Source organism: Orcinus orca, chromosome 19, assembly GCF_937001465.1.
Source record: "Orcinus orca chromosome 19, mOrcOrc1.1, whole genome shotgun sequence".
In the NCBI taxonomy this organism is placed as follows: Eukaryota; Metazoa; Chordata; class Mammalia; order Artiodactyla; family Delphinidae; genus Orcinus; species Orcinus orca.
This window is the reverse complement of record NC_064577.1, coordinates 27,850,470-27,961,212: the sequence shown is the minus strand read 5'-3', so window position 1 is coordinate 27,961,212 and position 110,743 is coordinate 27,850,470. Positions and strand designations below refer to the sequence as shown.

The window sequence follows — 110,743 nt, the reverse complement described above, 5'->3', positions numbered from 1 at the left end:
TAGAAAAAGGATTTCCCACAAAACTCCTCCAATTCCACCAGGAGGCGATAATTCAGGGTCAACAGATTCCTCTTTTCAGGTCAAGGCTCCGATCTTTCAGCATCTTCAGCATCACTTGCTTGAATGTGAGAAGGATTAGCAGAGGCCAGTTTAGGGAATGATGGTTTGGCTTGGAGGACCAGGGAGGGAAAGGTGCCGGGGGACAGGCTGTAAACTCCCTGTGGGCAGGGGTAGTATTTTATATCAGCTGCATTTATTATTACTGTGTTATGTGATTTAAGTACCCTGCTATATCATTTTATCCTCATTGCAAACATACAAAGATTTATAGTGTTATTTCCCCCATTTTACAGATAAGAAAACTGAAGGTCAGACACATATATGTCATATATCATGTATCAAACCATATATACTATATATCTATATATATCATATACAGGATAGATAAATAGATGATAGAAATATAGATAGGTAGGTAGCTAGAGATATATGCTGTATAGATATATGCTATATGATTAAAAGAGAAGTAACAGGGCTTCCCTGGTGGCGCAGTGGTTGAGAGTCCGCCTGCCGATGCAGGGGACACGGGTTCATGCCCCGGTCCGGGAGGATCCCACGTGCTGCGGAGCGGCTGGGCCCGTGAGCCACGACTGCTGAGCCTGCGCATCCGGAGCCTGTGCTCTGCAACGGGAAAGGCCACAACAGTGAGAGGCCCGCGTACCGCAAAAAAATAAAAATAAAAATAAAGTCTCTTCTTGGGAAAGAATCTGAAAAAGTATATATATATATATTCTTAATAACTTTGCTGTACACCTGAAACATTGTAAATCAACTATACTTACTTCAGTAAAAAACTCTATTCTTAAAAAAAAAAAAAAGGGAAGTAACATAAGAAATATTAACATTATCTCTGGATGACTAGGGACAAGAATAAGGGCACTGATTTTCACTGTACATTCTCCTATAAATTTTGAGTTTTCAATTGGGTAATACGATGCCTAATTTTTTTTTTTTTTTTTTTTTTTTTTGCGGTATGCGGGCCTCTCACTGTTGTGGCCTCTCCCGTTGCGGAGCACAGGCTCCGGACGCGCAGGCTCAGCGGCCATGGCTCACGGGCCCAGCCGCTCCGCAGCATGTAGGATCTTCCCAGATTGGGGCACGAACCTGTGTCCGCTGCATCGGCAGGCGGACTCTCAACCACTGCGCCACCAGGGAAGCCCACGATGCCTAATTTTTAATAAATACACTTAAAATATGAAATCCAGTCGAAGGTAAGTTGAGGCATCTCCCGACACATCATCCTAGAGCAGATATTTGTTCAGGGAAGAGTCACCAGGTTGCCGCTCTTCCTGACGCAGTTATGATACACTTCCCCCGGGAGCCCTGGAGGAAAGCTATAAAAGAACTTAAAAAAAATATCTGGCTTGCAAAGATTGCCTTTCCCAATGTCCTTTGGTGTGCAGAGCTTCCTGAAAGGAAGTTGGGCAAATCTGTATAGATTAAGGCAACAAAACTTCTGTGAAAAGAAGATGGAGAGCCAGCCCCACTTTCTCTGGTAGACCTCCTCTGGAGAACTGGGATGGTCTCAACTGAGACCCACTGTCAGGAAGTGACATTAAGGACTCCCAAGGGGTAGCAACCATGCTGGGCAGTTTACACTGGGAAACATCCCTACGCCATGCCTTAGAGATTCATGGGACGGGGGGGTAGGGACAGTATGCAGCTATGACAGAAATACCATCTTGATCTGGCCCCCAGTGCCATGCCAACCAGTTTCATGGTTGTGGTTGTTACAGCAGCTAACATCAATTCCCCTGACTGGTACTCTAGATATTTGCATTTTACAGAGGATTTCTTTCTAATTGGTGAAAATTCAGACTAAATAAATATCTTAAAATTCACTCCATTTGAGGAGACAGAGTCCTGCAAAGAACCTCTTAGGTCTTAGATTCTATCTTCTACCATGTCCTTCTATGTTTTAAACCACCCTGCAGCAGTCACTCTCTGATTGGAAATGGGATACCTCTAAGGGCCGTTTTAGGTCAAGCTTGGAATGTGACTGGACTGAATTCAGTTCATGTCAACAAATGTTTTTGAGCGCTTACTCTGCACAGGTACATGACTAAGCCCCTGTCCACATTATGGGGTCGCTCAACACTCTTCACATCCACCTTTCAAATCCTCATTGCCAGGAGTCCATGTTGCACGGCATCAGGGAACACCACTCAACACCGTGTTGTATGTGAAGGGTTCCACCTACCGTTGTGTCATGGGCAGGCTTCACAGATGCATGAGGCCACCTGGCTATTCCTCTGGTTGTTTTCATTTTGTAATTTAATATTGCTCCCACTAGACAGCAAGCTCTCTGAAAACAGGTATGGTGTATCTTTTTCACTACTGTATTTGCTGCTATAGTTTCACTGCTGCATTTAATAGTACCATTGAGTGTTCAAATAATTTTTGTTGAACCAATGACTAGGTAGATGGATGAGTGAATGAGCAAACGAATGAATACAGACTTGATTAGAACATACTGGGGGAACTCCAAACAGATGTCTCCTCCATCTGGGTGGATGGTGAAGTTTTAACAAACATCCCTGACAAAATAGGAAAAGATTCTGGGTTAGAGCTCTGCCTCAGTTTGGAATGTAGTTTCCTGTAAACAGCAGAAACTCCAACCAACAGTTACCTAAAGACGTTCAGGTTTATTTGTCTCATACAACATAAACGTGGACAGGTAGTAAGATCAAGAAGATACAACAATTATACATAATTATGGACCTAACAACAGACCATCAAGATATGTGAAGCAAAAGCAGACAGAATTGAAGGAAAACATAGACAGTTCTACAATAGTATTTGGAGACTTCATTACCCGACTCTCAATAATGGATAGAACGACCAGACAGAAGATCAGTAAGAAAATAGAGAACTTAACACAATAAATCAACTAGATCTAACAGATACATACAGAACACTCTACCCAAAAACAATATGCTTATTCTTCTCAAGTGCACATGGGACATTTTCCAGGATAGACCATATATGAGGCCACAAACTTACTCTTAATAGGTTTAAAAAGATAGATACACAAAGTTTCTTCTCTGACCACAACAGGATGAAATTAGAAATAAATAACAACAGGATGAAATTAGAAATAAATAACAAATGTTAAACTGGATTCTCTTCATTGTTTTTTTTTTTTTTTAAACTTTTATTTGCAGTACACACACGGGATCTAGTTCCCTGGCCAGGGATCGAACCCAGGCCCCCTGCATTGGGAGCGCGGAGTCTTACCCACTGCGCCACCAGGGAAGTCCCTCTTCATTGTTTTTTAACTGCATTTTATTCATATTGAGACAGGAGAGGAGCCACATCTGATGGTTGGCCCAATTCATACTGCAAGGGCATTACTTAATGCTCAAAAAAATTTTTTTTCTTATAAGAGATTACACAGTATTATGAGACAGAATTCAAAAAACTAATTGACACTGACACATAACCAACCAGTTTATTTATCTTTCAATAAACACTTGAAAAGGGAAAAAAAGTAAAACTGGAAAATTCACAAACTTGTGGAAACTAAACAGCGCACTCTTACACAACCAATGGATCAAAGAAGAAATCATAAATGGAATTAGAAAACACTTAAAGATAAATGAAAACATAAACACAACCTACCAAAACTTATGGGGCACAACAAAAGCAGTGCTAAGTGGGAAATTTAAATGCTTACATTAACGGGGGGGGGGGGGGGGGGGCAAAGATCTCAAATAAAAAACCTAACTTTACAACTTTAGGAACTGGAAAAAGAAGGATAAACCCAAAACTAGCAGAAGGATGGAAATAATAAATATTAGAGCAGAGCTAAACAAAATAGAGAATAGAGGAAAAGAGAGAAAATCAAGGAAACCAAAAGTTTGTTCTTTGAAAGATCAACAAAATCAACAAAACTTTCCCTAGATGGACTAGAAAAACAGAAGACTGAAATTACCAAAATTCGAAAGGAAAGTGGGGACATCTCTACCAATTCCACAGAAACAAAAACGTTTATGAGAGTACTACGAACAACTGTACACCAACAAACTGGATAGCCTAGATAAAATGGGCAAATTTCTAGAACTTACCAAGATTGAATCAAGAAGAAATAGAAAGCCTGAACAGACTAATAACAAAATAAGGAGACTGAATCAGTAATCAAAAACCTCCCCACAAAGAAAAGCCCAGAACCAGATGGATTCCCAGGTGAATTCCACCAAACATTTAAAGAGGCGCTAATACCAGTCCTTCTTAAACTCTTCCAAAAAAACAGAAAAAAAAGGAACTCTTCCAGAATCACTATATGAGGCCAGTATCGCTCTGATATCAAAGCCAGACACTATAAGAAAAGAAAACTAAAGACCAATTTCCCTTATGAACACTGATGCAAAAATCCTCAACAAAATACTAACAAACAGAATTCAGCAAAATACTGAAAGAATTATACACCATGACCAAGTGAGATTTATTCCTGGAATGCAAGGATGATTCAACATAAAAATTGATCAATGTAGTACACTATATTAACACAGTGAAGGGAAAAGCCCGTGTGATCATTTCAATTGATGCAGAAAAAGCATTTAGCAAAATTCAACATCCTTTTATGATAAAGACACTCAACAAACTAGGAATAGAAGGAAACTACTTCAACGTTATAAAAGCCATATATAGAAAACCCACAGTGGACATCATACTCAACTGTGAAAGAATGACGGCTTTTCCTCTAAGATTAAGAAGAAGCTAAGGATGCCCACTTGGCTTCTTCTATTCAACATGGTGCTGGAAATCCCAGCCAGAGCAATTATGCAAGAAAAAGAAATAGAAGGCATCCAAATTGGGAAGAAAGAAGTAAAATTATCTGTTTGCTGATGATATGATCTTATATGTAGAAAACCCAAAAAGATTCCACAAAAAAAAACCCTGTTAGAATGAATGAATGAATTTGGCAAAGTAGCAGGGTACAAAATCAACACACAAAAATCAGTTGCATTTCTGTACATTATCAGTTAACAATCTGAAAGGGAAAATATGAAAACAATTCCATTGACAATAGCATCAAAAAGAACAAAACACTTGGGAATTAACTTAAGCAAGGAGGTGAAAGACTTGTACAATGAAAACTACAAAACATTGCTGAAAGAAATTAAAGAAGACGTAAATAAATGAAAACACATCCTATGTTCATGGATTGGAAGACTTAACGTTGTTAAGATGAAAATACTACCTAAGGTGATCTATAGAGTCAATGCAATTCCTATCGAAATTCCTATCGGAAAAAAATGACATTTTTTGCAGAAATAGAAAAACCCATCCTAAAATTAATATGGAATCTCATGGGACCTCCAATAACCAATACAATCTTGAAAACGAAGAACAACATTAAAAGACTCACACTTCCTGGTTTCAAACTCACTGTAAAGCCACAGTAACTAAAAGAGAGTGATCCTGGGGACCTCCCTGGTGGTGCAGTGGTTAAGAATCCGCCTGCCAATGCAGGCAACACGGGTTCGAGCCCTGGTCTGGGAAGATCCCACATGCCGCAGAGCAACTAAGCCCGTGTGCCACAACTACTGAGCCTGTGCTCTAGGGCCCGCGAGCCACAACTACTGAGCCCACGTGCCACAACTACTGAAGCCCGTGCACCTAGAGCCCGTGCTCCACAACGAAAGAAGCCACTGCAATGGGAAGCCCACGCACCGCAGCAAAGAGTAGCCCCCACTCGCTGTAACTAGAGAAAGCCTGTGCACAGCAACGAAGACACAATGCAGCAAAAAATAAATAAATAAATAAATAGATTTTCAAAAAGAGAGAGTGATCCTGGCATAAAGTCAAACACATAGACCAATGGAATAAAATAGAGTCCAGAAATAAACCCTCACATATATAGTCAAATGATTTTTGACTTGGGGGTCAAGACCATTCAATGGAGAAAGGACAGTCTTTTCAACAAATGGTGTTGAAAAAACTGGATATCTACATGCAAAAGAATTAAGTTGGGACTTCCCTGGTGGCGCAGTGGTTGAGAGTCCACCTGCCGATGCAGGGGACGCGGGTTCGTGCCCCGGTCCGGGAAGATCCCACATGCTGCAGAGCGGCTGGGCCTGTGAGCCACGGCCGCTGAGCCTGCGCATCTGGAGCCTGTGCTCCGCAGCGGGAGAGGCCACAACAGTGAGAGGCCCGCGTACCGCAAAAAAAAAATCAAAAGAATTAAGTTGGTCCCTTACGTAACAGCATATACAAAATTAACTCAAAATGATCAAAGACCTCAATGTCAGACCTAAAACCATTAAACTCTTAGGAGAAAATGTGTGACAAAATCTTCACAACCATGGCTGTGGCAATGATTTCTTGAATATGACCCAAAAAGCACAGGCAACAAAAGAAAAAATGGACAAATTGGACTTCATGAAAATTTAAAAGTTTTGTGTTCTAAAGACACTATCAACAGAGTAAAAAGGCAACCTACAGAATGAGAGAAAATATTTGCAAATCATGTATCTGACAAGGATTAACATCCAGGATACACAGACAACAAAAACTCAACAACTACAAAAAAATCAATTTGAAAATGGGCAAAAGGCTTGAATAGACATGTCTTCAAAGAAGATATACAAATGGCCAATAAGCACATGAAAAGTGCTCAACATCATTAATCACTTGGGAAATGCAAATCAAAATTGCAATGAGATACCACCTCACATCCATTAGGATAGCTACTATTAAAAAAACAAACAAACCAAAAACAGGAATAAAAACCAAGTGTTGAAAAGGATGTGGAGAAATTGGAAACCCTTGTGCACTGTTGGTGAGAATGTAAGACGGTACATCTGCGGCAGATAACAGTATTGCAGTTCCTCAGAAATTAAAAATAGATTATCATATGATTTAGCAATTTCACTTCTGGGTATATACCCCAAAGAACTGAAAGCAGGGTCTCGAAGAGATACTCGTACACCATGTTCATAACAGCATTTTTCACGAGAGCTAAACCGTGGAAGCACCCCAAGTATCTACTGACAGATGAATGGATAAGCATAATGTGATATATATATAAATGGAATATTATTCAGCCTTCAAAAGAAAGGATTTTTCTTCTAAATTTTTCTTCTCTCTTAAGATACTTTAAACTTTATTAATATCTCTTATATTAACAGTAAACCTAAGAGTCCAGAGAAACGTGCCGCTAGTTCAGGAGCCACGGGCAAGACTCTCTTCTCTCTGGGTCTTAGTCTCCTTGTCTGTAAGATGAGGGGGACCCAGCCTGCAGCGCCTTTATATGCTTCTGGCTCTGCATCAGTTCTCCCCACTCCCCAGCAATCCCAGACATTTCCATGGGGCTGCGATTTACAAAGCTATTCGAAGGTACCACCCTACATGAGCCACATCTTTTCCTGGAGTCACATGGGGCTGACCTCCTGCCGTCCACACACAGAGCTAAGACAGGAAGGATGCATTGAGAGCCAGTAGGATGGAAGGTTTCCCACAGGTCCATCCAGAGCCCCATTCCTGGTCATCCTCAATGAAGCCAGCCTGGCTGATGGCACAAGAGGGACAGTCCTGGGGAGCCCAGCTGCCTTGTCGGTCACCATCAAGGGGAGCAGGTGGAGGCAGACGTGGGTGGGGGCTGAGCCCTGGGCCTCCTGTGACCCACACAGCCCTCCAGTTGGCAAGGCTGGAGACACAAGCTTATGTCTTCTTAACCACGCTGTACACTGGCTCCTGCGTCTGGGGCTTCTGGGAGGGAATTCTGTCCGTCTTAGAATCCTGGCTTCGGGAATCAAATACCACTGAGGTGTAGTGAAGGTTTTCCCTGGGGAACCCCTGCAGAGACAGAGACCAGAGGCTCAGGAGAGGCAGGAGAAGCAGGAACCCCCAGCTTAGGGCCTTAGAGAGGTTCCACTGGGGGACGGTGGCTCCACCCTCCCCCACTGTCCTGGCCTCTTTCTCTTGCAAGGCTGGTCTCCAAGATCCTGTCCACCCACCTGCTCCACCCGACCTGGTCAAGACACAGCACAAAGTCCCAGGCCTCAGAGCCGGGGGATTCCCTGGGGTCTACTTTGAGGTCATTAGTCACCAAGTTAGAAAAACAAGGATGTTGTTAGTCTCAGGGCCACGTGTCTGATGCTTAAATCTCCCCCTCATCTTCTCTAACAACCGATCCCTCAGGCTCTGCCTAAACTGTTCCACTAATGGGTGGCTTAGGACCCTGGGCTGGGTGGGGTTGGGAGGCAACCTCTTCCATTATTCTACTTTACAATGGCTGTGGGTTGGCCCACAGGGGGTCATTGATAAAAATCTGAAAAGCAGAGTTCATCCCAAAGAGATCATAGGACCAAAGCAGTGAGAAATCGCAGTCTTTGACATTGGGTGTATGGTACACGGTCCGTGCCTGATAAATGCTGTACTTTATTGAATATTGATTATCCCCGGCCATTTCAATAGCTCCTTCATCTCCCACCCCACCCCCTCACCCCCAGCTACAAGGACAACCACCTTTGGCAAAATCTACACTTGCCCCGTGTTCTACGTGTCCTTGTCCTAGAGAAACAGTGTGGATCCCCTCACTCCCCTCTCTGCTTGCTGCCACCCCACTAGGTGATGCCTCTATCATAGCCCGGGGTCCCTGTGACAGGAGCTGGGCCCTTGCACTCACCAAGTTGCTGTATTCCACCTCCTCCTGTGTGGGTTGCACGGGCTGTTCCAGAAGGGGCCACATCGGCAGCTCTAGATTCTCATAGCAGGGTTCAATCAGCTCAGCAGCCTAGGGTGGGCAGGAGGTGTGAGGGCTTGGTGGGTGTCCACAGAGCCCCTGCATGGTCCAGCCCAGAGGGCCTTCTGTCCCTCCTTCTCTGCAATCATCTCCCCTTTCCCTCTCTGCTCTGAGCGTCCCAGTCTTCCCACTCGGCCTCCCCCTTCCCACACGCTGGTCCTCTCAGGGCAGAATTTGAATGGTCAGGTCAATAGCTGGGCTGGGAGGACCCTCCCTCACTCCACTTTCCCCTGGGGTGGGAAGAGACTGGCTAGAGTTCATGATGACCCAATGACCAGATCTCCCAGGCGTTGTTCTTCCCGTTCGGGGTGAGCACCTCGCTCCACCCACGTGTGATCCACACAGACCTCCACTGGCTGATGGGACAGTTCAGGCCCCCAACATCCTCTGTGCTCCCCGCAGCTACCCAGACACTCCTCCTGCAGTAGCCTTTCTTACCTGACTGGGGTTCTGGGGAGGCTCTGGGTTCTCACCAGCTAAAGAGACAAGAGAAGAGAAAGGAGGTCGAATCCCAGCGCAAGGCAGCGATGGGGATCCCTACGGTCCAACCGGAGGAAGGCCTTTCCCTAGAGACTTCAGCCCTGGGGACCTATTGCTTCAGGCCGGTAGCATGGTAGGAACTCAAGAGTTTGTTGAATGGGTGAATTAGTCAATGAGGACATGAATGAATAAACAAATGAGCAGGAAGGATCCAGCTTGGGGAGAGGGGCCAAACAAAGGTAGTTCTCCAAACAGTCACGCATAAAAATGTTCCCCAGGGACTTCCCCTGCAGTCCCCTGGTTAGGACTCCACGCTTCCAATGCAGGTGACATGGGTTCGATCCCCGGTTAGGGAACTAAGATCCCGCACGCTGCGTAGCATGGCCAAAAACAAACAAAAAAAGTTCCCAGGTAGGAGAGACAAGAAAGGAAGGACACTCATTTAAAAGGATGTGTCTGTATGATGAAAAAGTTCTAGAAGTCTCTTTTGCAACAATGTAAATAGACATAACACTGCTGAACTGTAAACTTAGAAATGGTTAAGATGGCAAAATTTATGGTAGGGGGCTTCCCTGGTGATGCAGTGGTTAAGAATCCACCTGCCAATGCAGGGGACTGGGTTCGAGCCCTGGTCGGGGAAGATCCCACATGCCGCGGAGCAACTAAGCCCGTGCACCACAACTACTGAGCCTGCGCACTAGAGCCCGTGAGCCAAACTAATGAAGCCCGCACACCTAGAGCCCGTGCTCCGCAGCAAGAGAAGCCACCGCAGTGAGAAGCTGGCGCACCGCAAAGAAGAGTAGCCCCGGTTCACCGCAACGAGAGAAAGCCCGCGCACAGCAACGAATACCCAACTCAGCCAAAAAAAAAAAAAAAATATGGTACGTATATTTTTACCGCAATTTAAAAAAATGCAGATCTGCAGGCCCCACTGCTGATGTACTAAATTATCAACGTTGAGGATGAAGTCCAGCTCTCTGTGTTTTAACAAAGCCCTAAATTTGTTTAAATAAAATAATAAAATAAAAGGCAGTGTCCTTGGGCTTCCCTGGTGGCGCAGAGGTTGAGAGTCCGCCTGCCGATGTAGGGGACGCGGGTTTCTTGCCCCGGTCCGGGAGGATCCCACATGCCGCGGAGCGGCTGGGCCCGTGAGCCATGGCTGCTGAGCCTGCACGTCCGGAGCCTGTGCTCCGCCACGGAAAAAGGCAGTGTTCTTGTGGAGACCTAGAGCCACATCAAACTATACAAAGTCACAAGGGTCATCTGCTCTGACCCCTGGCCTGGGCGCCCGTCCCTCCCAGACACGAGGCCCTGTCAGCTCTGAGGGATCGCAGCTCAGGTCACACAACCTTTTGTCTCTGGCTCCTGCAGCGTGGCTCTGCAGGTGTCCTGCCTCCGAGCAAAACTCTGTGCACCCCTGGCCCTTTCAACCTGGAGCCCCAGGAGCCGATGGGGACAGGTGATGCACACACAGCCAGAATGCCCTATAGGTCTAGGTGCACCGCCAGGCAACTCCAGAGCCCAGTCCACTGAACGCTGCGGGGAGACACTGTCCAGCCTCAGGGAGGGAGCCCCAAAGTCAAAGGTGAGATACCCACCTTCAGGAGACACAAGGGCACGTATGACAGAAGTGTTTGCTAAGCCCCATCAATTGACTCAGCAGAACATGCAACCAGGGGCTCTGAGATATGAACACATTTTGTTCCAAATGCTGCAGGCGGGTGCCCCACTACCCTCCGTCCCTTCAGCTGAGATGGGTGATTTGATGATAAGGAGGAAGGGGGCTGGTGAGGAAGGGATGGGAGTCCATTCCGGGGGAGGGAAGTTGGCATTGAAAGAGTTGGGTGGCAGCCAGCTGGACGGGAAGCACCCTGAAGGTAGAGCCAGTCTACCCTGGTCATGACAGTGTCCCCAAGAGCCCTGTACAGGCCCTCGTGCACAACAGGTGCTCGGGACAGCTTTGCTGTGTGAGTGAATGACTGAATGAACAAGAGTGGGCTGAGGGGAAAAACCATGAGTGGGCGGTAGGGCAGGCATCAGGCTGAGGCGGGAGGGGCAAGGACACTGGGTAGACAACCCCAGATGCAGCCAGGAGACAGGAGCTGAGACGCAAAGCAGGGGAGGGACAGTCAGGCTACTTGAACAGAAAACCTTTCTCCTGTTAAACAAAGATCACGTAACAAGGTGTGATCCACCCGCACAAGTCAACTCTGAGTCAGGGATTTTCGGAAGAACATTGTTAGCAGGGAAAATCATACAATATGTTAAAGTTTAAAAGTGGAATTACAGTATGATGCAAACATTTTAAGAAGTCAGATGTGCAAAAGGGACTGCAAGGACGTGACTCAAATGCCCGTGGTTGGTTTTCTCTAGGTGGTGCGAGCTTCCATTTTTATTTATTAGGGTGAATTTATTTCCTTCTTTGTGCTTTACTTACTTTTCCAGTTTTCTACAGTGATCACACATCCCTTTTTTAAGCGGGGGGGGGGGGGGGGGGGGCGGGGCGGTGCTTTTTAGGTGAAAGGGCACCGTGGAGATGGCTGGGACCCACAGATCTGAGGCAATCCAGGCTGGGAAAATCCCCATGTGGTAAGCAGTATGGGTTGAAGTTTAGGGGGAGGGTTCCCAAAAATGATATGCGAGCAGCAGATGGGGAAGAGGAAGTGGTTTTCTTTCCATCCGCTGATTTCTCTCCTAAAGGCCTGAGCTGTGCTGGGGGGAGAGGCTGAACCCCACAGGGATGCTGGAGGTGAGAGAGTAATGCAGGGTCCCCTCCACCCGGCCCCCAGAAAGTACCAACTCCCAGTTAGCACTGCAGCTATGGAGCAGAGCAAGCTTGAAAGGCTCAGCATCGGTAACTATGCACGAACATCCCCCCAGAACCCTGTGCGCATGGAGTCAAGAACTCTCAACACAGTAAGCAAACTTAAGGCTCACATTCCGTCTCAGGCAGAAACTGGCTGTCCTCCAGGTGGCAGTTGGGCCTCCAGCCAGCAACAAGAGCACAGCTTCACTGGTTCCTCTGTTCTTCTGTTTATTTAAATTTGCTCAGCTGTTTATTGAGCACCTACTTACTGAGCACTGGACAGGATGCTGGGTGCCCCCTACGTTCTCTCTTTTAATCTGAGCTCAGAGAAGAGTGACTGGACCACAAGATGCCTGGAGCTTCCTGGGGTGCCCAACATGACGATATTAAATAATACATTCATTCAACAAATACTGTACTTTCTTGAGTCAGGGTCCCTGATCTTAAGGAGTCGCACGGGCTGGTGGGCAGGCAGGCATGGAAGCAGGTGTGACAATCTGATGTGAAAAGGGCTATCGTGGTGGAAGAACTGAGGTCCACCCGGAAAGGGCCCCTAAGCTGTTCTTGGGGGGCCAAGAAAAGTCCCAGAGGAAAGGAAATCTGAGAGCAGTGCTTAGGACCCAGCAGGAGTGAGCCACAGAGAGGCAGGGGGGCACCCCAGGCGCCCAGAGCAAACGCAGAAGAAGTTGGGAAACAGCTGCCTTCCAGAGTGTAAGGATGGGCAGGTTGCAGAGGGCCTTCAGTGTCCTATGGGGACCTGGACTTTGGAGAGTGTGGGAGGTCACAGAAGGTTTAGACAGAAGAGGGACCCTGCTTCACAAGCACCCACCCCAGGCTCCGCTGTGGGAAACGCCTCTTTTCGGGGAGCCGTCTCCCACAGCCTGGATCTGCCAGGACACCGCCTCTGGGGTCTGCCCTCTAGGGTCACCCGGGATATGTGGTCTCAGGGGATGCATCTGAGGACCATTCTGGGAACCAGGACACAGAGCCTCAGAGACCAGAGGCTGTGGGCGGGGCCTGCCTACCCCGGGGCGGCAGGTATAAGGAACTCACTCACATTTGATCCGTCTCTGAACCATTCTCCAGGCCAGCAGTGAGATGCCCCCCAACAGAAGCAGCAGAAGTGCCAACAAGGCCAGCAGCACTTGCAGCCTGAGGGGAGAGAGGGTGAGGTGGGCATCACGCCTTCCCTCTCTTGTTCAATAGATAGATAAGGTCCCATTGAAAAAATGTAGATGGTATAAGGTCTCCTTTCTACACATCCCCCATCTACCTAAATCCCCCCCACACACACACGGTATACCTAAGAACCTTCCAGAGGCCCTTTATTCAGATACAAGAAAATACGAATGTACATTATTTTTATATATGTCCTTTTTTCACACAAAAGAGGCAGGGTATAAACACTAGTTTTTTTTACTTAACAATGCATCTTGGAGAGCTTTCCATGTCAGTACATGAAGAAGTCCTTCAGGGTGTTTGTTTTGTTTTGTTTTTTTTACACCTGCATAGTATTCCATTGCATGGACGGACCATAAATTATTTAACTCTTCCCTCTCTATGGGCATTTCTCCCAGTCTATTGCAATTACAAACACGGCTGCAAAAACTCACCTTGTAACTATACCATTTCACACTTGGCCAAGCAGCAGCTGAGTTCCTGGGATGCTGACATAACTTGGGGTTTCTGGTCCCTCACTTGCTCGGGCCCCTTCTTTAATGCCTAGTTTGCATCCGTAATGTTCTAGTCTTTTTCTTAAAGATGCACTTCCCCGCCCCCTGTAAATTGCATAGGCTTCAGCCATACAAAACCCAGCTCTGTCCCCCAGGCGTGCATCTGCAGAGCCACCTTCTGGAAGTGGCATATTTGGGGGCTGAATTTCACCTCGCCTATTATTAGGATTGTCACTTGGGTTGTCAGGAAGCCAGTGGAGGGGCCTTGGGGGTGTCATGTAATAAAGAACCTGACTGGCCTTTGCCCCTGGCTCCTGGAAGGAAGACTCTAAATCCTTGGGATTTTCCTAGTAACAGGAGTACGTTTGTTATTCACGAGCCCCTTAGATCTGCCTGAGTTCTTGCTGAGAGATGGCATGACCCAGGATGGAAGCTGGTCACCACGTAATCAGAGATGTGGGGCTCGGAGCCAGCCTGACCTTCAGGGAAGTGAAGGGGGGCTGGGGATTGAGGTCAGTCATGTGGAAAATGATTCAATCAGTCAGGCCTGTGTCATGAAACCCAAACAAAAACGATGAACACTAAGGCTCGGAGGAACTTCCTGGCTGGTGAACACATCAGTGTCCTGGGAGGGTGATGCCCCCTGACTCCACTGGGAAAGGGCACGGAAACTCGGCATTCAGGATCCTCCCAGACCTCGCCCTGGGTGTCTCTCCATTGGCTGGTCCTGACATTTATCCTTTATGATAAAACTGTAAGTACAGCACTTCCCATGGGGACCCCCAAATTTGTATCCAATTGATCAGAAATGTGATGACCTGGGGAATCCCCAAAGTGCTCCGGCATTTCTGAGGTCAGGCCGTCTTATGGCACTGAGCCTAAGGAGTGTCATGGGACGCTGGGGTCTGTGCTAATTCCATGTGGTCAGTGCTGGAATCACCTTGCAGGGCACCAGGTGGTGTCAGAATAGAGAGTCTGTGAACCCCAGAAATGGTTTCTGACAGTATGTATTTTCTGGGGAGAGATTCTATAAATGTTGTCAGATTCTCCTGGGGTTTTTGGCCCCCCCACCAAAAAAAAGGATCGAGAATCACGAATTTAGAAGAAAGAATCTAAGACTTTGGAATCTCACAAACTTGGCTTGGGAGCCTAGCCTGCCTCTGTGGCTGCAGGACCCAGCCAATCACTTAACCTCTCAGAGCCTTGGTTTACTGGTCTGTACAATGAGGTAATAATGGTAAAGGCTGTGAGTAACAAATGAGAACATTCATGTGAGGCATTCAGTACGTGCCTGGTAGGATATCATCAGCTCTCATTAAATTTACTTTCCGGGCTTCCCTGGTGGCGCAGTGGTTGGGAGTCCGCCTGCCGTTGCAGGGGACATGGGTTCGTGCCCCGGTCCGGGAGGATCCCACATGCCGCGGAGCGGCTTGGCCCGTGAGCCATGGCCGCTGAGCCTGCGCGTCCGGAGCCTGTGCTCCGCAACGGGAGAGGCCACAACAGTGAGAGGCCCGCGTACCGCAAAAAAAAAAAAAAAAAAAAAAAATGTACTTTCCCTCCAGCCACCCCCCAGCTTCTGCTCGGCCTGAGCCCTCTCTCAGAGCCCAAGGCAGGTTCACCCTGACCCCTACAACCCAAGCTAGGAGATGCAGGCTGGATGCAAAGAGAGCCAGAGGTCCCCAGCCAAAGGGATGGGGCTCCCGGCCCCAAATGGACAAGAGGAAGCCCACCTCCAAGACATGGGGACTCAGGTGCCTTACCCCCACCCCTGCATGGCTTCCTCCTCGTTGCTGGCGCTGTAGGTGGGACTCGCCATGGCCAGGGCGGTGAATGACATTGTTGAAATACTGATTGTGATTGTCGAGGTCTTGGCCACAGCAGTAGGGTGGGTTGGCACTGATGCTGGTGCAGAAATGCAAATTAGACCCAGGGAATGCTCTCTGACTCTCCCACCACTCGCCAATACCTTCTTTGATTTCACACGAAATGCTCACTCAGGAAGAGGGCAGGATGGAGGACCCTGCAGCCAAAGTCTCGCCAGGACCCTCCCGGGGCTGAGTGAGCATTTCCTAACAGGACACAGGTCCCCGACAGCCCCGATTCCATCCTGCTGATGAGGTCAGGGTCCTCTGGAGGGCCCACAGTCACTCCCACTCCCAGGCTCGTTCTCCCCCCACCCCAAGTCACAGCCACACGCTGCCTGCCAGAGACGGCTGTTTGGACTGCAGATCTTGTTAGCACCCCCACTGCACTGGGCACCCGGCCACCACCCCCTCTCCACTCAGCTCCCCACCTTCTGTGGGGCTGCCCCCAGCACGCCCTCCTCTCTCCTTTGCACACTCACTCTCTCAGCCTCCCCTTTCCCTGACAGGCACCTTCCCATCGCTCAAGACTGAGGAGAGGGGCCAGCGCCCTGACTCTCTCCGTGTCTCTCTCTCTCTCTCTCTCTCTCTCTCTCTCTCTCTCACACACACACACACACACACACACACACACACAGTTTTGTCTCTGATCAGATTTCTGCCTTGGCTAATCCGACCTGACACTCTTCAGGTAACCCTGTTGCTGGTACAGGGGGAAGGGGTGTGCACGGCTCACCTGGGAACACAGACACCACAACCTGGACGGTGGGATCAAGTGAAAATGGGACCGTGATCCCACACTCGTACTTTCCTGCTTGGTCCTCTCTGAGGCTCTCCAAGGTCACTGTGAAGGTGAGGTTTGCAGGATGGTCCCTGATGGACACGTGGCCCCGCACCACTTCTCTCTCTGGCTCTTTGGTCTCCACAGTCTTCCACGGTAACAAACATGGGGCTTTGCACCAGTATTTGCTATTGTCTTTGTATTGCTCCGTGTACCGACACTCCACGCTCAGGGATCCCCCCACGACGCCTGTCACTCTGCTGGGGCCCCACAGGGACAAACAGCCTGGAAAACACAACCGAGTCTGGCTGTTCACTAGGTGGGCTTGGGTCAGGGGCGCGCTGGGGTCACCCCCAGTGTTCCCCCATCTCATGCCAGCCACCTCCCATCAGCCAGAGAGTCCTCCCCCGTCCACGCTGTCACCCCTAAGATTTGATCACAGCAGCTCCTTCCTCCAGATCCCAATCTCCTTTCCTCTGCCCTTCCCACCCCTCACCAACCAGACACCTCCCACTTCCGAACTTATCTGGACAATAAGAGCTCGCCTGCAAGCACCCGGCATTTCCTGAGGGACAGCATCTCGCCCTGAGGCCTGAGCAGCTCGGTAACCTGAGGAAGCGCTCACAGCAATCTGTTCCCACCGAGGGAATATATACCAAGGCCAAGAAAGGGCTGCTAAATATTTCACAAAAGAAGACTGGATACACTTGGTAAACTTTGTGGATTAAAAAAAACACCGGGCTTCCCTGGTGGCGCAGTGGTTGAGAGTCCGCCAGCCGATGGAGGGGACGTGGGTTCGTGCCCCGGTCCGGGAGGATCCCACATGCCGCGGAGTGGCTGCGCCCGTGAGCCATGGCCGCTGAGCCTGCGCGTCCGGAGCCTGTGGCCCGCAGCGGGAGAGGCCGCAACAGTGAGGCCCGCGTACCGCAAAAAAAAAAAAAAAAAAAAAAAAAAAATCCTTCACATACATAGAAAGTTTACTGATGAAAGCCTTCATTTCATCCTGGGTGTTACTTCCGTTTGCGCAGCTCCTGTAGACTTAACTTTCAAGGGAAGCTAGTGTGTGTTTGTTCTTTTTTTTGGCACCTCATGTTTTGTTTCTAAGATTTTATGTCTGCCATTTTCCCAGAGAGTCCTCAGCTAAGGGGAGTTGCGGGACGAAGACGATGCATGTGACGTTAATGCTAGCCACCAAGCCGAGGACACGCCCCCCTCCCTGATGCTTTTGGGTACCACTCCTCACACCCCTATAATTCTGTGATCAGGCCCCCAGAGTGGTGGGGAAGGGGTGGCTTGCTCTCTTTCGCTAGAGTTAGAACTCTTTAATTTCACTTGCTTTCTCAGGTTCTTAAATCACATGAAGACGCTGGAATGTAAACTCCAGGGGCCTCCTTCTTATATCTTCAATGTCTACAAGTGCCCGACACATAGTAGGCCTTCAACAAACACTTGGGTGTGAGCACCTCTCCCACCCCATGCAGCTCTCAGTCCACAGGTGTCCAAAGCTGACTGCAAACTCCCATCCCCCCACTCCTGGGTGCCCATCAGGACGTCCTCTCCTGGCCTGGGTGGCAGACGCCCTTCAGAGAAACCTTTCCTAGCCCCGTCACAGGTGTGACGTTTCCTGAGATTCTCTGCAGCCATGGCCACGGTGAAGTGGAAAGGGCAGCAGAAGAATCTGGGTTTGGTCGGTACTATGACGTATCTGCTGTGTGTTCCGGTGGCAAGTAATTTAATCTCTCTGAGCTTCAGATGCCTAATCTGCTATGTGGGGATGATCGGTAAGCCTCACATGACATTTGGGGGTGTTGAATGAGATAATGGGTGTAAAATGCCTGGCAAATAATATTAGGTTGAACCATACGAAATTGCGGACATTCTACTATTTTTGACGAAGAAAAAATGAATTTCAGAAAATTCAATCTAATAAAAATAGATAATCCTCTGTCCAGCTGAAGGAAGACACGAAAAGATAAAATAATCACAGAGACAGAGAAAATTAAAAGAATCAGAGACGGTCCTTTGCAGAAATTCTCTACAGATAAATGTGTAAATCTGGATGAATGTGTGATTTTCTAGAGAAACAAAAATCAGTAAAACTGACACATACCAAGTGCTTAAAAGATAAATGTCTATCCCAGCCCTTCCTTCACGTAAGACGCTGCCTCCGGCACCACATCCAGACTCGATTCCCTGCCTCTCCCTGACTGTGAATTGTCACCTTTCTCTGCCTGGCTCTCAGCTCCCCTTCCTGGTCTGGGTCACCCCATCACCCCCACGCACAGTACCCAACCATCTGTCTCCAGGGTCTACCTTCCCTTTGCCCTACCTCTCCGTCTCTCTTTGTTTCTCTCCCTGTGTCTCTGTCTCTCTGTCTGTCCTTCTCTCTCTCCATCTGTCTCTCTCACTGTCTCTTTTTTTCTGTCTCTGTTTCTCTGTCTCTCTGTGGGTCTCTGTCTCTGTCTCTCATTATCTCTCTCTCCCTGTCTGTCTGTCCCTCTCTGTCTGTCTATCTGTCTCTATCTCTTCTAACAGGATGCTCCTTTTTGTCCTAATGTTTTACTTTAGGAGTGCAAAGTCTCATCCCACTAGATCCCAGATAAACGAGTGAATCATCCAGAGCAAGAAGTCGAGAGAGGAACGCATGCCTACGCACCCGACCCAGGAGAAAAGAGTAAAGCCAGAGCAGAAGTTAGTGAATTAGGAAAAGAAAAACCATGGAACTAGTACATACACTGAAAAGCTGATTTTTCTTTTGGGAGAAACAAACAACAAAATAGACATTCTTGTGAGTAGCTAGATCAAAAAAAAAGGAGAAGACACGCATACACAATTAAAAAGAAAATAGCCCGGGGTAATTTGCAAGTCTCTACAAAAACACTTGTAAACTTGGGCAAAACTGGTGATTTTCTAGGAAAGTATAAATCACCAGTATTAGCTCAGAAAAGATTTTTTTTAATGTAGACCAATACTGGTAAGTGTTATCAAGGGGTCCTTTCCCAATGATAACTATGTGAGGTGATGTAATTATTTCACAGTGTATATGGGTATCAAAACATCACCGTGATTATACACCATAAATATACACAAGTTTTATTTGTTAATTATACCTCAGTAAAGCTGGGGGGAAAGAAAAAAAAAAAGAAGTTCCTTTTTCTTTCCTTTCCAAAAAAAGAGGAGCGAAACCCAGACAGTTTCACAAGTTAGTTCTCTCAAAACCTTCAAGGACCAAACAATCCCAATTTTATTTAAACATTTGCAGAGGATAAAGAAACAGGGAAACCTCCCTAATTCTTATCATGAAGTCCGTATAATACATCAAGACTAAAATCCAGCCAAATATCTTAATATAATTCGCCGCTTGAATAGTTCAAAGGAGAAAAAATTACAGGCATACTTAGACAATATTGCAGGTTTGGTTCCAGACCACCGTAGTAAAGTGAATATCACAATGAAGCAAGTTACATGAAGTTTTTGGTTTATAAAAGTTATGTTTACACTATACTATGGGCTAGTAAGTGTGCAATAATATTATGTCTTAAAAAAAACAATGTACAGGGCCTCCCTGGTGGCGCAGTGGTTGAGAGTCCGCCTGCCGATGCAGGGGACATGGGTTCGTGACCCGGTCCGGAAAGATCCCACATGCCGCGTAGCGGCTGCGCCCGTGAGCCATGGCCGCTGAGCCTGCGCATCCGGAGCGTGTGCTCCGCAGCGGGAGAGGCCACAACAGTGAGAGGCCCGCGTACCGCAAAAAAAACCCAAAAAACAACGTACCTACCTTAATTAAGAAATACTTCGCTAAAAAATGCTCCCCATTATCTGAGCCTTCAGTGACTTGTCATCTTTTTTGCTGGTGGAGGGTTTGAAATATTGCAAGAATTACCAAAATGTGACAGAGACACGTAGTGGGCAAAAGCTGTTGGAAAAATGGAGCCAATAGACTTGCTTGAGGCAGGTTTTGCCACAAACATTCAATTTGTAAAAATAATACAAATAAACACACCAAAACAAACCAGAAGACCCCCGCGGTATCGATGGAGCGCGATAAGGCATGGCCTGTCATCATCTCTATAGATAATGGAAAGGCGAACGACACCTGATGCTGCTGTTTTTAAGAACACAGGGGATGCCTTCTTTACACTTAACGGAAACTCTGGACACCCGCCCAGTCAGGGACAAGGCAGGCATGACTGCTGCCGCCTCTCTCCTGGGCATCATTCTGGCCAAACCAGCCCGTGATCAATGAGAGAGGAAACCAGAGAAACAGCGAACCCTCCATGCAGGCAGATCCCGTGAACACCCTAGAGGGTCAGTAGAAGAATGAGTGGTGGGACTTCCCTGGTGGGGAAGTTAAGACTCCCCACTCCCAATGCAGAGGGCCCAGGTTTGATCCCTGATCAGGGAACTAGATCCCACATGTATGTCGCAACTAAGAGTTTGCGTGTCGCAACTAAGAGTTTGCGTGTCGCAACTAAGAGTTTGCGTGTCGCAACTAAGGAGCCGGTGACCGCCACTAAGGAGCCCACCAGCCGCAACTAAGACACAGCACAACCAAATAAATAAATATTTTTTAAAAATGAGTGGTGAGAGGATGACCAGTTTCAAAATTAATACATAAAAACTCACAGCTTTCCTATCGACAACTAGTTGGCAAATAGAATTGAAGAAAACATCAATTTATAAGCAAAACGACCCCCAAATTAAAAATGTCGGGAATAAACCCAGCAAGACTGCAGGAGCAACCTGAGGAGAGCCCTGAAAGCTCCTGGAGGCTTAGGAGAGGAATAAGTGCAAGGACGCCTTCTTCTGCCCGGAGCAAACCTCTCCCTTCTGTCCCAAGCTGCTCTGCCCCACTCTCCCCGTGGGATGGGAGTCCCATCTCCCTTCCTTGGAGACCACGGCCCCCTAGTCCTCAGGCCCCTGCCCCTCGAGCCGCTCTGGACAGTCATTCACCTCCATGACCCTGAGACCAAGGCCTGCCCCTGCCCGGTCCCCAAACTTCCTCCACCCCCTGGGACCCGTGAACCACAGGGCGCCTCCTGACAATAAACACGTCCCTGGGTGCGCTTGGTGGTCACTCTGCCACTCACTCTGGTGTGCAATAATTCATCTCCAAACCTCCTGCAAAGCCCCTCCTCCGGGCCCACATCTTTGCCCCACTGTGGCTCATCTAAGGCCAGATGGTTGCAGAAGGGGAGACAGACCCTCGGCCCTACCCCTCCGTGTCTTATGCGGTGGACAGAGGGCGTCCCATCCTGAGTCTCCTGACCCCTCTCCTGCAGCTCTCGCCCTCGCACCCTCCCTCCTCCCGCTACCCGCCTCCCACCCCACTGCAGCCCCTCACCTGGGACCCAGAGAAGCAGCAGAGCCGGGGTCAGCCACGTGGCCTGGGACCACCAGGCCATCTCTCCAGCACAGATGTCGCGTGCAACAGCGCCAGGCCACAGCTGGCCCCAAGGCTTCAGTCCCCCCTCGAGGAGGAGTGTCAGGCCTCCAGCCTCCCACTTCTGCTTTTCTTCGTGCTTCGCTGCTTCCTCGTTCAGCTTCTTTTCAGTTCTGTTCCCGGAGCTCTGAAAAGATGGAGGTCTTCGCTGAGGGAGCAAGGCGACCGCCAGGGCCTGAGACACCCCGGCCGTGTTACAGGTTCTGTACGTATTTCCAGTAAGGAGACCCTCCCCAGTCCCACAGCTCACCTCCTCTTCCCTCCCGCCCCCCAAACCACAGTGTCAAGGTCCCTCCTAATCCAGTAACTCCCTCAGTTTCCCTGTAGTCGGGGTGGTCAGGGTGAGCGCCCTGGGGGAGGAGCAGGGGCCCTGGACAGCACCCACAGAGCGACTGCCCTGGGGACCAGCACTTCCAGGAACACCCCCGGCTCAAGGCCTGGACCTCCAAGTTGGCACGATGACCCCAGAGTCCCTGAACGATTGCTCGTCTTGGACACACGTCCTCCACTTGGCCTGAAGGTCCTCGGGCTGTGACCTTCCTTCCCATGCAGTTCCCACTGGACCCAGCTCAGGGCTGAGTACAGAGCAGGTCTCAGCAAGCCTGCAGGGACCCTCCTTCGGGGATCTCAGACTCTAAATATACACACACATATTCCTCGTGACAAGTGCCCCCAGCTCGCACAGAATGGCCACACGAGCGTAGGAAACTAGTCCTAACGCGTGAGGAGGGCTAATGTGTCACCTGAGGGCTTGCGGATAGCAACTCCGAATGCCGCCGTCCGGAGTCCCTAGAATGCCCTTCCTTCCTGCTCTGGCTCTAAAGTTTCCAGAAATGTATATCTTTCAGTTCAACCACCAAACGTCATTGCCAAGGTCTTGAATGTCAAGGTTAAGGGGCAGATGCACCGGACTGAGAAGAAGCAGGAAGCTAGGCTGTGGCTTGTCCACGTACCGCTGGCGTGACCTTGACCAAAACCTGTGACTCCTGTAAAATGTTAATAATAATAGCTAGGGGCTTCCCTGGTGGCTCAGTGGTTAAGAATCCGCCTGCCAATGCAGGGACACGGGTTCGAGCCCTGGTCCGGGAAGATCCCACGTGCCGCGGAGCAACTAAGCCCGTTCGCCACAACTACTGAGCCCGTGCACCACAACTACTGAAGCCCATGCGCCTAGAGCCCGTGCTCCGCAACAAGAGAAGCCACCGCAATGAGAAGCCGGTGCACCGCAACGAAGAGTAGCCCCCGCTCGCTGCAGCTAGAGAAAGCCCGCGTGCAGCAACGAAGACCCAATGCAGCCAAAAATAAATAAATGAAATAAATAAATTTATTTTTAAAAATAATAATAATAACTAATTTGAGGGAGTAAATAGTATCATAATTATAAAAATACCTGAATATGGGGTAATGGTATAATGGGGTAATGGTAAAGCCAGTTTTTTTCCTGACGGAATAAGTCTGTCCTCCAATGAAAGGCGATAGGAAAATAGGATTTGTTAGGGAGACACATGCTTTACAAAGAGTCCACGGGATGCACTTGTCTTTAGAAAGAAAAGGTAGAGAAACACTTGAACTACGGCAAAGAGGAAAGGGCCAGAGGAATTGATCCCCGCCACAGCCTCCTGGTCGCCCTAACCTGTCCACGAGCCCTCAGCAAGAAATAGAATGATGTAAATTTACCACATGACGTCAGAAAATTAAGAAAGTGGCACTTGCCGCACTGCTCCCTGGTGACCATTAGTGCACACGAGGTGGGGGGAGATGAAACCTGCCAGCTGCGGGCCTGAACCCTCTTTCTCGGGGTGGGGGGAGGGAGGCCCTGCCACCACAGAGCCTCTCACCAAGCTTGGGGTCCTGTTCCCCGTGTGGATGAACATGCTCAGAGACCAGCGGGCAAGGGTGACGTGGTGATGGATGGGGGCTCCCCGGGCAGACTGGCGGCAGCAGCATTGAGCCCCGAGAACGGTAAGGAGGGGCCAGAAAAGATTGAGGGGTGGGGCTGCTCGGCGGAACCTCCCTCGCGCAGCAGCACAATCTAAGAGCCGCCGCCCCAGGAAGGTCAGCAGCTCCTCGTCAGCTCTGCCTCTTCTTCCTCCTGAGCTTGAAGGAAAGCCAGGGGGCTTCAGGGAGGGAGTGTCTCACCCACAGTGTCTTACCCGCTGCAGTGGGTCGACTGTGGCCAAGAGGCTGGGCTGAGAAGCAGGATGAAGCGGGTGCCTGTGGCCAGTGGTGAGAAGGGGAGCCTGACAGCTGGGTTAGTTGGCGATGGCGGGAGGGGGCCGCCGTGTCCGCTGAGCACCTGCTACTCTCCACGTGCTTGCGTGGTGGCGGAACACACCCGCTCGGAGTTTCATCACTGCAAGATCCATAGGGCAAAGGTATGGACTCCAGATGAGAAGCAGGCAGGGGCGGGGCAGTGGGGAGGGACCGATGGAGGATTGGGGGCATCTAGTTTCCCTTCCGCCACAGCCTGGGTGAGACCGGCGTCCGCGGCCTGACCCCGAAGCTCCCGTCTGGCCTGGCCTGCCTCTCTGGGGGGCTCCCCGGGACCGCCCACGCCTCGCCCTCCTGCCCTTCTCTAGGGAAACTATCCCAGCGTGGCCTGACCCTCTGGGGGCCAAAGTGGCTTGAGCAGCCCATGTTCCGGGGCACCCCACAGTCCCAGGGCTACCATCCACAGCCAGCGTGACGGCCGTACCATGCTGTTCTGCTTGGGTCTGGACGTGCAGTGGTTGAGACAGAGAGGAAGAGGAAGCTGTGGGTGAGCAGAGGGCTGGCAGGGCCAGCCAGGGGCCTGAGACCCCTCACTGATCCCCCCTTGGAGGGATCCTCCAGGTTTCCTGTCCACAGAGCCCCTGCTCTACGCAGACCCTGTCCTTCCTCACAGGTACCTGGACCTGGAGAGAATGTCTCCACCCTCGAGGAGGAGCCGGGATGGAGAGCCGGTGCACCGGGGGCCTGCGGAGCTCACCGGGCAGCCGTGGTCGGGGGGTGGGGTGGCGTCCCCCTGGGGCTGCCCCTGGCTCCGCTGCAGAAGAGATGGTCATGAGGTCCTCAGGGTCATCACAGGGATGGGGCACCCACAGCGGCAGGGGCGTGGACGGCTCCCCAAGGCCATGCCTTCATCCTCAGCCTCCGCCATGCCTGCCACTCACCCTTTCACAGCCATACTCAGCCATCTTCTCAGAAGACCCCCTCCTTCCTCTGGCCTCTCTGAGCCCCTCCTTCACCTCCGTGCCCTGCAATGTCTCTTTCTGTATTTGATCACCTATGCCCAGGTGTCACCGCATGCCCTCCTTTTCATGGAAAGACTGTGAGACCTCACGAAAACAGGGACCACACGGGGCCCCCATCGCCCCATGCTCACATGCCCACCGCACGTCCTGGGGAAGGGAAACCGGACTGGAGATCAATCCAGAGAAGGCCAGGGCACCGAGGTCTCTCTCTCATCCTCTTGCCAAACTCCACCCCCAGGGAGAAGAAAGGGATAGAACTTAAAATGGTGCGAGCGTGTTAAATCCATCCAACCGAGCATGTAAGACGTGCACTTCACCTAAGTCACCTCTCAAACTAGGTTCAAGCAGAGGCCAGTGGTCTGCACACCTGGAAGGGAAAGCACCGGCAGCGCCATGGACAAACAGCCCCCTCCCAGCTGCCCAGGGATGCACAGAGGGACAGGGGTCTAAGGGGGCAGCCTTCTCTCAGCGCTGGCTTCCAGCGTCTCTGCTGAATCACAGGTAATAATCTGAGATCTCTCCAGGGAGCAGGACTGAAAGTGTGGGGTGGGTGAGGGGAGCCGGCCTCCGGGGGACCCCTGACTGTGACAATGGGGACAGGACAGTGGGGAGGGTCCAGCCTTTGTGTCCCGGCCCTGAGCTGCATTCCGGCTTTTTGGGTATCCCTGTTCAGTCAGTTTCCCCTTCTGTGAAATGGGAACACTACTCCTCGCCCTGCCCCCTTCACGGGAGGCATAAAATGAGATCAGAGATGTGAACGGGCTGGTCCATCACTTACTCTCCTGTTTCCTCAACACATGTCATGCACATGTGTTCACTTCTACTCCTCACAACCCAGAAAGATGAGATAACTTACTTGTAAGAACCCACGTCTGTCCATAGTAATCCCCAAACTTCTGTCCACCAGACCATGACCCATGACTCAAAGGGTGGTGACTGCACAGGGCAGGGCAGGACAGGGAAAGAATGGCTTCGAGAAGGCAGTGGAAGCTGCCCAAACTGCTGACCCAGGAGCACAATGGTGAACAGGATGATGAGGCCACGGGAACCAAACTGATGACCTTGCCAGGGAGTACCCGTCCCCCTCCTGCCTCCCCATCACCACCACCACCTTCTGCTTCCTCCTTCTTCCCAAGGGCCGCCCCAGGCAAAGACAAAACTGTCCCTGGCGGCCCTTGCCCCTGTGCTGAGGAAGAGTGGGGGGGGGGGGGCTTGAAACAGCAGGTGGTCCATTAAAACACTTCTAATATTTGACCCTGAGGGGCACGCTTGGCCTTGGGCTTGAACGTGTGAGTTTCACGCGGAAGATGACCCCAGCTCCCAAGGCCTCAGGAAGGTCAGAAGCTTCCTCCCCACCCCCAGCACCCCTGTAACCACCCTGACCCCACTGCTCATCTGTCTCACACCACAGCGACCTTCTCGCAGACATTTCCAGAAGCTGGTAGAATGTGTGTGTTTCAAAGGACCACTGCAGGCAGGCCAAGCGTTACCAGCACTTCATTATAGGGGAGCACTAACTATAGAAAAGCCCGTCTCTGCATTCGTGTTCCCAGGCAGCAGGTCGAGTATTATACGTGCCGCCTGTTAGGAAAGAGAGAGCAGAAGTGCTGATTCACCTTGCCCGGAGTCCTGTGTGTTCCCTTCATCGTTCTGTTTTCCTGTGCTGCCCTGAGACCCGAGAGGTCTAGCCCACTTCTGTTTTCTGAGTCTCTTAGTACTTTACCCAAAGAAGAGATTCCAAAAAAGGATTAATGAAAATTACAGCATTTAACACATCAAGGCTTTTGATATGCGACACACACACACACACACACACACACACACACAGAGCAAGAAATTGGACTATTCTTTAGACAGCTGCAAGATTTATAAAAATATTAATTCATGGTGTGGGCTGGTAACGGGACCCCGGTGTCAAGTTATGAGAAAGGTACCGTCTCTCCTTCCCAGAAGGGGAAGTCCCATAAATTCTGGGCCTTTAAGGAGAAATTCACTGAAAATAATGTCAATATTAAGTTTGAGGAAATGTTCTGAAATTGGGTTCTGGTAATGGTTGTATAACTCTGTAAATGGACTAGAAATTATTGAATTATACATTTAAAAGGAGTAAACTTGATGGAAGGTAAGTTATACCTAAATTTTTAAAAAGCAAAGTTGAAGCCCGTTGTGAAGGGAACCAGAAGGTCCTCTCTCTACCCCACCCCGACCCCATCCATCGTCTTGACCCCGGCCTGCCTTTCTCCTTGGGTTTCCCCCCCCCCTCATCTGCCCCTCCCCCACTTCCTGATCAAATGCTTCAACATCAAAGAGCTGATTGCCTCCTTCCTGCAAAACTGAAAGGGAACAGGAGAGGCTGTCAAGGTGCCAGAGATAAAGTCATCAAAAAACTTTCAACAGAGGGGATGAGTGTCCGTACCTCGCTCTCCCTGGGGAGCGAGGAATTAAGTGCAGGGGTGTGGTTGCTGTTTGTCCATAGAGCTGCAGGCAAGATCTACTTACTGCCTTGGCCGGGGCTCCACCCTCCGTGCGCCCAAACCATGCCTATCCGCTCCATCACTCTGAATTCCAGTGCCTTCTGTGTTTCAACTCCTGTCTGCCCACCTGGCTCCATCTCTGCTTGTCTGTCCCATCTCTGGTTGGCCCCAAGGGGACACACGAGGGCCCCCGGAGACTCAGGGTGACGGGGAGGGGAGTGAGTAGGGGCAGTGGAACTGGGGTGGACCAGATGACCAAACCTAGCCTTGGAACAGGCAGGTTATGGGGCAGTGCTGGGAGGTCCAACAGGCCTGGTTCTAATTCCCAAGGTGGCCGGAACCAGGGAATACCAGTCAGTCAGCCAAGAAGCAGTGCAGCAGGGACTAGAGAAGTTGCTTTCCTTAGAACCTCGGCAAAGACGCAACTGGCCAGCCATGGGCAGCCCCTGTCGCCATCTGTCGGTGATTGCCAGAACTGCCGGCTTTCTGGGGCAGGTAACTTTGTTCCGGTCTCTGCAAGTCAGGAAGTAGAGAGGCTTCTGTCCGGGTATCCAGGTGTGTGGCACTGATCCTTCCAGATCCCCCAGCCAGTAGACCAGGAACAAGAGGAAGGCTCCAGTCCTTAGAAAGAAGATGTAGGGCCTTCAGAGAGGCAGGCTGGCCCTCCGTGGTGGAGAAGGAGGGGATGAAAGCAGAAGGGGTGGAAGGGATGGAGAAGGAAACGGGGCGGTGCCCAGCTCGCAGGCCAGGAGGGATGGCAGATGCCAGAGCTCAGGCTCCGGGGTCTCTCAGGCTCCTGGTTTGCAGCCAGTGAGACCAGGAGGGGCTCAGATGCCCAACTAGACCACCAGCTCTCAGGCCAGCCTGGGACGGTCCAGCTGCCCCATTAATGTGGGCACACTGTTGATCCAATTCCTGCCTCCTTTGGACTGTTCTAGAGGAGGGGTGGGGCTGAGGCTGCAGGTGTGGGGGAGGAGCAGCCTCACCTCCGGTTGGGAAGCAGAGACAGGGAAGTGGTTCTCACACACCCCTGCCCTCCCCTACCGGTAATGTCCTCCACTGCAGGGATGTGGGTTCAGGGCTGCACCATCCCAAGGCTCCCTGCTGAAAGGAAGCCCTTTCTGAGGATGTATTCTGGCCACAGGGACTCAAGGATGAAAGCTTAAACGCTGCTGAGGTTTCCAGGTCTAGATAACAGGAGGCTCAGCTCTTGTCATGGGCAGAGTGCATGTTTGTATGTACGTGGGGGAGAGGGTAGGAGACATAGCACAGCACTGCGGGGGCCTGGTGGGGTGAAGCAGAAAGAGGCATAATCCTGGTACGGCTTCGCAATTCCGCTCACCACATTTGTTTACACAGAAGCTGGCAGGGGTCTTAACCCTGGATGCATATTAGAATCTCTCGGGGAGATTTTTTTTATTTTTTTATAATGTTCTATGTCAATTATACCTCAAGCTTTTTTTAAAAAATTAACCAATTTATTTATTTTTGGCTGCGTTGGTTCTTCGTTGCTGTACGTGGCGCGGGCTTTCTCTAGTTTTGGCGAGCAGGGGCTTCTCTTCTTTGCGGTGTGTGGGTTTCTCATCGCAGTGGCTTCTCTTGTTGCAGAGCACAGGCTCTAGGTGCGCGGACTTCGGTAGTTGTGTCATGAGAGCTCAGTAGTTGTGGCGCATGGGCTTACTTGCTCCAAAGCATGTGGGATCTTCTCGGACCAGGGCTTGAACCCATGTCCCCTGCATTGGCAGGCGGATTGTGAACCACTGCGCCACCAGGGAAGTCCCTTGGGGAGCTTTCTTAAAACATCCTTGCCTAAGCACTTCCTCCATCTCCCTCCCCCTTTTCCCTACCCAACTGCACCTGGAGATTCACACTCAGCGGGTCTGGGTGGAGCCCTGGCATGGCGTCATGCTCTGAGGGAGAGAGAGAAGAGAGAATGCTGCAGGGGGAGCAAAGAGGTTTCAGACAAACCCTGGACACATCCAGGAGCAGGTGGAGGAAGCACAGAAGTCTGCCGGGGAACTCAATTCAGGGAGCCACTCTCTAACCCCTAGACCACCAAAACTCTCCCGAGAAGGAGAGGGCTCAAACGGGGGGACTTGACGTGACTGGGGGATTTGGTGTCCCATCCCCAGTCCTTCCACAGGGTCAGATCCATAAAGGTGGCTCTGAAAATGAATGGATGGATGGATGGATGGATGGATGGATAGATAGATGCTGAGAGTGATTAAGAGTGTAGTCTGGCCAGCCCTGCCTATCCTAGGAAAGCCACATCTTTCAAAGGCGCAGCCCACCCCTTCCCCTCAGACTTTGTCCATGGACCCCTACCTCTACCGCAGCCCCACGTGACGTCACACTTGGACGGGCTGCCCTGAACCCGAGGGCCAGGACACGTCCCTCCAGGTTGACTGTTCCAGCCAAGATCCAAGATCCTGCCATACTCTCTGGCTCCACCAGGGGGCACTCTATGCCCAGGCACCATTTATTCATTTATTTGACAACTATTTAATGGAGATCTGGGCTGTACCAAGAACTGGGCCCAAAGACGGGAACGTGAAGATAAAAATACAACAATTCTCCTTTCCAGGAGTTTGTGGTTCAGGGGGAAACACGGAAACAAAGTCAGGAAAACACAAAAGATTACCCTTAAAAGGTAGAAGTGATTCTGAGGTCAAGGCAGAAATCCGAGTGGCCTGCGTGGAGGAGGGGCCACAGATCCGACACAGCGATCAGCACAGACAGGCGGCCCAGGGCCCCGCACCCTCCTTCTCAGTCCCACTGGATCTCTGCCCTCCTGGAGATATTCTGGGACGTGGATGGACAGAGCCCTTGAAAATTCCAGAAGGATGTTTGTCCTGTTCCCAGCCAGCTGTGAACACAGATCCCGGGCCCGCCTCAGGCCTCCCGCATCAGGGTTCTCCAGGGCTGGGGACTGGGTATCTGTCTTTTTTATTTTGGGGGTGTTTTTTTGGCCTCACCACGGCTTGTGGTATCTTAGTTCCCCAACCAGGGATTGAACCCGGGCCACGGCAGTGAAAACACCAAGTCCTGACCACTGCACCACCAGGGAATTCCTGAATCTTTCATTTTTCACAAGACCCCCCAGAAGATGCCTACAATCAGATAAGTTTAGGAAATTACTGTGCAGGATTCGTGGGATACCTGGGACTCTACTTGTGCTCAGAGGTGGCAGAGAGGATAGGACAGGATAGGACTGTGCCTTACACATGGTGACCAACTCAATAGATACTTATTGAATGAAATGAAATCAGTGGGAGTGGCTTAAAGAGCTCTCTGGTACCTGCACAGGGGAATGGAGATCAGCAGCTCCCCAGCATTCCCCAGACAGTGTCAGGATTCCCATTGGGTTCCCAGAGGTCTGGGGCATTAGGGTGAGTGACAGAGGGCCCTAGAGTCCTAGTAAAGAGTTCAATGCCACCGCACTCAAATGCCTCTGCATCCCTGAGCATCAGAAATATTTGTTAAAGCGTTGCACAAGCAACAGAAAGATAACTGTGCCTGTGGTGACCCAGATTCTCCCAAAGCTGTGTTAAGATTAGACTAACAGGACTTCCCTGGTGGCGCAGGGGTTAAGAATCCGCCTGCCAATGCAGGGGACACGGGTTCGAGCCCTGGTCCGGGAAGATCCCACATGCCGCGGAGCAACTAAGCCCGTGTGCCGTAACTACTGAGCCTGAGTTCTAGACCCCGAGAGCCACAACTACTGAGCCTGAGGGCCACAACTACTGAAGCCCGCGCAGCTAAAGCCTGTGTTCTGTGACAAGAGAAGCCACCGCAATAAGAAGGCCGCGCACCGCAACGAAGAGTAGCCCCCGCTCAGCGCAACTAGAGAAAGCCCGCGTGCAGCAACGAAGACCCAACACAGCCAAAAATAAATTAAAAAAAAAAAAAAGACTAACATGTGCAGGGTAAGGTGGCTCGGACCACATTTTGGTCACTGGTGTGGTTGTGACCAGCAGCACCCTCATTTACAGACTGTACTGCCAGGATGAGCTCGCCCAGGGGCGCTTGGAAGACTGGGTCCTGGTGGATTTGGAGGAAGGAGGGGACTGGGAGATGGGAGACCCCAGTGAGGGGAAGTAAGTCCAAGGAAAGGGTGGGAGGGAAGGTGGAGGGTAAAGAGGTTATGGCAGCGGAAAGGATTTCAGGATTTGAAACTTGGAAGAAGAAAGAGTTTGTAAAGAACGATCCTTAGAAAGAGAAAACCTGGAACTTCCAAGGTCAGCATCAAACTAAACAAGATTCCTCCAGGAGGTCCTGACTCTGTCCCTGGAGTCCCCCTTCCCTGCTGCCCCGTCCAAGGGTGGCCAGAAAACTTTCCCCTGGTCACCACTAGGACAGCAGGGGCAGGATGGCCATCTGAAAAGACCCTTCCTCAGCGCCTTGCACCCCGGGAATGCCAGGGTAGGGGCTTTCCCTCCTACTGGGCAAGGCTGAACTTCCTTTGTAATCTCAGTGAGTCCGAAACTGGCCAAGAGGACTGTGGTCCTTTGTGCCCTCCAGTTGGAATACACCACTGTGTTCGGGTGTTACCTGCAGCTTCTGTTCCTTGGAAGATGGATTCTTTAACCACCTGCCCAGGTGGCCTTGGGGATCAGAGCTAGTGGGCGGAGCTCACTCCTGGGGTGGCCGACACTTATGGTGGTGCTCTGGACCCAAGATGGGGAGATGCCCATGGCTTTTATGGCTTTCCTCCGGGGCAACTGTGGGCTCACTGTGATAGCCAATCACAGCTCTCTCACCTCACTTGGGATGCTGTGGGGCGGGGGCAGCTCCTTCCCTATCCTTTTATTGACACACGAAAGACAAGGAGGCATGCTTTCTAAACAGAGGGACTTTACATGTGGGGTTGCTCAGTGCCGGTCCTCCCTTGACCCAGATCTGCAGCCCTTATCTGGGAAGGGGCACAAGGAGGTCAACATTCTTGGCTTATGGACAAGGGAGATAATTGTCTCCGTTTATTTATTAATGCCACCTGCTTTCCTGGAGGAGAAAAAAAAATCTCAGCCTCGTGGTGCCAGGGAGTCTCAGCCCCCGTGCAGGGGTATCGCATCCCAGAGGGAATCAAACGAAGCCTGCACGGGGCTGCTTGAGACACGACCACAGCCATGCCTGCAAGACTGCACTTCTCAAGGCGGTCCTTTCCTGGGGCCACCCCAGGGGACTGCCCACTCACCTCAACCTTGCCCAAGACTAGCCCAGGGGTTATGGGAGAGTTTCATCCCCCCTACCCAGATTCATACGGTGAAGTCCTAGTACCTCAGAATGAGAATGATTTGGAGAGAGGGTCTTTATAGGAGTAATCAAGTTAAAATGAGATCATGAGGGTGATCCCCAATCCAGTATGACAGGAGTTCTCATGAAAAGGGGACATTTGGACTCATAGACATGCACAGAGGAAATGATGTGAAGAGACACAGGGAGAAGATGGCCATCCGCCCACCAAGGAGAGAGCCTGGAACAGACCCTTCCCTCACAGATTCAGAAGGAACCAACCCTGCCGACACCTTGAGTTTGGACTTCCAGCCTCCAGAAACGTGAGATGATGCACTTCTGTCGTTTAAGTTTCCCAGTCTGTGGTACCTTGGCAGATGGCAAAGTAGCAAACGAATATACCAGATTCTCTACTCATTGGTCCCCATGGAGAATGGACCTTCTGATGACTCACAAACTCCCCTGGTGGCCTTTGTGATTCTGACCGAGGGAGAGACTCACTTACCCCTGCCCAGGGGTCATGGGCTCCACTTTCTAATCTGACAAGCTCTCCCAGGTCAGCCCTCACCCCCAACACAGGTACACTTATGGGTGACTCTGTCCTTGCAGCCCAAGGGTATAGCAGCACCTCCTCGATACGGTAAGGTAGCTGTAGAAATCACACAGACGGTGGGTGGTAACTCCCAGAGACAGCTGCCATGTGGCTGAAGTGACACGCAGAGATGGAGGTCACAGATCTGCGGCGCGAGGAAAATTGTGTGCCCGACAGAGTTCCGTGTGGAAACTGATGTCAGTGAGCATCATGGTAGGGAACAGCCTTTAATAAATATTGATGAAGAAGTAAAGAATGAATGAAATGAACGAGCCAAATGTTATTCCCAGGTCTGAACTGTCTGCCCTGCGGGACATGGCATGCTTTATAAGGATGAGCTACGTGCAGAAAAACTGAAAACTGCAGGAGCACGCCACTCTGCGGCCTGAATATCTCATTCAGAGTCCTCAGAATTGCAATTATTTAGCAAGGTAGGGGTGGGGTGGGTGTGGGATTCCCACGCCCCTACATGCAATGAACACACTCTGCTTTCTCCAGGCCCCCATCCTCAGCTGCCTCAAAAACCTCCCCAGGGGAGAAGGCACTGGACAGACTTGGCGGGGTGAGAGCTGCCTATCTTTCTTAGGGGACGAGGAGTGAGAGGTGTGGCCGAGGATCGCTGCGTCCGGCCTCTGCAAAGGGCAGGGCAGTGACCACACAGGCCCGTGGGAAGGGGGCTGCTACAGGGTGAGTTCACTTTACGGGCACCTTTTCTTTCTTTCAGATCAGTTGTTTTTAAATACGTATTTTTTTTGTTTTTTAAGCTGAACTGCAAGGCACGTGGGATCTTAATTTCCTGACCAGGGATCGGACCCGAGTCCCCTACACTGGAAGGGTGGAGCCTTAACCACTGGACCGCCAGGGAGGTCCCAAAGATATGTCATTTGTTTTTGTGGAGAAGGAAGGAATGAGAGGAAGGAAGCAAGGAGGGAAAGGTGGGGGTGGGAGACAGTGAAAAATCTTGTCCCTCATCTGCCTGGTCCTGGGGACCCGTCCCCTCCTCTTTAACCTGTTATGGTGTCTTTTGTCTCTTTATGCAGATACTGGAAAATATGAATATGGGGAAAGAAGGGACTAGTAAAACCTCCCCACTTCCTGCTGGGATTGGATCCTTTTGAAAATTCTGCTTTGCATCTGGAGGGGCGGGTACCCCACCCTCTCTCTACGCCCGCCCGACCTGGCTGTGAGGGCCAGCCCCAAGCGGGCCTGGTTCAGGGGCCGAACTGAATCTTCCCCAGCCGGGACCTATAGTTTTTTGTGCTCCAAAAACCCCATTCCCCTGCCCTCTACCTCCAGGTGTGTACGTCTGTGTATGTGTGATGTGTATGCGTGTGTGTGTGCACGCTCGTGTGTAAGAGGCTGCCCTATTTTTTGCCTCCCCTATGGAAAGAGAACAGAGGCTGAGCCCTGTCATGTCTGGTTGGCCCCAAGGATTGGGGTCCACAGCTAAGCCCCTGCTGATGGAGAAGCTCCCTTGACCCTCCATCCTGACAGCCCCCAGGCTCAGTGGGTGGCCTCAGCCCACCAAGGCCCCTCCCCCAGCTCCTCTCTGTGAACCGGAGGCTGCCCTTCTGGTGCCCCAACTACACTGACTGTTGGTGACAGAAACATCTGAGTCTCCCGCATCCCCGGCCCCAGGGCCCTGCTTAGTACCCACCTGGGGGAGGAGCTAAGAAGGGGTTTGCACAGTGAGGGGAGCTGGCTGGTCACATGCTGCCTGAATGTCGTCAGGCTGAGGGGTCATAGTCTCCAGGCTGGCCTGAGGCTCCTGCAAACCAGCTCCGGGAGGGGAAGCCCGTCAGAGTCAGAGTCCTGGACTTGGAGCGGAGTGGGGAGGGGGGGTTGTGCCTCCAGCTCCAGACCCAGACCCAGCGCCCTGTGTGCCTCGGCTGGACGCCCACGGCAATACCCCCGAGGAGTGGTTCTCAATCCAGGAGTTTGCCCCCAGGGGCCACCGGGCAATGTTCGGAGACATTTTTGGCTGTCGCAGCTAGGGGGATGGTGGCGACGCTACTGGCATCTAGAAGGTGGAGGCCAGAGACGCTGCGCACTGCCCTACACTGCATAGGACGGCCCACACCACGGAGAACGATCTGGGTCCAAACGTCAGGAGCGCCAGTCTGAGGAATCCCGCCCGAGAGGCAAGGCAGGCAGGAGGCAGTGGGGCTCCCCGGGCCCCATCACACCCAGCCATCCAAGCTTCATGAGCTCAGCGAGCCTCCCAGAGGGGATTTCTTCTCAAGGGAACAGGGACCCGCTTCCCTGGCCCCCGCTCTGTGCTGGGCCCAGAGATACAAGGATGAACGCTGCAGGAATCGGCCCGGGTCCGGGGCTCGCAGCCTGGGAGGGGGCGGAAAAAAGGTCCCCAGAGGGGAAGCTGAGTGGAAGGACCGGGTGTTGGCCGGGCCGGGCCCTGAAGGCGGAGAAGGGCCAGGACTCGGCGGCCCCGGGCAGGCCGCAGCCCAGACGGCTATACAAGTGGAGACAACCGGTCCGGGCCGGCTGCCCCGGCGGCGGGGATCAGGTTGCAGGGGTGTCGGGGGCGGGGCCGGGGGTGGGGAGCAGCAGGCGGACCCAGGTTGGCTGGGGGCTGAGGGGCGGGTCCTCGCTGGAGAGTGACGTCCGGGCGCCCGGGGCTCGGTCCTCAGCCCCACCTCCTGCCACCCCAGGTGCGTGGGAGACAGTGGGGCGTCTGCGGCGTTCGGGGGCCCGCTCCCCCCCGCCCCCCTCCTCAGGGCAGGGCCGGAGAGGCGGGGCAAGGAGCAGAGAGCTGCCTGGGATTCGCCACTCCGCGTCCCCGCCCCTCGGCCCCCCGACCCCAGTGCCTCTGCTCCAGGCACCGCCAGGAGGCGGTGGCCCCGCGTCCGCCCTGCTCTCCTCCAGACCCGGATCGAGGCCCCTGGGGTCACCCTCAGCACAGCCCTATGGTTTCGGGGCCGCTCTCAATCAACTGCTGGGGGCCCCAGATCCAGGGCTTAGGCAGAGCTGGAGGCTGGGGTCTATTTCACAAATGAGGAAACCCGGGCAGGGTGAGGGAAGCTGCCCAAAGTCCGGGAGTTAGTAAGAACCGGGTCGCACCCGAGGAGCCCTGTTGACAGCAGAAGGGCCACTCGGAGGGACGGGGGCGGGAGGGGCCCGGCGGAAGTGTGCCAGCTTGGATCCGGGATGGAACCCACCATCACCGCGTCCACTTCAGCCCCTGGGTCTGACCTGGGGAAGGAGGAGTTAGGCTGTGAGCCCCCCAGCGGGCAGGGATCCGCTCTTGCTAGGTCCCCGGAGTAGGGGCTTAGTAAGCATTTGCTTACGGACTGAAAGCAGTTCAGCCTTAGCTCTTCTTGAACTCTTGTGCCCAGGTGACCCTCTTAACACCTCGGTTGCCGACCCCTGCCGGTCAGGGTTCTGCCAAGGGTCTGTCCCTCTCCTTGGGGTCTCCCTCCAATCCCAGCAACCTGCTGTCCCACCCATTGGGCACCCGTGAGGGACAGCAGAGGAAAGAGAAGACGTGGCACCTCCAGAGGGCAGAAGGTGGTGAAATGTGGCCTGGAGGGCAGCCTGCCTGGGCAGGAGACAGGCGGCAGCTAGCTCCTGGATGCATATCCTTGGCACTCACTTCCACAGAGTGACCTTGAGAAGCTCAGCACTAAATACGAACTCAGAGTGTTAGCTCTTCCATTTTACAGATGAGGAAACTGAGGGCGAGTCAAGAGGGCTGCCCAGAGTCCCAAAGTTAGTAAGCCAGAGCCTGGATCCGCACCCGTGGCCATCTGATTCCTGGGGTGCGTTCTCCCCTCTGCAGAGTTGCCTCCGGCTACAAGGGCAGTTGGGCTGTGGCCCCCACCCACTTCCCTGAGGATACTGATGTCCCCTCGGTCACCCACATCCCACAGGGACCCACGTCCCAGCCTCCGCCCTTCAGCAGCCTTTCCTCAAGGAGACCGAGGTCAGAGCCCCGCCCTGAGCCCTAGGGGGATGAGGTCAGAGCATTACCGGGCTGGTGCACATGCTAAATAATTCATGCGGCTGCTGCGAGCGGGGGCTGCAGCATCTAAGAGGGCCCAGAGTGCAGACGGCAGACAGGAAACAAAGTCAGGTCACTCGCACTTGTGCCTGAGCACCGCGGGTCCCCCTGGAGCTAGAAGTGCTGGACCTGGTGAGAACGGATTGGAGGGCTGACGGACTCTAACTAGCTGCGTGACTGTGGGCAAGTCACTTAACCTGTTTCTCACTCTTACAGGAACTGTGAGGTACCCTGAAAGAGTTCAGGAACCACATGTGTAAACTGAATGCTGGGCGTGGCGTTTGGCAGGTCCTCCTGACTCAAGGGAGGTATTAGTTATACCTGGCTCCCACCCACCTTCCCATGAGCCCAGAAGTTTACCCCACGGTGCTCCCACCTCCCTCCCCACCAGCCCACCAGGCAGCAGCAAGATTATGATAAAGGTGGGTCCCCTCTCTTGCCCCATGCCTGCATCACCAGGCCTTGTGTTTGGGGGGAGAGGGGGTGTGTGGGGAGACAGTGACCTTGGGCCTGGCCTGTTTGGGAGGCCTGGTTTCCCCTTAGAACAAATCCCCAACCAAGAAAAAAATTTAGTTGGAATCAGACAGACTTTGTTGGTCTAGAAGGCAAGGAGCTGGATTTAAAAATATATATTAATAAATCCCAGACAAATTCTTAATGAACACACAGGGATTCTGTGGTGGTAATTCCTCACAGAGAATAAGGTCATGTAATCCTGAGCAGTGATTAAGTCCAAACTACTCCGCCCCAAGCTACAAGGTTTGACAGAAATGGGGGTGCCGTTTACCAAGGTGTTGGCCTGACGTCACCTGCAACAGGTTCTGGCCTATTCTGGTTTTTTCCATTCAAGGCTTGTGATGCAGCTGGAACACTTCTGTCTTCTTCACTTGGCCATAGACTGGAGGAAGCAGGGCCACGGGGTATTCTTGAATCTGGGCAGGTTTGCATCTTTCAGGAGCCCATCCCTCCCCGGCCTCGCCCGCAGGCCTCCAGGGGACTCAGACTCTGAACAAACCCACATTCACTGCAGGCTGCTCCCCGTGGCCCCTTGGCACTGCCAGGACTCACTCGAGACTATCAGCTCGAAAAGCGAGATAGAGCCTTTATTCACTGTGAGGGATTTGGGGCTACTAACCTAGATCACAAGGAGTCGGGGGTGCTCAGAGCTCCCCCCTCCCCTTCCATCAGAGTAACTAATACTCCATTCATGGAACTGGACAGTCCAGGACAAGGGTCAGTGGATGGGGAGGGGGTCGTCACACTCGGGGGTACAGCCCTGCTCTCTGCAGGGCCTGTTCACCCAACTTAGCCCTGGAGAAACACGCTGGTGACAAAGGCGCAGGTGCTGGGGGCAAGAGGGTGGCGCTGGGGTGGGGGTGAGGGCTGTGGGACCGCCTATGGGGTCAGCACCTGCGTTGTGCTCATCCTGCCTCGTCTCAGCAGGCAGAGGTGAGCTCTGGGGACACACCTGGCTTGAGCCCCTTGGAGGAGCCAGCTCTGGTACCCGAGGGCAGGAGGCCAAGGAGACACTGCAGAGATCTCGTTCCCACGAGTCTGGAGCTGTGAGCACATCTTTGCCAGTGCCAGCATCATGCAGGTCGCCAGGACGCCCCCACTTCCCTTGGTGGCCATCAGGACCTGGTGGAGCCTGTCATGGGTGATGACAGCACCAGCGCTGTCGAGGTGCCCAAGGTGAGGCAGAAGCCTAGCCATCTGCCCGCCAGGAAATGGCACAGTCTTCAGTCCTGGACACCTCGTACCTAAGGGGCTGCGCCCAGTCCCACAAGTCTCAGTCCTGGGAGAGGCCTAGACCCCGGTTCATCTGGCCCAGGACTCTCAGTCGACCCCTGAGAATGCTGCCCTAGCCCCTACCTTGTGTCTTTATGGGACCTAGTTCAATGAAGGTATCAGGTGGTGATGCAGAGGGGCTCAGATCCAGGACCCGCAGGCCAGGAAGAGAGGCACGATCTGTCCGGGTCTCGAGTGAGCTTTGCCCAGCTCAGCGGCCTTCCACGGTCCAGGTGGTGGCAGGAGGTGCAGGTGAGAAGGGCAAGGGCCACCTTTGCCGCGGTTTGGCTTCGCCTTGGAGCAGGGCGGGACTGGCTGAGGCTGGAACCGAAAGATGGCCAGGAAGGATGACCATCTGGACACCCACAGCAGGGGGCACAGGGGCTGTGATGTCGGGGGAGGGCATCCAGAGGGAGGCTGGGTGTCTGCAGACGGCTCCTGTGGTCTCAGGTCACTTGGGGACCAGGAGAGGCTGGGCTGGGCAGGAATTGCGGGGGTGGGGAGGGGGGGTGGACCACAGCCCCAGCCACATGCCCCAGGGTTTCACACGGCCCCTGACTCCACTGTTCCAGATCGGTGGCCTCCGGGCCCTTCCCGCTCCAGTGACAAGGGCCCTGCCCAGCCTGGACACAGGAATGAGGACAGCAGAACGACGTGCGGTCCAGGGAAGAGGGCGTCTACCATCTTGTGTTATTTTTCGGGGACTGAGCCTAAAGTAACCAGAAAGAACAAGTGTTTCAACAACTAATAAAAGGGTTTGAGTCTCCAGGGGAGTTGGTGCAATCTGACATCGAAGGAGAAGTTTGATTTTTTTTTCTTCCAGCAACCTTTCTCCCCTCTTCCAACAGAAACATCTTTTCCCTACAACCGGTGTCAGAAAATAGCTTCTGGCGAGTTGGGGAGGAACATTCCCAAACCTGGGAGGAGCCGACTTGGCCAGCCCCTTGCAAAGGGTCAGAGCACCACTGCACGTCTGAACCCAGGCCACCGGGACCCGCTGCAAGCCAGAGTCTTGGGAAAGCCTGGCCAGTCTCAGCATGGCCACTTCCAGAGGCTCTGTGGCCTCTCTGGGTCAGTCTGCTTACCTGTCAGAGGCGGTGAGAGAGCTACTTTGATCACTTACCCCCAGGGCCCTGTCTAACCCTAAAATGGTCTGGTTCTGGGATTTTGACTCTGGAAAAGGGAGAGAAAGTACTTACTGTCCTACCCATCTTTCAGGGGCAGCCCCGAGGATTCAAATGAGCCACTGTGGAAAGGTTTTACCATAAAGGACTGAGCAAATGGGCATTTAAGTTCCTGCCCAGGAGTGAAACCTACCAGAACCTGGCCCACCCCTTCCCACCTTTGAAAACAGGTCCTGGTCCTCTGCGAATCACTCCCAGCCACACACACACACACACACACACACACACAGTGTGATCTGAGAGACGGAGCAGTGGCCCTGCACCCCATCCACTGCCGGATCTGCACCACCCTTCCCACTAAAGGGGCTGAAGCCAGCCCATCTTCCCTTCAAATACCCTCCACAGAACTCCCCTGGCCCTGACCCCAGTGGAGGGGATCCCAGAGGAAAGCTGCCTCGTTTCACATAAGCCCAGATGCTGCACGAGACCCGAGACAAGAGCCGGGCCCAGAGGTCCATGCTGATCGCACAGGACACGGACCCAGGCTTAGCTGAAGAACCCTTCCCTGGGGAGAGGTGTCAGCTGCTTCGTTGCACAGAAGGAAAACCCAGCAGCGGCTTCCTGGGAGCTGGATTCAGAGTGGGGGAGGAGAAAGAGGAAACACCCACAGGCCAGGGTGGAGGGGCGGATCAGACACCAGAGCCCAGATCAGACACGACAGTCCCAGAAGAAGGGTTAATAAAGCAGAAACGTGTTTATTAGGCACCCTTGCCCCTCACAGAGGAGCAAGACCCGGGACAGAAGCGCCTGAGACATCTCTCAAGGTTGCAGGAATCTCTCTGAAGACTCCAGAGAACGTAGGTGCTGACTGGCCGCCACCCCAGGAAGAACACGATTTGGCTGGAGCGTGGCCGCCGCAGGTGACCTTGACACGAAGCCAGGTGACCCTGACACGAAGCCGGAGTTGGCTCCTGATCTCCACAGATACTGAGGAGTGGGTGAGGGGCCCAGGGACGCCCAGCCGAACACTGGCAGATGGGGAGGGCCTCCCGGCTGAGGCCCTGACCTGTCCTGAGCCAGCGAGGGGGAGGGGGAGGGGAGAGCACAGGCTCCCAGGAAGACCCTTGCCAGGGTCAGGTCCCCAGATCTTCCCGCCTCCTCCTGGTGCCGCCTCAGTCCCACACGTAGGGGTTTCTAAAGACCTGGGAGTTCTTGCCTTCCTTCGGCAGGGTGGCCTCCTGGTGGCTCTGGGCTGCGTAGATGTCTTCGGCCCGCAGGGTGGAGTTGGCACTGCCCATCACCTGGCTGTTAGCAGTGGCCCGCGGGAGGATGACGTCGTAAGCTCCTTCCGACTGGAAGGAAGAACAGGCGGTGTCACAGCTGGGTTCTGCCCGGGCGGATGCACACACACTCCCACTCCGCTTCCTGCAGGGCTGCGCCTGCCAGCTCCCCCTTCCCTCCCTGCCCTCCCGCTCCGCCCCCTTCCAGCCCCGCCCCCTTCCAGCCGGGCCTGGGATGGATGACTCCGAGTCTGGAAATGGAGGAGCTGACCTCTGCCCTCCAGCCCCTTATCTCACCCTGCAGAGGGCCACCCTCTGGGCATGGAAATGAGGCTCCCAGTCACCTCCGATGGTCCTGGGGCTTCACACAGTGGATGGCTCTTTCCAAAAGGATCTTCCTCTCAAGCCCTGTCCCACTCCCTAAACCTTGGGGCCCAACAGAGAGTGAAACACACAGGGCTTCTGTGACCCGCCCGGCTACGCTCCCAGGCCCCCTTCCTCCAAGACTCTTAGCTGAGTACCCCCGGTGGCATTACACCCCCCCAACGGCATCACTGGCTGGTGTGCCGGGCCCAGAACACCCTTCTGTCAGGCCCCAGGCGTGTCACACGTTTCTCATCCAGCAGTCTGATTTAAAGACTTAAACCCCGAATGGTTTGGGGTTTGAGAGTTTTAAGTTTTGGAGACTTAAAATCCAAACTCTCTGCCTGGATCCTGGTCGGAGCTGGGTTGGTTCTGTTCCTGTGTGGGTGAGGCTGGGGCATGGGTCCCAGGTCCCACCCTGGAGGGAAGGTGAGCTCCAGGCCTCACCTGCCTCATCCCTAGGCACACAGCTGCCACCAAACCCCCGCAGCTCCAGGGCCCCAAGCTGCCTTCTGAATCCACTCAGACCCGGGTGGTCCTCCCAACCCATTTACCATCTCCAACTCCCCCTCCCCATGTAGCTCCTGGAACATCTAGATCGAGGACGGGTTCTCCAACCTGGCTGTGTGTCAGAATCACCTGACTGTTTATGAAGCCACAGCCATGCCTAGGGGGCCCCACCCCGCGGTGAGCTGGTGAATGTTTCACGACCCTGATCTGTAATGTTGGCAGATCTCTGTGGGCGGTTATTCCCATCATGGCTTGGATAACGCCAAGTTATCGAGGCGACATCACTGAAGAGATGCTAACTGTTCGCTCCACCACACCGCTGGCCCTTGTGCCTTTTTAGGAAGCTCCCAGGGGATGGTAACGCTGGGGGTCGAGGGACCATGTTTCTGGAGCCATCGTGAGAGAAAATATCTATTAGTTCAGCTCCTTCCTGAAGAAGCACGACTCCATGCACACAGGTGAGGGGTGGCCAGGTGGGGCACCCTGGGTGTCTGGGGGCCGGCAAACTGTGCTTGTGCCCTTCAGAGATTCATTCCTCGGCCTATCCTGGCTCCTGGCCGCAGCCTCCCTCTCCTGGGACCTAGCTGCAGGTTCAGGCTCCGGAGAGCGAGGGGTCTCCCCAAGAGCAACTGTCAGCCAGCCGGGGAGGAGGCACGTATAGGAGTGAGTAAGACTAACCCACCGGCTTCCTGTTCCCACCCGCCCTCCCTTGGCTAATGGAGCATCTGGTTTCCAGAGCCCAGGGGAGGTGTAAGGTCGAGAGCTGCTGCCTGCTGGTGGGGGGAAGGGAGCAGGAGAGCCTCTTGGGACAGCTGTGGTGGAGCAGCTAATACCCACCCAGACCTGCCCTGTGGTCCTCGGTCCACCACGAGTGGTACCTACCTGGCTGAGGACCCCCCCTTGTCCCTCCCTAAGCTGCTTAGGGGAAAGCTGGCAGCTCCCACCAGCTCAGAGCGAGACTGTTCTGAGCAGCTGTCCTCAGTGGGTGTTTGACACCCCGATGACACAGGGCAGACAGGTCCCGCCACAGTGTCGCGAAAGGCAGTAGGAGCATCAACCCCAGGAGGAAGGCTTCGGGAGCTGGGGTCCTGGGCTCCTGACGGCTGACGCATCGGATGCAGAGCCTGCCTTCTCCCTCCCGCTTCCACCCACCCTGCACACCCGGGCACCCCACTCACCGGGGCTTTGTGTATCAGGGTCATCTCAGTGGGCTGGTACACGCTGGTCAGCAGCTGCCCGTTGTACCCGCTGTACGGTGACACTGGTCTCTTAGCTGCAAGGAGACATAGCAGCTGTTCCGGGCTGGGCTTTAAGCTCCCTTTCCTGCTCTCAGGCAAGGCTCCCCAGGAGGCAGGGAGAGGGGTGAGGCTGCGGGTGTACCCCACCCCGTGGAGCCCAGCATCACTTTGTTTAGATGCACAGAGAGCACAATGCTCGCCTTCCCCTGGGGCTTTCCCTGCAGCATGAGACCCCCTCCCACCGAAGAAACGTCCTGTCAGCAACCTTCACATCCCCTTCTGCCCTCTGGGGCCAGAGACCAAGAGGGGCACATGGACCTTCGGCCGCCTTCCAAGATGGCCAGCCTCCAGCTCTGGCCTCTCCTGCTGTGGGCCAGCTGCCAGGCGCCAGGGTAAATAAGCAGAGACCCCACTGCCCAAGGGTCTGCATGGGGCAGGGCTGGGTGCTGTTTGCCCAGGACCCAGAGCTCCACCGGGGGGACTGCAGGCACATCCGGTCCTGTGGCCCCCTGGCAAGTTTCCAGAACTATTTTCAGCTCTGGGAACACTTCCCTGTGCCTTCCGGGGTGTCGATTTCCCGATCTGTCCTATGCTGCTGGGCGCTGGGTCGGAGGAAAGCTGCTGACCAATTCTGGGGGCCGGGGAGAGGGCTGAGCCGCGAGGGCCGGGGCAGCGGATGCCCGTCTCCTGCCGGCTGATGGCCCTGAGGCTCTAAAGGGACCACAACTCTATAGGGCTTCCTAAGTGCTGGGCTCACTCAATTGATTTTTCCATTTAGAAAAAATAAAATAAAAGGAAAAAAACCCCTTACAGCCCCAGAAGTGTTTGCCTTGAGGACAAAGGCTCTCTGGCCAGCGGGTGACAGCAAAGGTGGGGGCCGCCGAGGCTCCTCCCAACATTCGTCCCCAAGCCTCACCAACTGCACCTTCCCCCCTCACTTGGCACCAGGCTGTGCGGATGCCAGGGGCCACGCCACTGGGCAGGTCAAAGGTCAGTGCCTGGCAGGGTGAGGATCACTCCTTTCCCCAAGGCGGAGATTACAGGGATCGCAGCTTGTAGAGAAAAAAAAAGGCAGAGAGTTCCGATTCTGAAACCTCCCCTGCCTCTGCCTCTGCCTCTGACCCCTGGCAGAGGTCCCAGAGGTAGTGCTCAACAATCAGGCAGGTCAAGTCTTAAGCCCCCAACACCTCGATGAGCAGAGTAGGGGGTCAGCGTCCAGGCTTTCCGGGTCACAGCAGACGAAGGGGCTGTATCCAGCCGGCTAAGAAAGCACGTGAGACGCATGCCACAGGGCACATCCGGAAAGGCTCAATGCCTGGCACTCAGTGTGTGCTCAATAAACGCTATTGGTCCTTACAATGAACAAATGCCAGAAAGAGGCTCCTTCCTTAGGGAGCTGGGAGCACGTCTGGCCAAGTCTCCTGGAGAATGGCCACCCCCACCCCCTCCTGCCTCCCAAGCTTTTTCCGCCGGGGGCTCGGCCCAGGATGCAGGGGCTTCTCTTGCCTTCTTGCTGCTTCCACCTCCGAGGCGCCCTCGGCTCCAACCACCAAGGCTCTGGGGCTGCCTAGCACCTCAGGAGAGCCCCATCCCATTAACAAAGAGCCGGGGCGGGAGCTCGGGGACAAGCTGGCTATCGGATACCGGGTGCTGCTTAGATCAGCATGTGGCACACGCGATTTTATGAAAAGGAAAAACTTCTGAAAAGACTTTAAGAGGAAACTAAGACTGTGGATATGTACATAATGGAAAAACAAGCTCTGGAAGGATAATAATATTGACAGAGCTAATAGCTAATACTTCTAGAGTATCTTCCAAGCGCCAGAAGATGCATTAATTGAATCCTCAAAAGAATCCTATGAAACAGGAACCATTATTATCCCCATTTTACAGATGAGGAAACTGAGGCAGGAAACTATCAGCCAACAGTGATCAGTTCTGGGGACAGAACAGGAGGGAATGGGGTAGAACTGACAGTGGAGGGAAATTTTACCTGTAATGTGTAAAATTTTACAATGAAAATATATTCATGAATTGCGCGAGTATAGGAAAAAAATCCTTAAAAAAATGGAATTTAGGGGACTTCCCTGGTGGCGCAGTGGTTAAGAATCCACCTGCCAACGCAGGGGACATGGGTTCAGTCCCTGGTCCGGGAAGATCCCACATGCCTCGGAGCAACTAAGCCTGTGCACCACAACTACTGAGCCCGCACTCTAGAGCCACAACTACTGAGCCTACGCGCCACAACTACTAAAGCCTGCGTGCCCTAGAGCCTGCGTGCTGCAACTACTGAGCCCACGTGCTGCAACTACTGAAGCCTGTGTGCCTAAAGCCCGTGCTCCGCAACAAGAGAAGCCACCGCAGTGAGAAGCCCGCGCACTGCAATGAAGAGTAGCCCCCGCTCACTGGAACCAGAGAAAGCCCGCGCGCAGCAGCAGAGACCCAACGCAGCCAAAAAGAAATAAAGAATTTTTTTTTAAATATGGAATTTAGTGACTTTAAAGCAGAAAACTCTGGATAATCTCAGGAACCTCCCATTTTGCTCAGGAGACCAGCCCCCTGTCCTGCAGTAAACCACCTGGAACAAAAGGGGACCTAGGGGGAGTTCCCTGGTGGTCCAGCGGTTAGGACTCGGCACCTTCACTGCGGCGGCCCAGGTTCAATCCCTGGCTGGGGAACTAAGGTCCCACAGGCTGCAGGGTGTGGCCAACAATTTTTAAAGACTAAAAAAATAAAATAAAAGGGCACCTGGGGAGGATGTCCCATGACCCACCTGAGGCTGGCTCGTCCATGGAAAACGCCTTGTTTTCCACAAACATGCTCTGGCCCTTCTGCTCTTTCAGGATGGTCTCGTAGCCCACGCCCCGGGTGGGGTACAGGTCCCCCTGGTAGCTCTGCTCCGGGCTGGGCTTGGTCACCTGGGAGACCTCAGGGATGACATAGAAGAGCACGAAGGCCCAGGCATTGGCGGCGAGGGTGATGGCCAACGTGGGGTCATCCCACGTGGGGCTGTTGCGCTGCTGGTTGCCGTAGGTGTACATGACAATCCAAACCACCCAGATGGCGATGGAGGTGGCCGTGGTGAGCAGCACGAAGACCCCGTGCTTCCGCCAGCGCTTGAAGCGGCCGCACAGGGCGGGCCAGGCCCCCGCAAAGGCGCAGAACAGCAGCAGCATGACGTAGATCAGCGCCATGACAAAGTCCACGTTGGCGATGGCACAGGGGGAGGCGGTGGCCCAGCTGGCACTGCCATTGGCCGGAGGGCCACCCTCGCTGCCACCTGCCCGCACCAGCGTGATGACCAGCCACTCCGTGTTGATGATCACCTCCACGAGGCTCAGCAACAGGGCCACGACGAAGACCACCCAGCCCCGGGGCCCGTGGTTCTTCCGGACCAGGAAGTTGAGGGCTAACACGTGGGCCACTAGGCAGGAGAAGCAGATGGCGAACAGGACCCCAAAGAGGAAGCGCCGAGAGGCGCAGGTGGAGAAGTCAGGCTTCACCACGCAGGCGAAGACGAGGCAGAAGAGGCCCAGGGTCCCCAGCAGGAAGAACACCTGGGTCCCCAGCAGGCTCCGCTTCTTGGTGTCCTGCACGAAGGGGAGGCTGGCCACGAGGAAGATGGTGAGGACAAAAGTGGTGACGATGCCCGCCCCCGCCACTGCCTCCAAGATGATACCCCAAGCCCCAGAGCGGTCACACAGGTTGTAATAGAGGGGGTTGAGGTCCGGGCTGCAGCCAGCTGGGGCGTGGTTCTGGGCCCGGGCCCCTGGGAGGAGGAAGAGAGGCAGTCCCAGGCATATCAGCACCGCTTCCTGGATGGCCATCCTGGCTCCCAGGCCAGGCCCCAGCTGGGTCCCTAGAGACGGAGGGGAGAAAAGGCACAATCAGTCCTCCAGGGCAGACTCTGACACACGAGGTGCCGTCGCCCCCATCCTGAACCACGGCACACTGATCTTGTCTGTGCCTCTGGGCTTCAGAATCGTTCTTAACACAGAACTCCTGGGCCTTGTACCAAGTGACCAGAGAGGCAAATGAGATGAAACCCAAGTGTGATCCCTGTTCCCGGTCATGGAAAAGGAGGAACCTGTGCTGAATTTTCAGGCCCCTCCCCCTCCCCCAAATCATAACCTGGGCCCAGATATTCCCTGAGCTCTTGCAGGTGGGCTGGGGGCTGAGGTTTGCGAGCAAGTTCACTCAGCACTCAGTTCCTCTCTGTCCCGGGACTTCCAGAGTTCAAATGGCCCGACACCACGCCCCTCCACTCTGTCCCTGTGACGCCTAAGTCTACGGCAAATCAGCCACGCATTCATTCATTCAGCGAGTATTTCACAAGCACCTGTAACGGGTGCAAACTGCAACCAGAGAAAGTGAAGAGATGATTGAAAAGTTGTATGTATCAACACTTTTCCGCTGACGCCTCCCTGCCACTGCCCTTTTCTGCCCTTCATTTTACGGCTTTTAGTGCCAACGCTTCTCCTCAGAATCCAAAGTTCTTTGGAAGCTCAGTTGCTAGAGTCTCAAGAATAAAATCAACGAATTTCTGGGACTTTCCTGGTGGCACAGTGGGTAAGACTCCGTGCTCCCAATGCAGGGGGCCTGGGTTCAATCCCTGGTCAGGAAACTAGATCCCACACGCATGCCGCAACTGAGAGTTCGCGTGCCTCAACTCAGGAGCCCGCCTGCCACAACGAAGACTCAGAGCAACCAAGTAAATAAATAAATATTAAAAAAAAAAAATCAACCAATTTCCCAGCTAGGGAGTTAATGACTAAATGCAAAAATCTTCCTATGAGGCATTAACATTTTAAAAGCAAGAACCAGGCAAGGGCAAAGCAAAACCCAAAGAAATTAATCTATAATGGAAGAAATTAATCTATAATGTGTAGAGGCACATCTACAGTTGAGGCACTGTAGCTAGAAGGCAAGAAAGATGTCTTTTATTCACACCAGGAAGGTAACTTACTACTGCAACGACTCACTGGACCGGTCCCGGACAGCAGCCTTACTAAATGCTGTAGACTGGCACCAAAGAAAACCAAACCCCTGCTTTCAGTACCAGCTGGATTTTCCCTGTGTGAAGTGGAGGTAAAGAGTGTGGCAGGTTAAAAGAAATTAAAGACCAAATCAGTCAGTTTTCTACTCAAAGACTTTAAATTTACCTGGAGGATGGAAAATTTAAATGCTCTAAAAAGCAAGTCATAAATTCCAAAATTCTATGAAATGCAGGGACTCCACGTTTAAATCACCCCTTATTATGTTCAAGTAACTAGGTGTAACCCCGCCTCTTCCTCTCTCACCTCTTGGACCCAGGAACTTTCCAGAAAGACAGCAACCAAGCTTTCCTGGGCTGATAGTGACCACTAGTGGCTGGGAGGGGAATGGCACGATCCAACTTCCCCACCACCTCTCTTTCTTCCCTTTAGGAGGTGGAGTGTAGATTTGCACACCGCTAAGCCCTTAATGTTTTCACCATTCCTGGTTAGTTAATATATAACAGGCAAACAGAACTGTCTCTCCATGATTGAGAAGGACGCTGCTACTAAGTCAGAGGAAATAAAACTCAATATTAAGTGAAACTGACAGAATAAAGATCAACAACTTTCAAAGTCCTGTAAGATATCCTCTACATATGCTCCTTGAAAGCATTTTAGGTCTCTCAGCCTTCCCAACTACAACCTCGTCTGCCAATTAAGCTTGCTTTTCCCCAAACAACACCTACCATTAACTTTTTTTTTTTCGGTACGCGGGCCTCTCACTGCTGTGGCCTCTCCCGCTGCGGAGCACAGGCTCCAGATGTGCAGGCTCCGTGGCATGTGGGATCTTCCCGGACCGGGGCACGAACCCGTGTCCCCTGCATCGGCAGGCGGACTCTCAACCACTGCGCCACCAGGGAAGCCTTACCATTAACTTTTAATAAATTCACACTCCTGTGTGAATTTATTATTGTTTTCCTACATAAATGGTACCGTAACGCAGCTAGTTTCTCTCGACTTCCAATGCAAAAGCATGTTTCCTCTACATCACGATTTAAATAAGCTCTTGTGGGGGACTTTGTGTAATAGTAAATCAATAAAGCACAAACTGTACTCTATTTACAAAGGCTGGGAAGAGAAAAGAGGAATCGGAGAGGGCTAATGGATAAGGAATATTGAACCACTCCGGGAGATAATTAATGGATACCGTGCTATGGGGTCCTAGGCACTCAACTCCCTCATGAGTATTTCTGGCGCACAGCAAAACAGCTAGACCTTGGGGTGAAGCTGGAGATGTGGTATGAACCCTGAGAATGGTCACTCAGACTTAGCCTCCGGCAATCTGCACATCTTCAAGAGCAGCTCGTCCCATCTCCCTCCGCCGGGTCCCCAGGTCAGAACAGACAAATATTCCAAATCAGCAAATATTTACTGTGCGTCTAGGGGGACCGGGCCCAGTAGTTCCCCTAGACGCACAGTGGAAAATACAAAGATGAACAAACACAGTCCAAAAGGTAGGTCTACAAGAAAACTACCCAAAGAAGAATAAGGTGAGTGTCACACAAAAGAATTTACCTCTGGGGAGAGAAAAGTGCTACAGGAACACAGAGGAGGAAGTTCTTCCCAGCTGAGGGGGTCAGAAAAGACAGAGTGAAGAACACCTCCCAACAGCATTTTATTCAGTTTCTAATCAAATTCACCAAATATGAACTGAGTCTGTAAAGGGAGGTTGCAGCTGGCTGGCTACAGATTAGAGACACTACAGGGAAGGAGTTTAGGGCTCGATTCTAAAGGCAGTGGGTAGGGAGGGTGGGAGGGAGGGAGACGCAAGAGAGAGGAGATATGGGAACATATGTATGTATATGTATAACTGATTCACTTTGTTATAAAGCAGAAACTAACACATCATTGTAAAGCAATTATACTCCAATAAAGATGTTAAAAAATAAATAAATAAAGGCAGTGGGGAGCCACTGAAGGCTGTTTTTTAAATGATGAGGGCATAACCAGTGTTGTGCTTTAAGATTTAAGTCTGGCAAAAAAAGCATAGGCAATCGATTTGTTGAGGACACATTCATCCCCCGCTAAAGACCAAGGCCAAAGGTAAGGCCTAATGGAGATCTTTTCCCAGATAAAGTCTAAGGCCTGGCTGGATGTGGGGTAAAGGATGCTAAGTCCACGCTACAAGTTCGAATCTTGTAACAGCCACGTCATTACAAAGCACCAAGGCCGCTCCCACTTAGCCTGCGACCACTGTGTCAATCCCTCTTCTTGGTCTGTCTTGCTCTTAGAGCCATACCTGCCTGTACCTTGCGAGAATCCAACACCTCATAAGAGCTTGGGCCAGGGCCAGAGAAGTTTCACAGCCCTCACCCCAATTTCCTTCTCACTTTGCTGTTGGCCCTGGACCTTACCCTTCAAGCCTGTCGGTCCCACCAACATGGGAACTTCAAAGTGGGGGAGTGGAGAGACAGGCAGACACCAACTCAAGTGGGGAAATCGGACCCATTGGGCCTGGTTCTTGTCCAATGCCTGGGACAGCGACCCTTGGAGGCCAGCAGGAGACTTAAAGAAAGCTCAGCCCATCCAGGAATGCAGATTCAGCCAGCCAAGGGATGCTGTGTTTGAAGATGGCGGCCAAGGGGGAAAGGACTTGGATGAAACAGACCAGCTCTGCCTTGAGACTCTCCCTCCTGCGGGTCCCTAGAGCCTGCACTTCCAGGCTGTCTTCTGAGCCTCGATCGTTAGAATTGTGTGCGTAGGCGTCTCCCCTACCTGGCTGTAAGGTCTGAGGGGAGTGAACAAGACTTGCTTTTCTTAGCATCCCCTGCAACATCTAGTCTTGCACTGAACACAGTAGGCATTTGAAAAGCATTCACTGAACGGATTTGGTGCCCATTTCTCCCCGTCCCAGTCCGCCCTCTTCATTTTAGAGTCACGTCTCCTGCTTTAAGGTTCTCAGTAGGGGAGACTTCCCTGGTGGTCTAGTGGTTAAGACTCCGAGCTCCCAATGCAGGGGGCCCAGGTTCGATCCCGGGTCAGGGAACTAGATCCCACATGCCACAACTAAGAGTCCGCGTGCTGCAACTAAAGATCCCGCGTGCCTCAACTAAGACCTGGCACAGCCAAATAAATATATTTTTTTAAAAAAGGTTCTCAGTAGGACCAAGGAGGGGGACCTCCTTCAGTCCCATGAGTTCCCCCCACACCATGGCTGCAGCCCAGCCGAGCTGCAGATTATTTTCTGGACAAAGGGGCCCTTTTGCTTCACCTCCCTGGAATCAGTTATACAAGTATTTTTAATCACCTCTGAAATCGGCCTTTCCCTAGGCTCAGCCACTCAGTCCCCAGCTCAGGTCTGAGTCAGCCCAATCCAGTTCCAGAATCCCCTTCCTCCCTCTTTCCCTCTCCCAGGGGAGGCAGAGAGACCTCAGCAGAGTGGTGGCTCAGAGGCCCAGCCAGCCCTGAATGGGCTTCACCCAGCAAGGATGAGGCAGCCAGGCCTTCTCACCTTTCCTCACTCCCCGACCATCTACACGAAAGCCTGAGAACCATCCTGAAAAGGGCAACACGAGCTTCACACTGCGGCCTTGGTCTGTCTCCTGGGCTCAGAGGGACAGAGTAAGATACAGACCCACAGCCAGGGACCTTCAAGGGTGCCACGACCATGTAGAGGCCCCTCTCCGAGGCGCCTGAGCAGAGCCACAGAGGAGCCTCCTTCCTGCCGGGTCTGCCGCCACTCAGCAGCCCATGAAGAGAGACGGATGGACCCACTGGCAGCCTTCCCACATCCTCCCCTTCTCCCATCCATCTCCTCCTTCCTCTCCGCCCCCGGTTAGGTCCTGCCGTCTTACTCCTCTGTTCAGGGGGCTCTGGTGTTTAAACCAACCAATAAGAAGAGGGGTCGGAGATGCCTGTACCTGTACGGGGCTACTTCAGAGCCCAAGTTGGGGGGTGGGGTAGAGGGCTTCCAGGAACCCCAGGCTTAGACCTTCACACCGAGGGTGGATATTCGGCTCCCAGTTCCCTGAACATTCTGAAACACGTGAGTCCTCAACCCAAGGGTCCGCTCTGGAAAGCCACTCCGGAATGCGCCCCACCCCCCAGCGGCACGCCCTTCCCCAGCCACAGATAAAGGCCCAGGCAGGGAACCTCCAAGAGCACAAAACCCTATTTCAACATATTCGGGTCCCTGAGCTCTAGGATCAAGAGCGTGGGGTTTTTTCAATGACTGCGTTTTGCTGGATTTGAAACTGTGGGTCTGGGGCTGGAGAGGCGCAACTGCACCTCCGCGGCTGGGAAGGGCGCAGGAAACCCCGTGGGGCGTGAGGGAGGAGCGGGGAAAGAGAAGGGATCTAGAAGCCACGCCGCCAAAGGTAGAGGGCCTACGACTGACCGAAGTTCCGAACTTCCCGCAGGAAGATTAAGCCCTCCCCTCCCTATACCTCTCGCCGGGACCGGGGTCCACACCCACGCTCCCCTGGATGGCGGAACAGAAAGAGCAGGGGGCCAACCTCTCTCGCATTTCCTCAGGTCCCAGAAACCTGCCCTCCCCATCCACGGTAGCGGGCCGCGCAGAGGACGCCGGCCCCCCAGTCACTACTGGCCGCGGAGTCACGCAGAGAGGCTGCGAGGGAGGAGGGGGTAGTCCTTGGAGACCCCGATCGTGGAGTTCTCCCTCGCCGCCAACTCCGAGCCGCAGCGCCGGGCTTCCCACACCCCCAGTCCCCAGCCTGCTCCGCTTTGGAAAGTTTCTGCGAGCGAGCGAAGTAGGAGCGGTGTCCTCCGCCCCCCTGTTCGCCACCCCTGGGCCTCAACCCTCGCCCACTCCCCACCAGCCCGACCCCACTCTTCCCGGCGGCCGAGGGGAGGGCGGAGCGAGCAGGCTGCAGCCCTTACCTGGGACGCGTCGCCGGCCCAGCTCCGGCGCGGCGTCTGGGGCCAAGTCCAGGCGGGGCGCGAGCGGGGGTGGGAGGGACTCGGCGCAGAGAGAGGGGCCAGGCCCAACCCTGGTCTGAGGTGGCGGGGCTCAGGCGGGGGATCGGGGCGCAGGGCCTGCCTCTCCCCGGGACTCGGAGCTGGCTGCGCTCCGTCTCTCGCCCTCGCGCTGGCCTCTGCCCGCGCTCGGCTCCTTTCTCGCAGCGAGGGTGGGCCGGCGCCTGCATCACCGTGACATCACCTCCATTGAGGAGCTCATCGGGCGCCCGGGGCGCTCCAGGTACGTGCAATCCGCTTACACAGTAACAAAGCCCGGCCGGCCCTCCCCCCACCCATCCCCGACTCACCTCCAGGCTGCGACTAGACGCACTTTCCGGCAGGGGAGGGAGATCGGAGTTTCTGGCCAGGCCGGCTTGTGGGCTGCTGCTGTTTACTGCCACGCCCCCGCACGCGGGCGCGCGCACACTCACGCGCACTTACTTTCGGGACTCGGTTTTCTCTCCGGAAAGCGGTTTGGGGTGCAGCCCAACACAATTCGCGGGCGGGCTCTCCCTCTCCGCGAGTCCCAGCGCGCGCGCACACAAACACGCGCGGGGGCCACCTTGGTGCGTCTCTCCGGGGCGGACACCTAGTCTTTGTCACCTTCGTCCTGGCTCTCCCGTGAGACACACGCGGGGCACAGTTCGCCGCTCCGGACTTGAGCGAGGCGCACACTCAGATACAAAGTCTGTCTTTGTCGCGCCTTCTGCCCTCCCCGAGCTTGCACACGTGGACACACCACACACCGAGCGTCCACCTCTTGCACGCGCGATCCTTCCCCGGCACCCGGCTCACCAAGTGTGCGTGGGAACGCCACCGCGCGCGCCCCTAATGCCGTGGGCCGGGCCCAGAACCACTCGGGACCGTGGGCAGAAATCGCCCTGGGTCCGACTACCCGGCGCCTGGGTTTCCTGCGATCGCCGGGACACGGTCCACCTTAGCGCGCGCTCCCCTCCCCGTGTCCCCGTTCCCTGTTCGGACCTGTCCTAATTAGCCTTCACGGTTCAGTTCCCCGAAGTACAGTGTTTAACCCGGCCCCCGCGGTCTCTGCGCTCCGTGACACATCGGCCTAGCCACCGAGTCCTGCCCCTGCCGCCGCCCGGGGACTTTTGCACGAGTTCGAGTTCCCCCCTCCCCGTACCCCAACCTCACTCCCTATCCCGGGGTGCGTCAGCGGGTTGCCCCCCTTTCCTCCCCGGTCCCAGGAATCAGCAGAAGGGGAACTGCAGAAATGGGGAAGCGAATCCAACCTAGGATCACCCCGGCCCAGTAAACAAGAGATTTTCCCGCTGCCTTCCCCCAGGGCTGCGGGCTCCGCGGGAGGTGGGCTACGCAGCGGGGCCTAGTTGGCAAGCGCCGGAGGCCCGGAGGGGCCGCGGCGCACGGAGAAGGGAGTGCTTGTTGCGCCTGGCCGGGGCCCAGGGGACGCGGAAGCAGGGCCGGGCGCCGGGTCTCCGGGGTGCTGGTTCTCGTGACGCCGAGTTGCCTGGGGGATCGCCAGCGGCGCGCGGTCGGAGTCAGCCGGTGGCCGGGCGGGCGGCTGGGCGTGTTGGTTCTGCCCGGAGCGCCCGGGAGGAGGGCGGGAATCGTGGGGGGAGGCGGCTGGTCTCGGGCTGGGGGTAGCAAGGTGGGGGAGGGCGCAGGCAGAGGGGAGGGGACCTCCCGGGCTGTTTGTTTGCGTGCTTCCATCTATGACAACCAGAAGTCAAACTCCCTGAATCACCCGGAGCTGCCGGAGCGATAAACCCCACGCTGGCTCCTCCCCTCGCACACCAGTTTTCGGACTCCTGGAGGGAATGTTTGCTTAGCAGCCTGGGCTGGCGGTGAGGCCCAGCTTTTCTAGAACCCTATATCTCTTCCTGCGCCTGGCCCTCTCTGGCTGGCCTGGAAAACGTGAGGACTGAATTGTTTCAATTCTTTTAAATGTTGAGAGGAAGAGCGCATTGCTGTGCCTTTGGTCTCCTTCCCCTAATAACTCCACCTCCTGCATCTCAGGGACGACCCCGCGCACACACACACCGGACGTGAGCACGTGCAGACCTGTGTAAGGGCCAGGCAGTGGGGGGCCCACCCTGAAAGGGGGAGCAGCAGGTCAGACCTTCCCGAAACAGATCAGTCACTCTAACCTCTGACTAGTTTTCATCAGCTGGGCAACCAACGCTGAAACAAGTTTGCTGGGAGGGGTCCCTCATTAGCATATGTTTAAAGCCAGATCTAGGAGCCTGGGAAAGGGGTGGGGAAAGTGGTGGGGAGACCAGGATACAAGTGACCTCAGGGAGACACAGGTGAATACGGGATCTGTCTCGATCGTGGAGAACTCCTTCACCCTCCAGAGACTTCTCCCATGAGGCAAGTCTCACCCCTCCCTCCGGGCCCAGGCAGGGGCCAGGTTGGGGTATCCGGTGCCTGGCCACCCACTGGCGGTGGTCTGGAAACAGGCCTGGACACCTCAGTGAATGAGCTCTGCCCTCAGCCAGCCCTGTGCCCTGAGGGCAGTGGAAATGTAGGGCCGTTTTCTGAGAACGGTTTGCTCTCCCCCTTTCCGCCCCATCTCACTCTGGAACATCTCACTCTGGAACAGGATACGCCTTCAAGACAAAGGAAGGCCCTCGGGGCAGACGACCTGGGGCTTCTGAGGCTCCAGGATCCCTGGTGCCCTTGGCTTTAATCCCCCAGGGCCTGTCAATAGCAGGAACACTGGAGGGTGGAGATCCTGAGAGCCTCACCCCCAGCCCTGGGAGCTGGACGGCTGTGGGTCCCGATGGACACGGCCAGTGGCCGGGAGAGAAGTTTGGTGGGAGGCGCCATTGCGTCAAAGACTCCAACCGCAGACTCATCTACGCCCCCAGGTACCCTTCGCCCAATGTAATAATACATCGTCATGTAAGCCTTTATGAACTCCCATCTTCCCCAAAAGGTAACACTTTGAGAAGCGGTCCCATAGGGACACTGCCTTCCCACTGTTCAGATAGATCTTGGATCAATGGATTGTGTGGACGGCGTCTGTACCCCTCCTTCCCAGCACGGTGTGTGAGTTCCTGTTGGCCGTCGGCTGATCGAAACTACCTTTATTCATTGGAACAATTCCTTTTTGAGCCGCATGAGTCTAAGCTAGTGACAAGGCCCAGGGTGGGGTGCAACTTTGCCACTTGCCGGTTGTATGGCCTGGACAAGTCACTTCACTGCTCTGAGCCCCACTTTCCTCTACTATAAAGAGGTCAGGATAGCACCACCCCCAATCCTTGCAACGAAGCCATGTCTACAGTGGGCCTCGCACAAGCTTGACACTCAGATGCTCAGTGATCAACCTCTCCTTTCCTGGTCCATCCCCTGTGAGCCTTAGTCCCCTGACAGTTAAAAAGGCCTAGAAGTGGGAATTCCCTGGTGGTCCAGAGGTTAGGACTCCACACTTCCACTGCCAGGGGCGCGGGTTCAATCCCTGGTCAGGGAACTAAGGTCCCGCAAGCCATGCATCGCGGCCAAAAAAAAAAAAAGTTCTAGCAGTGTTTAATCCAAACTCTTGTAGTAGCCTCGCTGTGCCATGCTCTGGGCTTCTCCTGTGCTATTCCTTTCCTCCCCCAACCCCCTTTCCCTGTCTGACCAAAGGTTTTTAAAACCTGCCCAGCCTCAAAGCTCAGCTCCAATGTCCCTTTCTCTGCCATGCTTTCCTCACCTTCCCCAGAATGAACCGTGGTGAGCTGCCCTGTTTACCCACAGCCTACTATGCATTTGTTTATTTATCATTTATCTCGGTGTATCTTAGCCTTCTCAGTTCTTGTCCTCTCAATAGCAGGGACACGTCTCACTCGTTTTGGTGTTCCCGGTATCTGGCACCGAACCTGACACTCGGAAGATCCATTTATTCTATGGTTTGAACCCTAGCAGCAAGAGTTGAGACATGGCCCCTGGAGGGCAGCCCCCTGCTGACCTTCCCCATCACCCTGGGGTGGACCACTGCAAACACCATGCAAACAGGGCCGTACCTGCCTTGCCCACTGGCCACAGGCCTTCCTGGGAAGCAGGCAAGCCCAGTACCTGCTGGAGACACCACCTCCCCTGGGCCGGCAACGCCCTGCATTAGAATGCAGGGTAGGGGCCTTGGCAACCCAACTTGGGGCACTGGAGGAGCAGGTGAGCTGGCCCCGGGGGTGCTCGAGGTCAGTTCTGCTCCCTAGAGGGGCTTCCCTATTGCCTGGGTAGCAGGGGTCCTGGATTGCCGGTTCAGTGTGCAGAATCTCTTTCAGGAGCCATTTCCTCCTCCGGGAACTGGGAGGCCGGCTCTCCCTCCCTAGAGGGTTGAGTGCCCCTGGTCTTGCCGCCTGGCCCCCTGGCCCCCGTGGAGCAGACGTAGTCCCTCGCTGAGCTGAGGGCGAGGCTCTTGGCCCCCTGACAGGTAGGTGCCTGAATCTTGCACTAGGCAGCTGGGTGTCCCCAAACCAGCTGGTAAACAGATTTTGCGTTTGACCTCTCCTTGCTCCCAGGCTCCGCATTAACTGGTTCCTGCCCAGGCTGCGGTGTCTGGCTAAGTTTCCTCTTCTCTTCAGCTCCTAGGACTGCCGGCTTGGAGCAGCCTGATACCACCTGGCATTTTGAGAGGACCCAGGTACCAAGGTGGCCCCTTAAGAAGCAGGAAGCCAGGGGCCAGGGAGCAGGTGAGATAAACACCCATTCGCCACAACCCGCTGCCCATGGATGGCCCCTCTGGGAGGGTACCCGGAAGCGGGCCTAGGGCAGAACCTGCCGGAATGTCACCTGACGCTGAGCCTGTCCATGGTGACCACAAAACCTGCCTCTCCCTCTCCCCCCTTCCCTGCCCATGGCTCAGTGGCCACTAACCAGCTCTCTGTTAGAAGGAGAGAGCTGCATTTTCTGAGCTGCCCAGGTCTGGAGAACCTCCGTCAATAGACTGAGTGAATCTAGGAACCAGGGTCCAGGGATTCAGGCCCCTCAACCCGCCCCTTCCAAAAACAGAAAAGAAATGTGTACACAGCAGTGTTTAGTCCCCCTTCCCTTCCTTGAAGAAGAGTCTCCCCTCACACCCCCCCACGCCCCCCTTGTGAGAACATTTCAGGGCAGGCGCACCCTCCCACTGGGGTTACACACACACAACCTAATCACCCTGCCTGCAGTCGTCCTTCCGTTCCCTGACACCTCCAGTCACCTGCAAACCCCCTCTGCTGCGGGACATTCACTGACATCCCCCTGGCATTCTTGGCTCCTAAGATCATCACTGGTTCCCACTCCCTCTGAGTAAAAGATCTAACTCCCTTGCCCAGCATTTAAGGCCCCTGCAGCCTGCATTCAACCTGGACTGGCCACCTCCTCTCCCTCCTCTTCCCCACAGGAAACGGCCACTGCAGCCTGAGAGGTCAGCTCTGGGCCTGGCCACCGGACTGACCTTCCTGTGGCTTCACTCACAATGTCCCCCACTCTCAATCCAGGGTGCCCCTTCCCGGCCTCTCTAAACCGTTCCCCCTTTAAAGCCTCTGCTTCTCCCAGAAGCCTTTGCTGGTGACCCCGCCCCATACAACTCCTCCCTCTGCCCTCCCAAAGCTTCCCCTCTAGCATGAATTTGCCAATCTTGTGCTGCTTTGCACAGTTAATTATATTTTATACATAGATATCTGGCCTCTGTAATTCCATGATAGGCTCAGTGAGGAGCAGATTTCATGCCTAGCCTTCCCTGCAGCCCCCAGGATACTGCTCTGTACCTATAATAAAATGGGTGGAATGATGGGCCGAGACCTGAGGCATGCCGTCAGCCTTTTCTAGGGGGAAGGGGTGGGCTCCGGGTCTAGGCTTGGCCTGGCTGCTGTCCTGAGCTCCACACTCAGATTCCCGCCTCCCAGAATCCCAGGCCAAGAAGCTCAGAGACACACAAACACTGGCTGATCAAATAATGCAACAACACCCATAATAGTTTATACCTCTGTGTAGCACTGTCCAACTTTCCGTGTCTTTTACATATATTTGATCTTGACAACCCTAGGAGTTCAATTTCAAACTGAGGTTCGGGCTTCCCTGGTGGCACAGTGGTTGAGAGTCCGCTTGCCGATGCAGGGGACGTGGGTCCGTGCCCCGGTCCGGGAAGATCCCACATGCCGCGGAGCGGCTGGGCCCGTGAGCCATGGCCGCTGAGCCTGCGCGTCCGGAGCCTGTGCTCCGCAACGGAGGCCACAACAGTGAGAGGCCCGTGTACCGCAAAAAAAACCCCAAAAAACTGAGGTTCATAAAGGCTAAGGGACTAGCCCTGGATTAGAACCCACTGGTTTTAACTCTGCTGGACTGGTTTTAACTTCGCTGTTCTATGTCCCAAAGCGCTTTCGTATCTCTTATGTAGCTCATTTTCTGCTCTACGAATGTTTGTTTATGTACATGTCTCATGTCTTCAACCAGGGTGTAAGCTCTTTGAGGGAAAGATGTGTACCTGGTCCATCCTTGCCCGTGACAGGGCCTCGATCAGTATTTGCCAGGGGGACTTCCCTGGTGGTCCGCACTTCCATGCAGGGGTCACACTTTCTATCCCTGGTCGGGGAAGATCTCGCATGGCGTGCAGTGCAGCCAAAAAAAAAAAAAAAAAAAAAAATTTGCGAGGGAATAAATAGATGAAGGTTCTGCATGGGCCAGTACAGGAGAAGGACATTGGAAACAGAGCTGACCAGCTGTCTAGTCTGCAGCCTTCCTTCTCAGCCCCTCTCCCTTCTCCCAACAATCCCATCGCCTTCAGAAGCCAGCCTCACGACAGCACTGCACTGGGCAGCTGCCTGGCCTGTGGCTGGGCTGTGTGTCTCCCTCTCTGCCCTTTCTCCCTTCTTCAGCCCTGTTCTCCCGGTGGCCGCCAGCCCGCTGTGGTCACGTCCTCTCTGTGCTCACCGCAGCCTGCCCACCTTCAGGACGGCTCTGCCCTTCATCAGCCTCACCAGCCACCAGCCTAGATGACCCAAAGCCTTCAAAAGACACGGTCTCTGCCCCCACCCCTTCGCCTGGGATTTGGGGGCACCCTGAGGGTCCTCTCAAACTCAGCCAGGACCCCAAGGGGACAGGGGGAGAGTCAGGGTGCCACAGGAGAGCCAGAATTGCCTGCACTCACCAGACATGGCGCCTCCAGCAGGGCAGTGCCAGCCAGCTGGCATCTGGGTGGAGTTCGGTCCCAGCTGTTCCGGCCGCTGCTTGAGGCTCGACTCCAGCTCCGTTGCCGGAAGCCCAGCTGCTGCGGTGCAGCCCGAGGCTGCTGGGAACCGAGCTGCGCTATTCTGGGACTGTGATGGAGCTCCGGGACGCCTGGCAGCAGCTGAAATTTCAGCCCCTTTGGTAGACGTGCTGTTTGCTTTCCCTCCGATGATAAGGCAGAGTTCAAATCATCATACAAAGTTCAGAACCACTGATGGTGCATCTGAGTGTCTTAATAGCAGTTGTGGTTTTGCTAAAGTGGGGACGGGCCATAAACAATCTATACTTCAGCCCTTGGCTACAACAGCCTTCATTCTTGCTGTCACTCACACCACACAACCTGTAGTCATTTTCCTTTAGTTTTATAGTTTGTCCTCATACCCACTCTGCCACACTAACCCATCCACTGGCATTCTGGTGCAGTCCCTCAAATTTAAATCCAATGATGAATTTCCTCTGAGAGCCTTCTCCCTCCCTCCCTCCCTCCCTCCCTCCCTTCCTTCCTTCTTAAATTGAGATGGGAAGATCTGATTCTGCAGTACAAACAATCAAGTATGAAGACTGAGTTTGGGTGACAAAAGACTAGGGTCATAATCAAACCCAATTTACAACAAAGTTAAGCCCCCGTGATTAACCTGTTTTGGGAGAGCCCTCAGAGAAGCCCCCTGAGATGATGCCTGGTTTTATTATCCTCATGTGGGAACTGGAGGCCAAGTTGGGAAGAGAGCCTACCTAAGGTCACAAGTGATGGACGTAAAGCTTAGGCCCGGTGTTTTGATCTCCTGCCATGAAATCATAGAGTTTTAGAGCTGGAAAGGGCAACAGAGTTGTCCAAAGAGCACAGAACTTGCTCATCTGTAAAATGAGGTGATAATCCCTGCTCCTCTTCCCCTGTTGATTGCTGCAGAGATTACATGAAACCACGGATCTGAGAACCCTTGGCTGGAGTGACCAGTGATTTGGGACCTTCCGGTCCCAGGCTCGTCTTCCTCCGCTGCCAGTCTGTGTAGGGAGAAAGCAACTCACAAAAATGGAAACAAGCTTGTCCTTAGGCTTTCCCAGACTTCAGCGCACAGCTTCAGGGTCCGTTGTTGTGTTTGTTTAAAAAGCAGATTTCTCGGTTCCATTCTGGGCTATGGAATTTGAGTCTCTAGCCAAGAAGAAGCCTAAGTGGCTGTCTGTAAAAATCCCCTCTCCCCACTGCCAAATATGATTAATGATGCACACTGCCCTTGAGAACCAAGGTCAAACCAAGAATTGTTCAAGTCACCTATGAGGAGAGGAAGGTGGAAAAACACAACTGGCGCGGATGGCCCGTGAAGGATTCTGTGTTGTCACAGCCAGGTGGGCAGCTTCCCTGCTTTTTGGGGAGTGAGGGCCATTGGAGGATGAGCGTGTTGGGGAAACCACTGGCCGAAGCCACCTGCCCTGACCAGGCAAGATAGTAATCACTTGCATGAGTTATCTTATAACAGGAGGTCCTGGTAAGGAACATGGAACTAACAAGCTACCACCAACTGGAAGGATTTGGGAAAGGTCAAAAGGAGAGAGCAGACGCCAGCGCATATGTCCTACCAACCTCCCAGAATCCTTCTCGCTGGAATCCATCTTGGCTGAGCCATGCGCGAGCCACCAGGAAGGACCCTGCGTCAGAGTGATTGGCCACAGCCAACCGGGAGACTAACCCCATCACCATAAAACCTGAGACTGCGAGCCACGTGGCAGAGCAGTTCTCCCGGGTTCCCTTACCCCGCTGGCTCTCCATCCGGGTGCCCTTTCCCATTAAAGTCTCTTGCTTTGGGCTTCCCTGGTGGTGCAGTCGTTAAGAATCTGCCTGCCAGTGTAGGGGACATGGGTTCGATCCTTGGTCCGGGAAGATCCCACATGCCACGGAGCAATTAAGCCCGTGCACCGCAACTACGGAGCCTGTGCTGTAGAGCCCGTGAGCCACAACTACTGAGCCCGCATGCCACAACTACTGAAGCCTGCACGCCTAGAGCCCAGGCTCCGCAGCAAGAGAAGCCACCGCAATGAGAAGCCCACGCACCATAACGAAGAGTAGCCCCCGCTCACCGCAACTAAAGAAAGCCCGCTCGCAGCAATGAAGACCCAACACAGCCAAAAATAAATAAATAAATTTATTTTAAAAAATAGATTTAAAAAAAAAGTCTCTTGCTTTGTCAGCACGTGTGTCTGCTCGGACAATTCATTTCCAAGTGTTAGACAAGAGCCCACTCTCGGGCCCTGGAAGGGGTCCCCCTTCCTGCAACATAAGGGTGGAGCCAGGGTGGGAAGCACAGAACAGACCCACAAGGGATGCGTTCCAGGAAATGAGAGCCTTGCAGTTTTCTGTTCCTTCGCACATCCACCCTTTGGCCCTCCTGTGTTGAAGGCATGACTAAGGATCGGGAAGTCACTATTAGGCTTCTCTTCCTTTGTCTTTATTCATTTGTCTGCCAAATATTTTCCAGTCTGGTCTGAAATCATCCCAGTTAGGGCATGGTTCCTCGGAGTTCAAGTCTCATCATAACCTAGAGCTTATTATCAAGACTATAGACTATAGATTTTCTATAGCACAGGGAACTCTGCTCAATATTCTGTAATAACCTAAATGGGAAAAGAATTTGGAAAAGAATAGATACATGTATATGTATAACTGAATCACTTTGCTGTACACCTGAAACTAACACAAGATTGTTAATCAACTGTATTCCAATATAAAATAAAAATGAATGGACTTCCCTGGCGGTCCAGTGGTTAAGAATCTGCTTTCCAATGAAGGGGACACAGGTTCAATCCCTGGTCGGGGAACGAAGATCCCACATGCCGCGGGGCAACTAAGCCTGCGCTGCAACTACTGAGCCCGCACGTTCTGGAGCCCGTGTGCCGCAACTGAGACCCAAGGCAGCCAAATAAATAAAATAAAATAAAAATTTAGAAAAGACTATAGATTTTCTGAATCTGCCCCAGATCCTGTATTTTAACAAGTTCTCCAAGCGATGCTTGTGTCTCATAGAATTTGAGAGTCACCGAAATACAAATCTATCTTGAAGACAAGCAGACGCTTCCCAGGAACGCAAAGTGATGAAAAGAACTGGGGCCGAGGAACAGTAGCCGACCGGAGGGTGAGTGGTTGGAGAGCAGCGTGATTAAATGAACACACTCCCGGCAGCGGGGTTTTCATGGAGAGAGAAGTAATGAGAGGGCGTTAGAATGTGGAGTCCTCAGGGGCGCAAGGCTGCAGTGAGAGGCATTGGGCAGACCCATAATCTGAAGCCCCCAGACTCTTGTCTGTTGGAAGATGAGGGTCCCGGAGGTGGGAGGGGGACCAGAGAGCAAGAAGAAAGTTGTGCGCCAGCCCCAAAGACCAGCCCTCAGAAACATTTTTCAGGAGCTGACCCCTTGTAGGTTTCCTCTCCCTGGAGGTCACAGGCAGTTATCTTGAATTATTTTCCGTTGATGTCTGGTCTTGCCCCTTCTCACCCAGACTCCTCTTTGTGGACGTGGTAGAGCTCCAGAGAAAATGCAGGTCAGATGAAGTGAGGGCCTTGGGTGCTGTTATGGGCAAGTAATTTTCCCTCTACTCTTCTAAGTTCTCTGCTGGGAACTCTGTAGCAAAAGATACATTAACAAGAGAAAAACAAACATGTTTATTCACATGTTTACCTCATGTATACATGGGGAATAACCAGGGGAAAAGCGAGTAGCTCAAAGAGGTGGCTTAGAATTCAGACTTAGATACCATCTTCAGCTTAAGACAAAAGAGAGGTGTTGGGGACTTCCCTGGTGGTCCAGTGGTTAAGACTCCACGCTGCCAATGCAGGGGTCGTGGGTTCGGTCCCTGATCGGAGAACTAAGATCCCACTTGCCACGTGCCATGGCCAAAAGATTTAAAAAAAAAAAAAAAAGGGAGAAAGGAAAAGCATTGTGATAAACAAGAGTAAGGTTATGAAGGTTTCTGTCAACACCTTCTCCACTGATAAGACTGTCAGGATTTAGAGCCACCCTTCTTTTCCTGGCACAGAGTGGGAGACACCACTACAAATGGAGATTTCCCCTATCAATGTCAATTTCTCTTACCAAAGGGTAATTGCGGCTCTGCTTCTAGAGTTTCTCCTCTGTGTGCTGTTTCTCAAGATAATCCTTGCGCCTAAGTGGCATATTTTGGGGCGGCGTATTCTACCACGCTTCAGTGACAGTTTTGGAAAAACCACACCCAGTAACCTCACTTGATATCTTCCACAAGGCTACACTTGCCACGAGGAGTCTTTGGAAAGCTACAAGCACACCTGGAAATTCTTTGCATCCAATTTTCATAGGTGACACTGCTCATTCAAAGGCAAACTTCACATGCCGCTGCTTTTTCTTATTTCTGATTTTTTTCCCCATTGCCTCATTTACTGCAGGCATTCACTGTTTCCTATTATCAGATGTGGGGCAGGAGCCACAGACTTAAGGCTCCTTGGCCTCTGCTTGTCCAAGGTCATTTTTTTTTCTTTTTTCCTTCGGTACGCGGGCCTCTCACTGTTGTGGCCTCTCCCGCTGCGGAGCACAGGCTCCGGACGCGCAGGCTCAGCAGCTGTGGCTCACGGGCCCAGCCGCTCCGCGGCACGTGGGATCCTCCCGTACCGGGGCACGAACCCGTATCCCCTGCACTGGCAGGCGGACTCTGAACCACTGTGCCACCAGGGAAGCCCCTCCAAGGTCATTTTGATCTGCTTAAACGAAAGCAGCCGTGCAGAGAGATTTACCCCTGACAACACTTTCGCCCTAATACCGTATTGCATTTCAAAACGGCGGTCCCATTCTCTTGGCCATTCCTAACCAAGGCTCATTCCTGTTCTTGGACCCACCCTGGCAACGAAATGTGATCCAGAACAGCCCCCTCAGATGGTGCCCAGCCTGCTGCTGCCTGCTCTTGCATGCCTTTCTTTTTTTAAAATTAATTAATTAATTTTTTTTTGCCGCGCGGCGCATGGGATCTTAGTTTCCCGACCAGGGATTGAACCCGTGCCCCCTGCATTGAAGCGTGGAGCCTTAACCACCGGACCACCAGGGATCCTTCTTGCATGCCTTCTTAACACGCCTCCTGCAAAGGCTGAGGAGTTCTCTCTGGGGGCTGGATCACAGTCTGACTCCTACTGGCTGTCTCCCCACGACCAGCACAATGTGTGCAGCCAGCTGTTGACAGGGCTTTGCAGCTAGAACGGCCAGCTGCAGGGGGAGAGAATGATAGAAATTATAGACTCACGGGGCATCTATCCCCAGGCATTCAATTAAGCTATGAGCACGGGGCAGGAAGTCAGGAGACCTGGGTCCAGGACTCAGCCCAGCCGCTGAGCAGCTGTTTTCTCACCCATATAATAACAATAGCTAATGTTTACTATGTGCCAGGGACTGTTAAAAGTTATGCATTAACTCCTTTGATCCTCCCAACAGTCTCTAAAGTGGATACAATTGTTCTACATGCTTATAAAATGAGGAAACTCAAAGAAGCCAAAGTAACTTGTTCAGAGTCAATAACTGGTAAGTGATAGTTGACTCCAGAACTTGTACTCTTTTTTGTTTTTTCGGAACTTGTACTCTTAACTTACCATGCACACTGCCTCGGTTGAGATACGAAAACACATATTTGCTACCTAGTGCTCCGTAACAAATTACCGTGAAATGTATTGGCACAAAAGCAATAAACATTTATTAGGACACAGTTTCTGGGAGTCAGGAATCAGGGAGTGGATTATCTAGGAGGTCCGGTTTGAAGTGTCTCATGAGGCTGCAGCCAACATGTCTGCTGGGAGACTTCCCTGGTAGTCCAGTGGTTAAGAATCCGCCTTCTGATGCAGGGAACCCAGGTTTGATCCCTGGTTGGGGTACTAAGCCCACGTGCCACAGCTAGAGAAGCCCACGCGCCTCAACAAAAGATCCCGAGTGCTAAGAGCCAAAGCAGCGAAATAAATAAATAACTGGACTGGGGCTGGGGGATTTGCTTCCAAGATGGCGCCCTCACATGGAGCTGGTTGTTGGCTGGAGGCCTCAGTTCCTCATCACAAGAACTCTCCACAGATGGTTTGATTGGCCTCAGGCTGTGGGCTTTTCCCAGTGCAAGTGTTCCGAGAGAGAGCAAGGCAGAAACTGAACATAGTGACTGGATCATGGAAGGCACGCACTGCTGTTGGCACGAGATCTTATTGGTTATGTTACCCAAAAACCGGGTTCGCCTCTTGGTGGAGGTTCAAGCCGAAAGACACAGTCAAGCCAAAGATCAGGAGAAGAAAGGACTTATTACCTGCAACAAGTAAGGAGAACACCAAGGATCTTTCCCAAAGCAGTGTCTCTCTGAACAGCAAATTTATGGAAGGTTTAAGCTAAGGGTACATGCATTTTCATGAAGGGCTTGGGCAGCGGACAGAGTCCAAGCTTTAGTGGATAGAAGTCACGAAAGGTCATCGTCACCCCTTAGGTGCCATTGATTCAGTGGTTGAGCACCTCAGGCTAATCTTTACCATTGAAACCGAACTGGCAGTCTTTGCAACTGATATATTATCTTTACTATTGTTAATTCTCTTGCCTGATAACAGTTCTTTGTCTCTGCATTCTTTTGTTCCCTTAAGACCATTAATTACTGTGACCTGTTCAAGGGCAAGCACTGTGGCCAGGCTTAGATCACGAAATGGCTTTGACCAAAAATGGCTTCTCGGACTTCCCTGGTGGTGCAGTGGTTAGGAATCTGCCTACCAATGCAGGACTCACGGGTTCGAGCCCTGGTCTGGGAATATCCCACACGCTGTGGAGCAGCTAAGCCCGTGTGCCACAACTACTGAGCCCGTGTGCCACAACTACTGAAGCCCGCGTGCCTAGAGCCTGTGCTCCGCAACAAGAGAAGCCACCGCGATGAGAAGCCCGCACACAGCAACGAAGAGTAGCCCCTGCTCACTGCAACTAGAGAAAGCCTGTGCACAGCAACAAAGACCCAACGCAGCCAAAAATAAAAATAAATTAATTAAAAGCAATTTTTTTTTAAATGGCTTCTCTTCTGTCAAGAAAGCCATGCCTGGTTCTCTTTCTCCAGGGACCCCCTACCCTATCTGCTTAGTGACACAGGTCAGCCCTATTCAGTGTGGAAAAGAACTACACAGAGAAGTGAATGCCAGGAGGTGGGACCGCTGGGGCCATCATGGAGGCTGACCATCACAGACAGTAACATGCAGTTGGGAGGAGCAAATCAAAGAATAGATGTAAATATGCTGTATGAGTTTGCCAGGGAAGCCGTACCACAAAGTGGGCGGCTTCAAACAACAGAAATGTATCATCTCACAGTTCTGGAGGCTAGAAGTCCAAAATCAAGGTGTCAGCAAGGCCATGCTCCCTTTGAAGGCTCTAGGGAGAGGATCCTTCCTTGCCTTTTTTTTTTTTTTGCGGTACGCGGGCATCTCACCGCTGTGGCCTCTCCCGTTGTGGAGCACAGGCTCCGGACGCGCAGGCTCAGCGGCCATGGCTCACGGGCCCAGCCGCTCCGCGGCATGTGGGATCTTCCCGGACCGGGGCACGAACCCGTGTCCCCTGCATCAGCAGGCGGACTCTCAACCACTGCGCCACCAGGGAAGCCTCCTTCCTTGCCTTTTTTAAAATTTATTTTTCTTTCTTTCCTTGCCTTTTATAGCTCTGGTGACTCCAGGCATGCCTTGGCTGGTGGCAGCCTCATTCCAATCTCTGCTCTGGCTTCACAGCACCTGTGTCTCTGTGTCTTCTTTTCTGTCTCTTATAAGGACACTTGTCACTGGATGTAGGGCCCATCCCAATCCAGGATGATCTCATTTCAAGATCTTTGTCTTTTTTCTTGGCTGTGCCGTGGGGCTTGCGGGATCTCAGTTCCCCAACCAGCGACTGAACCCAGGCCACGGCAGTGAAAGTGTTGAATCCTAACCAGTAGACCACCAGGGAACTCCCTCAAGATCTTTATCTTTATATCTGCAAAGACCCTTATTCCAAATAGGGTCACATTCTGAGGTTCCAGAGGAATGTATCTTTTCTTGTTTGTTTGGGTTTTTTTTTTGGCTGGGGAGAAGGGGAGGTAGAGACACCATTCAACCCACTAACTGCCCCCCCACCAACCCAGTCTCTTCCAGTTATCTATTGCTGTGCAGCAAATAACCCCCAAACGTAGTGACTTCAAGCAACAGCCGCCATCTTCTTATCTTTCATGGTTTCTTTGGGTTAGGAATTTGGGAAAGGCTTGGCTGGGCGGTTCTCCCCATGTGGCTGATTTGGGCTTCCTCACAGCATGGCTGCCAGGGGAGGTCACACTCCTCATGCAGAGCAAGGCGGAGAGCTTGCATTTGCTGACCTAGCTTCCAGAATCGCCAAGGGCCACTTCCACGTGCTCTGTCCTTGGAGACAGTCGCAAAAGCCCGCCCTCCCGCTGGGTTCACAGCAGCTCTCTGCAGAAGTGCATCTCCCTTTATAGGGGCAGAGACAGGCTCAGCAAGGTAAGTAACTGCCAAATTATTACAACTAAGGGCAGAACCCAGGAAAGTAAGTTTAGGGCCCATAATTATAACACATATGTTGCACCTGTGGTCACTTTCTCTCCCCCCCAGTTTTCTGTTCCTCTGACCTGGGAAAAGGGCCTGACCGAGCCCCAGACTACTATCTGGATGGTTTGGGGACAATCATGGTACAGCGCAAAGGAGGGCTGTGGACAGGTAGCCAGGTGACTTGGCTCTCAGCCCTAGCTCCACTGCTTCTATTTGTGTGGTCTTGTGTACTTTCCTGTTCAGGAACAAAAGGAATGATGTCTGCCTTGTGCTTTCATGGTTATCACGGGGAAGATGATGTTCAGTAAGTTAGCATGCTTGCTAAGCTATTTAATGCTCTTCAAACAAAGAGTGTTGTATGTCTCTTTGAGCTCCTCAGAGCGCCACAGACCTCCCAGTTACTTTACAAATATTTGTTGATTTTTTTTTTTTTTCTTTGCGGTACGCGGGCCTCTCACTGTTGTGGCCTCTCGCGCTGCGGAGCACAGGCTCTGGACGCGCAGGCTCAGCGGCCATGGCTCACGGGTCCAGCCGTTACGCGGCATGTGGGATCTTCTCGGACCGGGGCACGAACCCGCGTCCCATGCATCGGCAGACGGATTCTCAACCACTGCGCCACCAGGGAAGCCCTATTCGTTGATTTTAATGTAAAGGTTTCCTCTACCAATCCTAGGAGGAGCAACACCAGCCAACAACTCAGCCTCGTAACCAGGGCCGGTTACCAGGGAGACCACTGGGCCAAGTCATCAGTGAGGGATCATGGACTTGGAGTATGGGGTGGGGGTGGGGGGTTCAGTTGCCCCAAAGTAGCCAGTGAATAAGACTGGGGTAACTCTTTCAGAGTATTCCTACCTCTGAGAGCTGCGTAAACAAACTACCTCCCAGGCTTCCCTGGTGGCGCAGTGGTTGAGAGTCCGCCTGCCGATGCAGGGGACGCCAGTTCGTGCCCTGGTCTGGGAAGATCCCTCATGCTGCAGAGCGGCTGGGCCCGTGAGCCATGGCCGCTGAGCCTGCGCGTCCGGAGCTTGTGCTCCGCGACGGAAGAAGCCACAACGGTGAGAGGCCCACGTACTGCAAAAAACAAACAAACAAAACTACTCCCAAATGTAGAGGCTTAAAACAATATTTTTATCTCTCATGGTTGTGTGGGTTGATGGGGTTCAGTTGGCCCATTCTTCCTCGGCCATGGGAGTGGGGCCTCTGTGCAGCTGTATCAGAGAGCACCTGGGGCTGTGGTCATCTGAAGGCCCAACTGGGCTGGATGTCCGAGGTGGAAGCTCAGGGTTCCCCCACGTGACCTCTCTGTCCAGTGGTATGTCCCTGGCTTCCTTTTTTTTTTTTTTAATTAATTAATTAATTAATTTTTGACTGTGTTGGGTCTTCGTTGCTGCGAGCGGACTTTCTCTAGTTGAGGCGAGCAGGGGCTACACTTCGATGCAGTGTACGGGCTTCTCATTGCGATGGCTTCTCTTGTTGTGGCATGCGGACTCTAGGTGTGCGGGCTTCAGTAGTTGTGGCACACGGGCTTAGTTGCTCCGTGGCATGTGGGATCTTCCTGGACCAGGAAGCGAACCCATGTCCCCTGCATTGGCAGGCAGATTCTTAATGTCCCTGGCTTCTTTTCCTTTTTCAATTTTTGAATTTTATTTAATTTATTTTTTATATAGCAGGTTCTTATTAGTTATCCATTTTACACATATTAGTGTATATATGTCAATCCCAATCTCCCAATTCATCCCACCACCACCACCACCCCCCGCCACTTTCCCCCCTTGGTGTCCATGCATTTGTTCTCTACATCTGTGTCTCTATTTCTGCCTTGCAAACCGGTTCATCTGAACCATTTTTCTAGGTTCCACACATATGCATTAATATACGATATTTGTTTTTCTCTTTCTGACTTACTTCACTCTGTATGACAGTCTCTAGATCCATCCACATCTCTACAAATGACCCAATTTTGTTCCTTTTTATGGCTGAGTAATATTGCATTGTATATATGTACCACATCTTCTTTATCCATTCATCTGTTGATGGGCATTTGTGTTGCTTCCATGACGTGGCTATTGTAAATAGTGCTGCAATGAACATTGGGGTGCATATGTCTTTTTGAATTAAGGTTTCCTCTGGGTATATGTCCAGTAGTGGGATTGTTGGGTCATTCTATTTTTAGTTTTTTAATGAACCTCCATACTGTTCTCCATAGTGGCTGTATCAGTTTACATTCTCACCAACAGTGCAAGAGGGTTCCTTTTTCTCCACACCCTCTCCAGCATTTGTTGTTTGTAGATTTTCTGATGATGCCCATTCTAACTGGTGTGAGGTGATACCTCATTGTAGTTTTGATTTGCATTTCTTTAATAGTTAGTGATGTTGAGCAGCTTTTCATGTGCTTCTTGGCCATCTGTATGTCCTCTTTGAAGAAATGTCTATTTAGGTCTTCTGCCTAAAAGCTTTGCAAAATCTTTTAAGTTTCATTAGGTCCCATTTGTTTATTTTTGTTTTTATTTCCATTACTCTAGGAGGTGGATCAAAAAAGATCTTTCTGCGGTTTATGTCAAAGAGTGTTCTTCCCATGTTTTCCTCTAAGAGTTTTATAGCGTCCAGTCTTATATTTATGTCTCTAATCCATTTTGAGTTTATTTTTGTGTATGGTGTTAGGGAGTGTTCTAATTTCATTGTTTTACATGTACCTGTCCAGTTTTCCCAGCACCACTTATTGAAGAGACTGTCTTTTCTCCATTGTATATCCTTGCCTCCTTTGTCATAGATTAGTTGACCATAGGTACGTGGGTTTATCTCTGGGCTTTCTATCCTGTTCCATTGATCTATATTTCTGTTTTTGTTTCAGTACCATATTTTCTTGATTACTGTAGCTTTGTAGTATAGTCTGAAGTCAGGGAGTCTGATTCCTCCAGCTCTGTTTTTTCCCCTCAATACTGCTTTGGCTCTTCGGGGCCTTTTGTGTCTCCATACAAATTTTAAGATTTTTTGTTCTAGTTCTGTAAAAAATGCCATTGGTAATTTGATAGGGATTGCATTGAATCTGTAGATTGCTTTGGGTAGTATAGTCATTTTCACAATATTGATTCTTCCAATCCAAGAACATGGTATATCTCTCCATCTGTTTGTATCATCTTTAATTTCATTCAACAGTGTCTTATAGTTTATGACATACAAGTCTTTTGTCTCCCTAGGTAGGTTTATTCCTAGGTATTTTATTCTTTTTGTTGCAATGGTAAGTGAGAGTGTTTCCTTAATTTCTCTTTCCAATTTTTCATCATTAGTGTAGAGGAATGCAAGAGATTTCTGTGCATTAATTTTGTATCCTGCAACTTTACCAAATTCATTGATTAGCTCTAGTAGTTTTCTGGTGGCATCTTTAGGATTCTTGTCTCATGTATACTACCATGTCATCTGCAAAGAGTGACGGTTTTACTTCTCCTTTTCCAGTTTGTATTCCTTTTATTTCTTTTTCTTCTCTGATTGCTGTGGCTAGGACTTCCAAAACTATGTTGAATAATAGTGATGAGAGTGGACATCCTTGTCTTGTTCAGTAGTTGCTTCAGTAGTTGCGGCACGTGGGCTCAGTAGTTGTGGTATATGGACTTAGTTGCTCTGCGGCATGTGGGATCTTCCCGGTCCAGGGCTCGAACCTGTGTCCCCTGAATTGGCAGGTGGATTCTTAACTACTGCACCACCAGGGAAGTCCTCCCTCTTTTTCTTGATGAGTCTGGCTAATGGTTTATCAATTTTGTTTATCTTCTCAAAGAACCAGCTTTTAGTTTTATTGATCTTTCCTATTGTTTTCTTTGTTTCTGTTTCATTGATTTCTGCTCTGATCTTTATGATTTCTTTCCTTCTGCTAACTTTGGGTTTTGTTTGTTCTTCTTTCTCTAGTTCCTTTAGGTGTAAGGTTAGATTGTTTATGTGAGATTTTTCTTGTTTCTTGAGGTAGGCTTGTATAGCTATAAACTTCCCTCTTAGAACTGCTTTTGCTGCATCCCATAGGTTTTGTATCGTCGTGTTTTCATTATCATTTGTCTCTAGGTATTTTTTTATTTCCTCTTTGATTTCTTCAGTGACCTCTTGGTTATTTAGTAAAGTATTGTTTAGCGTCCATGTGTTTGTGTTTTTTACGTTTTTTTCCCTGTAATTGATTTCTAATCTCATAGCGTTGTGGTCAGAAAAGATGCTTGATATGATTTCAATTTTCTTAAATTTACTGAGGTTTGATTTGTGACCCAAGATGTGTTGTATCCTGGAGAATGTTCCGTGCACACTTGAGAAGAAAGTGTAATCTGCTGTTTTTGGATGGAATGTCCTATAAATATCAATTAAATCTATCTGGTCTCTTGTGTCATTTAAAGCTTGTGTTTCCTTATTAATTTTCTGTTTGGATGATCTGTGCATTGGTGTAAGTGAGGTGGTAAAGTTCCCCACTATTTTTTAAAAAAATTTTATTTATTTATTTTGGGCTGCATTGGGTCTTTTTTTTAAATCTTATTTTATTTTATTTTAAGTTCCCCACTTTTATTGTGTTACTGTCGATTTCCTCTTTTATAGCTGTTAGCAGTTGCCTTATTATTGAGGTGCTCCTATGTTGGGTGCATATATATTTATAATTGTTATATCTTCTTCTTGGATTGATCCCTGATCATTATGTAGTGTCCTTCCTTGTCTCTTGTAACATTCTTTATTTTAAAGTCTATTTTATCTGATATGAGTATTGCTACTCCAGGTTTCTTTTGATTTCCATTTGCATGGACTATCTTTTTCCATCCCCTCACTTTCAGTATGAATGTGTCCCTAGGTCTGAAGTGGTCTCTTGTAGACAGCATATAGATGGGTCTTATTTTTGTATCCATTCAGCAAGCCTGCATCTTTTGGTTGGAGCATTTAATCATGTTTAAGGTAATTATCGATATGTATGTTCCTATTACCATTTTCTTAATTGTTATGGGTTTGTTTTTGTAGGTCCTTTTCTTCTCTTGTGTTTCCCACTTAAAGAAGTTCCTTTAGCATTTGTTGTAGAGCTTTTTTGGTGGTGCTGAATCCTCTTAGCTTTTGCCTGTCTGTAAAGGTTTTGATTTGTCTGTGGTATCTGAATGAGATCCTTGCCAGGTAGAGTAATCTTGGTTGTAGGTTCTTCCCTGTCATCACTTTAAGTATATCATGCCACTCCCTTCTGGCTTGTAGAGTTTCTGCTGAGAAATCAGCTGTTAACTTTATGGGAGTTCCTGTGTATATTATTTGTCATTTTTCCCTTGCTGCTTTCAATAATTTTTCTTTGTCTTTAATTTTTGCCAGTTTGATTACTATGTGTCTCGGCGTGTTTCTCCTTGGGTTTCTCCTGCCTGGGACTCTCTGCACTTCCTGGACTTGGGTGGCTATTTCCTTTCCCATGTTAGGGAAATTTTCAACTATAATCTCTTCACATATTTTCTCGGGTCCTTTCTCTCTCTCTCCTCCTTCTGGGACTCCTATAATGCGAATGTTGTTGCGTTTAATGTTGTCCCAGAGGTCTCTTAGGCTGTCTTCATTTCTTCTCATTCTTTTTTCTTTATTCTGTTCTGCAGGAATGAATTCCACCATTCTGTCTTCCAGGTCACTTATCCGTTCTTCTGCCTCAGTTATTCTGCTATTGATTCCTTCTAGTGTAGTTTTCATTTCAGTTATTGTATTGTTCATTTCTGTTTGTTTATTCTTTAATTCTTCTAGGTCTTTGTTAAACATTTCTTGCATCTTCTCGATCTTTGCCTCCATTCTTTTTCCGAGGTCCTGGATCATCTTCACTATCATTATTCTGAATTCTTTTTCTGGAAGGTTGCCTATCTCCACTTCATTTAGTTGTTTTTCTGGGGTTTTATCTTGTTCCTTCATCTGGTACATAGCCCTCTGCCTTTGCATCTTGTCTGTCTTTCAGTGAATATGGTTTTCCCTCCACAGGTTGCAGAATTGTAGTTCTTCTTGCTTCTGCTGTCTGCCCTTTGGTGGATGAGGCTATCTAAGAGGGCTGTACAAGCTTCCCGATGGTGGGTAGAGCTGGGTGTTGCTCTGGTGGGCAGAGCTCAGTAAAACTTTAATCCACTTGTCTGCTGATGGGTGAGGCTGGGTTCCCTCTCTGTTGGTTGTTTGGCCTGAGGTGACCCAGCAATGGAGCCTACCCGGCTCTTTGGTGGGGCTAAGGGCAGACTCTGGGAGGGCTCATGCCAAGGAGTACTTCCCAGAACTTCTGCTACCAGTGTCCTTGTCTTCATGGTGAGACACAGCCACCCCCCGCCTCTACAGGAGACCCTCCAACACTAGCAGGTAGGTCTGGTTCAGTCCTCTATGGGGTCACTGCTGCTTCCCCTGGGTCCCGATGTGCACACTACTTTGTGTGTGCCTTCCAAGAGTAGAGTCTCTGTTTCCCCCAGTCCTTTTGAAGTCCTGCAATCAAATCCCACTAGCCTTCAAAGTCGGATTCTCTAGGAATTCCTCCTCCCGTTGCCAGACCCCCAGATTGGGAAGCCTTATGTGGGGCTCAGAACCTTCACTCCAGTGGGTGGACTTCCGTGGTATAAGTGTTCTCCAGTTTGTGAGTCACCCATCCAGCCGTTATGGGATTTGATTTTATTGTGATTGTGCCCCTCCTACCGTCTCATTGTGGCTTCTCCTTTGTCTTTGGATGTGGGGTATCTTTTTTGGTGAGTTCCAGTGTCTTCCTTTCGATGATTGTTCAGCAGTTAGTTGTGATTCCGGTGCTCTTGCAAGAGGGAGTGAGCGCACGTCCTTCTACTCCGCCGTCTTGAACCGATCTCCTGTCCTGGCTTCTTAAGTGGCAGCTCACAACTCCAGGAGCAGGTAGAAACGGCCAGTCCTCTCAAGAGTTGGGTGTGGATATGGCTCAGCGTCCCTTCTGCCATATTCTCTTGGTCAAAGCAGTCACAAGGCAGTGTGGCTACAAGGGAGTGGAGAAATGGACTCTACCTCCCAATGGGGCAGTGGTATGAACATAGGAGGGCAGGAATTGATGGCCACCATCTTTTTTTTAGTTAATTAATTAATTTGTTTTTGGCTACGTTGGGTCTTTGTTGCTGCACGCGGGATTTCTCTAGTTGCATCTAGCGGGGGCTACTCTTTGTTGTGGTGCACAGGCTTCTCAATGCGGTAGCTTCTCTTGCTGTGGAGCATGGGCTCTAGGCTCGTGGGCTTCAATTGTTGTGGCACGCGGGCTCAGTAGCTGTGGCTTAAGGGCTCTAGAGCGCAGGCTCAGTAGTTGTGGCGCATGGGCTCAGTTGTTCTGTGGCATGTGGGATCTTCCCGGACCAGGGCTTGAACCTGTGTCCCCTGCGTTGGCAGGCGGATTCTTAACCACTCTGCCACCAGGGAAGTCCCTGGTCACCATCTTTGAGACAAGCTACCACTCAGATTGAGGGACAGTCCCACTACTCAGGCTCCTGAGCTGTCCAGCTTAGAAGGGCTGTTGCTATGACAACAGCCTTTGGTGGAGCGTGGGGACAGGAAGAAACCTCTCAATCAAAAAGCTACTGGGAAACCTTAGTCCCCTCCCTTGTCACCTAGGTGCTGCTGGCTTGCCCTGGACAACGGGAATCCTGGTAGAGCACAGGCCCTGGGGCACCAAGATCAGAGTCACGACATAGAGGCCAATACGTGGCCACCATCTAGCCTGGCTTTACTCCCACATCCTGACCACAGCTCTGACCTAGAAGTTGAATGGCTTCGTGGGAGTGGTTTCAGATTGTCTGCTGGACAGCTGTGCAGGCACAGGCCCTGATGTGGGGGTGGTGAGGGCAGCTTGAAGTGGAAGAGGGAAGCCGACCAAACAATGCATTCATTGAATGCGCCATCTTTCTTTAATAAAGAACTTGTCACCAGCCCCGTTTATTTGCAGTTCTCAGGCAGAGAGGAGATGGATCCTTGCTCAGCCAGCCTCACCTCCCATTTATTTCCTGACTTCACCCCTATTCCTGGCTCCTAGCCGTGGTTTACCTTAAACTTGCATTATACTCCCTGGCTTTCCAAACCCACCCTGGCCCACCTTTCCCCCTTCCTGCGTCCTTTCCCTGTCCCTTCTCTTATCCTACTAACATCATTGTGGACCTCAGAGTGTGCCGGGCACCTGGACACCAGGAACTACCCTCAAAAGTTCACACATGGTGTGTTAATTTCCTGCACTGCTGTAACAAATTCTCACAAACTGGGAGCCTTCAAAGAACGGAAATTTAATCTCTCACAGTTCTGGAGGCCAGAAGTCTGAAATCCAGGTGTCGTCAGAGCCACACTCTTTCTGAAGCCTCTAGAGAAGGATCCTTCCAGCCTCTCCCAGCTTCTGGAGGCTGCCGGCAATCCTTGGCTTGTAGGCACATCACTCCAGTCTCTGCCTCCATTTCCACATCACCATGGTCCCTAAGTCGCCTGCCATGTTTCCTTTTCTGGTTCTTACAAGGACACTCTCATTTGATTTAGGGCCCATCTTAATCCAGTCTGATCCCATGTCAATCCTGACTTTGATTTTGTCTGTAAAAACCCTATTTCCAAATAAGGTCATGACCTGGGTTTCCAGGTGAGTGGCTGTGAATTTTTGAGAGACATCATCCAACCCAGTACACGAGGGCACTGGGATATACACCCAACAAACCCCAAAGAATCTGTCCTTTCCTGGGAAAGACTGGCAGGTGTACAAGAGACGGGCTCAGAGGCAACTCCCTCTTCCTCCCCAGAAAGTGAAAACGCAGTTATTCCAGTGGAGCTGCTTCCCTGCCCACTGCCTGCACACGTTCTGCAGCTCCCTTGCCCACTCCCATCCTTTTCTTCTAGTACATGTCTTCTTGTATATCATGCTTCCCTTCTAAAAAAAAACCTTTATTTGTTTTTCTTGAACTACAGTTGATTTACATGTTGTGTTCGTTTCAGGTGTACAGCAAAGTGATTCAGTTATACATACATATATAGCTATTTTTTTTTCAGATTCTTTTTTCACACTTCCCTTTTGACTATAACTAACTCTGCATGCCCTGGGGCAAATTATTACTTCTCTGAGACTCAGTTTCCTTACCTGTAACATAGAGATAATAAGAGCTACCTCATAGGGTTGCTATAAGCATTAAATAAGATTTAACTTAGCAGTTCCTAGTACAAGTCTGACACATGGAAGATGCCCACTGAGTAAGTTAACAGCCATAGCTGCAGGTACAGCCCTGCCCCCAAAATGTTAGGTGTTAAATGCTTTGCATGTATTATCTGATCTAAACCTCAGGGCTCCAGGAACCAAGGACTGTTTTTATCTCCATTTTATAAATCAAGGAAAGTATAAAGCTTAGAGAGATTAAGTAACTTGCCCAAGGTCATTTGGTTAGTAAGTGACAGCAGCTCTGAGACTTGAACCCATTTTTTCCCACAGCAGCCTGATCTGAAGCCCCATGGTCCCTCCTCAGGCTTCCAGCTTTTTCTCTATACCCACATGCCCCCTGCAGAAGGGTCACTCCTTGTTCATCCCTGTAAGTAAGGGGCCTTCCTTGGTGATTTTTGTGACAAGTCACAAACACTTGTTCACTGGGGAGGTATCTGATCAGGTTTAATTAAATTGGGCAAAGGTGAAGTGATTTCTGGGGTCGCGGTGGAGGGCTCAGCTCAGCAAACATCTGCTTCCTCTCTCCCCGTACAAACTCTCCTCTCTGCAGTGATGGACATCCGGGCTCTTGGGGAATACTGCAGGTCCAGAGTTTAGGGAGGATGCCAGTCTTAAAGGCTGCTCAGACCTGCCCGAGCAGGGGTCTGGTGAATTACAGCAGGGGTCAGCAAACTATACTCCACAGGCCAAATCCTGCCCTTGGCCCGTTTTTATAAATAAAGTTTTATTGGAACACGGCCACAGCCATTTGCTGATGTAGTGTCTGTCTGTGTTCATGCCGCAATGGCAGAGTTGAGTAGTTGTGACAGAGACCACGTGGCCACAAAGTCAAAAATCTTTGCTCTCTGGCCCTTTACAAAAACTGTTGGCGGGCTTCCCTGGTGGCACAGTGGTTAGGAATCCACCTGCCAATGCAGGACACGGGTTTGAGCCCTGGTCGGGGAAGATCCCACATGCCACGGAACAACTAAGCCCAAGTGCCACAACTACTGAGCCTGCACTCTAGAGCCCGCGAGCCACAACTACTGAGCCCGTGTGCCACAACTACTGAGCCCGTGTGCCACAACTGCTGAACCCTGTGCGCCTAGGGCCCGTGCTCCGCAACAAGAGAAGCCACTGCAGTGAGAAGCCTGTGCACCACAACGAAGAGTGGCCCCCCGCTCTCCGCAACCAGAGAAAAGCCCACGTGCAGCAACGAAGAACAATGCAGCCAAAAAGATAAAATAAAATAAATAAATTTATAAAAAACCATAAAAAACAAACTGTTGGCTCCTGAATTAGGGAAGCCCTCAAGCTGTCCGCGGCATGATGATTTCTGTTTGAGCTGATAGAGGAGATTTGTGTTTCGAGTAAGTGACCGTCTGTTGGAGGGGATGTTTGGGTGTTTCTCCCAACCTGATGGGCTGGACTTGTTCAGAATGAGAGCAGGTTGAGGTCTTAAGTGGTGCTGACTCAGGACCTGGGTTGTTTTTTACTCCTGCCCTGAGCCATTGGTCACTGGGCAGCCGCAGTCCCCAGCAGAGAACCACTGGTTCCCTCTGTCCACCAGGTCCTGGGCAGCCCAGGAGGAATGGATAGAACTTGTTCCCAGCACGTGAAGAATTTCCAGCCCCCATGCCCCCAAATGACTGCGGGGCCTGAGGGGCAGGAGGTAAATTCCGGAGGGGTGAGAGCCACTGTTACTTGAGCTCAGTGTGACCTGGTGTACTCAGCTCGCTGGAGGCGCCTGGGCTCCCTGCCAAGCCTGCCTCTCTCCCACTTCTTCGGAGTCATCCTGGGGACCTGCCCTCCTTTCACGGGCAGAGGGACGGTGGGTAGGGACTGCCCCTGTTAGGAACAGCAGTAGTCTCCTATCAGGTCCCTTTCTTGCTCCTGTGGTCTCCGGGGTTCTCCATGGACCGTGCCCCCAGCCACTTTCCCAGACCTGGGAGGGGCTGTGAGCAAGGTAGTACTTTGTCCTGGGCGGACTCCAGCCACATGGGGAAATTCACACCCACACCCACGTGTGAGGAGCTTCAAACAGCAAATAAACAAGTACAAATGCACACGGCTCCATTCTTCCTCACTGCCTGGTGAAGGTGTGCCAGCCCCCGCCTGTGCCCGTGGGCACTGGATACAGTTGGCCAAGGCTGGCCCCAGTGTCTGCTGAGCCATCAGTGTGCCCAGAACTGCAGCTGCAAGCTGGCTTCTTGGGACGATGGCCTTGGCGCGCAGCTCCCTTACTCTGGTGGGCTGGTGCCCCGGTGATTGATTTTTTTAAATGCGTTCTGTGCTGACTCCATTCTGTCCTGTAGCATCCTTCTCTCTGGCACCACGGCTCCTGCCTGCAAGCGGGTGTGGCCAGACAGCCAGGGAGAAGCACATGTCCCAGACCTGGGAGCTCAGAGGGAGGGAGGGATCCTCACAGCCACATGGAGCCGCACCTCTATCCCCCGCCTCCCCTGGAACCCAGGTTCCACCCCAGCTGATCCCACGGGCATCCGCGGCCGGGCCGACCGACCCACACACAGGCACAGAAGAGTAGCTGGCAGCTTAACAAGGCTGGAAACTTTTTGAAGACCACACAATACATTATTACAGTAACATATTTAGTCACTGTAAACATTTCTAAACTCTTTTTTGAATCACAAAGGAATTCATAATTGTTTAAAAAAATTTGAAAGAAGATCAGAGTCGCTTGAAGATGAGGCGTGTCCCTGATCCCTCTTCCCCCTTCCATTCCCTACAGAAGCCAGCGTGGGCTGTAGCTTTCCAGATGTTTTCTGTGCTTGATCATTTGAACCTCACCACAATTCCACGAGACGGGCAGGTCCGATAGAAAAGTGGACAGTTTACAGGGGAGCAACATGGGCCCCAGGTCTAGCAGCAAAAGCAGAGGACCTGGGAGTGGAGGGGCTGAAGGACAGCGAGGCCTCCAGTCCCAGGAAGGAGGCCATGGGGAGAGCGTGGTCTCAACTCCGGACTCCAGAGGGACCAGTGGAGCAGGTGGGACCTACTCCCACTTCAACTCTGCTCTTAGCTTCCGTGTTGAGCGGCAGCCTTTTCTATTCTAGAAACCAGAGAATTGGAGGGCAGTATATTCAGACCTGACAATCACAGAAGACCACACAGATTCCCACTCCACCTTAGTTATTTGACCTTGATGAAAAACATGTTTCCAATGGATAAGTAATATCGTGCAGGTGAAGTCAGAAGTGCTGTGATCATTCTGCTGCCAAAGAGTGAATAGACTTGGCCTTGCAGCCTAGAGGGGAGCATTCAGTGAATTTTTTTGTAACCACTTAACAACTCAGTGAGAAAAGAAAGCAAATTTGCATTCTTTGTGTCCCTCAGGTAAAATACAATCTGTTCTCCCAGGAAGCAGGCGAATGTCTGGTTTTGAGTTTTTCTATAAATTTAGCATTTCTCCCACCCTTAGAACCTCCTCAAAGTCTGGTGTCAAAGTCCTACCTAGAACAAAGAGAGTTGGGGTATCACAAGTCTATACCTGGTGGTATAATAAGAACTATATTTGGTCTTTTTCTTCTGTTCTAGACACAGAGCTCCTGAAACACTTTGAATTTCCTAAGTGATAGGAGTATCTTTTGTGATTCATAACAAGTCCTTTGGAACACAACTGAGTTGGTGCTGATGAGGTGACCTAGGGTGGGATCCCTGCATAGCCTGTGGGTGGGGCTGGTCACCAGGAAGACCAAGCGGATAGAATGTTGCAGCTTTCAGCTCCATCTACCACTGGGGAGCAGAGCTGGAGATCAGCTGCAGAAAAACTCTTGAACGACAGACTTGATGAGCTTCTGGAGTGGTGCCTTCGCGTGCCAGGAGGATGGTGCACCCCAGATCCACAGGGACAGAAGCTCCGGAGCTTGGCACCCTTCGGGACTTCACCCTATGTACTTCTTCACCTAATGGTTCATTTGTATCCTTCCTAATGTCTTTTGTAATAAACCAGTATTCTACTAAGTAAACTTTTCCTGAGTTATGTGAAGTGCTTTAGCCAATTAATCGAACCCAAAAAGGGAGTCATGGGAACCTCGGATTCATAGCTGGATGGTCAGAAGTACATGTGATAACATGGACTTGCAATTGGTGTCTAAAGAGGGGGGTGGGGATGGCGGGGTGGGACTGAACCCTTACGCTGTGGGATCTGATGGTATCTTCCGGTGAATAATGTCAGAACTGAGCTAAAGTTGTAGGACACTCTGTTGGTGTCCTCTGGGGACTGGAGAATTGCTTGGTGTGTTGGAAACACTCCAGATCTGTAAAAACAAGGAAAGATTGTATAGAGACAAGACGTTTGTAAAATTTACATGGACCGGCAAAGGAATCGGAATAGCCAAAACAATTTTGAAAAAGAAGAATAAAGTGGTAGGACTTAAAATCTTTCTACCCAACTTTATTTTTTTTTAAATAGATTATTCAGTTTTTTAAAAATTTATTTATTTATTTGGCTGCGTTGGGTCTTCGTTGCAGCGCGTGGGCTTTCTGTAGTTGCGGCGATCAGGGGCTGCTCTTCATTGCGGTGTGAGGGCTTCTCATTGTGGTGCCTTCTTGTTGCAGAGCACGGGCTCTAAGTGCGCGGGCTTCAGTAGTTGTGGCACACGGGCTCAGTAGTTGTGGCTCGCGGGCTCTAGAGCGCAGGCTCAGTGGTTGTGGTGCACGGGCTTAGTTGCTCCGCGGCATGTGGGATCTTCCCCGCCCACGGCTAGAACCCGTGTCCCCTGCAATGGCAGGCGGATTCTTAACCACTGCGCCACCAGGGAAGTCCCTACCCAAATTTAAGACATTATAAAACCACAGTTATAAAGAAAATGTGGTGTAAGCAAACAGGCAGACATCATCAGTCAATGAGACAGAACAGAGAACCCAGAAACAGACAAAAACCCAAGGGGGCAAAAGTAATATCTTGGAAGAGGATGGTCTTTTCAACACTTGGTGCTGGAATAATTGGACATTCGTATGCAAAAAAAGGGGAGACCTAAAATTCACACCTTACGCACAAATTAACTCAAAATGGATCATAGATCTAAGCTTAAAACTATAAAATTTTAGAAGAAAACAGGAGAAAATCTTCATGACCTGGAGTTATAGGCAAAAGAGTTCTCACACATGGCGCCAACTGCACAATACAGAGAAAGAAAAACGTCACAAATTAGACTTCATCAAAATTAGAATGTGGGGCTTCCCTGGTGGCGCAGTGGTTGAGAGTCTGCCTGCCGATGCAGGGGACGCGGGTTCGTGCCCCGGTCCGGGAAGATCCCACATGCCGCGGAGCGGCTGGGCCCGTGAGCCATGGCTGCTGAGCCTGCGCGTCCGGAGCCTGTGCTCCGCAACGGGAGAGGCCACAACAGTGAGAGGCCCGCGTACCGCAAAAAAAAAAAAAAAAAAAAAAATTAGAATATAACACACCACGTGAATATAAGACAGAATGACCTCCACCACCTCATGCTGTCCTGGAACTAGTAGCTGCCTCTCAGGTACTGGAGTTATTCCTTTCCACTATGGAGGTGGGGAGCACATACTTTCAACTGTATTTTCTTTTTCAATAGGTCATATACTCACACAGTTCAATAGTTTAAAGTTACAAAAAGGTATATAATGAAAATGTTTGCTTCTAGAAAACCGATGGAACCAGTTTCTTGGGTATCCATCCAGACAGATTCTTCGGTACATACAACCAGACCAGCATATATACTGTTTTTCTTACCCTTTTTTACCCAGATTGTAGCGTGCCATTTCATTCATTCATCGAGAATTGAAGCCAGATAGCCTCAGAACCTGCTCTCCTTCTGCTTTGCTTTTCTTGTGTTTTCCCACATTACAATGCATCTGGGTGTGTTTCCAAATCCATACATCCGCGGTTCTAATTCTTTGTTCTGGCTGCTGTATTCCATCACCTGGGCATACCGTGAGTGCGGACCTATGGAGGATACCTCCAATCTCTTGTCATTCTTACAAACAATGCCACTTGTCATTTCACCAATGCACAGGCACAGCTAGACGCCACATTTCTAGAAGTGGAATTGCTGGGTCAAAGAATTTGTGCATTACATAAAGTTTGCCAAATTACCCTCCATGGAGGCTGTATGGTTTTCCAGTCCCGCTAGCAAAGCATGAGAAATCCTTTCCCCGCCCTTGCCAACTCAGTGCGTGATCAAACCTTTGATATTTGCCAATCTGCTTTGTGGAATGTTGGACCTGGGTATAGTTTTTTGTTTGTTTGTTTGTTTTGTGATACGCAGGCCTCTTACTGTTGTGGCCTCTCTCACTGCGGAGCACAGGCTCTGGATGCGCAGGCTCAGCGGCCATGGCTCACGGGCCCAGCCGCTCCGCAGCATGTGGGATCTTCCCGGACCGGGGCACGAACCCGCGTCCCCTGCATCGGCAGGCGGACTCTCAACCACTGCGCCACCGGGGAAGCCCTGGGTATAGTTTTCATTTGACTGCTCATAATCTAAGTGAGACTGAGCATCTTTTCAGCATCCAGCTCTGCCGCTAGCCTCAGTGCCCCTCCCTACATAGCCTAAGGCCGTGGCCTTGCCTGCTACCCCTTCTGCAAGATCCAGGACTAGCTTTGTTTTCGCCTGCCAGCTTCTTGCTGAGTCACTCACAGGAAGGAAAGGGCAGCCGGCTTAGGTTATTCTGCCCCGGGAGCCATCTGAGCTGCCAGTCCTGGGAAGACCTTGGTCTCTGGCATTCCCTGTGGGCACCCAGCACCCGTGCACTGGATCATTGCACCTGTCAAACCACGGCCCCCTGGTACCTTTGGGAGAGATGGGGCTTGCAGGTTAGGATCAGGTCAGACATGTTTGCAAACTAGGCATGGAAAGGACCCAGCTAGATTCGGAGAGGGGACATTTGGAAGAAACTAATGAGAGCAGAGTCCAAAGTTATAAGTGACAGAATGAGGGGAACCAAGCTGGGTGTAGAGAAGGCAGGATTTAAATTGTTGGAAAGGACTTTGGGCAGAAAGGGTGGTGAGCCACGATGAAGGAATCAGGGGAAGTTGGGAAAAGATTCTCACCTGACATCTCTAAATGGGGACTTCCCTGGTAGTCCAGGGGTTAAGATTGCATATGCTTCCATGGCAGGGGGTGCGGGTTCGATCCCTGGTCAGGGAACTAAGGCCCCGCATGCCGCACAGTGCAGCAAAAAAAAAAAAAAAAAAAAAAATCTCTATATGTATCTCGCATGAGGTGCGCCCAGCCCTGGTTCCTCAGCTCATCACCACTTCAGGGTTAGTGCCAAGAGCTGCCTGGGATGGGAAGCAGGGGCGCCCCTTTGGCCGAACATGGAGGATTCAGGGCTCTTGTGTGACCACCTAGAGGTATGGGAGGCCAAGGGACCCTCGCTGACCGTCTCTGAGTGGGTTCTGGGCATCTGTGGGGCAGCCCAGGTCGGGCTGTTGTCATTTAACCTCTGTGCTAGGCTCTGCATCCGGTTGCATAAAAGCCAGGAGGAGCCAGTGGCTAGACTCCTGGGCCCTGGGGAGTCTGCCACTGTTATTTCCAGACTCACATCAAAAGCAAATTTGCCCTGGATATCGCTGAGGCAGAGTCATCCGGAAGCCCTTTGAAGCATGGGCTGCTGTGTAAGTTTATGACCTCCAGGACATCTAGATCCCATACGGGAGCTGGGCTGTGGCATCCATGAGCTACCATAGAGCCCCAGTCCTATTGGACCTGTTCTAGGTTGCGTGGCTGTTCACAGTCAAGCCTGTCCTGTCTACTGGGGCTGGGGATCCAGAACTGTACTCAAGGTATGGACAGTGGGTGGCGCCCTCTTGCATCTCGGTCCCCACTGCAGTCCCTCCCAGGGCTCCCCGCGCTGCTGCTGCTTCAGGCAGAGGATGGGCTCTTTATACCCGAGACCACGGCTGGTGCGGGAGCGGGCATCCCCAGGCAGAGGGCAGGGTGGGGCTGCCTTTCTGCGGGGAGCTTCTCGGAGTCTTCTCAATGCCACATCACGAAGCAGAGTTTTCAAGAGCTGCGGCTACAGAGGCTCTCCTCCCCCACGCCTCTGCCTCCCCGGGAGAAAAGTACAAAAAGTTGCGGTTGTCCCTGAGGCTACCAAGAAATGCTCAATAGCTTTCTGAGAGAATAGTCACCTCATTCTGGTTTCCTCCCTCCCTCCATCACCCTGGTCCACCTCTTCTCCAAGCTCTGGCACCTTTTCCTTAGAGAGCTGGGTCTGAAGATGTCTGCTCCCTGGCTGCGTCCCAAAGTACCAGGGGCCCGGGTGCTGAATAGTAGCTCGCTTCTCCAAATATATTGCTACACCAGCTTTGCTGAAAAATGAACCCTATGTTTTGGGGGAATAAATGTGCATTTTTCTGTGAGCCAGGCATTTGCTGACAGCAGATGGATGGTGGCCCAGGCCAGGTGAGTCAGCCAGACTTTGGAGCAGACAGTGTGAACCAGGACAGGCATGGGAGCCAGCCAAAGGCAGTGAAATACAGGGATATTTGGAGGTTTTCATCCCAGGAGTTTAGTCAGCACCTTGTGCACTTTGTTTCAGGTCGCGGGCCTAGTAGAGGGGTGTGTATCGTAAAAGGTAGGCTAAAAAGCGGTAATAAATAGACCCCGAAATGTATAATGGTCTAAATATCTTAGAAATTTATTTCTTACTCATATATCTCATATAACACACTGAGGCAGGCATTCTTTTTTTTTTTTTTAATTATTTATTTATTTTGGCTGTGTTGGGTCTTTGCTGCTGCACGCGGGCTTTCTCTAGTTGTGGGGAGTGGGGGCTACTCTTTGTTGCGGAACGCAGGCTTCAGTAGTTCTGGCGCATGGGCTTAGTTGCTCCGTGGCATGTGGGATCTTCCCGGACCAGGGCTGGAGCCCACGTCCCCTGCATTGGCAGGCGGATTCTCAACCACTGCGCCACCAGGCAAGTCCGAGGCAGGCATTATTTATTGGCCAGTGGCTTTCCTCCATATGGTGATCCAGGGACTCAGGCTCTCTCCATCTCGGGGCTCTGCCGTTCTCCAGGGTCTCATTGTCATCTACAATCCAGCTGGCAGAAGAGGAAGGGGTGTACGGAGGAGGCACACCTGCTTCTTACCCTGCTTCTTATGGGGTTGGCATATATTTCTTCTGCTCACATTCTATTGGTGGGAACCAGTCACATGACCACACCTAGTTGCAAGGGCAGCTGGGAAATGTAGTCTCAGCTCCTCAGCGAAAACTCTATACTATGGAAGGGGAGCAGAGATTTGGATGGACAGCTAACCATCTTTGCCACAGGATGAATCAAGTCATTTAGGTCATGGGACCAAGAGAGAGACAACAATTCATTCTGAGTTTTAAGGGACTCTCTGGAAGAATAGTCTGGGTCCTGACAGGGAGTCCTAGATAACTTGCTGGAAGGGATTTTGCTTTTGTTAAAGACTGAGAGACCCAACAGTTTCAGAAATGGGCAGAAATATAGGAAAAGTTAGCAGAGAAGCAAACGTATAAGAAACATGGATAATTAGGCCTAAGAAGCTGTGCCCTTCACCTGTAATTGGTCTATTGATAAATAGTTTGTTCCCAAACTTCCTAGCCCAGTGATTGGAGCTTGGTCCTCCGGCAGAGGCTACATGGACAGAGATTTCGATGCCTCTGTGCGGAGGAGGGGCACAGCCAGAGTGCAGGAGGAGGCTGCAACCCCAAGGTTGTGGGTGCAATCAGAATCATGCCTTTTCCTTCTCACTTGGGTCACCATGCATGGCCTGGAACCTTCACTGTGTAGGCACTTATATTGCCAAGTAACAAGTCACCACAAGCTTAGATGCTTAACGAGTCCCATTTATTAGCTCCCAGTTTTGTAGGTCAGAGGTCTGGGGTGGGCTTGACTGGGTCTCTGCTTAAGACTTAAGGCCAAAATCAAGGAGTTGTCCAGGCTGAGCTCTTACTGGAGGTTCTGGGAAAGAATTCGCTCCCAAGTTTATTTAGGTCATTGGCAGGACCAGTTCCCTGTGGTTGTAGGACTGAGGTCCCTGTGCTTTTGCTGGCTGAGACAGAGTCTCTGTTCCTAGAGTCAGCTCTCAAGTCCTTTCCTTGCAGCCCTCCATCTTCAGAGCCACTGACTGTGCATCAAATCCTTCTTTTGCTTAGAATTTCTGACTCTCCCTTTGCCATCAGACAAACTCTACTTTTTTTTTTTTTGGCCGCACTTCGCGGCATGAGGAACTTCCCTGATTAGGGATTGAAACTGCGCCCCCTGCAGTGGAAGAGTAGAGTCTTAACCACTGGACCACCAGGGAAGTCCCAAAACTCTCTGCTTTTAAAGGGCTCTTTCCCTGGTGGCGCAGTGGTTAAGAATCCGCCTGCCAATGCAGGGGACACAGGTTCGATCCCTGGTCCGGAAAGATCCCACATGCCACAGAACAACTAAGCCCCTGCGCCACAACTACTGAGCCTGCGCTCTAGAGCCCCTGAGCCACAACTACGGAAGCCCACTCGCCTAGAGCCCGTGCTGCACAACAAGAGAAGCCACCACAATGAGAAGCCCGCGCACCGAAGAGTAGCCCCCACTCCCTGCAACTAGAGAAAGCCCGTGAGCAGCAACGAAGACCCAACACAGGCAAAAAAAAAAAAAAAAAAAAAATATATATATATATATATATATATATATATGTATGTATGTATGTATAAAGGGCTCTTTCAATTTAGGTCAGACCTACCCAGGTAACCACTCTATTTGAAGGTCAACTGATTAGTAATCTTAATTCCACTGAAAATCTCTTTTGCCATTTAATGAAAAACAATCTCAAGGGCAACACCCAGGGGAAATCTTAGAATTCTCCCTTCCACAATGCCTGTTGCTTTGGGTCTGGGATCCAGAGTGGTGTCCTTTGGAGCTAAAGAGACTCTCGACTTCTGGCCAAAGAGCTGCCCCACTTGGTTCCACCCAGCCATGGTCGGGCGACCAACGTGCCTGGCCCCAGCTCTTTCCAGATACACTCTGGAATCTAGGAATAGAGAGGAAAGGCACTCCTCTCCCTCTGCTGCAAATTCCTTTCTCTGAAAGCCTCATGGAGATGGGACCGCCCCCCACCCCCCCCAAGCAGAAGCTCAACATTGCACATAGCTCTCTGCCCCCCAAGAGAAAGCTGGGCCCTGTCTGTAGGCTCCAGGCTTCCCTGAAGTTCTGCTCCTTTCAATGCCTGTTCCTTGTAGCAAGGCCAGGTGAGCTGCCTCTCCCTGCCCCCAACATCTGGGGCCTGCTCCCCTTTAGCTATTCAGGAATGTAGGTGCCTTCAGCAAAAACCACTAGAAATGTTTTCTTAGCTGCAGGCCTCCCCGCTGGGGCCCCTCGTTGCAGAAGGATGCCTTGTGCAGACTTCTCCTTCGCCCAGGAGCTGGCATCCCAGACCCACCTCAGATTCGACCTTGCTCTCTACTCCTGTTGGTGAGTTTCAGGGCCTGGAGGACTCAAAGGGGCCCCTGTCCAGGTAGTCAAACAATGTAATCCAGAGCTCCCATCAAAAGCCACCTGTTGGGCCTGCAGCCCTTCCTTTCCTCTGGGACCCCATGGAGGGCAGCCAGCGACAGACAGGCAGCAAGGGATGGGGGTGGTTGAGGCCCAGGTGGCCGCCCCGTTCCCTGGGGCCCAGACACTCTCTGCAGCGTCACTGGACAGAGGAACACGGCAAAGGCGCTCAGGCTGGTGTGCTTGCAGGTGCTGCCTGCGCTGCCCGGAATTCCAGAACGAAAAGGAAACTCTCCAATGGGCCAGACTTCCTGTTATCATTTGTGCACTTGGTACGAATTTAATGGATAGTAACATCCATTTGTCAGGCACTGAGGAGGTGTGGTTGGGAGGGAGTATGCGGGGAGAGATGGGCTGAGAGGCTGGGTGCCAGGCCCCGGAAAGGGCAGGACTTCACCCGAGGCAACAGGAAGCCAGCAGAGGACTTTGTGCGTGACTCTATGCAGGGTCAGGACTGCCTCGAGAAAGATGACTCTGGTGGGACTTCCCTGGCGGTCCAGTGGTTAGGACTCCACGCGTCCACTGCAGGAGGCACGGGTTCGATCCCTGGTCAGGGAACTGAGATCCCACAAGCTGTGCAGCGTGGCCAAAAAATTAAAAAAAAAAAATAAATAAATAGGTGACTCTGGCTGCAGAGAGAGGAGGGGACACACCTGGAGGAGAGAGGCCAGGAGACCCACTGCTGGAAGCCTGGAGAGGTGACAGAGGCCTGTGGACCACGGCTCCCTTCTCTCCATCAGCAGCAATAATCCACAACTGGGTCTGTAATGAAGACTGCGTGGCCTTTGCCGAATCTGATTTGGCAGCAAGCAGCAGCTCCTCTGCCTAAGGACAGGTTTGTCTCCCAAGTCCAGCTTCTTTGTGCATCTTCTCATCCTGTCTCCTCTTAGCCTCTCTGGCTGCTAAACGGGTTACAACTTCTTCTTCTCCCAAAACTCCACCCTCTGCATCCTCAGCTTGTTTTCTGTGTCTCTCCTCCGTCTGCCCAGCCTACATGACACTTTTTCTCTTTCTTTTTCAGGAAGAAAAATTTCTTATTGAAGTATAGTTGATTTACAATGTTGTGTTAATTTCTGCTATACAGCAAAGTGACTCAGTTATACGTATACGCACATACGTTTTTATATTCTTTTCCGTTATTATCCCAGGATGTTGAGTATACTTCCCTGCGCTACACAGTAGGACCTTATTGTTTATCCATTCTATATGTAATCGTTTGCATCTACTAACCCCAACCTCCCAATCCTTCCCTCCCTCCTCCTTCCCCCCCTTGGCAACCACAAGTCTGTTCTCTATGTCTGTTTCATAGATACTTTCATTTGTGTCATGTTTTAGATTCCACATATAAGTGATATCATATGGTATTGGTTTTTCTCTTTCTGACTTACTTCACCTAGTATGATAATCTCTAGTTGCATGCTTTTTTCTTTCCTTAGCTTTTCAGGGACCAAGCCCTCTGTGGGATGCCTTTCTGGAGACAAGAAAGAAGAGAGAAAGCTGAAGGTGGCAGAGCCACTGAGATGTCTAAAGGCAGCTGCTTGGAGGGCCCCGCCCACTCCCTTTCTCCTGCAGTGAGTTGTGTCCACCTGGAAGTCAGAAGGGCTGTGAGTGAGTGTCGCTAGGGGTCAGTCACCTCCCCAGCCTGGGCTCAGACTCCCAATGCACAACCTTGTGTGCAGTGAGCCAGGTGCCTGGAGGCTCCCCAGGCTGTGGGGTTCAGAAGTCTTTATCAGGGGACTTCCCTGACAGTCCAGTGGTTAAGGCTCCACGCAGGGTAAACAGGTTCTATCCCTGGTCAGGGAACTAAGATCCCCCATGCCGAAAGGCATGGCCAAAAAAAAAAGTCTATCAGTTGTGACCACGCCCCTCCTCCTGCAGGGCCCGGGAAGGAAGCAGAACTAAGCCCTGGGAAAGATCGATGGCCACACATTTTTTTGCTTCATAGGTGTTGCCCTTCTACCCTGAGGTTGTAGAGTAACTGAGGCTGCGCAGGGCGGGGTGGGGGGCTGGGGTGAGGGGATGAGGGGCCCTGAGGGAATCACACGGGCCTGCGGATACCACACCCACATCCGGAAATGATTTCATCTGCTTGTCTCTTTCCCCATGACCAAGGAGCCCCCTACACCCACCTGACCCGCGTAACCCAGGGGAGCTGGCCTTCATCCTGGCCTCAAAGGAATCTGGATTATAATTGGTAAGGTTAGATTACTCAGGCCAACGTGACTCCCTTCACAGATACAGAAACTAGGGCTGGTGGAGTCTCAGGGCAAGTACAGAACCCGCTGTCAGCCAGGTCACCTGACCCACCCCCCCACCGCTATCACCTGACCCATCAGGCCACCCGCCCTCAGGCCGCTGCCCTTGCCCCGCGGTGTGGTTCTCTCCACACCGGGAATCTCTCTGACTGTGTAACATGATATAATTATGGAATAACTCTTGAGGACAGAGACGGAGATCACGAGGCCACCTTAGAATTCTGCCTCCAGCGGGGCCCCAGGCTCCCATCCCCAGCACCTGGCCATGCCCCCAGGCCGGCTTCTGGGAGGAAGTGTCCTTCTCAGCTCTTGGCTGTCCCTTTCACTCAGCGAGGTTGGACCAGATCCCCTAGTACGCTGATTATAACAGGGGGGTGGACAGGCCCGTGGGCAGACAGCTCTTTTCTCCCAGAGGCCGGTTCCCTCCCAGTCCGACTGGCCCAGCTGTGGGTTCAGCTTCCAAGCAGGGAGTGCAGAGATGCTTGCGGGATGCCAGAGGGGAAGATGATCCAGAGCTCGGCAGTTCCAACTGCAGGTGCCTCTTCAGCCAGGATCCCCTACTCTTTACTATTTAATTCTATTATTTTATTTATTTTTCTGGCCACGCCACATGGCTTGCGGAATCTCAGTTCCCCAACCAGGGACTGAACCCGGGCCGTGAGAGTTAAAGCCTGGAATCCTTACCACTGGACCGCCAGGGAACTCCCCGCCCCCCGACTCTCTATTTGCATTTCTACTTGGTTGCCTCAAACGTTAGTATGAGTTCCTTTAATAAATATTTATTGAGAGCGTGCTCAAAGTACTGGCATAGGAGCTGGAGGCTAAGGGGGCAGGACCCTCGCCTTCAGAAGACTGAAGGGGAGAAAACATTAGCACAAAACCAGTGGGCTCCAGTCCAAGCTCTGAAACTTACTGGCTCTGGGACTTGGGCGGGTCAGTTAGCCTTTTCGATTCCTAGTTTGTTTGCCTGAAAAACCAGAGTAATATTCACGGGTTGTTGTCGAGAGACTGACTGTACAGATGGATAATGGCCAGAGCATCTATAAAAATAGAACTCTGACCCACAATTTACAGCAACCAAGCCAGGAAGCCGGCCTGCTAGCTGCAAGTCAGACTTGCAGGAAATCAGACCACCATCTCGAACAACCGGTCCAGGGAGCCAAACAATAACCCCTGTAGCAATCGCCCCAAACAGCCAGAACTGATTAATGATTGACAGCTTCCCTGACTCTCATCCCTGCTTCCAACTTAGGACCAACCAGAGAAAACCAGGTATGCACCTCTAACCAGTCACATAGGACACCCCATTTCTATTCTTCTTCTTTTCGCCCGGCCCTGCAGCTTGCAGGATCTTAGCTCGCCGACCAGGGATTGAACCTGAGCCCCAGCAGTGAAAGCACCGAGTCCTAACCACTGGACCACCACGGAGGTCCCAAGGACCCCCCACTTCTAGTGAGCCCCCCTAAGCTTCCCTGTGCCCATGGCCTCCAATCAGGGCACCCCTGACACCTTCCCTTTGCCCCACTAGGACACCTTTCCCCTCCCCGTCCTGCGATGGTGGCCGACTTCTTGTGTGGCACGCTGGATGAATAGCCTCTGCTTGCTCTCATTTGAGTGGCCTTCGTTTTTTCCCATATTGAGGTCAAAGGAGCTAGGGAATGTGGCTGAGTTGGGGAATTCTGGGCTTCTGAAGAGCCCAGAATTCTAGGCACGTAAGGTAGGAAGATTCAAGGTGGAGAGGGTCATGGCTAGGAGAGGTGCTCAGAGAAGGGAAGAGGCTCCAGCCTCTTGATCGCAGCGGCCGGCCCTGCTCCAGGCCACTGTTCTGAGCTCCGAAGGGGGCGGTGTTTGGCTCAGCCTCCCCCGGGCCTGTGGCTCCTTCCGTGAGCCATCACATGAGCCCTGTAAGGACAGACCCCAGCGCCCCCGGCACTAGAAATGCCAGCTGTGGCAGAGTGAGCAAGGGGAGGTGAGTGGGGGGAGGCCAGGCCGCCAGGGCTGCCGGGGGAGTGGATCTCTGCTCACCCCCAAGCATCCCTTCCCTTCAGACCACCTCTAGGTACCTGTCCAGAGTCTGGAGGGACACCTCTGAATGCCTGGACTCAGGGCTAAGCCCTGACAGGCACAGGCTGATCAGTGCGGAGGGGAGAGTGCTGAACCCCCCAACTTATGTAGCGGTGGAAACCCAGGGTGTAATATAGGGACCGTCTTAGGGGGATTATATCACAACACAGGCAAAGTATCCTCCTTGTCTCCATGTCCAGCCTCTTCCACAATCTTCCTTCTCCCCAGAAGTGTTGCAGGGGCCACAGAGCGGGTGAGCTTTCCCTCCCTCTGTCCCCGGGTCTCCTCCACACTCAGCATATCCTGCAGGAGCATCTGGGCCTCTGTCCTGGACTCACACTAGCCTGGACCATAGCAGTGGTCTCCTAAGGGGCATCCAGCCTCCTAACTCATCGATCCCTTGTCTAGAATGCCGTCGGTGGGATCTTTCTAGAACTTGATCCTAAGAACCTTCAGGAGCTCAGCCTGCATAGAAAGAGCAGCCTCCATGCCGGCACCAACCCACCTTTCCAGCTTCATCTCTCACTGCCGGCAGCCCCCTCCCCGACCCACCAGTCTCCGGCTGCACCAAACTATTAATACCCCCTGTTCTTACCTGACTCCAAGAGTGAGAGTAAAGAGAGGTGTGCTCGTGTGTGTCTGGACGTGCAGACTGCGCTGTACCTCCCTTCTGGACGTGGGCTCCATGCTAACTCAAGCGTCTCCCTGAGCCTTGCACAATGGTTAGATATACAGAATGCAGAGGTAAAGGGGCCTTGATCTGAGTCCTGCCTCCCCCACTAACCAGGTATGTTCTTTAGGCCAATTGCTTTAACTCTTTGACCCTCAGTATGTCCATCTAGAAAATGGATGCAATAATTCCTGCCTCGGAAACAGGAGGGAAGGGGGCAGGGTATAACCTTTGAAAGAATGACATAGTCTGAGGACACGACATAAACTGATTAGAACCAAATAGGTCCAAGATGGCAGAGGAGCCGGCTTCCACTAGACCCTGAGCCTCAGTATACGCTCATTGTAACACAGCAGCTAAATGACACGCCCATAGGTACCATGACAGTTCTAAGGCCTACCATCAAGGTCAAAAAGTGAGTGGTGGCCCAATTCCTGGAAATCCCACCCCTTCCCCAAAATAGCTGGAATACTTCGCCCACTCATTAGCCTATGAAATTACCCAGCCCTAGAAAAACTGACAACCCCATACCCTGGGGCCGCTCTCGCCTTCTGAGATGGCCCATACTCTGTCTGTGGAGTGTGTTTCTTTCTAAATAAATCAACTTCTTCCCTATCACTTTGTCTCTCACTGAATTCTTTCTGTGGTGAGACATCAAGAACAGGAGTTTCATTAAATCCTGAGACCAGGTGGGTGATCTCAGTGAAAAGAACGTGGGCTCAAGTCCTAATCTGAGTTACACGGTTTCACCTCCTGCACGTTATTGTGAGTAGTCTATGAGATGGTGCAAATAAAATGTTGCCCTAAGTCTAGGGCTTCCCTGGTGGTGCAGCGGTTGAGAGTCCGCCTGCCGATGCAGGGGACACGGGTTCGTGCCCTGGTCCGGGAAGATCCCACATGCCGCGGAGCGGCTGGGCCCGTGAGCCATGGCCGCTGAGCCTGCGCGTCCGGAGCCTGTGCTCCGCAACGGGAGAGGCCACAACAGTGAGAGGCCCGCGTACCGCAAAAAAAAAAAAAAAGAAGAAGTTAAGTCTAGTGCCTGGTCCATGGAAAGTGCTCAGAAGATGCTACCTATTCTGTGAGATGCCTCCCATCCAGCAGGCTCTTCTACGCTGAACTAAGGTTCATGGAGGACTCAGGAGTTTGCCAATGGACTTGACCGTTGGTCCCATCTGGTCCAACCTCCACATTTTACAGACAAAGTAACTGAGACCCCCGGGGTTGGAAATGACTTTCCCAAAGTCACACAGTGCATTGGTGTCAGAGAAGGGCCTGGAACCCAGGTCCTCCGGCGCCAGCCCTGTGGCTTCCCCACCGTGTCCCACCGCAACACTTGTGTGCTCTTTGCATCAAACAGCAGACCAGCTCACTTGCATCCATCTCCCTACTTTTACAGTCTCCCCCAGAAAGAATTATCAGGTCAAACTGCGTCCTCATAGTTTGTAGAGAGGGCACTCTGGGGAAGGGGTTTGGGTTAGTTACCTCCACGAGGGTTCGTGACACAGAAAGTTCTAGAAGGGTGGTGATCCCTGGTCAGGGGAATCCAAACAGACTAAGACCTGTAACCACTGGCATGTCTTGATGGCAGGCGACCCCTGGATCTTTTCTGGAAGGGCCCATTTCTCTGCTGGCTGAGGGGGCCCCACCCAGAGATGCACGTACCCCAGGCCTCAGTGGGTGTCAGTGGGTCAGGGAACTGAGTTCTAGGACAAGTGCGAGGCTCTCTGGGATCTGGCTGGACGGCTCCATTGACCCGGGGAAGAAAGGAGGGCCCCTGGTGACAAGCCCTGGGGATGAGAGGTAAAGATCTGCAGAATTCTCCCTGGGTCTCTGGGAAGGGTGCAGACACTCCAATTAAAAAAAAACAAACATGCAAACAAAATATAGTTCCCAAGAACAGAACGTCCCAGAGGTTCTTGGAGGAATTGGATTACTTGCTTCACCGTTTCCACCCTCTCAAAGTCAAAATACTCTGCAATCAGCCCACCTCCAGTTATTTCTCAACATCACGCTCTCGAGGGCAGGGTCCTTGGAAGTGCTCTCCGTGGAGAACTTAGAAAAACTCTTCTGCTCTAGCCGGGTGGGTGCCTGGACCAGAAGGGGCACCCTGCCAGAGACCCTCAGTTCCCACGGCCCCCTGGCTGGGGCCAGCACGGGGGTCAGTAGGTGGAAGGAACTCTCCCAGCGAGCCCTGCCCCAGTGCCCGCCACACTGAGCCCTCTGGTCCCAGCCCTCTTTCCACAATCCTCCCGTGTCCCTGGGAGACCTGGTCACTCAGTCCTTCTCCCTGGAAAAAGAGCAATGTCCTGCCCTCTCCTACTGGGGCCTCGAAGTCCTCTCTGAGACCACAGCCTTCCATTTAAGGCCAACTCACACATCCCTGCCCCCCTCCATCGCCCCTCCCCTCCCCCCAGGAGTGGTGTGGCAGATCAGGGGCTACAGTGCCAGGGCATCTGGGCATTCCTCTCCCTGGGCCTTGCCCTGTCTGCTAAATATACATCCAGGAGGAGCCCGGGAAGGAAACGGCCACAGACCTCATTAACTCTTTCACCTCCAGCAGCTGTGGAGGGGGCAGAGGACTGGCAGTCTGGTGGGAGGGGCGCCCAAGGCCAGACTGGGGCTGGGGGAGGACCCAGCCCCTCACACCCAGTCATGGGGATGGGGACCTGGGCTCAGAGGTCAGGGGTGACCTGTGGGAAGGAGACCAGCTGTGTCCTCACCGCCCCCTCCCCACTCCTGCCCAGAGGAGGAAACGAGGTCAAGGAGGGCAGCCCTGAGGCTGAGTCAGGCCCTCAGCCACTTTCTCCAGGAGGACCTGAAGGATGGCCTGAGCTCTCCTTTCAAGGAGAAGGTGAGGGAGTGCCAGGCGGGCAGGCCCCCTTCTCCCCAGGGTGGGTCCCTTTTCCAGGCTCCTGGAGTGGAGGTGTGAAGGCCTGGGAGTTGGCCTCAGAGGGGACGTTGCTCTGGATTCGCCCCCCCCCCTTCGTTCTTCCCCTCAGCGTGGCGCCCCTCAGCCCAGGCCTGGCTTCCTGCCCCCAAAGATGCTCCCAGAGCCTCCCCAGGTCCTCCTGGCTAGAGGGCAGGGAGCGTCGTTGGAGCCCCACCCTGGTTCCCTCCGCCCTGGGTCCCAGCTCTGCTCCTGACTCACTGTGGGCTTTGGCAGGGTCCCTCCCTCCTCACCTTCCCAGCCCCTTTCCCTCCATCCTTGTCGTGTGCCGCTGGTGGCAAGACTCAAACTCCCTCAGGGGGCAGGATGCCCAAGTGGTTGCCCTGGACAGGAACCGCTGGTGGAACTTGGGACCCCAGAGGACTGACGAGCCCTGGGGCTCTGAACCCAGGAGGGCTGGGCTCCGCACCATGGGGAAGGCAGGCAGCTGAACCTGAGACCAGGGGGAGGGGCTGGCCGGACCCTGCCCCTGGAGAGGGGAGGGACGAGGGTGATGAAAGGGCCCTTCATAGAGTGCCTCGCGCAGGAAGCCTTTCCAACCACCAGAAGGATCTGAGAAAACTGCCGTGACCTGCCGCCCGCCTCCACCCCCAACCCCAGCTGGAGGAAGCACGTGGCTTCGTGGCTTCAGGGTGGAGGGGTCTGACCAGGGGAACAGCGGAGTCGTCCCACCCAACTGCTCCCCGCTGGCTGTGGCTCGCGGGGCTGACACAGTTTCTCTGCAGTAACTCGGATCTGCCTAGAAATCTGGCTTAAAGCCCCGCCCCCAGGCTCCCAGGCCAGTCTGTCCATCCCTCCAGTCCTGCAGCGCCCTCTGCTGTCTGAGTCCATAGCGACAGGCCAAAGGGGGAAGTCGGGCCGTAAGGCCCTCTAAGTAGCCCAAGCTTCCCCGCTGACAAAGGAGCCAGGGCTTTGGGGCTGGGGGAGCCAAGATCCCCAAGACACCCCCATGTCAAAGACTGTCCCATTGTCTCTGCCGGCACATCTATAACCTGGCCGACCAAGGCGCTCAACGTTTAATTCGGTGGAAAAGTAGGGTTTTGTTCTCTGTGGGGGGGGCCCTCCCCTGGGCCAGGTTGCTGAAAACAGCAGATCCTCCAGAGGCCTGGCGATTTGTCCCCTCCCACCCTTCCCCAACCCAGGAGGAGGTGGACAGCTGTGACGCGCTTTACCCAATAGCCCGAAGCGGGCTGGACGGGAATGTAAATGGGGCGGGGTGGGGGTGGCGCTGGGGGAGTGAGATTGCACCTCAGAAGCCCCTGGGAGCACTGGTAGCGTTTGGGGAAGCAGAGGAAGTAAGCGCAGATAACAGGGAATCTTTGGCGATGCCCGCAGGTCGTGCAAACTTGAAGCCGATCGCAGAATGGAAAAAAACGCTATTGGAGGCGAGAGCACTAAAGGGAACCCAGGAAATGTGGCAAACAAGGCGTTTATTCTCCTGCCTGAGGACAAATAAGACCGGTAGCGGGAAAAGGGGGCCAGCAACCCAGTCACGATTAAGAAAGTGAAGAAAATTCTTCTGAACGAAAAGATACTCTCAGTGTGGAATTGAAAAGCTCTGTAGCAGACTTCGGGCAAACTTCTTGAAGGAAGACACTTGTCCCCAGATACATCTTCATTACGGTTTAATCAAGATCTTCCAAGAATCCAGGGAGAAAGGAGAGGTCGTGTTGAAAGATACAAGACTGAGGCTGAATCCTGCTACGCCAACCAGAAGGAAAAGTGGAGGGACATTGCCTATAAAGCTAAGAGAAAAATTCCTTTCATCAAGAGCTGGATATGCACCAAACTAACATTTTTCTTTAAATTAACCACAGGGGGGACTTTCCTGGTGGCCTAGCGGTTAGGATTCAGCGCCTTCATTGTGGAGGCCCAGGTTCAACCCCTGGTCCGGGAACTGAGATCCTGCACGCTGTGTGACACGGACCAAAAAAAAAAAAAAAAAAAAAAAAAAAGAAAGAAAGAAAAGAAAAGAGAAGAAAAATAACCTTAATGTATGGGCCGGATTGTGTCTCCCTAAATTCACAGATTGAAGCCCTAAACCCCCTGTACCACAGAATGTGAATTTCAAGAGATGATTAAGTTAAAACGAGGCTATTAGGGTGACCACTCATCCAGTATGACTGGTGTCCTTAAAAGGAGAGACACCAGGCATGTGCCCGCAAAGAGGAAAGAGCTTTTTAAGACATAGATAGGAGACAGCTACCTGCCAGCCAAGGGAAAAGGTTTCAGAAGACACCAAACCTGCCAACACCTTGCTCTTGGACTTCCAGCGTCCAGAATCTTAAGAAAATGAATTTCTGTTGTTTAAGCCACTCAGTCTATGGCTTTTTTTTTTTTGTTAAGGCAGCCCTAGAAGACAAATACACATGGATGTAGAGACCAGAAGACAGCAAAAATCATATATAGACTTGGAAAGATGTGAAAGACACTAGAAAAATCATTGTCTTTAAATATTAACAAAGGGTTAAAAAATAGAACATAAGATCAACTGACAAATTGTGTGTGGGGTGGGGGTTGGGGGGGCGACCTGTAAGGAAAAAACTTAGAATTCCAAAAAGGATTTCCGTTAGCCAAGCTATTTCAGCAGATGGGATGGAGGCGAGAAGGGTACCCACACCCCTGCTGTCTTGTTCTCCAGAAGCCATTGAGAGTTTGACAATAGAAATGCATAAAGGAAACGTGAGCAGTTTTGTTTCTTTTTTAAAGATTTTTAGAAATTTCATGTCATGTCTGAAACATTTATATTAACATATTTCTATACAAATAAGCCAAAGAAAGTTTAGTATTAGTTGTTTTGTTTGTTTGTTTGTTTATACTGCAGGTTCTTATTAGTCATCAAGAGCAGTTTTAAGAATACTCTTCATTCCCATTACAGTGACATGCTTATCACAGTGATGATCTCATCCTTTTATTAAAAGTTATGAAAATAGGGCTTCCCTGGTGGCGCAGTGGTTGAGAGTCCGCCTGCCGATGCAGGGGACACGGGTTCGTGCCCCGGTCCGGGAAGATCCCACGTGCCGCGGAGCGGCTGGGCCCGTGAGCCATGGCCGCTGAGCCTGCGTGTCCAGAGCCTGTGCTCCGCAGCGGGAGAGGCCACAACAGTGAGAGGCCCGCGTACCACAAAAGAAAAAAAAAAAGTTACGAAAATATTAAAAAGGAACTGCTACCTAATGCATCTTATTAGAGAAATATGATATTGGTTCCTGAATCTGTTAAGTCCAGAACCAAAAAGTTACAAGTGATGCAAGCAGCCCTGAAGCTGCCCTTCCTCTAATCTTCTGCACCTGAGACCACCTGCAAGGTGACGGGTGGACTGAGAAGGAAACAGGGACCAGTAGACGTGAATTTGAGTCTCAGTGGTGTTCTTGACCAGCTTAGGGCCACGTGCATATCACTGAACCTCTCTGTGCCTCTGTTTCCTCTGTCTGTAAAATGGTCGCAATACTCAGGATCCTGGGTTATTTGAAAACATTGATGTCGCTCTAGCCTGTGGGTACAAGTGAGGTCACATCAATAGGGACACCCACATTCCCATGGCTTGAATCCCCCACCAGTGCAAAATGCTACCTGCCTCAATAGAGCCTCCTCACCTGTTTCTGGAACTACCTGGTTTCCCTGGTGTTTGGGGACAGGTGAGTGAATCTTTCTGTCTCCTTGAAGACAGCCCACCAGCCAGTTGAAAGAGGCTTCCCATCTTCATTTTTTTTTTTCTTGGCTGTGCTACATAGCACACGGGATCCTAGTTCCCTGACCAGGAATTGAACCCATGCCCCCCGCAGTGGCAGCACGAAGTCCCAACCACTGGACCACCAGGAAAGTCCCAGGCTTCCAGTCTTGCCCCACCACAGTTGCCTTCCATGCCAAGGGTACCCTCTGGTACTGGGCAGCTCTCCTGCAGGGCCCCACAGGTTTCGTATAGAGGGGGAGGGGGGGTCTCTCCCTCAAGACATTCCATTTGATTCTGCATCAAAAGCACCTATCTTCTGTAGGGTGGACTTGGCCCCTGGGGCTGGGCTGGGGAAGGCCTCCTCTCACCTTCTTGTGCCCCTTCTTGGGGTTCCTGGACTTGCACCCCCTCCCCCTTAAGCAAGGAATGAAGCTCTGGTGCCTCAGCTCTACCCACGGACACGTCTGCGTGCACATAGTGCTACCAAACCAAACTTGATTCCACTTGCCTGCTCACAGTAAAGCCAATCTACTGACACTGGTTGTGGTGAAGGAAAGTGCAACGTTTATTGCAGGGCACCAAGCAAGGAGTCCAGGCAGCTAGGGCTTAAAAGGCCCGAACTCCTTATCTGGTATGTTAAATTACAAGGAAATACATTTATTGGAAAAAAAGAAAACAGTCAAACAAGACAAAATAATAATAGTTTCATCATTAAGCAAAGTCAAGGACCTTTAGTTCCTCCTCAAGGGCTATAGATAATACTCTGTGCCAAGTCCTCTGAGCTGTTTTGCAGAGACTGAAACCCCTACCAGGTGGAAGAAATTAACTGTATGCTGCCCACAAGCATGTAGACTCCAGACCAATTGGAAACAGAAGGTCGATGATGTTGATTCTCTCACTACCCACCAATCAGAAGAGTGTCCACGAGCTGATCACTCACCCTGCAACCCTCCCCCTCCCCCTGTCTAAAAACCGTTCCCTAAAAGCCATCAGGGAGTTGCTTCTGAGCATTAGCTGCCTGGACTCCTTGTTTGGCGCCCTGCGATCAATGCTGCCCTTTCCTTCACCACAACCAGGTGTCAGTAGATTGGCTTGACTGTGAGCAGGCAAGCGGACCCAAGTTTGCTTCGGTAACCATGGGGGAATCTGCCATGCCCCAGACCCACTCAGGGCCAGCTGAGACCTTGCTGTGGCAAAAGTGATGGGACGTACAGGTCCTCAATCCTCTCTCTGAACTCTTGGGACCAGAGGTGTCTCAGGATTCAGAATTTTTCAGAATAGAGGAAGGTAATGTGTGGTTTAGATAAAGTAACAGATCTCTATTCCGGCAGGGTGTAGGGCGTGGTCGCAAAATCACGCCCGCTGAGAGTCTGCAGCGGAACCTATGCAGTAGGACAGCACCAAGACATATGTGGTCTTGTATCTATTCTGGTGTGTTTGTGGCAAACTCAGGAAAACGGTCTTGGTTTTCAGAGTTTTTGGAGTTTAGAATTGTGGATAAAGGATTGGGGACCTGCCTTTTCCTCCTTCTGGGTGTGGCTGAAAGTCCCTTCCTGGACATTTCTGCTGTGGGGAGAAGTAGAGAGGAAAGGGGGAAAGCCAAGTGCATTTATTTTGCACCGACCGTTTGCCCAGCACAGAACTGGCTCTTTCCCTTCTGTGATCCCATTAAGGGGTTGCGTGCCTGTGGGGGCCCGCCTGGACCTCACGTTCAGGGGAAAGGTCAGCTCAGTCTGGTCTAAAAGCAGAGAGCAGACTGCTAATGTGTTTACCCAGTGCCTGGAGCAGGTGGGAGGTTTGTCTGCTAATCTCTCCCAGCTGCCTCTCCCGGTTGGCATGGCTGAAAGGAGGGAGGCTGGGAGGGGCCGAGCAGAGCCCCTCAGAGTCTCAGATCGGCAGAGCCATCCCCCTTCCTCCCCTTGGTGGAGAAAGAGGCTTCTTCTCCAAGAGGAGTGAGCTTAGGGGTGTGGCCGGGAGCCCCCTTCTGCTCTCCTGGCCCCTGAGCTAAGAGGACATTTTCTTTCTTAGTCCTGGTCCTCAGCAACTATGGAAAGTGCCTCCCCAGGGCTGTTCTGGGGCCCTGAACCTGTTCTGGCTCCAGGGCAGGGATTTAATCAGTCCAGGATGCTAGAGACCCCAGAGGTTATGTCGCCCCAGGGCTGGGGCATTGAATCTGCTTCAGACCACTCCCTTTCAAAAAAAAAAAAAAAAAAGACCACTCCCTTTCTCAGGCAGCCCGTCTCCCCTTGTTCAGCCCCCTGCATTTGGTTCCTGCAGCCCAGGAAAGGCCTGGAATCCGGCGGACATCTCCCTTTCTCCCTGGCATTGCCACTAGAAGCCGGAGAAGTAATCAACTCAGGGAATGAGAGGTGGGCTCCAGGAAGGGGTGATCTGGAAACAACTCATATTCATCCATCCATCCATCCATCTATCCATCTATTCAGTCACTCATTCATTCAACCAACACTAATTTAGCTTCCTGGGAAGCCACCCCTGAAGGAAGGAGCCTCTCCTTCCATCCCCAGATTGCAAAGTAGGGTACTGATAAAGTTTTGTGGAAGCAACCACAAAGACCCCAGTAATCTGGCTGTGAGACACCCCAAGCTCCCTGCATGGGCTCCTCCTCTACAGTCCTGCCCCTTTGGGGAGTCCTGCAGGCTTCAGCACAGGTTCCGCCACCACGCCCGCTGGCTGTGACCCCAGGGTGCAGGGCAGGTGGGCGTCATGGATGACCTCCTGGACAGTGGCCCGGAAGGTCTTGCTAACAAAGGAGTAGAGCCCAAAGTTGACGGCTGTGTTGAGCATGGCCGCCATGTTGGCCACATCCAAGGCCAGGTGGACCCTCCAGTCCCGGTAGACGGGGGCCACGTACAGGTGGTAGAGCATGACAAAGATGCGGGGTGCCCAAAGGAGGGCGAAGAGCGTGGTGACACCCAGGAGGATGGCGGTGCTCTTGCCCACCCGGGGCCGAGGCCCGCTCTGGCCCCTTCTCTGTAGCTGGCAGACAATGGCCGAGTTGGCGACCAGGAAAACGCCGCAAGGGATGAAATAGACGATGAGGCAGTGAGCCCACTTAAGGACCTTGTCCAGTGTGCTGGGGGGGTCCTCGTCCCTCCACACGTCCATCCACCAGTAGAAGGGGATGCCAGTCAGCAGGGCAGCACCAAGGACAGCAGCGATGGCCCGCCGGGTCCGGCCTGGGGATGAGGTGGCCCGATGGTGCAGGGGGTGGCACAGGGCGCTGTACCGGTCAACCGTGAGCAGGACGGCGATCCAGACTGAGGCGTGGTTGGCAGCAAACTCCAGGATGTTAGCCGCGCGCACCACAGCCTGGGGCACCTTTCGGGCCAGCACTGCTCCCTGTAGGAGGAAGCCCACGAACACGATGACTACCTGGGTGATGACATCCGAGGCCGTGAGCGCCAGAAGGTAGTAGTAGGAGGGCTTCCTGGTCCTGGCGGCGAGGCGGGCCAGGGCCACTGTGGTCAGGAGGTTGACTGATGGCAACCGAGGTCAGGGAGGGGAGAGGTCAGAGGCGTTAGAAGGGCTCCTCGGATTTGCTTTCTCGTCGTCCCTCCCCACCTGCTGGTTCTGCCTTCTCTTTTCCTCTTTCCAGACCCTTCTTAAACCTCACTTTGTCTGGAAGGTTAATCAGATCAGCCCTGCCTTGTCCAGTCACGCGCCGTAGGCCACTGCCTTATACACTAGCTTCCCTGGCAACGGGCACAGGGATGGGCAGTTCCCTAATTCCACCCATCCTTTCCTGCATCCACACCCCACCCGACCCCCAGCTCTGCTCTCTGAACGCAGTGGATGGTACAGGAAGCTTTTGATGGAGCTGGGGGCGGTCTTGCACGAACTTAGTCATCCTAGGAGGTGCCCATTCCTGGGGGTAGAAGGGGGCTGTCTGCTGTGGTGAAAACTTGGGTTTAGCTATAGAGCACCCCAACTCCTGGCCCCTCACTTTTACTCCCCACTATGCTTGGCTTTCCAGTGACCCAGATCACCCCACAAAGGCAAGGAGAGCCCTGGGGTCTATGATCCTGGGTTTCAGGGGTCAGCCCAGAGGATTGGCACCCATTGAAGGAGGACTCCAACTTCTGGGCAACCCCAGGACCCCAGACCCAGCTCCCCACTCACCAGGCAGCCCCAGGCCCAGCAGGACGCTGTAGTAGATGACAGGGATGACCCCGGCCACACACGGGGACCTCTCTGGGATCTCCGGCCAATGGCCTTCAAACTCCTGGCTCAGCCCGCTGCCATTGGGTGTGAGCATTGGCGTCACCTGTAGCTGACCCGCTAGGAAGCGCAGAGGGTGGGTTAGAGCATTTGGTTCCTTTCCAGCCTGGACTGGCAGCAGCCCTGCCCTGCCCCTGCCCCTGAGGGCTTTACTCACCCCCACTCTGTGCAGACCCTGTGGTCGGGCCCAGCCAAACGGTAACGCTTCGTGCCAAGCACCCTCCACCCCAGCCCACCCCGCAGTGGCCCGGCTCCCCCGCTGGCGGGAAGAAGCACTTGTTGGCGTTTCTTGCTGACACGGAGATTATTTCTCGATCATATTTGCTCCTGGTGGGTCTTCAGCCTGCAAAGCAGGGCCCTAAACGGGCTGCTAGTCACGGTCAGGAGGGGGTTTGGGGGTGGGGCCCTGGGCCTTGCTCCAGGCGGCCTGAGCCAGAGGGTCTGCACCGGCGCTTGGGCAGCTGTGTTTTTAAAGCATCCCGGGTGATCCTGACCCACAGTAACTCACGGCAGCTGCACCACTCTGCCAACAGCCACCCCCCTCTTTAAGGAGAGACTTTACTGAGTTCCGCTCCTTTCTACGCTCGAGAGCACCCTCTCCTAGTGCTATCGGAGCTGGAATGGCCCCGGTTTTCAGACTGGGAAACTGAGTCCAGAGGGGGTAAGGTGACCTGCCTGCCGCCACACGCAGCTGGCAGGTGGCCAGTCTGGGATAAGGACCTTCCTCATGCTCTGGTCCCTGCCTCTCTCAGTCCACACTTTAGGAGTTTAGGTTCCACCTTCCAGCTTTTGATGTTTCCATATCCGCTTCCAGCTCCCCTCTCCCGGACTCTAGATTCCTCACTGGCCCTGCCGCCTTACTCTCCCTGCCCACCCTGGCCCTAGACACTTTACCTGTCTCTTGTCCTGCAAGCCGCATGCTCCTGGGTCCTGAGTCCTGGGTCACCCCGTGGCTTTTTCCGGTGGTCCCAGCAGCGCGCTCTCATCATTGCCAGCTCTCGGAGCGGTTGTTTGCCCCAGGATTATTCCAGCGGTGCGGAGCCTGACGGTCGGTGCAGGGAGGTGGGGTGGAGGGGGGAGGGAGGAGGGGGAAGGGGAGGGCGGGGCAGAGGCCCGGAGCAAACCAGGATGGGGAGGGTGCACAGGCAGGGGAGGGGCGAGGCTGGGAGGCAGACCTTGGGGCGGGGGGTAGCATCAGGGCTCTGGTTGGGCTGCCTCGTGCTCCAGGGCACTCTGGGAACCGGCCTGGCCTCGGTCTGGCAGTCAAACCCCGGGCGTGAGGCGTTTGGGGAAAGGCAGACAGATTCCAGGAGCTGACTCAGAGGGGGCTGGGGGGAGGGAACCAGTGCTGGGGAGGGAGAGCTGAGGCTGCCCTGGGCAGGACCCAGATCTGGAGCGAAGCCCCACAGGCCAGGTTTGAAGCAGTCAGTGCCACGGTGGCTGCGGGTGGTGGGACGAGAAGGAGACTACGCTGGCGGGCTGTTGGCCTGGAAGGATGGCAGGAAGCCATGCCCAGTGCTGGCTGTGACGACCAGGCCAGCGGAAGCCTGACCAGGCTGCCAACAGCGCTGGGAAACCCAGACCCAGCGGCTCCTTGCAAGCCGTTGTTTTCCTGGCCCTGGTGAAATGGACCATCCTTTAAGGAAAATTAGTCACCGGCAGATCAGCACCATCCGGCGTGGCTTGCGCCCTGGAGAGGCTGGAACCTGTGCCCGGCCAGCTCCCCAGCCCCATGCGGGGAAGAGCGACCGGTGCAGCCCACAGAGGGCACCCAGGACAACGTGTGGAGTGGCTCGAGGAGAGCTGAGGCCCAGCCAGCACTCGCTTCCCACGCTCACCCTCTGGGAACGTCCCAGAGCTGGTTTCCCTACGTTAGATCCCAATTCCTGGGCTGGAGCTACCTGGACGCCCACCCCCAGCCTCACCTCCACGCGCAGCCCTGGAACTCACAGAGGCCTTGCTGACCCCTGCTGGCTGGGGCCTGACCCCGAAGTCCTCCGAGAGTCCTCTGGCTTTGGCCAGGTCCCCTGGGTGGCACAGTGGGACCAGAGTAGGCACTACCCACTCAGGTCCCCAGGCAGAGTGTCCAGGACTCCAGCCCCAGAGGGTGCGAGGAGCACAGATAATTCCTCAGGCCACCCCCTCCCTGCGCCAGGACGCTGCGGATGAGCAGGGGGCCGTTCACAGCCGGGTGTGAGGGGCTCTGCTGACATTTCCTGAGGACCTACCCTGTCCTACACGTGTCACCCTCCCGGCAGCCCCTCAAGCTAACTCAGGTTACCTCCGTTTCACACAAGAGGGGACCGAGGCTCAGAGAAGGCCAGCAACTCCGCTAAGCCCACAGAGCTAGCAAGTGGAGGTTGGAAATCGAACGTGGGTTTGTCCCTCCCCCAGAGCTGTTCGCTGGTCACTCGCTCCCACCATCTGCTCTCCGGAAGAGCAGGGGCTGAGGCAGCACGAGGCCACCGTGAGCTCGGGCTTTACGGGGAGAGGAAGTGGGCCAGGCGGACAGCACTCGGATGCGGAAGGCCCTCCAGTCGGGGGACAGCAGGATGGAGGCAGGAAGGCAGGTGTGCCACCGCGGGACAGCCCGGCTTCAGGGGAAGCTTTCAGTATCATGTCAGTTACTTCAGGGCGCAATTCCTTCCTGTGTAGCATCGCTGTGCCCCCCTGAATCCATGTGGCCTGGAACCTAAGCTCAGGATTCGCTCCTCCCCAATCTAAGCGTTTGGGGGCTCCCTAGCTCAGGAAGGGAGACGTCACAGGTGCAGCTGGGGTGGGGCTGGGGCTGGGAGCCCACCCCTCTGCCGTCCTGTGTCTGATCACTTACGCCACAGATCCAGAAACTCTATATCTGCCCCAAGCTTGCTTCTCCAGCACTAGAGATTCCTTGCCCCACGGGGATCATCTATGGCTACTGAAACATTGGCTACTGAACATTCGTTCAGGTTCTTCCGTAAGCTGTTACCCAAAGGGCCGAATGAACTTTTTCGCCAACACAGTAGCTTCCCAGAAAAGACAGTATGGGGCTGTGGAAAGAAAAGTCAAGCAGCAACGCAGCACTTGAATCCTGGCTCTGCCCATTCTGAGCCGTGAAACCTCAGACAAGTCCCTTGAGCTATAGATACCCTTGCCTCGGGCGGGAAGCGACACTGCTCTCTGTTCTAGCTCAGAGTTGCTCTCAAGGAATTATGGAGCTTCCAGATCGACAGGGCAAAATGAAACAGATTGTCTCAGATCTTCCATCTCCAAGATTGGGCAGGGCGAACGCCCTCCTTCTTCTCTCCAGCTCCAAGACTCTCACGCACACCACACACACAAACACACGCACGCAGGGAATTCCCTGGCAGTCCAGTGGTTAGGATGCCGCGCTTCCACTGTAGGGGGCACGGGTTCGATCCCTGGTCAGGGAAATAAGATCATGCATGCTGTGCGGTGTGGCCAAAACAAAACACATGCATGCACACCTACACACCACACACACATACACGTGTGCACACATACATAGCGCACACACACACACACACACACACACTCCAGAAAACCTCAGACTAAGAAAATGAGAACGGAGAATGCGTATGCCTGGAAAGCCAGTTTCTAAGTCAGTAGAGGGGTTTCAGGGATAATAGAAGTTAGAGCTAGTAAGAGGTGGAGCCTCTCAGAGATGGGGAGTCAGAGGTGACCCTCCTGAGTCTTCTTGGTAACCTGGGACCTCCCCGATCCCTGCACACTTGAAATGCCATCCATGTAATTCTAGCAGGTAGACCTTAGATTGGGGGTGTACATGACAATCGCCGAGATGCTGAGAAGACACAGGTGCCCTGGCTCCTAGGTGGAGTGTGGGAGATTCCAGCGCAGGCAGCCGCACCTCTAGGGGCTGATGCAGCGCCTCAAGGAGGCTGGAGTTAAGAAGTTAAGACCATTTTCTGAGTAGTGGGTTCTCTTAGCGTCATCTTTTTATCATCAACATTCCTGTCGGAAAGCATTGCACATGGAAGCCGGGATGCCCTCAGAGGCCACGACCCCCGTCACACTGAGGCTCTGTTTTTCTGAGCTGGGCCAGGGAGGCGGTGCAGCCCACGGGAAGGGCAGGCAGGCAGCCAGTGGGCAAGGGATGGTGGATCTGGACGAGGGGAACCAGGCGTGAAGGTCAGGACAGCCGGGAGGGGTTTCCGCTGGGCTGGACAGCTACATGTTTGCCAACCCGGACGAGGCAGGTGCCAGACCCACTTCCCGCTCTCTCTGTGGCTCCAGAGAGGGGGGTGGAGCTGTTGGGTCTCTCTGTGCCAGCCCGGGGCAGAAATCAATGCGTGGAGCTGGTCCCTGGCATCCAGAGAGCAAAGGAGGGTGGGCTCCCACCCATCCCCAGTTAAAGACCCAGCCTCAGGAGAAACTCTGAGCTGGATCTCTCAGGAGCGCGCCCCACCTCCACCATTTCAATTCATCAACTTGGAAGGACTCCCTCCCATGGAGATCGGGGCCAGGCCCTACTTGCTTCTGGAAAAGGTGAGGCCTCCCCAGCACCTGCCCACCCATAACACACACCCCTTGGGCTCTAGACGCCACCCTCCTCTCTCTGTTCCTTTGTCCTTAGAAGAGCTCGCCTCTGTACTAACCCAGCTGAAACGGCCACCTAGCTCTCTGCCTGTTTCTCCAACTGTCAGGGTGGGGTACTGGGTCTGCTGTGTGTCTCCTTGGAACTCTGAGATGGGAAAAATTACACTAGGAGGTTGGACAGAAGCTGGTAAAAGAAGCCTTCCAACAAGGTGAACCAAGAGACCGGAGACCTCTTGGGAAGGTGAATTAAAGGAAGGAAGTGACCAGGCATCTCCAGTCTCCATGCCTGCATTTGGGCTGCTTGGGCGGGGGGTGGAATGCCTGCCGAGGACCAGCCTCCAGCGAGGCGGCCAGCTCTGCTCTG

General features: G+C 52.5%; 4 protein-coding genes and 1 long non-coding RNA gene across 12 annotated transcripts; 2 read left to right on the top strand and 3 right to left on the bottom strand.

Moving 5' to 3' along the window:
- Positions 1-3,509: 3,509 nt before the first annotated feature.
- LOC101284842 (CMRF35-like molecule 8) lies at positions 3,510-21,923 on the bottom strand. 2 transcript variants are annotated; one of them, XM_004275440.4, is made up of 7 exons: positions 21,756-21,923; positions 16,367-16,696; positions 15,529-15,670; positions 13,153-13,247; positions 9,248-9,285; positions 8,693-8,800; positions 3,510-7,860 (listed from the first exon to the last, which is right to left on the bottom strand). In XM_004275440.4, exons 1-7 carry the CDS (start codon positions 21,814-21,816, stop codon positions 7,726-7,728), a joined length of 909 nt encoding a protein of 302 aa, XP_004275488.1. In that variant the 5' UTR covers positions 21,817-21,923; the 3' UTR covers positions 3,510-7,725. The 2 variants fall into 2 exon arrangements, with proteins under 2 accessions (XP_004275488.1, XP_033294316.1); XM_033438425.2 differs by lacking the exon at positions 21,756-21,923 and having other exon boundaries at positions 16,367-18,580.
- Positions 21,924-23,641: 1,718 nt separating this feature from the next.
- On the top strand, positions 23,642-26,215 carry LOC117203540 (uncharacterized). 3 transcript variants are annotated; one of them, XR_004486338.2, is made up of 4 exons: positions 23,643-24,229; positions 24,321-24,612; positions 24,739-25,588; positions 25,995-26,215. It is a non-coding gene; the product is annotated as an uncharacterized LOC117203540 (long non-coding RNA). The 3 variants fall into 3 exon arrangements; XR_004486337.2 differs by having other exon boundaries at positions 23,642-24,229; positions 24,321-25,588; XR_004486336.2 differs by lacking the exon at positions 24,321-24,612 and having other exon boundaries at positions 23,670-24,229; positions 25,426-25,588.
- A 12,270-nt stretch (positions 26,216-38,485) lies between these two features.
- GPRC5C (G protein-coupled receptor class C group 5 member C) lies at positions 38,486-54,559 on the bottom strand. 5 transcript variants are annotated; one of them, XM_033438421.2, is made up of 5 exons: positions 53,968-54,559; positions 46,480-47,565; positions 43,647-43,741; positions 41,518-41,667; positions 38,486-39,901 (listed from the first exon to the last, which is right to left on the bottom strand). In XM_033438421.2, exons 2-5 carry the CDS (start codon positions 47,531-47,533, stop codon positions 39,869-39,871), a joined length of 1,332 nt encoding a protein of 443 aa, XP_033294312.1. In that variant the 5' UTR covers positions 47,534-47,565; positions 53,968-54,559; the 3' UTR covers positions 38,486-39,868. The 5 variants fall into 5 exon arrangements, with proteins under 5 accessions (XP_033294312.1, XP_033294311.1, XP_049557855.1 ...); XM_033438420.2 differs by lacking the exon at positions 53,968-54,559 and adding an exon at positions 53,582-53,721; XM_049701898.1 differs by lacking the exon at positions 53,968-54,559 and adding an exon at positions 53,582-53,721 and having other exon boundaries at positions 41,532-41,667.
- On the top strand, positions 53,167-78,752 carry LOC117203539 (translation initiation factor IF-2-like). Its single transcript, XM_049702035.1, has 4 exons — positions 53,167-53,244; positions 53,456-53,900; positions 58,204-58,311; positions 76,930-78,752. Exons 1-4 carry the CDS (start codon positions 53,167-53,169, stop codon positions 77,007-77,009), a joined length of 711 nt encoding a protein of 236 aa, XP_049557992.1. The 3' UTR covers positions 77,010-78,752.
- A 20,642-nt stretch (positions 78,753-99,394) lies between these two features.
- GPR142 (G protein-coupled receptor 142) lies at positions 99,395-106,811 on the bottom strand. Its single transcript, XM_033438416.2, is given in 4 exon segments — positions 99,395-105,080; positions 105,724-105,882; positions 106,717-106,768; positions 106,770-106,811. Coding segments are annotated over 4 exon segments (1,125 nt in total). The 3' UTR covers positions 99,395-104,208.
- Positions 106,812-110,743: the final 3,932 nt, after the last annotated feature.

What these genes read in the sequence shown, in the direction of transcription:
- LOC101284842 (XM_033438425.2), bottom strand. Translation starts at nt 16,784, where the DNA reads ATGAGATGGGGGAACACTGGGGGTGACCCCAGCGCGCCCCTGACCCAA. An exon ending in GAAGCCATGCAGGGGTGGGG is followed by an intron (nt 13,248 to 15,528) that starts GTAAGGCACCTG and finishes CTCTCCCCTCAG; the next exon opens with GCTGCAAGTGCTGCTGGCCT. An exon ending in GGTTCAGAGACGGATCAAAT is followed by an intron (nt 9,286 to 13,152) that starts GTGAGTGAGTTC and finishes TTGTCTCTTTAG; the next exon opens with CTGGTGAGAACCCAGAGCCT.
- GPRC5C (XM_033438421.2), bottom strand. Translation starts at nt 47,533, where the DNA reads ATGGCCATCCAGGAAGCGGTGCTGATATGCCTGGGACTGCCTCTCTTC. An exon ending in CCCTGATACACAAAGCCCCG is followed by an intron (nt 41,668 to 43,646) that starts GTGAGTGGGGTG and finishes TCTTCCTTCCAG; the next exon opens with TCGGAAGGAGCTTACGACGT. An exon ending in AGGAAGGCAAGAACTCCCAG is followed by an intron (nt 39,902 to 41,517) that starts GTCTTTAGAAAC and finishes TGGTTACTTTAG; the next exon opens with GCTCAGTCCCCGAAAAATAA.
- LOC117203539 (XM_049702035.1), top strand. Translation starts at nt 53,167, where the DNA reads ATGGCGGAACAGAAAGAGCAGGGGGCCAACCTCTCTCGCATTTCCTCA. An exon ending in GGGCGCCCGGGGCGCTCCAG is followed by an intron (nt 53,901 to 58,203) that starts GTACGTGCAATC and finishes TCTTCTCTTCAG; the next exon opens with CTCCTAGGACTGCCGGCTTG. An exon ending in AGCCAGGGGCCAGGGAGCAG is followed by an intron (nt 58,312 to 76,929) that starts GTGAGATAAACA and finishes CTTGTCACCTAG; the next exon opens with GTGCTGCTGGCTTGCCCTGG.